Raw genomic sequence first — 144,179 nt, 5'->3', positions numbered from 1 at the left:
TGATTGAAGATGCAAAACTGAGAAATATTTAAGCCCCTCTCAGTGTATTTTTGATGCTTTCTCAATTTATGATACACATGGACCTCACGTAGCCCCCTCCGATTCAGGTATAGCCAAGGCTTGGGCTGACAAAGCCAGTCTAAACGAGTATAATCCCCATCCTCATCATTGAAGACTTGCTGCTTTCAGCAGTGTTAGAATATGTTGGAGATGGCAAAAACATGGAAGAATGAATACAGCCTCCCAACAGGAGATAGAGAGGACAAAGATGGATTATTTCATAAAAACTCTAGTATAGATGTGGTTATAAATACAAAGATGCTACACATTAATTTAGTTAATACATTTTTATATTAGCAAATTACTACTACAAAAAAGTTAAATAGAAATGTCTGAAATACTCACTTGATTTATCTTCTAAAATGACAATGCCTTGCTTATTGACACTGTACACATTTTGAACAATATGCTTAGCATTCACAAGCTTTGTGTCTAGCACTTCCTCCAGAGAATCCAAACCTAAAGTCTTTTGTAAGCTGTAAAAATATATAGACATATAGTTCATACATCATCTAGTCTAAAAGTGACAAACAGGTAATAATCAGTGTAGATACAGCTCTGAAAGAGACCTTATTGTTTTAGCATGTAGATGTGTTGCAGAAATACATATTTATTTTTACAGGAAAAGCTTTTACTGGTCTAGAGTAATGCCTTTAAATTCCTATAGGATATTCCTTCTAGAAATAGTAAACACCGTCTCAGTCTTACAAAGTCTTTTGCATTCATGATCAGCTGATCCATTTCTTGCATTCCCAGGCTAAATATTGCACTAAATAAATCATGTTCTACGACACAATGAACTACAGGAGGCAAGTGGATGAATTAACAAATGTGAGCAGAGAAGTCTGAGAACACAGGCGTACCGTGCAGGATTAGTGCAGCAGTAGGTGACTCAAGCCCACTCACCGTGTCAACGTCATGGATTTCCAGATCTCTTCTATATTTGCCTGTGTCAGCTCTCTGCGATACATAAACTTGCCTGCTGGCACTTCTCCTATAGCTATACTGTGACGTTTATACCACATTTCAGAGTTCTGAAATCAGAAAAAAACATTTTAGATAATATTTTTATAAATATTATATCATATAGTACATCTATTGAATAGTGTGTTTTCTAAGTACTTTATATAATCGAAAGCTCTAGTTCACCATGTTGCAAGTATTTATGTTTTGAAAACACAAAGCATCTTTGCCTCATGAAATTTTGTCCAAAGTCAGAAAAAATGCCTCAGAACAGCGCTTAAAATTCAGGAGTCCTATATTCAGATTCAAATCCAGTCCTACATTCAGATTCGCTGTGTGCTTAAAGTCTGTTCAAGACACTTGTTCTCCACCACCATTTATATGAGAAATTATTGAAGAATTATTAGCCAACGCTGATATTTATTCTTATTCAGCATACACCAATTGTAACTAAATAGTAAATTCTTCAGGAAGATTTTACACAGGAAGAACTTCTAATCCCACCTCCATTACTGAAGACTGTCAGGAACACATCAGTACACGCATTAAATCAGCAGTACATTTTTCCAAGCTCCTGATCACTTCATAAGCACCTTTGGTTCACACCACAGATTAGGCCTCAAAGCATGTTAACAAGATGTCCAAAACTAAACCCAAAAACGCAGTCAAGGAAAGCGCTTGCTTACTCCAACCAATAGTCTCTCAGTCACTCCACAGTACCAGATTAAGGAAGTTTGAAACAGGTAACAACCTCTGAAATGCTTGTGGTGGGAGATAACTAGTTCCCTAAACGTATTTGTATATGAATGTGGAATAACTGGTTCCCTAAACATATTCAGAACATGTGTGTAATTGATACCCTGATATATCATTATGATATATAAAATATTCAGATACCACGGCATTTTAAGACACTGGTACTTTCAGATACTTGTCCACCTTTCTACTGGAAGACAGCTGAAGGCTGTAACATCTTCAAAGAGCAGCAGTGACTAAGAAACTTGTGTTCTTTTAATCTCCATTTGGCATCCTCTTCTCTTCCTTCCCTGCAAATCATCTCAAGTTTGAAGTGCCATGATTATCTCTCCTCTAGAGAGAGAGATTCATCTCCTCCTCATCTCCATTCATTCTTTGTCCTGTGGCTTTACAATAAATTGAGATCCAAAATTGCTGAGTGCTTTTCTCCCCTTTGTCCTGGGCCACATGTTTCCCTGTGTTTCCCTTTCCTCATGTTCTTTCCCTTTCATTAGCTTCAGCCCACACGATTTGCGTCCTGGTTTGACTGAAATCAAATCAGAGAAGAAACAACAACAACTGCCAAAATAAACAAAACCTTTCCAGCTAACTCAGCTCACTGAACCATCTCACCATGTGGCCCACACAGTTAGGAACTGGTACAGGGAAAATGGCAAAAATGCCTAAATGAAGACGGAAATCAAGTCTACAGACTCAGATGAATATATACTTATATGGAATTACAGGCAGGCAGCTCAAATTCCACTTTTCTTCAGAAAAGGACCACGGATTAATGTCATTCAAATGAATAGGTCACATCTTGCAACACAGAAGCACAGGTTTTAAACAGTAACATCCTAGAATTTCCTCTTGTCCTGGGAAATGCTACATGGAGAGACATATGCTGTGAAATAGGCATATTACTTCAAGACAGAAACCTTCTATATATGAAGGGTACAGAATTGCATGTAAAGAATTGAATTCCAAATACTGAGTACCTATTGATTCATGACTTCTAGATGCCCAGCCAAATAGTAGGAGCTACTTTTTCAGACTGACTAATGATAATCAAGAAATCCAGGGCAAATGTGCTGCACTGAAGAGCATTAATAGCAAAAGACAACTACAAGAAGTCCCTCCAGTTTACAAAAAGCCTGAGTACACACACACACACACACACACACACACACACAGAGAGAGAGAGAAAGATAATCCTGAAGAAAGGGTTTAGGACAGGTGTAACTGTCAAGGTCTAGGCTTCTAAGTTGTTAAGGGTGTAAGAGATGCAGCTCTGTTTTGCTAATGAAGGCAACATTTGAACAGCTTTGGAAAGGCTGGATCAATGAAGGTAAGGCCTGAGCAGGACCATTCTCCAAGCTCACAATGCCAAACAAAGAATCCAGCAGCACCTTTCATTAGTCACAAGACAGCTATTGTTATAAAGGGAATAGAAGTCCTAACAACATAATAGCTAGAGAAAGAGTAGCACTGTATAACAGTGCCACAAATGATGAATGTCAAATGCTGAGCTTAGCATGGACATGGCTACGGACACTGCCACCTGCAGCAGAAAAAACACTTAAAATCAACATCTCTGGCAAGTGATTAAGAACTACTTCCCTTAAGTTTAAAATAATAAAAGTACTTCTCATTTAACCTCACTGCCAAATATTTTGTTATCCAACTAAGATATTGTTTGTTCACTTTATTTCTATTATTTGTTTTCCCAATATGCATATGCTTGGGGAAATGAAAACAAAACCTACCATTGTGACCGATTTTACCAGGATGTGTTCTTGGGAAGCACCACTCATAGGTTCATTCCAATCTGGAAATTTAATTACTTCCTTTGTACACGAAGGTTTCTTTGGATATGGTTTCAGTGGTGAAGAAGGAGGAAACCTAAAATTAAAGAACATTTTTTAAAGCCTGTAAGTTCTGAATTACATAATTATCTTAAAGCTGTGTAGTTGGCCTTCACATGCATACATATGACAAATGCCTCAGCTCCCCAGGGTGATGTTGCCTAAGATGGATGTTGAGTGAAAGACCAAATGTCCTAAAAATAGCTTGTCTGGTCTCCAGTTGCTCCTCTAGAATCAGGTAAATCCCTTGTATAACCCATGATGCAACTAGGAACTACATATGAAAGACTAACAACCCCCTGCATCTCAAAAGACACCAGGCTGCCTAAATTCAGGCAACTGACTCGATTCTCATGAGAAGACGCCGGGTCTGTTGAAAAAACTCTAGGTAGATTCTCCCGTACCAGGTTCACATCCATATGCATCTTCCAAAGCAATGCAACACAAAGTCACGTGAGTAACATTTGGATTTAATTTGCAAGCATGCATGTGCAACAGCAAAATGTTACTTTTCTCCATGCTTTCCCTATCAAGAAATTGCTTTCCAGTAAGCCACACCATCAATAAAGCAAGCAGCACAGCTGTTCCCCAGAGGTTTAGCAATCTTGCAGTGCTATCCTCTTTGATTTTAATGCAATTCTTTAGGTTCCAAGACCTGTAAAACCTTTCCAAAACTATAAATCTTATGTACTGTTGTAGACCACATTGAGAGAGTATGCCATGACACAGACACAGTCTTTGCTATTTCTAGAAGTCTCGCTAGTTCTCATTTTCTTATTTAAAGATTGCCTAACAAGCCAAATGATGATTGGGCAATATTCATGAATGCTTCGGATATTCCAATGAGTGAATAAGAACAGATAATCACATTTGCATCCAAAGTTATTGAAAGATTTAACCACATTGTTTCTAATAAAACAGCTGTGCATGTATAGTGGCAATTATGTTAAAAATGGTAATAATTTATAAAAGAGATGAGCTCAGGTCAAGGTTTCCAGAGTAAAAATGGTCAAAGGGATTAAAAGCTGCTTGCATTTGTAACGCACACCAACCTGTATATACGAGAACTGTATTTACAGAGTAAAATTAGGAAGGCCACCAGAGGGAGCTGCCAGGACATTAAATCCCCAAATAAAGGAAGACTGGAAAAAAAAAAAGTTTAGTTGTTGAAACAAGAGAGTGGTGTGTGTTAATAAGTCACACATTAAAAATATGATTAGTCTACTGTTTATTTATATATCCTGCATAAAAAGAACGCAATTTTATTAAAAATATCAAACTTCCATTAGTAACGCAATTACCCTTTGAACTGGAAGCCGAAAAAGGACATTAAGACAACAAAAGGCTTTCCTGAAGAACAGATGAGGATGTGAATATTTGCTCATATCAGACATATTTGACAATATAAACTGATAAAGAATGGATGCATAAAATACATTACATAGGAAAATACATGAAGCAGAAACCTATATTGAGTCAAGATCAAAAGAGCCACCAGCTCTGCCAAGGCTGTTATTTGCATCACCCAAACCACATAGCAGCCCTTCATTTCACGGGAGGGAGCATCTAATCCATTTCTCCCACCTGCCTTTTTTTTTTTTTTTTTTTTGGGGCAAGGTTTTCTTCGGCTTCTCTTGAATTAAGGGTAGTTTCAGTTTGAGTGGTCAGCTCTCACAAGAGAATACTTTGACAAATACTCTACAGTGAAAAAAAATATATCAGAAGGATAAGTGCACCTTAACAAAAGATGCAGAGACTTGGGAGCCAGTATCAGAGATGTCAAGAGAAAGGCACATATGACACGGGTGGGTAATACATGTGAAAGATTTCTTTCACACAAGAAAATCTTGAATTCTGAAGAGAAAAATAACAGCTTTCCCTCAAATTCAACTACCAACTTCAACTATCCATTACTAACACAGAACACAAGAAGATACCAGATATTAGGCAGTCCAGTCCCATCACAATTTCTTTCTGTTCTTATGTATTTTTTCATTAAATAGACACTTGTAGACTAGTTGAGCTACCTAAGTTTTTATATCAAATATCATTTACCTTTAGCTTCACTCTATGTGTTTGCACAACAAGCCACAGCAAACTTGATGCTCTTGCCTATCTTTATTTAGGTCCTTAATTCCCCAAGGCTCCAGACTAAGACTGAAGAGCATTCAAAGTGTGGCTTTCTGCTTGTTTGAAAGAACTAGTTAGCATTTTAGTTTATCCAGTCTCGTAACTTTTAGGCTCTTTGGCCATTAATATCAGGTGGACAAGATAACCACGTTCTCTTTCTCGAAGAGCTGAAGTCGTGACTGCTGCCATGAGGCCCCTGCTGTCTCCTGCTCGGCTCCCACCTGCACATGCCAATATCTCGATCTATCCCATCATCTCCAGCCATGAGCCACCACACACTCACTAAGTTGTCTTAGCCAACCCATTTGCAGGACAGAACTATGCAGGTGAGGAGGGGAGAAGCACAGTGTTCATGTTAGCAACTGATCTGAGCAACTACACAGCCACAGGAACATCGAAGAAACAAGACCAGCCTGCAGGGTTTTAACACACTCTGGTAAAACTGAACAAAATGTTACCCTCAGCCACATGCTTCATTTATCTGTTTCATTTATTAACCAAATACATTGGTTATGGAATATGGACTATGACATTGAGTCTTAAGAGCATTCATTCTCTAATCATTCAAAATGCTTATGCTTATGCTCGTAGAGAGATGTCTTAATTTGAGTCTTTTGATCAACTTATTCAGCAGAAAGGCAGCGTTACTCAGAACGGATTCAGTGCTGCTTCCTTAGGAAGCCTGGATAAAGAACTGCTTTTTTTCTGAACGATGTTATGCAGAATCATGATGAACAACATAGTTAAGCAAGGGCTAGTTTGTTGCTGAACTACGTACAAATCCAAGTAAACTGAACGCCACTGGAATAAGTTTGTCAAAAAACAGAGTTGACTTCTAAACATGATTACTTTGTAGGAAAGTTTCTCAACAAGTGTCTATCGCATGCATCACAGAGTTCCTACTTTAAAGTGCTCCATGTAATAAAGTTCAGAGTAGGGAAGAGCCACGCTTAGCCTTGTTTGTAGGTCTGCCTAAAAAAGGTTAGCCATCCATCCACCCAGACCTAAAAAAGGTTAGCCACCCGCTTCACAAACAGGACAGATAAAATCATAAAGGAAGATGAGAAACTGACCCCATCCACATCAAGGGGGTTTTCAATTTTACAGCCATTTTTCAAAGACCGTATTGAGCAACCATTAAGAAAAGACTATAAAACTTCTTTAAAGAAAAGATTAACAAGCAAAAGGAAGCATTGTTGCTGACTGATTTTCCTTATTGCTCTGTTAGAGAATAGCTCCCTGTTCCTCTAGAAGGGACTCACCCCCATATTACAAAAATACATTCAATTTAAAGCACATTTTAAACTGATTCTTCAGGGAGCAGGAAAATGCAGTGACAAATTCAGAGCCCTCAACACATGGACACCTGGTCATTAACTGGACTCACAAAAAGGTAAGATCTGCTCCACTGAGACGAGGCTTCCATAACAAATAAAATTGTTTTCCCCTGATAACAAGACATCAGTTAAGAGACAAGCAGAGGTAGGTAAACATTCTTGAGGGCAAGTCATAAAACACTCTTTTTTCCCTTAACTTCTTCTTTCATCTCTTATCTAGAGGATCAATCTTTGACCCACAGTGCACAGAAAAAATGATCAATCTTGAAAGACCCTGAAATTCAGAAAAACCTTCTATTTTCTCAAAAAGAATGAAAAAGAAAATCCAAAGTTCCTGGTTAAGAGTGGAAAGAATTAAAAGCAGGCTGTATACTCGGCACTGTTCTCACGCCTACCAATATCTCCTTAGCTTATCTTAAATCAAAATGGACAAATCTAGCCTCTATTAACAACAGAATTCTTACTAGCTGATAAATGCAACAAAAGTTTTTGTTAGCATTCATAAGATGAATTCAAGTCAAGTGTGTCCCAAAACCCAAATATTAAATGACAACACTTGCATACTGCTAAGAAAAAAAAAGGAAGCAACTAGCAGGAAGGCAGAAAAAGAAACAGTGATATCATATCAAATGCATTTTACAGAAATTGCTATAAAACCGATATACAAATGTTACTACTCTGTTTTCAAAAAACAACTTTTGTGAAGTCTTTGTGAAAACATTTACCTATATAAGTGGCCATCATCTTGAAAGTCCTCTTTGCCCCATCTTCCCTTAATGTCTTCAATAACATGATTTTTCAGGAATTTTTTAAGCAGCTTAACCGTTTGACTGCGAGTGACTTCGGGGCCGAAGTTCTGATTACAGCCAAGCAGTTCGTGCAGCCAGTCCACGGCCTCCGAGGCTTTGAAACAACGCTCGTAGCTCTTGAAGCGGCACCGATGCTTCCGCAAGGGCATCCCCGAGCGAAAGAGCTCAATTATCTCGTTCCACTGCAGAAAAGGAGCAAACAAAATTGCTATGGGAGCTCTCCTGCTAGAGACTCTTTAGCCTTGCAGGGCAAAATTAAGACATGCTCAGATCGGAACGTGCAAGCACATGCACTTTCATCACCTTTTTTTCTTTATAGCACTGTTGAAATTTAAAGCTAACATTTAAGCACCTAGAATCTGCACGTAGAGGCCCGGTTTGGCAAGCTGCAGTATCAGGGCCCCCGCAGCTAAGGCTGCAGCCTGCCCCCGGCTTTGCTTGAGCAAAGGCTGCGGCCCACCCAGCGCAAGGGACATCCCCACCGCACGTGCGCTCGCCCCGGGCAGGCCGGGCGCGGCTCCCCGTGGACACGAGTGGGACCGGGACCGGAGCGGGGGGGAGCTCTCACCAGGCGCGTGGCGCGGTAGGGCCCGGGCCCCACGAGCCGCGGCTCCATGGCCAGGCCGCGCCGCCGTCTCCACGGAGACCACGCGCCGCGCCCGCCGACCGTTTGAATCGCGGCCCGCGAGGAGCCGCCTCCCGCCATTGGGCGGCGGCGCCTCACGTGACAAGCGCTCTGCCGCACGTGATTGGCCGAGAGTGCCCTCCGCCCCGCCCGCGGGGGGCTGTAACGGCCGCGCGGGGGAGTCGTTGGGGGCCGGGTAGGAGCAGGTGACGGGTTAGAACCAGAACTAGGGACGTGTAACCGGAGTGCTGCCCTGCACAGGGCTCCGAACGCACTGAGAGGCTCTGCTCTTACATAAAACGCCGTGAAAGGAGAGCTGGGAGCCACACTGGCCTCAGCCCTGCTTCTGGTAACGGCCGGAGGAGAGCATGCCTGGAAACTGTGTTACCTCACTTGTAAACCAACCCTCAGCCCCTTGTGCTTCCTACTGGATAAAAAAAAGGGCTCAGGAATAGGGCCCAGGTTTACATCTGAAAAACATTCAAGGCACCAGTGTACGTTCTCTGTGACCACCTGGATGAAAAGAATGGGTCCTTCTCCTGCTAATCCTCACAGAAAGGAAAAGTTTTCAGAAAGGTCCATTTTCAGGACCATTACAGCAGGCAGCAATCACATTCCATCTTAGCCACATCCATGAAGAGCAGCATTTCAACCCACCTCACATCAATAGATGTCCCCCTTCCTAGCAATACTGCAATTTACAATACATTTAAACATGTAAGATGGACAATTTTTGAGCAGAAAGATATGTGACTGTTGAAGCCAGGGCTATAATTGCCACAGGCTCCAACACGATGTGTACCATGGAGGGCTAGCACCTTTGGTACTGATGGCACTAGAATACTTAGGCTATGTGCAACCTCTCAATATCCACCCATACACTGCTCTGCTATAACACTCCTCTCCAACCGCCTCTAGTCGGTGTGTCAAGCAGCAAAGCAAGCTCTGTTATAGGTTGTTACAGGAGTTAAGCCCAACATTTGGGGAAAATGATTAATAAAAACAGGGTTTCTGTTTTATAGCCAAAAGGACCGTGATAGCACAACAGCTTTTAAATACAAAATGCTTGCTGCATTAACTATTTATCTTGCAGGAAAAACTTGTAAATCTACATTGCCTTTGTATTCCTATTTTTTTGACTAAGTAAAACTACAGAGGACAGAACAGCAAAATGACTGGCAGTTCTCTCCATAACATTCAAATAACTAAACCAGTGTGCAAGTAAGGAACTACGTAATAGGAACACGGAGTGGGCCTTGCTGGCAATATCCTGTACAAGCAGCAGCTTCTCTTTCTAATGCAGTTTATTACTTCTTAATTTCAAGTATCTGGCTCTAGAGGCTTTTGTTGATAGAGAGGGGACATCTCTTACCTTTTAGAAAACGTCCAGCTGGTACTGATACCTGCGTATTTATGCACTTTGAATACAAGACCTGAAGGGAGAGCTTTGTAAAATCAGAAACCAGAGGCAGGACTTCCCCCAGCACCTCGCTGCTTATCCACAGGAGTACCCAGCAATGTCCCCCTGCCCTGCAGGAGAGGCCGAGAAGCAGCCTCCAGCTCACAACTCAAATTAGCAAGATTCAGCTTTTCCCGGGAGGCCTCCCATTCCCATACCTATGTTTGGGCCCTTAGACTCCAGAAGGCCATCAACCAAGTTGTCCCTTTTCTTCACTAGTGAGTGAAGAAAAACTTTCATTTGGGAAAACATATAAAAAAATGGGGAGCACTCAAGCTCTAACAACAAGAGGCAAGTTCTGTGCAGTGGCTTGAATGAACAGCGGTAGGTGCCTACCCTGGAACCCAAGAACACACAACCTTGAGCTGGAGCTCCACACTTATGGCCAGCGATCACAACGGCCACTGGCAGCCAGGGTGGCCCCCAGGCAGCATCCCGGCTATCCCGGCTTCCGCACCCCGCCACGGAGCCTCAACTGGGGGAAGAGGATTCTAGCATCAAGCAGCTAAAAATGAGGGGGTTGCAATAGGCACCTCAAGTGAAGTGTTTCCTGGGATTTAATTTTCAGTCTGCCACAACCTTTGATAGCTGCAGGGATTAAACAGTAGAGAGATAAAATATAAATTACTTTATTTGTTTTATAAAGGAGACTCATAGGTAACTTTGTAAGAAACCATTTGCAACTCATGTCCAAGATAAAGAGTAAATTCTTTCAGCGTTAACAGAACACAATAAATGTCAGTATTGCCATAAAAGTATCCAGGTAGCAAAATTTACTTTCTTGGAATTGTGCAACAGGAAGGCAATTCAAAAATCCCTGAAAGTTTAAGGTATTTGAAAATCCCATACATCCAATCAGGTACAAAGCACCAAGAAACAAAATAAAACAAAAAAAAATGACAAGCTTCTTTTTTGTTAGCACTAAGCATAATAGAAATACCTATCATAATAGTACATTTAAATACAACATTTTCCTTTAAACTTCGTTAACATCTCATTTACAGGCCTGTTGCATACAGTATTTCCTTAATAAACCCGCAGTGTAAGTGCAACTTCCACACATCTAAGTAGGTCCTTGAATTTCTGCACATGTGACACTAGCGACCTGCCTAGCCAAGGAAACCAACATGTTGGTTGATTCTGTATGGGCTGCAGTGCAGCCCCATGAGCACTGCTTGCCCCACTGGCCCTCTCAATAGTCCAGAGAAGGGCATGTGTCTTTTTACCAAGCACCAGAGAGCAGAGGCAGAGTGCTATTAATGAGGAAACATTAACATGGAGTTGCTAGAAAACAAACTTTTTGAGGAATATATTTCAGTACATGAAGGGAATGGGGGAGAACAGCACGGGACAATCATACCAGCTGCCATCTAGGCTTCAATCAAACTCTGTTTCTTTAAAAAAAGTTTCTGGAAGACTAAGATTTTGGCTATTGAATTACAAGATTTTTTCCCCCTAAACATTCTAGCCTACCAAGAGGAAAATATATTTGCAGACATATAAAGTAATAACAATAATATTTCGATAATTTATTGAACAAAGCAGTAGGATTTTTTTGATCATTACACATAACATTCGAATAGCGGTCAGAAAATGTTTAAATTAGTAGGTGTTTCCTGCACTTAGGGTAATCTTGAATGCGTATAAATTTCCTATATGAAATGATTTAATGTATTTTAGTAAAATAGGGTATATCCAAATAAAAATCTATCATCTTAAAAGTAAGACTATATTTGACAAATTAAGATATATCCCATTCTTTAATATAATGTACTTGGTAAACACATACAGCGATGTCTATATGTATTAGCAATATTAATGATAATCTTTAGATTCCATAGACTGTATTTATTGAAGTTTCATTCTTTTAATAAAAAGCAGCTCTCATTCTCAGCAGTTTATAACAAGGTGAAGTATCTTTTTTCCTCAGTGTTCGAAGTACTATGTACTTGTCATACACATTTTAACTATCCCCAATGAGTATCTGCATTTCCATGCATCTCCTAGATAGAGATCATCTATCCAGTCATTTCTAACAGGACAGAGATGAACACGTAGTTGGGGAAAAGAAAAGCACAAGGTGTTTTTAATTTTTTTTTTTTTTAAATCTGAGATCCATGTTGTTTCCCCTTCCCCCGCCCCAAAATCCTGAAACCCAAATAACTTACGGTAAAAATACAAACTCTGTTTTGGAAAAAAAAACATACAAAATATACACAGTGTAGTGTGTGCACCTAAATACCTTGATTGTCAAGTAGTACAAGTTTCCATTTTGAGATATACACATTTTTGTAGACAAGAGTTTGTTTTACTGATCTTTCCTGATCCCATTTTTCGTCATCTTTGGTAGTCTTTGCCCCTTTGTGTACGCATGGTACCAGAAGTGCAGAAACAATACTAAAAACATAGAGCCATACAGCCAAATAATAAACATGAAAATTGGATACTGGTACTGACAATCTTCCATAACGTAGATTTGTCCTATGTGGCCCGTTACCATAATAAACTGGACCTGGAGAAGAAAGATAAGGGAAAATAATATTTTTAAAATAAACTTAGTAAACAAATTACCTTACATACATAAAGCCAACAAGGTTGGGGAGACTTCGTCTGTTATGGAGGTGGACCTATAGAGCCACCTCCTTTAGATCCAAAGATGTTACTGCCCCCCCAAAAAAAAACTTTTAACAGAGAAAAAGAAAGGGAAGCTCTGGGGTAAACTGAAAGGAAGTCTGCACTTTCCAGATCAGAGAAAAGGAAACGAATAAACAAACAAAAAATGCAGACGTGCAGACCTGTGTAACGAGGGATGAGTGGGAAACTCCTTTAGAAAAAATTGCCAGCAAGAGTGGTGAACATGAGTCTCCTCTCAGCCCTACCTTGCACACTGTCACATTATTTTATGAAGTTTTTCAAGAAAAATGTTCCATGTAAAAGGAGAGTTTTTAATCCACAGGTTGTACCACCAGGACAAAAAGATTTTAAATGGGTTATAATTGTTCAGGCTAAATAGTCCTTAGTTACGTGAACTCGTCTATTAACACTAGACCTCAGCAGAAGTTTGGTCTGATCTTATTGATCTTATTGATCAGACCAAACTAGTATTTTGGTCAGAAACAGAGTTTTGAAAATTCAGCTATAAAAAAAGCAAGTATAAAAAGAATCCTGAGCGGTCACCATTTCCAAGTGAGTCTATTTCCAAGCTGCAAATAGAAGAGTTAATGTAATTATTGCAAAAGCTTTCAGGTTCTGAATTAGAGAGGAAATTTCTTAAAAATCAAACAGTTTCTGTGAAAGAATGGACAAGAAATTCTTAATATTCAAGGTGGCTTTTTTATATATATTTCTATTTGCATATGTATTCTGTATACTAATAGATTATATTATTATTGGTAAAAACTTATATTCTAGTCATGTTTACAGGCAGGGAGTTCTGTAAATTTATTCATCAAGTCCTGCCTAACTGAAAACCTCAAGTGTAAATATCAGGGCAAAGGCTGAAATCAGCAGAGCTGAGTGGATTTTGCATAAAACTAAATAAAACAAAGTAAAAATCACTGCATAAAGTCTGCGTTAGTCACAATGAGCTCTCTAAGAGATGTTCAGGTCAAGCAGAAAAATACTCACAAGCTGTATAGTGGTCATGTATTTTTTCCACCACAAATATTTATGATAGGCTGGTCCCAAGGAACAGATGCCGTAGTAAGTGTACATGATGACGTGCACAATACAGTTCAATAAAGCATGAAACGTTCCTAAACCACCTGTAGAAGAACAAAATTTGGCAGCATTATTGCATTACATACTTAAAAAGTCACCTTGAGGGCCTGACAGGTTGTTTTGAAGTTGGACACACACACACAAATACCCCACTGCAGACTTTGATGAGTCCTTAGACCTGTTTGACCTGCACTGTGCTGACAGCAACTCTGGAGAGTCCTGGCAGTTTCCCTTCCCTTCTCAATAAAGGCTTATCCAGTCACTTCCCAAGCAGCATTAAAGTCTATTTCATTATACATATGATATATGGAGGAAGATTTATGCCTTATAAAAAATAAGCACAAAAATCTTGACTTCCAAGGGAAAAAAAAAAGGCGTGAAAGCCAAATACTAAATGAGAAATTTTGTAATCAAAAGCCAATTTTCCAATAAGAATCATGCAAATTAAAAATAAAATTTTATGATTTTTTGTAGCTCATACCAGCCTTCCAGCTCTGAAAATCGTAACCACTTAAGCTGAAATGTAGCTATGTATATTTCTCAAAATAACTTCAAGTGTCCCTACAATCCAAATTACAGACTTCCTGGCCTGTATAGTGGATATTTTTTTAAAAAAAAAAGAAGAGATTTAAAGAGACAGTTAAACGCACGAATCCCACTGGAAATTCCCATTTAATATCAGGTTAGAGAGAATCAGCCTCTCCTTTCACAAACCCATTGTTTTTTTTTTAAGAACAGGTTCCAAAGCTTCATCAATAGAGACTGTAACACTGATGGAAGGAGAAACGGTGATGGAACTGAATACAAGATAAACATGAACAGGACTGAAATTCTTGGAAATAATTTTAAGTTATCAAACAAAACAGTATGCAGGAAGATTAGTGTAAATCTAAAAAAGGTAAAAGTAATCTAAAAGTAATCTAAAATAAAAAAAAGTGATAAGCAATCAAATGTTAGAAAGAAACACAGCTCTTTATGAATATGAGGGAATATCACTATCAGAGGACAAAACAGATCTTGCAGACTTTTCAGAAAGTGTTTGGCAAATTATCACGTGGGAAATTTGAATCTGAAGCTAAATCAGAAGCCTGCAGCTGATGTACTGATCTGAGGCCCAGATAAAAGCCAGAAAGTTCATCGTCTGTAATGGAAACTTTGCAAGGGGGGAGAGGAGGGGCTGTTGGTGGTTGGGAATTCTTAGTAAATCTAAACTACTGAACTCCACACTGAGAGAACTATTTACGATTTCATCATTAAAGTACCAGTCACACAGGAAGATTTGAGAAAGATCTGGTCAAGACAGCAGGCTTTCAGTAACAAACCTGAACAACTACAGCAAAGGTATATCCCGTTGCACACTGCACCCTGACACCTTTTCTTCTTTTCTTTTTTAATTCACAAAAACAAGCACTAGCAGATGAGGTGCAATATGCAACAGTCATTGCTTACTTATCAATTTGTTGCTCTTTTCTTAGGAAAAAGATCATGCCAGAGAACATGATTAAAGAAATATGTACAAAAATACATTCCTTGGTGAAAAATCCTTCTACTGATACTGCATGCTAAAAACAAAATCCAGAGTAAAACCTACAAAACAAACCACCCACGCACTACAAATATACTACTAAATGACTGTGCATTTCTCGACTCTCTTCTCCCCAGGATATTTTTATGGGATGCTATATTTATTAGCGTTCCACACTAATACTGGAACATAGAAAAATGCATTCCAGGCAAATAAAATGCAAGGAGCAGTCCTAATTTTGCTCTTTATAAAGACTGCAGAGTAGAGAGCAGAAAATATCTTAATAGGTTTGTGAGGGACAGAGTATTCTAAATAAGCTTCAATTATGTGAGCCAAGGCCAGTAAAAACAGCTGAAATAAAGCCTGAGTAGCTTCTAAAGCAGGCAAAACAAAGGATGCTAAGCACAATGAGAACAAACTTCTCCCATCCAATTCAATGCTTAAGTTTCAGGGGAAAGATGTCTCTAATGAAGTTTCAGAGTATATTTTTTGACATTTTTATCTTTTTAACTTTTGCTACCAGAAGACATATACAGCTTAACCTGCCATGCCACTACCTGCAGCAAATTTGACTCCAAACCACCAGGTCCATGGCATGATGGAATGATGAAAGACATGCAGGAATGTGACTTGGCTGTTCTTCTTACGCAGAATAAAAAATACCTGAAACATATTTTAGTAAACAATATGTTACAGAAACCACACAAGCCAAACAGAATAAACTGTATGCTCACTACTATGAGTCTGGTATGCCAGGGAAAATGAATAGAAATGGTTGTTGAATACAGCCAAGAAGTTGCCTTAACACTAAAATCAAAACCTGCTGAGAAACAGGCACCTGATTAGGAGGATTCAAAATAACTATTTTGAATAGTTGAATAGGGACTATTTATAAAGGCACACTCTAACCACTGGGTAGCAAAGCTAAACAGAGAGCTAAATTGGTCAGGCTTTTCCAGTTTCAGCATTCCCGATCCTTCCATCGGCATTCCATCAGCCCAGTCAGGATAATGTTCAGGCGCTGAATCATGAGGTTTCCTAGATGAAAGTCAGATGAAAGGCTCTCCCTGCGGAGCGCAGGACACCCCAGCTGCTCATTAGGCAGCTCCTGAGTCACGGCTCTTGTGCCAGACACGGGAAGGCAGCCCGGAACCCTGGGCAGCTCGATGGCATCCCGCAGCCGCTGCGAGAAACGTTAAACCAGCCCTGCTAGGAAGGGCCCACCTCAAAGAGCAGGCGGCAGAGAGCTGGCCAGGGCAAGGGAGGCTGCGCTCCGCTTTAATGTAGGGCTGCGCACACTCTCCTTGAGACAGCCTGGAGCGCAGGACTAGTATCGGCCACATCTGTGATTGTGGCCAGCAAGCAAGGCGTGCGTGTGAATTTGAAGCGAGTAGGTACGGCAGCTTATGCTGTATTCAGAGTTGTTGGTGCAAACATCCAAAAGGTGGAAGATAAAATCTGAAGATGATATGGAGGAGAAAAAAAAAGAAATCCACATAGCCAATGTCAAATTTAATCTGCAGTAGTCAGTGCTGAGACAAGTATCTCACAGTTTAAGCTTAACACAATGGCTTGGTGCATTCAGCTGCTGAACAAACAACTTTCTCTTTTTCTTGATGGGCTTCCTCTTTCATAAAGCTCCCTTTAGCAAATCAACATTTTCCCTGATAATCAAGAATCAACAGGGTAGCTGGACAATAAGATGAAGAGAGTTAACAAGGGTAAACACCTTGTTGGGATTCCAATAACAGAAGGTCTGAAGACTAATAAATAATTCCTTCCCCTCATGCCCCAAACCAGCATTGGTTCTTTGTCAGTGAAGAGGAAACTGCACTACTTACAAGTTTACAAATACTTACAGTGTCTAATAATTCAATGAACTTGGAGAAATAGTAAAGCCAACAAACTCGTAGCATCTGCAAGAATGAACAGAAAGAGAAAAATAAAAATCAAAACACAGAATCGACAAGAAAAATTAAATAACTATATAATGGGAAAGCATACAGACAAGTGGTGTCACCTGTGGTGACACAAAGTTGACAGAACAAGACTTAATCACATAGCTGGCTTTTTTACTTGTTTTAAACAGTAACCCCCCCACTTAATCCTTATGAAATTGTAAAACCCAGGTGAACATGCCAACAAATTCATTGCCTGTTTATTTTTCCTGAGCGACCAAGCCTTTCAGTTAACTCTCATGCCCTATGTTTTGCCAAGGGCATTCCCACTGAGCGCATTCCGCTCCGCGGCGGCGCGCTCGGATAGAGGAGCCCCGCAAGCCAAGTCAGGGCAGCATGACGACTCCTCGGCCTTATGTTTGCCCACTTACTCTGAGAGCTGTAGGTGACCTCGAGTAGTCAACTATATCACACCGGAATGAATACCCCGTGGCCCAGCCTGACATGAGAAACTGTGGCAAAGGAAAAAAAAAAGAATGGGCAAAGGTTTACTTCGGGACTTATATAAGATTCATTCATTTCAGTTGACTTTTGCAATCATTAAGCATGAGAAAAACACAACATTAAAACTTGTTTATTCAGCAACCTTGTCAGTCATCCACCTCTGTGTGTGCTGGGCCCTGTAAAATCCTTTGCTGTTGCAAAGGAACAAATTTAAAATTCAAGGACCACACCTGTGGATGAAACCAGTCTCTACATCTTACTGTGTCACCATTGGTAGTTGACAAACTTAAATAGGATAAACTCTGAATAGATACCAGGTACACATCTTGCAACTAAATCAGGTCAAAAAGCAATAGATGTTTGTTGTTAAACAACCATTTGCTTAAATTGAACAAATTTTGGAACATTATCAAGATGGCACCTTACAAAAGCACCTACAAAATAGCTTGGATCCAGACAAGGGAGAATCGGCTCTTGCTGAGACACAGTTAGTGGCTGAGGTTGGCTCTAGTTTACTATCTCTGCAGTCTTTCATGAGATTGTAAAATAAGAGCCTTGACAGCAGATCATTCAAATACTATATTAGTATTAGATTTATACCTATTATATTTATTAGATTATTATTATTTATTAGATTTATACCATTTAAATCTTGTTTTCATTTACAAGGGTTTAAAACCAAGGGCAAACACAACACCTAACCACAAAGGGAAGTCTGGAGATGTTTCAGCACCAGGAGCCAAGCAACCCACTGCTCTCCTCTTGCCCAACACCGGCGCTGGACACGGCAGCCCTGGCACTAATCAGGGGCTGTTGCATGTGCTGGGGAGCAGGGCGGCCGATCTGCTCTAACGCCGAGTGGCACTTGGGCAAGTTGAGGGGACAGAAAGGGTGCCAGTCTGGCAGGTTCATCTGCCAACGTTTCATGACCAGCTTGCCAAACCTGCAATAGCTGCATCGCGTTTAACCCCAAGAGGGGAGGTACTAGAACAGCGGTGTGTTACCAGGCAAGTGCATAGAGCTATCAAACACACAGAATAAAAGGTAAAAAATAGCTTCTTCCATAAGGAAATGTAGGTACTAGCTGTTTTAAACTTTGGAAGATGCTTCTAAATTACAGCTACTACATAGCGTGCGCTACTCAAGCTTGAAGACGTTTAGGTCATTCACTACAAAACCCTGAGTAACCCATCTCACTTGAAAGTCCAATATTTCCTTGCAATATCAATTGCAGTAAAATCTCAGGACTCCTTTTGAGATGAAGAGTACTTACTATTTCTAACAATCAAGGCTAAAGACTTCTTTTTTAGGCTAAAAATCCCCAAATTAGATATTTTTGACTTTTGCTATTTAGAATCTAGATTTAACTGAAGATTATTCTGCAGTTGAACACAGTCTATACAGTGTTTGAAATATCATTGTTGGCTGTCATGTAGTGGAATAGAAACAATTACAACTGAGACATGTAATCTATTTTGCCTCCTCCAGTCCAGGGAAAGTAAATAAGTTATGAGGAATTTTTAAAATGACTTGTAATGGCATAAAAAATATTTTAGAATCTTCCTTTTAGGTATGAAAAAAGGGGAGTACCAACTCAATTAGTTTAAGTATACTCCTTAGAGGAACGTAAGTAGAAGAAAATAATACTTATTTTGAGAATTGCAGAGAAGGAATTTTATCATTAAATATAACATAGTATACAATATATATATTGTATATATATATATATTTCAAATAAATGCTGTACTTACTTCATAAGTCATATATATTGAGAGGGTTACCACACTAAAGTTGTAGAATGCCATTATCTGCCTGAGTTCAAAAGGTTTTCTATTTTCCATGAGCTTAGGTCCCAGAGAAGTGACAAAATAAATGTAGGCTCCAACAATAATGGTGGTTGGGAAAGGTGAGGACATGAGCGGCCAGCCTTCCACTCTCGGGTCTGGGGAGGGGGAAAGAGAGGAAGAAAAAATAAATAACAAAAACTGCCACCAACAATAGCAAATCTTTCCAGTATTTATCAAGTCCTAAAAACTGTTGATTTTTTATTCAGAAAGTTTCTGAATTCACAGCTCAGGCTGCCAAACGCCTCCAGTGCAAATCCCCATGGATGGGCACACAGGGCTCAGCACCTGCGGATTCCAGCCTCCCGCATCGACCCGTCGCGCCTGCAACCCAGAGGGAAGGCGGCAATCCCGAATCCAGCAGCAGCAGCTCTGGCTTTCGGGCTAATGCTCTGCCTGAAGAAAACTCCACGTTTTCACGTGTTAACACAGCTGGGGAGGCAGCAGAGGAATATGAGAGGCAAGGAGAGCACTGAGGCTGGATCTCCAAGGGAGACTTCACTCTTCTCAGGGGCACAAACCTCATTTACCAAGATCAGGTCACAGAAGAGCAGGCAGCCCCACTCTCCAAAGTCCTTGAGCCTCCTGAGCAGGATGGGGTTAGACAAAGTCATTAGAGGGATTTGAAGTTAGAAGATGTTATGTCCCATCTTTTGGTATTAGTAACTTAGTACTTGAGACCTGTGCCTATTAAATCCAGACATGCCAGCTCCAGACATGCCTGTCCAATTGCACCATAAAATGGCCCGATTCATATTGCAAGCTTCCAAATGACAAAATTGCTGCAAGTTCCTCTCCAGTTATCCCATACAGATGAACTTCCCAACAGTCCTTCTTCTGTGCACGTGCCTCCACAGCTGACTGACCACAACACACGCTCCAGCTTCTATCACTTTCTTTGTGGTCCATCACAGAGGCCTTGCTCACTAAAGGTCTGGCTGTTTCTCCATAACAAGGAGAAAGTTGAATAATTCTTTTTTTTTTTTTTTCTGGTTTAAATAATCAGATTTTTGCAAGTTTCATTTCTGAATGACCCCAAATTCACTATCGTGACAGTAAACTACTGCTTTCCTGCATCATGGCTTTGCCTCACAGGTGGAATTGCACCACTTCACATTTTTGTTAAACATTTTAATTTATGACAGAAATGCCCCAGATTAGTGATCTTCAGCCCATGCCACTCGAGCAGCATATTATCCCTGACATCCTCTCACGTTGTTTCCAGACACTGGAAGCTTAGTAAAGAAAAGGAGGAGAGTAAAATACAAGGCTGCTTACAGCCTGTAAGGTGCACAGTCCTGCTTCCCACAGACCAACAAGGACATTAGATTAAAAAATGACTTTAGATAAAAGTGCCAACAGGCATTACATAAACAAAAATGCAATCTGTGCACGTGGTGCTGCAAGAGAATCACCAGCTCTTCACAAGCCCAAGCTTGAGATCCTGGCTGTTATTTCTTTGATAAACACGAAGAACTACAGAACAGCAATGTTAAACCAAAGCATTTTTAATACCCTCCTACCAGCTGCAACAAGAAAATTATGTTCCCTTTCTAAACCGGAGTATGACACAGCGAATTACTCCTAGGAATCCTTTCAGACAGCATCATAACTCATCAGGTTTTGTACTTCCTTTCACCTGCTATGCAATCATTAACAAAGCAAAATACAGTAACACTGTCCACCTAACTCTATTAATTGATAATTGTTGTTTGCAGCAACAACAATAAAGCTTTATATCCAGTAGCGCTGAAAAACATAAAGTACTATTTTCTGGCAAGCCAGAAAACCCTTATAGAAAAATGACTATCTATACTTCTAGTCTGGAGTTTAAATCCATAAGAATATAGGGTTTGTTTTTTTCCTCTTTTTAATCCCAGAACCTGTTCCATTTTTCGTAGCTAAACAAGTCAATAGGCAGCTTGACAAATCTTAAGAAACGTTTACAGGAAGACAAAGCTACTTAAAGTTGTTGATAAACATTGTATTTAGAACGTACAAAATACCATTCAAAATCATTAATACATGAATACATCAAGTGAATACATTTTAGACTGAAACGACTCACCGGCATCTTTAATCCATTCATCATAAAGTAGTACAGCCTTTGATGTCAGATTGCTTAGGGCCATTTTCACTTGACTTCAGATTTTATGATGCTGCCTGCAGGAAAACAGAAGAGAAATATGGATTTCTGAATTGATGAAAGATAAATTGGGGATGGAGATGTTTGGGGGAAAGGTTTTCAGGAAGCAGGAAAAAACATGGAGAAGTGTCCTGCATGAGAAAGACAGACTGGGGAGTGCTAGCTGACCACTGAGCACTGTGCCTGGTGCTAATTTATAGCCGAGTTACTGGGAGCAACTGTGTGATTTTGTAATCTCTCCATGCCAAGCAACGTCCTTCCATGCCGTAAAGCGTTATCTCAGGAAACCATGCTGTGGTTAACCGTTAAAGTTAAGAGGAAAACATTAATAAAGGGCAGCTGATCACATTCATTTTTATAACCATCTCATTTAAAGTTCAGCGTTGCGGTCTTTACTCTTACTACTGAGAACTCCAATTTTGTAACTAAGAAATGGTTGTAAGGGACAAGGGAGGGAAGAAAGATGTCAGTGTGTCTACCTACTCCCTTTGAATGCAATAATTAGTCATGCTATAATCAGTATGCAAATTACACTCTGATGAATCAACTGTTTCCACACTGGCACCGTGATGTGTCGCACCACCACCGGCAATATCAGTAACTCGCAAAAATTACACAGCACAGCTAGTTTGCAAGCAACGCCACCCGCATATGCAAAGCAGGGCTCTTGTGCACGCTGACTTTTGCTGCGAAACCAAATACTCATTAACCCTCAGAAAATACTTTATTTATATATGCATATATCAAACATCCATATATCCACACATGTACTTTTTCGCCCAAATGGTACCTCTCCTATTCCCATCTCAGCGTCTCACCCGGCCCATGTGATTTCGGTGACTGCACCAGCTGGGTGCAGGACTTGCCCCGGCCACCCCAGCCTCTTCCAGCCTCCTCCAGCCTCCCCATGGCGATGCCGGCTCCTGCTCTCGCCGGCAGCATCTCGTTCACCCTCACGTTATCAATCCTGCACAATAATCTCACTCGAATCTCCCTTCCAAATTTACCTCCTGCTCCCTCCCTTTGCACAAGGGATTTGGGCTCTTCCAAGTACCGCGCCCAGCCCTCCTGACTCAAGGCGCATGCTGGTGAGCCTGCTCTCGTTACAGTCCCTCTCATCTCCCTCTCCCTAGCTCCCATTTGGATACCACTTGTTTTCCTAGTTAGGCTTCCAGGTTATGTGTCTGTACGTCTGAAGCCACCATCCATTTCTCATTCAGAAACTGTTCCCTCTGCAAATCTTTAAGTTCACATCTTCCAGAAATATCACGCCCCAGCATCAGCATTTCCCAAGTCAATGTCTCTGCCCTTGTGCTGACCGTCTTCAGGCACATACTCTGTACCACCTTGCACCACATGAATTTAGAGAGCTGCTCGACATACTTTGAGTACAAAAGGAGGTGATGAGTTCCACATTTCATCATGGTCACTATCTTTAAGATATAGCCTAATTCTTACACTTTACAGTCTGAAAACTATTTTTGTGGATGCCAGAAAATCAGATATTGATGCAACAAGTCTTTCATCCTTCACAAAACAATTGAAAATTAAGATATTTTTCTTCTTTTATGTATTAAGTTCTTTTTCTTATCTTCTTTCTTACAATAAAAATACTTTTTTATTGAAAAGGTAATATATTGAGCTACCAAATATTTTTCATAAATGCAAAGTTACTTTCCACTCCTCAAAGGAAAATAAAAGATACAGCAACTAAAAGACAGAGGACATGTCCCACAGTCTGCTGACTGCAATGCTCCCTTCACAGAAATGATCCTCTGCTAGTACATTGACCTGAACTTCAAAGCCAAGTCAGTGTTTCCACCACATACCCTTGGATATGGGCGACTGCTGAGTCAGCTCTGAACATTCAATGAAGGTCAAAAGCTTCATTGAAAACCATCAAGGTATTTCTGATTTTAATGCCTAAGTGCACAGAAGTCAACTTCTACTTACATAAATTAATATGTTTACTCCAAACTACCAACCATATCATTCTAACACAGTAAGCAGAGCTCAGACATGTGGACTTCGTTGTGTTTCGATTGGATCCAATAAGTGGATCAAAGACTCCTTTTTATTTTTTATTCAAGTACAAGTACACTTTTATTTAAAAAACAAAAGCAAAAAAAGTCCAATCTATGTAACTTATACCAGCACAGCACATCAGGAACTAGGAACTAGACTTCTTCAGAGATTTCAGCTACATCTATTATCACTTTTTTATTCAGTGGTGCCTCATTCACCCCTTTCACATTGAGCAGGTCCAAAGGCACTTGCTGTAATCACTAAACCGTTTTCGGCATATTTCTGAGCTCTAGCTGTGCTCACAAGTCCACAGCAACTGCCTTTATTCCCAGATGTGATGTGCACGCATGCACAATCCACCCCAACCCAAGAGCACACATTTATCTCACTTTTATCACAGCCCCAAATAACTGTTCACTCTGACCAATTCAAACCTGCAACATGGGCTGCAAAGGGCACTAATGCCTTATAAAACTCTACAGCTACAGAAGTGTTGGCAGGGGACATCCTCTTCCTTTCTAAGGGAGATTTCAGTGATGCTCTCCATGAGAAATGTACTCTCCGGCCAGGGTACATTTCAAACACCCCATCATCTGGCTCCATAGGCCAAGCTGGGGAGGATATCATATGTAAAGTCTATGCAGTCAACACCTAGTAACTTCACTCTGATAACTACAGCAACCCAGCTACAAGGGACTGAGGGATGCACAGTAGGGGGAAGGGAAGAAGAATCTATGTTTTATAAATATTTTATTAAAGTAGATGGATGATATTATCCTTATAATCGAATATTCTTCCTATTTCAACCTCATGGTTCTCTGAAGAGACCAGGCATAGCAAACAGAAGACATACACAGTTTAGCAGTATGAAAAACTGCTACAAGGATATTCTACCAAAAGCTGCACACACCTTACGCACAGCATGGCTCAAACGTTACAATAAAATTATATTAACTGAATACAACCATGCCATATTTAATGAGCACTTTAATAAAACTATGGTTTAATGATTTTGCTGCCCACTCGCACTCTCCCTGCTCCCATCCTGACAAAGACTTTACTGCAATTTGTGCTGGCTAGCTCAACTTGCTGACTAAACCCTATGTTAAATTAATAAGTTGCTACTTCAAAATACGCTCTCCGAAATCCAGCAGATTCTGGTGCAGTTGCTGGCTCAAGACGTGGCTTATTGCAGGTCCAGGGGAGGAGCTGATCTGCCTTTCCCTGCTTAGTGGGGCGGCCTTCTCTCCTGTCACCACTGCAAGCTGACAGGTTTGTAATTATTTCCATCCTTCCTCCTACCTTGTCAGGGCGCCTTTAATTTTGTGTGATGAGACACACACGAACGCGTTGTCTCTGTTTAAGCAGCTCCTCTCACCACAGCGACCCAGAGGGAGCTGGGTCCCCGGAACCAGGCTGCTGGCCCCGGCGGGCTGCCGCTCCCAAGGGAAGCGCGGCTGATGGGAACAGCCCTTTGCCCCTTTTCCCTGGGAGAGGCGCATTCCCACCCCTCCCGACCCCGGCGCCCGTCAGGACTTGCAGCTCGCCTCCCTTTCTAGCATTTCACAAGAGGCGAGGGAGCAGGGGCGCGTGGCCGTCCAGGTTTAGATTTGCTCCTAAGCTGGCACGGCAGGCCCAGCTCGGGACGTTGGGAAACTCCTCCTGATGTGTTTGCAGCTTAGGCCTTGAGAGAGGGATGCGCCCGGCAGCACAGCCGCTCAGCTCAGCCCCGCACATGCACCGACAAACTCATCACTTGCAGATGCAAAGTAATTTAAGCAGAATAAACTAAAAATGACTATTTTAATAGCAGGTGTAAGGCTTGCAAGAAAGTGGCTGCCGTTCAAACATTTTTTTACAGTTAAAAGATTTTACACCAACTTTGGAATGCACCACTGCTACTTTACTTTCAGTGTGCTTTACAACTCTACTTGTTAAACTTAATTAGCTGCCTAGTTTTCCTTTGTAAGGGAAGTATTTCACTCCGTGGAGGATTGTTTGCATTATATTAGATTTTTAGGATTTTGTGTTTAGATAGAATAGAATAAATAGAATTACTAGCAACATGGGATCTATTTTGTGTCATCATGTTACACTTTGAGAGACTTAAAATTCTCATAAATATGAGGAAAAAAAATATGATCAAGGTCTCTTATTTTTCATTTAAAAGAATGAAAGAACCCCCCACACCCAAGACAAACCGCCAGCTTACGCTTCTGCAACAGCCAGACCATTTTTGAAAGACTTTTCAAAGGCTTTTTCACCATACAACCATGTTGCTAAGAAGCAAGCTACAGTACTGTGGCATAATACCACCCTCCATAATATCTGACATTTTGATTCTGTACAACTTATCCATATATCACCTCACAAGAATGCACACGAGGTACACAAATCCTGGGGGGAAGAAAAAGAGATGCCCTTTAATGTAAAAATATCAATGGCAGTACTACCGTGCATCTAGGTTCAAGCAAACTGAAGGCATCTTTAGGCAAGTGTGTCTTCACCGTTAGAAAAGCAGCAGGCTAAGTGAGCCACACGATGGGAAAGGCCACGGGGGAAGAGCAGGGCAACCCGCTGGCCTCCACTGGCCCCAGCAGCTGGGCTCGGATGCAGCTTCCCAGGAACAGCCCCGGCTCCCACCAGGACCTCTGCGGAAGGGCCCGGAGTAGCAACGAGATCATCTACCCCAGGAAATAATCTGCATTCTGCACAGCCAACCATGTGGAGAGGCCTCCTCGAGGCACGAAGCAAGGACAAGGCTGTCCCACGAGCCCCGATGGTGCTGTGCACAGGGGCCGCTCGTGGGCCCAGCAAGGGAATTACTGGTATGCCTCACACATTCTTTTGGAGGAGAACAATTAATTTCTCACATTCCTCCGCCTAACCCACATGAAAGATATTTGCCATTCTTTAGGCTACTCTATTCCCCCTACACAGAAAATATGAATATTAAAGTTTTGTTACAGAAGCATTAGCACCCATGGCCCGTAAGCAGAACAAGTGAAGAAATGCAGCCTAACAAAGCGAGCAAAATGCAAGCGCCTCGCCGAGGCTCTAGGGCGAGCTCTGCCATTCCAGAAGCAACCTCCAAAGCTCCATGGTCACTTCTGTTGGGAATCCACACTAGGGAGCAAAGCAAATAGCTAGCAAGATGGATAAACGCTTTATACAGATGTCTTCTGGAAAAGGCAGGAAAATGCTACAGTAAAGCACAACCTTCCACCGGGATAATTTCCACTTGTGGCAGATGCCAAAGGAAAAGGTTCAGGCACATACACAGGTCAAGGGCTTGAACTGGCAGTTCTGTAACAACGGGGGACCCTCCATCCCCCAGAACCCAGAAGCAGAGGGTGAAAACCTGTAGAAAACACCGACCCACTCAGCTCCGACTTCAAAATGGTAGTTTAGGAAACCAGAGTAACACTAACTTGCATATTCCGGCACAATTATGAAACTTTCATATTTCAGAATCACTTCATGTGTTATTGTAACTCTGCTCTCGGAGTTCACCTGACAGCTAAACCAGAATTTCACAGATTTTATCTCTAGCTTTACCTGGGAAATACTAGCTCTGCCCTTTCCTCTTTCCCAAGATTGTGTGGTTATACAATCACGCGTATTTTAACCACATTACTCCTTTAGACCACAAGGTAAACAAATACACACTGGTGATTACATTAGATTTATTACTCACCTATATTCTGCAACAAGGGCTTAAGTTTTGGTTTGGTGTCAACTATTGTTATGGATTTCCCCTACCGAGAGGTGTTTCCACCCACAACCTTCCTGATCCTTTAATATCTTCTCTCAACCACGCAACCCGTTTTCAGGTAGGCTACTTTCTGCTTAGCATTAGGTGGTCTTCTCTTTTTTCCTTAATATGGCTCATAAACACTGATCCTGTTAGATGACAGTTCTGCCTAAGTGGGGTTCAAAAAGCATGCAAGGCAGTTCTGTAATGGAAGTCTTCTAAGAAATTCCTAGGTGTTGAGGGATGTATTTGTTGGCTGGCACTTTGATTAAATGGCAGACTTCACCTTTGAAGGACAATCATTTTTAATAAACAGATCCTAATTCATTATAGCGCATCAACAATTTCTCCACATATATTTTGAATTGGAGAGGGAATAGCAAGTTTAGAATAAGCACAAGTTCTTTTAATTAAAAAGAAAAACAATCTAGAAACTGATTGAGAGCACGTAAGTGTAAAATTCAGCTTTGGCAGTAGGAGACAGACTGCTACCTGATATAATTATCTTTACTGAATTATGTACATAGTACCTCTTTATTTGGTGCTTTGCTTGATAAACTGCATCAAATCCATCTTTTACCCAAATGAATAAAGGACTCCGTAAGCAGAAGCACTAGTGAAAATACATTTCATTTCAATCACACTTCCCATTGGTTTTCTGCCAGCCTAATGGATTTTCCACTCTGATGCCACCGAAAATAAAGACCAATTCATGTTTCTTTCCACAGCTGCCTATAAGTTCAATTGTTAAAAGACCTGATACTGCAGACTTCACAGCAAGGCCGAGCAGGGGTACCGGGCACAGGGAAGCTGCTCGGTTTGGGAACGGGTTCAGGTCCTTGGCGTGCAGCAGAGGCGACGCTGCTGTGCCTGGTTCGTGGGCAGAGCGGCGGGTCCTTCTCCCCGTCTCCTTACACCAACCAGCCCGCTGGGGACGGCTGGAAGGGGAACCCCCCAAGCATGGAGTGCCCCAGCACAATGTGACAAACACGTCCCGTCCTCACGCAGCTGCAGGACGAGCTCATGGACCCAGCTGAAACCTGAATCTTCCAGGGCAAGGTGATGTTTTCCAGTCAGACCAGTAGGCGCAGCGCAAAGAGCTCGTGCCAGGGGACGGGTATGGAGATACCTGGGCTCTGCAGGAAGGAAGAAACAGCTCAGCCACAGACGAGCTCAAGCTGATGGTGAAACTGCATAGGAAGGAGGCTGGGATCAGCAAGTCCAGGCCTGCAGTCACGGACAGTCGTGGCAGAGAGAAGCGTGGGCACTGAGCTCACCAGGTCGTCGCTCTGCGAGGGCACTCACTGCGCGGGAGCCGAGGCCACAGAAACAACACCGTGCTGCAGCAAGGCAGAGAGGCGCTGGCATCACCAGTACGGTAAATTGCCCAACAGCACCGTGATGCAAGCGAATGTCCAACGTTCCCGAGAAAGGCACAGGCAGTGCCTGCGGGCACAGCCTGCATGGAAGCTTCCTTGCAAGACCAAACAGGATTATCAATTTCGCTCAAGTACCAGAGCGATAACATTGGGCAGGCTCCAGAAAAGACTCCTAATTTTACCAAGAAAACAAACCCTCTGGACATGAGCACATCGTCCCCAATGCTCTCTCCTTGCATTTCCACGTTTCAGGGAAAGACAAAAACAGAGGAGCCGGAAGAAATGCTGCTAGAATTTCAATTTGGTATCAGGGTTTCCCCACCTGGGCCAGACTCTTCAGTGCCCTCGCTGTGCGTCGTCCTACACACAGCTGCCGTGCCCGTGTCCCCGTGCCTGTGTCCCTGTGCCTGTGTCCCCGTGTTCCCATGTCCCCGTGCCGAGCGGAGCGCCGCGCAGCACCGGGCGGGCGGCAGCCACCGCAGGTGCCCCAGCTCCCGCCTCCTGCTCCCACTTCATTCCAGTTCTGCAACTCTGACTCCCAAAGGCACCTCCTCCTGCCTGCCCGGTGAGCCCTGTTGCTCCCATTGCACAACCACTTCCACTTAGAAGTCAAAATATATTTGATTTCACCTACAATGTCACTCTTTTTGATACTGCAACTTCCTTTTCATTTGATGATGGCACATCATTTAGCCCTATTAAAATCCTCAGTAAAGCATTCACTTGGTATTTGGGCCATATCTGGCTCCAAATCTCCTCCTCATTCAAAGCATTCAATAACACATCTTTTTTTTCATCATTGGTAATTATACAACCAGAAAACTTTCTGCTGTGTTTTCATAGTGCTGTCAGAGCTGATCAGCTAAGCTTCGGACCACTTAAACTAGGCTTTTGGGAAATGGGAACTAAACACCTGTACTGCAAACTCCTGCTTTCAAATGAACAAAAAGTGGTGCTAACACCCACACTCAGTGTACCCCATTCATTTTCTTTTTAACCCAATATCAATGGAAGAAGCACTTTACTACAATTCATTTTCTAACACCCTGCTTACAATGTGCACTCAACTCAGTTACTGTGGCTGTGGCTCCCACCATACAAAGTCGATGCCCCTTTATGGCACTTCATTGCACAGCCGGGGTCTTGCTGGGTAGCTGGTCATCTCTCTGGACATTAGTGAGTCATAGCTCTGATAACAAAATAATATGCTGTCCTCAGCTCTCCAGTATTTAATGCAGCAGTTACCAAAACCTGCACTGCTCCCACGTCCCTGTCGTGCTACCTGGGGCTGATTTCTCCCACCTACGTTGCTCACATCTCGTTCAGCCAACGCATCCCACAGCGTGGCTGTACCCTCAGCAAGACACCCCGGTCGCTCTGCATTAGGTGGGTTCCTCACAAGTACAGATTTTAGGCTAGGTTGAGACCTGCCGTCGAGCGCTGTCAGCGTGATGAACGGCATCCCGTAGGAGGCCCTTCCTGGAGAGGGCTGGAGGGCCACACATCCGCACGACACCGCGGCGAACGCCAGGAAGGGCGGCAGCGGCTGCCGAGCAGCGCGAGGTGACAGCGGGACACCGGGGTGACCGGGGCCGCCTCAGAGGAAACGGTGATCAGCGCGTCTGCAAGCTGCAGCACCAGAACAGCGCTTCTGCGGGAGAAAATGTGCTCACATGACCTTAAAAAAAAATTAAAAAAAAAACGTCTGTTTACAAGTTCAGCCTTGGCAAATCAGCTACTGTCGTGAACGTGCTTGTTGAAGCACTGCAGGAAGCTGCAACGTCCCAAGCCTTTCCAGTGGAGAGGTGACAAGTTGCAGCAGTGCAGTTAGAGGCCCCAGATCATTCAGCTGTGCACAATGAGATGTAAAGGTACGGGCTTTTCTGTTTAAAAGCAGCAGCCTGAAATATTTCTTCACCATGATGAAAGGTCTAGTTAATCATTGCGAAACATTCACTAGTATTATTGTCAGGCAAACTGTGAAGTTGCACTCTGCTGGTTTGGAGCCTCGAGTCTTGAATAAGCCAGCCTGGCTCTCTGGAGCAGTAGGAACATCAATAGAGACCTAATTTCTCCTAACTCAGCCTGCAAGATGCAGTTTTTCTCCTGCATCCCAAAGAGAATCTCCACTTAGAAAAAGAAAGGGAAATAATTGGTTTACACTTAGCTGGAGTTACTAGAAACTGAAATGGTTTCAGAAATGGAGGTGAAATGGAAATGCCTTACAAAAAAAATAAAGTCAGATGTTTCCCAGCAAGTGCTTGCCATTTTCTGTACTCGGGGAAGGAACCACACAAGGTAGAAAACAGAGGGAGAGAGACGTGTGAATTTTACAGACAGCTGAAGGCAGCAAGTCTGCAGAATAACCTTGTCATCAAAAGAGACACTGTCAAGATTGCACGTGCTTATACTTTAAGCCTAGGGATGAATACAAGCAAATTAGTATCTTATAAACTCCTGTTCGATACGCTTGAAATCTGAAGAAGCTCTTCGGTTCCACCAAAGCTCCCTGTGCACAGCTGGTGGTTTCCACAGCACCCTCCTTCCCTTCCTTTTGGAGGTGTCTGAGCCCCTTACAGGGCAGTCCAGTTTCGCAGAGGTCAGGCACGTGTCAAGAACACAAGGGAAGCAGCACAACTTGGCTCTGACTTAGTATTGACAGCAGTCCCCAAAATGTTCTTCTCCATTTGCTCTCTGCCTTACAAATGCTTGTTTAGAGCCTACTCTTCTGCGTGGGACGAGCAGCTGCCCTGCAAAGGGTTACAGAGGTGCTGGGCTTCCAAAGAAGGAAACACAGGAGTATGGGGCTCATAAGCAGGAGAGAACAGGGCCACTTATAGCGGCCTGCAGACATTAGAGAAAGAAAGGAAAAATCCCACCAAGATGACTCAGAGCAGCAGAACAGGCAACCAGGAGGTCACCCAAGAGCAAAGCAGCGCAGTGAGACCGTCACCAGACGACAACCTAACCGCTAGAAACGACAAAACTTACAGGGGGGAAAAACTCCACATGAGCTAAACAAGTTACCTGACTTCAGTAGCAAAAGTATCATAAAGCTTTTTTGTTGTTTTTTTTAACTGGATCTTGCTATACAGCCTCAACTCCAAACAATTTCTGTTCCTTACTCAAGTTCTCAGCAGCCAACATGCAGTGGTTTGCCTTACACAAACAGAGTTACTATGGGTAAAATATATGTGGCTTGACTCAGCTGGGAAGGTTTACTTCTATTTCAAATCTCGTTACCTTGATCTTGGTTCTTTAGTAATATCAATTAAAAAAAAAAAATCTGTATTTTACCCTTTCAGGAAGCTCAGGAACAGTGTATAAAGCAGCATTTTCCAAGTTGCGAACCTCTAGACTTAGCTTAAGATATTGAATAATAACATAAGAACAAAATGAAATATGCTGCATTAATGCAGAGGCTCATTACAGGCAGGTTGTAAGGCACAATTCCACCTGGGAAAATTACTGAATATTTTCCATCTTCTATCAGCATCTTCCAGAGCCCCAATGGGAATGCAGTTTATATCATCGTTCCAAGCACTCAAAGTCTATCCAGGACCACAAGACACTGCCACAAATGAGAACAGATGGGTTCATCCCAGCTAGACAGCAGGCAGGGATGAACATGGTACATCTGGCTACGTCAGCCGCACTTATTTTTCCCTCTTTCTGATCCTGAAAGATTGCCAGATACAAATAGCTCAGAAAGTTCATCCCATCAACGGAGCACATTAGGCAGTAGATGGACCACATCAGAGTAACGCAGGAGACAACGAGACTTCCAGGGCAGGAGCTTGGCAAGAAGTGAAGTACTCAGCCCAAGACTAATGTTCCTGTAAAGCACCAGCGAACAAGCAGCAGACAAGTGTCTAATAGTCTACTCGATATACAACAGCAGCAAAGGAGGAGAGAGCTGGAACCCCTCCAGCACAGAAAAAGATTAAGCTTATATATAAACTATGCATTTCAATTATAAAAAAAAAAAGTCTGACATTGCATTTTTTAGGTAGAGGATTCAGAAAGAAAGGGCAATTTTCCTACCACTTAGAGGAGCAGAGTAAATCTGCGAGCAAAACCAAAGCCTTGGATGCAAGTGCAGTCCCCCACTCATCACGTGAAACCACCAGCTCACACGCTGGGATCTGAGCCTGCAGCAGCCCCGCAGCCCTCAGCACCCCGGCGGTTTCCATGCACACGTGGGGGTTTCTCTTCCATCGTTTATCCTCAGATTAAGGAATTCTTGTACCCACAGTCTCTTCTTCACACTGCTTGTAAAGCTGCAGGTGCACCTGCTTATTTTGTCCAAGCTGACTGCCTCCAAAAACACTGCTGCTTTTCTGCTGCCTAGGCCGGAGCACTGAGCCTCTTTGCGCTGCTGCTGTCTCAACAGCTGACTCAAAGTCATATAATTTCATATTTTGCCATCTGTAAAAACAGCTGCCTTCCTAGCACTGGGGTCTCTTCAGACTCAGTTAAGCATGTGCACTGCTCTGGCACCTTGGAGGAAGGCAGCTGATGGTGTGTGGAGGGCATTGAAAAGGATTCATGCAGAGCCTCTACAAGGCAAAAGCAAGAGGGTCAAACTGCTTAATTTCTATGGCTGCAGAAGCAGTTCCTTCAATAATTTTTGAGATGGGTCAAAAGGGGCACCCAAGCAGTCAAATTTTAAAGTGTAGTAGCAACCTCATCTCAATGGACTAGGAAGAGCCCCATTAAAAGCCATTGTTTTTAACTCATGTCCAGGAATTTCTTTCCGAAAATTTCTAACTACCTCTACTTGATCAATGGACCATTGCAACTTATAAGAAGCAGTTTGAGGATAATCTGCAGCTAAACTGGGAGGTTTCTCACCTTGTAGCATTTCAAACAGTCATTAAAAGACTTTTAAATGAAGGCAGAGATCTCCCTCACAGCTTATATCTTCTGCTCTCCCTCCTCCCCAGTCTTGTTCATGGTTAGAACATGAAGGGAGTGGATTACCCAAACACCAGACCCAAGCACTAGGTAATCAGCAAACTTCTTTTACCGTTTCATTACTTTTTCAGGTGAAGTGAAACTTGAGCAGACTCCTCTTTTACAACTTATTACAAAATAAAGGGTGATACAGAAGCAACTCTTGTGGGACAATAATACCTATTTGAGTGGTCTAAGGTAATACCTATAAAAACATTCACAGAATGGTTGAGGTTGGAAGGGACCTCTAGAGATCATCTAGTCCAGCCCCACTGCTCCAGCAGGAAAACCCAGAGCACAGGGTGGCATCCAGGTGGGTTTGGAAGATCTCCAGAGAAGGAGAATCCACAACCTCCCTGGGCAGCCTGTTCCAAGACTCTGTCACCCTCACAGGGAAGTTCTTCCCCATATGGAGATGGAACTGCCTGGAACCGTGCTCAAAAGAAGTTTTGTGGCTGGTTCAACTCTCAAGTTGACCATTTCTGCTTAGCTTACTATATAAAAACCTCTTGGCTTTTATACACAGCTCACAGCTCAGGAAAGAGATAAGGGCAGACAAGCCACTTCCAAAATGCATTACAATAATTTCATTAAGCCTGTCAGATCCATTCCGTACATCTATAGGTCTCAAAAGTGAAGCTTATTTTAGTACTGATGAGACATGACACAGAACTGACTGCGATTAGAGAATTTAATTTAATACATACATTTCCATCTAGAAATAAAAAAGGAATTATAATGTATGTCATAAATGTAAATACTGCAGGATATACTAAAGTATTCAGTTGAAATACTCTTAAGTTTAGGCACCTTGTTTTCATCTTTACAGGAGAAGACAACATTATCAGCTACTGAATAAATGATGGGCATTTCCACATTGCCTATCCATATCTAGTCATAAAACCACAGTACACAAGAATCAGGTGTATATATATATATATGAGGTGTATACATGCATATATCAGCTCAGTATCAAGTATCAAGATACTTAACTGAATGAGTCTATAAGTCTGACCTATAACCCTGATGCTCTTAATGCTTCTGCCAATACTTGTGATTAAGAAAATGCATTTTATCAAGTGAAACAAAGGAAAGCCTTAGCTATAAAGATCTTGCACAAAAATCAGATTTAAGAGCACTGTATTTCAAAACTTTATTAAACAGAGAGAGCTTTTCCATCAAAAAAGCAACACGGACTCAGGTTATTGTGGCTTTGCTTTAAGCTGTTTCAGGAAGGATCATACAATGCAAATCACTTCCAAACCAACAAAATCATCTTTGTGTTTCAGACTCCAGCATAAATTGTTCCCTTCTTTTGTTAGAAGACAAAGAATGAAAGAAGCAAAGCTATTTAGTGGGCTGGGTTTTGACTTAGAAAAAAAATCTCAGCCATACCCACAAACACAGCAGTTACAATCCTGGCTTTCTCTTGAATTCCAGTCCAGGAGATGCCTAGGAGAACTTCTAAACTCTTCACACTGTGCATACAATCTGTTTGCATGTGTTTTGCAGTGCATCAGTGGAATTAGGTTCATATTCATTGCCCTTAAAAAAAAACAAAACAAGGCTTTGAAAAGAGGTTTCAAGCCCTGGGCCCAATCTACAAGGCACCATATCAATATAAAAGATAATCCAAATGGCAAAGAGTTCACAACGCTATTAAACACAGAGAAGCAACATATAGGGCTTCATAAAGCTGCTACAAGGGACGACTCTCAAATACTGACTGCTCAAGGAAACCAAGTCTGATGGTTCACAGGCTGTTTATAATTTTAGGAGCACTTTTAATACCACCAATGTCATCTTAATCCACCCCTATACCCATTCCTCACATCTACTCCCACATCACCCTTTGCTTGTGCTGGAACAACTGCTTTAGTGGCTGCAAAATAAAACAGAATGGGAAACAGACCAAGGGAAATGACCCCACACAAAACAGGGTATTTCTAACCCAGGCCAGGTCCTTAAAGCAGCCAAGCTCTGGCCCCCACCAAGGGTTATACCAGCATAACAGAAAGTGGCACAAGGACATAAGCACTTAAGATAAAAGAAATGCTCGAGAAGCTGCAACGTAATTAGTCTAAGTTGCTATCATTAGCTGGGTGGAGATAAGAGCGTTCATTGCTTTTACTTTGATGAGTAATACAGCTGACACACAGTTAAGATTAGGTCAGACAGACAAGTTAAATATTAAAAAAATAATGAAATAAAAAGCTATACACACATCCACGAGCACATGGAAAGTATTTTACTACATCAATTGTGGGTTTAGTATATATATATATGTATTAAAAAAATAAAAGCCTCACATTTCCTGGTCAAAGTTCAACATTAAGCACTGAAACCAAAGACAGGTGATAAGGCAAAGAGATAACTGAGTTGCTGTTGTGTTTCTCATTAGGGTTGAAGCTTTCAGATTTAATATCAGTTTAGGTAATTTCTATTACTTCGCGAATTTCATCTAAATATCAGAAAAATAGAAAAAGTGCTACATGACTATTCAAGTCTTGAAGTCCATCATCAGGTGCTCAGTTTACAAGAAGGAAGAGTGTTTCGCTCTTTGACCTGCTTTGCTTTTATTGTCTTGCCCTATAAGGGAACTGCAGTTAACATGAACAATCAGGCATAACAATTACTGTTGTTAATGGCATGCCTTTTTTTTTTCTCCTAATAATACAGCATTTCCAAGCAATAAAAGGTCTCTCTCCACCACTGACACTGCACTGGCCTTATGTGGATGCGGGGCTGAGCCCAAGGTTCCCCCTTTCCTGAGGGGAGGCCCCAGGTCCTCGGGTTTCACTTGCCTCTTCTGTCCCCAGTCCAAGCAGATCCGCTCTCCAGAGCAATGGAGAGCACTAGACTGCCTAGCTTTTAATGTAATCTCTTTTCTAAATGAGCAGAAAGCTCTTAAAATTAAGTGTAGAACAACTGTGAAGCTTGCATGATATGCTTTAAATCTTTCTTTATGGCAATAATCATTCTTGACCATCCCTGCTCGAGTTTCCCTGGGCTCTGCTTCCGCTATTTCAGTTTCAGGGCAGCTCCCAAGCTCAGAGCAGCCTCCTACCAAACACTCAGGAAGCTGCTGTTGGAAGCATCCGTGAATTGCAATTTAAAAAAAAAAAAAAAAAAAAAAAAAAAAAAAAAAAAAAAAAAAAAGATGCTAATTGAACAGTTTAAGTGCTGGATGTTGTCAGACAACAAGGAATATTTAATAAAATGCCCCTGTACTGTTCTCCTGTGACTCAAGGTGAGAAGAGGAGTGAAAAGCAAATAGGAAGAGGAACAGAGGGACAGTATTTCCACTTTGGCTACACAGGATTAGGGAAGTAACATCAGACACTCACTGTCCTGAAGCCAATACTAAAGCCATAACGTGGTGTTTGCAAACAGCTACAGCACTGAAATCGGGCACCACCCCATGGGCTCATCCTCGTCTCCCTGGCACAGCTCACAGCAATTTGTATTTTACCACCAGGCCCTGCTGTGTGGAGCCAAAGCCAGCGAGGGTAGTTCAGTCCCATCCCGAGCAGCTAAACTACCCCATCTGGCCCCGGCACAGAGCGCTCCCAGCCTGGCGCCGAGAGACCCTGTGCGGCAGGGCCAGGAGGCTGCAAAACGCGCCCGGCTTCCCAAGCAGCCAGCAAGGATCCAGGAAAGGAAGGATCCCAGCTCCCTTTCGCTTCCTGTACCTGAATGCGGCAAAGGAGCCACTTCCCACATTTCCCCTGGCCACACACACGCCTCCCGCGCGGCCGCGGGGTTGTTTGTTCCTCTGCCTCAGTCAGCGTCTGCGACCGGCTCGGGAACCCGCACATCGGGAGCCGGGCACGGCCAGGCCCCTGCAGCGGAGGGGATAAGCTTTAAACCTTAACATAAAATGATACAGGAGTAAAAACAGATCCACGAGAAAGAGAAAAAAGAAAATCCTGCAATAAGCTAAGTTGGAAAGGCTTCTTAATAAAACAAGAGAAAAAAAAGTTATCCTGTTTATTGCAACAGCATGAAACAAAGCCAGGAAGAGAGTAGTGTTAAGAGCAACATGGACAGCAGCCAGCAGGGGCAAGCAGGTTATGTCAGGACACAGAAATACACCTGGTTAGTTCTTTCACTAGTACATAGTTAGCTGACAGACATGCCACAGTACTCAGCTAACTTCATAACTAATCAAGTCCTATTTGGCATGTTTTATTTGACTAATGCCATGGCATTGTTACCAACACATTCCATAAATATTGCTTCCTGTACTACAACCTGCCTCACCATAGTTGCTAATAAGTACTATTTAATAGAAAATTGATTGACACATTATAATGAAATACCATAAGGCTGTGATATTCCCCTGCCCTTGCAAGAGAGGAGCTGCCTCGGAGGACTCAGAGCAAATGTTTGTCTTGGTTTTCTTATCCTATGTTTCTGCACTTGCTTAGAATAAATATAGGTAAATAAAACTTTTCCCAGCCCAAAGAAAAGCGTTCTCAGGGTACATCCACGCTGCCAAATAGAGTGCAAATGAACCACGAGGAGAGCGGCACCCGAGCCAGCCCGCGCCAGCCCGCGCCCCGGAGGCCGCGCAGCCGGGCAGACCAGGCAGCGCCGACTTCCCAAGCCCTCGGCACCGGCTGCTCCTGCCAACCAGAAAAACTCGTTCCAACTACTCCCACACGGCAATCCGGCAATCCGGCGCTCACTCCCGGGAAGGACCAGCAAACAGCACAGTGAGGAAAGAGGGTACCACGCAGGGCTGTAAGGTGCTCCTGTGTTCCAACAGCTCTAGGCAGCTTGACTTCCTCTACGTGCCAGCAAAGAAGTCCCTAAGAGTGGGCTGGCACTTTGTCATACGTGTTTAAGAGGAACCCAGTGCTATTTTGGGGTCAGTAAGGCCTAGAATCCACCTGGAACATCCCAGCTCAGACACGGTGCTTGCAGAGGACGAGCCCATGAGCCCGGGTGCAGCCCGGCCAGCCGCGCGACCAGCACCCACTCTCGTCCCCTCGTCCCGCTGCCTCCACAACGTGCCCACTGCCACCGGGCGCCCCAGCGGTGACCGACCCGTCCCGTCCCATCCCACCGAGGAGAAGGGCAGAGCTGCCCCATGTGTGACACGCCAGGCAGCTCCAGAGCAGACATCGCCCCTCCAGCCTCACATTTTAATGCCACCGTAACCACAGGGCCACACCTCTCCCCGGCTGGCTCCAGTCGCAGCCCCTGCAGAGAGAGGCCTCCATTTCCCGGCAACTTTTCCATCTCCCGTGGGGAGGCACAGATGGGGCAGAGGAATCGCGTCCTGGAGCGGCCCCTCCGCGCCCCGCGGAGACCTCGGGCACCGCTCGCTCGGGCGCTGCCGGCTGCGGGACGGGCTCCGCGCCCTGCGCTCGGGGGCGCAGCGCGGCCGGGCGGCGCCCGGGGCCTCGCGCCCCCGCCGCGGAGCCGGAGCCCGAACCCGAACGGGAGCCGAACGCGCGCGCCCGCCCCATCCCGCCCCGCTCCCGGCGCCAGGACTAGCGCGTCCCGGCCGGGACCCCGCGGCCACCCCCCGCGGAAGGAAGAAAGGAAGGAAGGAGAGAAGGAAGGAGGAGAAGGAGGCAGCAGGTAGCGGGGATCCCGGAGCACTCACGCGGCGGCGTCGCGGCCCCACCTGTCCCCGCAGCCGCCAGACAGCGAGTGCGCGGCGCCCTGGCCCGGCCCGGCCCGGCCCCGCCGCGCTCACCCAGCGCCCGGCCCCCGGCCCCGAGAAGGGCCCGTCTCGCAGGAGCGGCTGAGGCGGCTTTTCCTCTGCTGCACATGGACTGCCGGGAGCTGCAGGATCCCAGCGTGAGCCCTGCGTGCTCAGGAGTCCGAGAGCAGTGAGGTCCACTGGAGGCAAAGCTGTGAGGCTGAACAATTTGTTGTACTGAGCTACGAGAGTCAAGCTTCAGGTCCCAATCTCACCCCAGAGAGACGACAACGTCTGCGCGTGTGAGTGCAGAAGGGCTCCCGAAGTTGGAGAGCGATGAGGAGTTTGAAACCACAAGAAGCCTGAGAGCACAGGAGGCAGAACCAGCATAGAAAGCTGGTTATGAGAGAGAAAACACTGCGAGGGACTGAGAAACAGGCAGTGGGACAGGGATGGAGAAACACAGAGATCCTATGGAAAGTCCCATTACTGAGCAATGGGTTAGGCTGGTGATAAGGAGGAGGGCTCAAGGTTCCAGGTTTGCTTTATGCTCCTTCTGGAGAATTATGCTGAGCTTTTAAGAAGACATCTCAAAAACTTGGGTTTGGCTAAAAGAGAAATATAGAAATACAGCAATGCACTGAGTAATACCATATGTCTCAGTTGTAAGGAGAGAAAAAAAAAAGCCACCCCCACTACTTAATTCTCAAAAGTTGGAAACTTCCCTGATTTTTAGTTCAAATTAGTTTTTAAGATATCAGCCAAAGATGCCAGACCTTAAAAGTCAGCACATCCCTTCTTAGGCAGAGCCTTTGGAAACCTCAGACTAATAAGTTTTGACTTGTCTTGAGGGCTGCGGCTGCACAGCTCAAGCAACTAAGGCTCATCCTATGTGGTAATATCTGTTTTCCCATGCTTGATAGGGCTCCCTTGGCTGACACAGAGCGGGATACTGTGCTGCATAACAACAAAACTTAAGTAGGTCACCTGCAGACTTCAAAATGTCAGGCTGCTGTCATTGGTGCAAAAAAAAAAAAAAAAATAACAGCAATTAGCAGATACAAGGTAACAGCCCTAACGTATCCGATGCCAACAGCGTTAGATACAGCTACTACCTGTCTCTTCAAACTAGATACTCAGAGAGTAATGGCCTCACCTGGGCTGTACTTCAGGAGCAAAGGTTGTCCTAATCATTGTACAAGTCTGAGAGTGCTGTGAGAAGAAAGAAATAATGGCTGAGTTGCTCACGGCAGGTAAATGATTAACACAGTTATACGCAGCACAGGAAGGGCAGCATGGAGGCGGCAACTGTGCCCCGCACACACACAGAAAAAGCAGAGCAACGCAAGCAACAGGAGGTCAGAGGTATTTAAATTTGGAAGTCAGAGGCAGTAGCAGGTAGGTGTTCTCGGAGATCAGCACATGGGAGCTGTGCAGGAGAAAAACCTTTAAGTGAAGCAGGCTTTTGAGTCCCATCATTCATGACCCAAGTGCGGCAGGAGGAACATGAACATAGGCACTGGAAACAGCTCTGTGCGTTTTATGAGACTCCGAAGATCCGGCTCCATGGCTATGCAGAGTTAAGACCCATGCTTGCTGGCAATACTGCCAACCAAAGCTCTTCTTTATTTTGAAGACAGTGAATTTGATGAAATCTTGTGTGAACATGGATAATTATTTGAAGAATTACCTAAAAGTACCAAGACCCTCTAGCAAAATTCCCTAACAGCATCAAAATCATTGCCTCCTTGCCATTAAAAATCATTTTACTATTACACAGCTGAGGCTGGTGCTAAGCAAGAATGAAGGATTCTCTAATCTTTCTCATGGAAGGATGCTCTAAATGTCACAGCCCTATCCACGAGTTGGGGGCATAAACAGGTCTGAAAAGAACCTTCTTTTAGAGACCATGCTCCAAGAGTGCTAACCCCTTCTAAGACATATAACAACAAAATAATCCCTCAACCAAGTGAATTTTAACTCTGCAGAATACTTGCACAATGCTCAGTGCAATGAGGCTTTAGCTCACCTGATGGGCTTTAGCTCACACTGGTGGGTTCATGAACATCACAGAAGAACATGGTAAGGAGCACTAAGATTAGTAACAACACCTATTAGTACAAACTTTACCGCTTTCAATTAGGGTTATCAGTGTGGTTTTATATGTGGTGTCAGAAGTTTGATTTGTGCTGTTAGAAGCAAGGGAGTTCTTTGGGATGTGCTGAAGATAAGGAGATATAACCTACAGAGGCTGTTGGCTCTAGCGAGGACAGCCTTACGTGTAGCTGGGGCATCGGGGCTTGCACAGCCCCTGGCAAAGAGCAAGATCTTTGCCCGGAATGGGCTTGAGCAACCACTGATTTACATTTTATCTTTCATTACACAAAAGAGACAACTTCTTAACCCACATCCAGGCAGCATATAATGTGTGGATGTGCTAACAGCTGTAGCTCTCTGGCCATTTTCCATTCCTCCACTAGCTCCAGGGGGCTGAGGGATGCTTTGTTCACCAAATGGCATTGAGGCAGGTACCTACAGGAGGAAAGAACATTTTTATCCACCAAGAAAAGATCCTTTTGCTGTGGTCAGTGTCTATGCAGAAGCTACAACTAGCTTTGCTAAACATCTTGTTACGGCAAGAGTTGCACATCATTACAAAAACATACACGTGGGTTCTGGAGCCAGAAGGGAACTTCTCATCAGAGCCCTCTGGTAGTTTCACATAAAGATAGCTGAGACACAAGATAATCTCTTATCTGATAACTAACCAAGATGGTAGGAAGTGGAAGTGTATAAAAGTTTTGAGGAAGCAATGAAAGTTCAGAGATTTTTAAGTTATTACAAAACTGAAGTTACACAAAGAGCAAGGCATGGAAGAAAGGCCTTCTGGAAAACTTACTTCTGAAAATTCTAGAAAGAATCAGATATATTTGAAATTGGTTGAACAACACATTTTCTAATAACCACGGCCATGAATTTAGAAGAAAGAAGCTGATTAAATGCAATAACTTGTTAATTTAGATAAGACACTAAGAAAAATATCCTTGGAATTACAATATCTAATCTTGCTGCATGGTGTAAAAGTCTTCAGTTCACATTATGTCATCATATCTGGGTTACACAAACAAACAGTTCATTTTTTCTGTTTTGGAAAGTCAGCCTCTCAGTTGTCAATATAAGAGTTGTAAATCAAAGATTCCTTGAAAAGTAATTCCATAACCTAATTACCAGCCAGTATTATTCTTTTTGTAATAGCTTGATCTGAAGCCATTAGGTCATAAGCGCTACACAACGTGGGTTTCTCTTTGACCAGACTCCATGACTGGAGTGAAGAAGGCTCTATGTTTCATTCCATAACTAATGACATTTCTTCTGAGGTGTATCATACCCGCAGTAATACCACAGCTGTGAGATTTTAAGTTAGGCTTTGGAAATCAGAACAACAACAACAACAAAATCGCTATATATTTGATTTTCTAAAACATTTTCAAAAGACTAAATGAATATCTTCCACTATCAAGCCTCTACATGCAGAAACGTGGACACGTTCCATTATGAAAGAATGCACTGTGTTGATCAATCATCCATTTCACATAGAAATTATTAGAGTCACAAGAGTTCTTCTCACTCACAGAACATGTAAAGATAAAATGCTACAAAAGTATGTTGGAAGGTATCGGTAGCAGCCATCAGAAAATCTTTAGAGAGTTTAGAGAGAAACACAGCACATTCCATCACACCGTGCAGAAAGAATACTGATTCTCTACGGAGTTAGGTAGACAGCTATAAAAGCAGTTAAAACAATGAGCCGCACAGTAAAATGCTGCAGCATCTTAAAGATATTTTTCCTAGGACTGCTTACAGTCTTCCAGTCCCTGGGAACAATCGGTAGTAGCCATGTAGGAGAAAGAGCAAGTAAGGGAAACGTGTACAAATAAAAAATCTGCAATAAGCCAAGGAACAGTTTCTCATGGGGACACTATCCATATGGAAACCAGACTCGGGTTTTGAGCAAGAAGGCTGCTGGCTTGAGTTTCCCCCACTGTTACTTTGGGAAACTACTGCTTGCAGGAAAACAGACTTCCACTAGAAAACATACCCAGTTGTCTCAAGATTTTCTTTCTAAGGAGAACTCAAATCATTAAGACCCTAAATGCTGGCTATACGCTGCACTCCAAAGCAGAAGAATGCCCAGGGAATGAAGCAGCTGAACAAGCCTTAGTTTTTGCTTATTAACAGCATTCTCTGCTTGGGTGATGCTTCTCTTGGTTACTTCAGTGAAAACTGGGAGCAAGTTCATTGGTTCATCTGACTTTCATAAACACTGTAATAATTAAAAGCAGAAATATACAAGAGTTAGAGTGATTGTATGTTGATCCAGAAGGATGCCTGAAAATCATATGAAGCTAACAGGCCTTCATATTGCATGAGCAGAAGAAAGAATGGTAGGAGGAGCTGAAAAGTGCTATTTTTAGACCTTGATCACCTAATCCTGAAATGGCAACAAATTACATTCTTTTCCGATAAGAAGTGCAACAGTCAGTGCACTGAGCCTCTCTGCACCGGTCTCCATCTGCCCATTGCAAAAGTCAGGGCTCTTAACAGCTCTGTCGCACCAGGCTGTTCTTCTAGGCACTCTGCTGAGAGGGCAACGTGATACAGCTCCCCCATTACAGTTTTGTCACTCCAACTACCCTGCAACCCTTTTCCACTCAGCCAACAAGTTCATTCCAGAGGAACAGGCAGAAAGAAGTGCACACACCTACCCTACTATCCCAATAGCTACTGCAAACATACTGGAGCTCTTGCTCTTACTAACACAAACGTCTCTAATAGCATAACCAAAACAACGCCAAACTCAGAACAAGGAACAAGAACTTGAGAGCTAAATAAATGCTCCTTAAACTGGGAAGCCTAACAAAGCTGGCCTATACTTACTTACCACCATGACAGGAGTGATCCCAGGAGGTAACTATCAGCTGCTTGGGCTGTTACTGACTTCAGTAGCACCTCCTTTGGGGATTCCATGAGCTTGGCTTTATTAGTTCCTCAGGCGAAAACAAAAAACTGTGCAGCCCGTAAAGGACAAAGGAATGATTTAGAACAAGCAGGCCAACACAGACACATTTTATCCCTACAATGTCATTGACCTTCAAGGCAGCTTATTTTCCCTGAGCCTGGTTTGTTCAGCAGATGAAACTCCTAACAGATACTGCTAGGGATACAAGTGTGAGCTACTTACAGAGATGAGCAAATTAGCCTGGTTTGTTCTGAAATGCTCAGACTTCCTCATGTTACTACACAGCAGCTTATCACTGGCAGCAATTTTTGTCAATAATATTTCCTCTGCTTTAGCTGTTCAAAGGCACAAATCATCACACAGTGAAGCTCAAGACAAGGCTCAAAGTCACATGAATGGTGACATAACTTGAAGATCACATTCTGTCTTGGAGAGTCTGTCGTGAAACCTAGAATTTTGTAAAGGAGTTAGAGACCAGAACAGAAGGCAGGTAGAGATAACAACATCACTGTGAAACTTTTAGTCTGACCTCATTGAATCAAAAGGTTTCCTCCAAAAAAAGATCACTGACTTCCCATTTAAGCTGAGCAATTAGACTTATTAATGCAAGACTTTAGACGCTCTAGAATATATCACAGACCTGGATGCTTCTGGACCTATTCTCAAACTCTCTCCGGTAGATTTCTGCTGTCTTCAATAGCTATATAAGGGGGAAATGTCAGACACTTGGCTTGCAACAGCTTTACTTCTCAAGTATAAAGCTTAAGTGTAAAGCTTAAGAGTAAAGTATAACCTTTAAGTCACAAGTGTACTTCATGGTAGGTGCTGTCACTATTCCTGTCCTGCAATTCCTTTACGGTTGGGGCTGGGAATTTAAATAGGCTAAGATTAACAGGTGGAAGTGGGAATGTGGCTTCATATCAGATGGCAGAGCATTATCTGGCTTTTGTGTGTAGGTGGGAACTGAAAAAAAAAAAAAAAAAAACCCTTTTAAGTAGACTTGTTTTTACATCTCCACCCATTTTGACATGCCTTAACACTCACTCTAGAGCAGCCATAGGCAAAATTATGTGTTATAAAAACAGCTTGAAGAGAGATTAGCTGAGATTAATGCAACTCTTTACAGTATATTCAATCTTATTAAAGATGCCAGCATTTCAAAAAGCAGCTTATGTTTTTTTTCGGGTTGTTATTGTCCAAAGAATTGTTATTTCTGTATTAGTCTACAGTGTGTTGTTATGGAAAAATATATAACTTGATATTCTTCAGCTGGAGAAACTCAGGAGCTTTAAATTTTCAGTGGCATTGGTAAGACCTACATTCTTAAACCACTTTTGCAACTGAGGCATTATTTTCTCTGTGCACGTGACAAACACCCACAAAAAGGAGATGGATTTTTTAGAAGGAGCTAGGAGAGAACTCTGCAATCTTAAAAGCCAGTAGTTGCCCTTCAATTTATTTTAACCCTGACTGGTTCTATTAAATAATGCCTTTCTCTGTCTTGATAACATGGCTTTCTAATACGGCCTATTAAGTATTTCTGAATGTCTGAAGCTTGCTCCTCACCATCCTTCTTTGCTGACAACCATTGTCTTATCTGGAGGTTTACTGTGGTCAAGGGAAAGTATTGTTAGATGGGGCTCACCTTCATCTACCCAGAGATGTAATTAGAGGACAGAATGGAAATTTTGCACTTACATCAAGGTTTTCAGAAACATTTCTGGCTCATGTCCTACAGGCTGCTCTCAGCTCGAGCTTGGTCATTACTGTTTATAATGAGTTATACATGCATAAAAACTCTTGAAGGCTACACAAGCTCATGCATATGAATGCAATGGAAATCTGTTCCTGCAGTGATAGTGTCATTGTGACACGGGGAAATAGCTAAATTACTGTGCTTACTGCTCTCTCCTACCATTTTTAAGGTAGTTTGTCTCTGTCACATAATGAACACTAACAAAAAGAAGCATATTTTCCACATAGGACCTCAGCTTGTCTTCCTATTAGCCTGTTAGGTGTGAACAAGCTCTTAAAATATTACTAGTAGCAACTGAGTCGCAGAATGTAGTTGGCTAGAGTCAAGCATCATGAAACACTGTTCTTTTCCATAGATGCTTCAGTGGTTAATCTTTAATAGTTAAAAGGCTTTTAGAGTTCACAAGAATACACCTTATTTTTCCAAACAGTCTATAAGGAAAGGTGGTTAGCAGATGGACTTCATAGGAAAAAAAAAGAAAAAAAGGGAGAGAAAAATAACCTGAGCAGACAAAGCAGACAAATTTCCACACAAATTTCTTCAACCTTCCCAGAATTGTTTTGAAGACTCTGCCAAGCCATGGAAGCATTTCTGTGCACGGAAACTAAGGAAGCATTCCACTCCTGCACCAGAGCTTTCCTTCTTGTCACCTGAGGAGAGGTGAAGTAAGGTTCATTTTAGCTACTTTGAACTCTCACAACTGCCAGGACTTCCCTGTGCCTGTTTGGTCTATCTTTATTTTAACAGCCTGGAGGGGCTTTAAACTACAAGTTCTGGAGGCTGCTGTGGGGCAGTGGGCAAGTAGAAATGACAAGAATACGAGTAGCTGGCACTACCACCAGTAACGATTTTGTCATTTATAACAGGGGACGACTTCGGGTGAGATGACATTGGATAAATTTAGAATAATGTAGCGTATCCACTCACGGATTTATGTAAAGTCCAGTCAGGGAACTCAATGATTTGTGCAGCATGAGCTCGTATTTCTATATGGGAGAACTGCCATTTCTCAGAGCAGTATTTATAATGTTCATTTTAAGAAGCTGAGCATCTCTGTTAAAGCACTCTAGGCAGTTTTCCACAGAGATATTCTGTATTTCTTGGTTAATTATCCTGTAATAATTCAAGATACATCTGTGCATGTTAGTAAATACTACTTTATTTTGCTGATGGTATTAGACGAAGGCTTACCAAAATCAACCATATCTCTACTCTGTGCTAGACTTTTGCATATTTACTCATTAGGATTATTAGCACAGTCCCAGGTGCCTAAAAGTTGTGTCAATTGAGTTATAGTATCAAGAAGATGTGAGCCCTCATACAATGAAAAGTTAAAAGCTTAGGACAACAAAAGGGAAAAGAAGTGATTCCAAAAAGTTAGATAATTGCAATCATCCAAAAGCAGCAATGTATAATCACAGAATGGCAGAGGTTCGAATGGACCTCCAAAGATCACCTAGTCCAACAACTCTGATCAAGCAGGGTCACTAGGAGCATGTTGCATAGAACTGTGTCTAGGCAGGTTTTGATTACCTCCAGGGAAGATCTCCACAATCTCTCTGGGCAATCTGTTCCAGTGCTCTGACCCTCACAGCAAAGATCTTCCTCACATTCAGATAGAACTTCCTGTGTTTTACTTTGTGCCTGTTATCTCTCATGCTATAGCTCGACTCCACAGAGAATAGTCTGGCCCCATCCTCTCTACACTTCAACTTCAGATACTTACACACACTGAGGAGATCCTCCCTCAGTCTTCTCTTCTTTAGCCTAAACAGGCTCAGCTCTCAGCCTTTCCTCGTAGGAGAGATGCTCCAGTCCCCTAATCATCTTTGCAGTCTACTGGAGAGCCTACCCTCAAGCAGTTTCATGTCTCTCGTACTGAAGAGTCCAGGACCCAACACAATACTCCCCATGACATGAGGGCTAAGCAGAGAGGGCGGGGAGGATCATCTCTCTCAATCTGCTGGCAACACTTTTCGCTGCCAAGTGAACAACCCACAGTCAAGACTGTGTCCAACCTTCACATCTCCAACCAGTCCTTGTGGGTTCACATATATAGTCCAGCAGCACACTGCTCTTCATTGGTTCCTCCAGTACCTGTGTCAAAAAATTACCATCAATGCTCTGCAGGAACCTCCTGGACTCTTTGTGCCAAGTTGCGTTGTCTTTCCAGCAGATAACGAGGGTGGCTGAAAACCAGGCTGTGACTGTGGACAGACAGCTATTTCCAGCTGTCTGTAGAAGGTGCTCATCTACTTTCTCATCATGATCATGGGGCCTGTAGCAAAAACCCACAACAGTTTCACCCATTTCAGTCTGCCCTTTAATCCTTACTCGTACGCTCTTTATGCGCTCTTCATCCACCCCTAGGCAGACCTTAATACATTCCTGTTGCTCTTACATAAAGAAGAACTCCACCACCTTGGCTTCCTGACCCATCTTTCCCAGAAAGAATGCAGCCATCAAATACAGCATCCCAGTCACATGAGCTATCACACCATGCCTCTCTAATAACGAATTTCATTTTCTCCAATGAAATCATGGTCCTGCAACCCCACACATCTCAAATTATTTGTTGTTCCCTATGTCATGTGCACTGGTGTACATGCATTTCAGAGAGGTGATTGAGCACACATGTTTCCCAGGAGTTCAAGAGGATCTTTCGCAGTCATGTCTCCTATGCACATCACAAGCCATATGTACCTGCTGAAGGCCTCCCAAGTTGAGCCACATTTTGCTGACTAGCCTGTTTCTATAACTCTTCCCTTCCTCCATCTTTCCTATTAAATTCCTCCTTGCCAGACTGGTCAACCTTTTGGTAGACACAAATGGCTGCTTAGTGAGGTGTATCCCCTCCTTCTCCCCAGCTGTCCATCTCCAAACAGAGTTCCATGGTCACAGAAACCAAAAGCGTGGCCAGTACCAGCAGCACAGTCTGTTGTTAACTTGGAAAATTTGTTGGCTCCCCCTCCTATTCTTCTGCCTCGGTAGCAGATTGATCACCAACCTCATATCTCTGAAATCCTGCTTGGTGGTTTCCAGTTTGCACTTGATATCACTAGTGTCATATGGAAGACCAGCAGAAGATAACGGTCAAACACATGGACAAGCCTTGTCAGTCTTTCCATAATGTCTCGTGTTCAAACTTCTGGTAAGCAACAAACCTCTCTAGACGAGAGCTGCTTCTGAGTGTTCCTGCATGGCAGAGGCCTGTTGGCCCAGTTGCTTCCGTTAAAGCCATGCCTAGCTCCTCCTCAGCCTGGAGGGCCCTAAACCTGTTTCTCAATTGCAAGTGTTCAGGACTTCCTGCAAGAAATGACCAGTTTCCAGCCTTCTTCTACAGTGCTGTGATGTACCATTTCACAGGGCACAGAAGCCTCCAGAACTTCTGGGGCTATATGGTCTCCAATAACATCCTGCGTATCACTTGCTTATCTTCTCAATAATGTTGGTCAACTATGGTCAGTGGTCCATTTTCCAGGTTATTGAAAATACAGAAAAAGCAATACAGAAATTCCTTCTCATGCATATTTAGGAAGTAACCATAAGTTTTTGTTCTTTTTTTTTTTTCTAAAGGTGTAATAACAAAAGTGGATCTTAAAATCTGATATGATTGAAAGTAGACCAGCCTGGAATAGAGTAGTATAAAAGGTTGAGATATTTGCTGAAAGAGTAAATGAACGAAGATTACTTAAATAGGCTAGGCTAGGTCAGAACTAGGAAAGGTACTCAAGGTGAAGAAAAGGGTCTTAAAGAAGTAGTAATGTAGTGAGGGAATAAGAGCAAAAGTTGTTAAAGACAGCAAGATCTTAACATGAGACATGTTTTAAATCTGTGGCACTTTTCACCAAACAGGTGGTAGAATACACAGGTGAGAGTAAGCAAAAAAGAATTAAGATGGGAGATGAGAGAAAGTTAGTGAACTCTGGGGACAGAAAATTTTAGATCAGATTTTATATGGAAGAAATAGTAGAACTTCATCACTGGGTATTTTTGGTGGAGAAAACCTTAGAGCTTTGAGTCAGGGAGGCTGGTGGCATTAGACATAGCGTCTTAAGATGAAGCAGGAGCGAACACTTTAAAGGAGAAATAACTAATTCAGATTGCGCTAAGCCAAAATTTAAGAAGTAACAGCATTGAGAAAAGGATGGGGAGAAAGGCAGCAGTATGAATTTGGGTAGAAATAGAATCTACAAATTGGGACAAAGAACAAAGCTGGTAGCTGCTTTACATGGCATAAAGTTTTAAACATGAATTGTAATTTTTCGATTGAAAGTCTTCAATATGGCAGTTCTGCTATTTTTCAGAGATTTCTATGATATTTTAGCTATACTTTTATTTAACTAAATATCTTTATCGATAAACTAGACATTGAAATTTATTTGGTAACCTGTTAAAGTTAGCAATGTTTTAAGAAAATGTAGGTGAATGTGGAGAATATTAATGAAAATAGGTCATTTATAAAATGAGTTAAATATTTTTTCAGGACAACTGTTTTATAGTGACTATAATAAATACTGGAAAGGTTAGAACTAATGCACTTTTTCATAGGAAAATATTGCACTGAATCCAAAGGAGGTTAAACACCAGCTAGTATCATTCCAGAAACTGCTTGTATATGTTAATAAAGGATTACAAAATGCTTATGAATACTCCCTCTTACAGGCCTTGTTCTGAGGGTAGGATTCTGCTCTAACATACCCAAATTGCTTTCAGATCAAATCTATCTCATCCTCTGCTCAAAACACCATTTGAGCAGAAAACCAGTCTTCACGCAAACACACAACCAAGCCTCCCTAATGGAAATGGAGGAGAATGGGGAGGACAGGCCAAGGAACTGTCCAGTGAAGTTAGGTGATTATTTTGAAAACAGAGAGAATTGCAAATTCTAAGTAGAAAAGCTTAATCAATAACACTCATTAAGTAAAATGTTGAGAGCTTTAGTGTAGAGAAAGGCTAGGACCGAGTCCAGGCTTGGAGGCCTGTCTGTGGGAATGGCTACATACAGCAGAGAACAGAGATGAAAATTAACAGCAATAGTTATAAATATCCTGATGTTGAGAGGGAGACATGTAAGAGGACCAGTTTTGCCAAGGAGCAACATAATTCTTACATCAGAGCTCTGTGTGTCTCGCACATATCTACATTTAATACAGTATCCCATCACTGAATATTATTTAAATTATTCTGATACACTCCATTAGCCAAACCAAATCTTATTATATAACCATAGTGGAAGAACAGGATTAAGAAAGTGCATCAAATATCCACTTAGACCCTTGTGTACGTTTTTGTCTACAAAACAATCACATGCTCTTGAAATTTTCTTTATAAACACTGATGAATATTCAGGTGGCACAGTGAACCTGAAACAACCTTGTGAGACACACAATATTTTTTCCTTGGGAGGTAAATTGGACGCTGCTCTGGGAATATGCCATACACTCAGAATGTATCAAAAGTGCCCATTTCCCATAGGAATCACACAGATATCCTGTTCAGGGTATGGCTCTGGTTTCACTTGTAGCAGCACCAAGTCACAGAACATCATCAGATCCTGCAGAAATAAGCCTGCTCTAGGTGCAAAGACATATTCTTTGGGCCATGTAATGAGAGAGGGAGAGAGGGAGAGAGGGCGAGAGGGATGCAAAAGATAAGAGCTTCACATAAAACTACTATTTTATAAAGTCACATTTTTGTTTTTAATGTTTGCTAGCATGAGAATTATAATCAGCTGATTTTCTTAGGTGTTACCAAGTAGTGTAGGAGGTGATAGCAACAGTAATTAACCATTGAGCAACATGAGACACTCCCTACCCGCTGCCACAAAACATGTAAATTCCCCACTGTTCTTACCACACGCCTGCAGTTTGGTGGAACTTTTACTGTGAGAAAACTGGGCTCTCCAGAATGACGAATTCATTGCACTTTACTGATATAACACATCTGCAGAAAATAGGAGAGTGTATTATCACAGTAACAAGCAAAATATCCAAGTCTTGTGAGGATATAGTGTATATATAGACAAAGTTAGAGCTTGTAGTCTAGCCTGGCTTGCTTTAGCTAGGTTGTTCAATCAAACTAGAGTTAACTTTTCGGTGTTATGCTGCTGCCAGCAAAATACACGTACCCTGAGTTACAGGAAAAGGATCTCTTTTTTAGCGCACTCATCCTTGTGAAAAAGGCACCCTCCCCAGCTTTGATTTAAAAAAAAGTAACATGGACATATGGGCATTAAAAGCTACAGTCCCTTCAGAGGCCGTCCTGAACTACTTTAAGAGTCAATTTCAAATTTTAAATACAAATGCAACTGGCTGGCTACCAAATCTAAGTCTGTTCTTGCCAAAGATCTCCAGCAGGAAGATAATATATTTCTCCATTTATTATGTGTACATTTTTGATCTAACTTCTCTAAAATTATGATTCTAAATTAGATGAATCTGAGAAAGATTCTGTTGGAGGTTAAGACCTGTAACTAATATAAAGCAAACATGTTAAACAAATCCTTTCCAGTCCATAAAAAAGGAACATGCTTAATATCTTTCAAATGTGACAACAGCAAAATATTTTACTAAACTCTTCCTCCTTCCTCCCTCATTCATCTAGCTTGTATTAAACAAAAGTATATCATTTTTGTTGAAGAATAAATTACCCTGTACTTGCTTAAACATGCTACTCTAGATTACAAACATATGGCTGTAAAAATGACTGGGTGGATTGACATGAACTTCTAATTTGAATCTGCTGTGTGGCACGAGGACATTCATTGCATTTTGTTTACTATAAAACCTGCGTAGGATCACAGATGCCTCTTTTGCACAACTGCAGAAAAGGGCAGATATGTAATCTTCCAATAGATAGACCTCAGTGATTGACTGAAAGTCTCCTTCCTCACACATCTTGACTCACTAAAATGCATAATTATAAATGATGCTTTGTGTTAATTTGAAAGCAAATAATACATAAGTTTTACAAAATACTCATACATAAGTTTAAAAATTCTCTTTTTTCTTCTTCTTTTGTAAATACAAAGCTCTTCCTCGACAGTCTCAAGTATTTTTTTCTCATCTCTTGGCTTTCGTGAAATTTGGTAGGATTAAGAGTGGTTAAAGGTGACAGCTTGGTGGATAACACTGGTTAGCAGTTATCCAGGAGGAATGTGTGGGTTGATAGGTACAGCTGACCACAAAGCACACATATCATCCAAAGGAATGAAGCTGTGGGGAATAGTTTATGCACCTGCTGGAATTCCTGGACACACAGTCATCCCTTCTTACCATCCATTCCCATTGTTTTTCATAAAATAGACTAAAACACACACAAGCAGGGAAGGAGAAAAGAAGGCATGTCTGTTTCATGACTGATCTTTAATCTCAAGAGAGGACTTTATTGACATGCTTTGCCTACTTTTTTTTTAGTTAAACATTATAAATATTAACTGCTATTCACTGTAACCAATATACTGCCTCCAAGAAAGTTTCTTAGACATCTTAGAATCTCAGTACAGATCTAAGTGACTAAGCAGTGGCAAATACTCAGCTCCTTTCATTGTGGGCTTAGCCATCTTGGCTCGTATGTGGTGCACTCCAAATATACATAGCTGAACAATTCCTATGGCTTAACTAATATGCCATAATTTGACCACAAAGCTTAAACTTTATTTGTATTCAACTAATACTAGGCTTATATGTTCACTGTGACAGATGCTAGTCCAATGTGCACAGAAGAGCTTAACTGCATGTCCTAAACCTTTACCTGCAATGAACATTGAGAATCTTTCTCAACTGGAGCCCCAAATTACTGGTTTTCTAATTTATATGGGCATACATACACACATATATTTATATGCAGTGCAAGACGGCATAAAGACTATAAGACAAGGTTAAGTATAAAAGTAAGAGTTGATTTTGTTTCTGAATCCGAGATTTTTTTTTTAAGCCTTAGCGACAGAGGTTTTAAAATCGCAAGCACCACGCTAGGCAAATAGATTAGAAATTCCTTGATAAAAAATAATAAAAAGCCTTAATACATAGTCAAATATTGTGAAAAAAGTGTCAACTACAGTTTTAGTCTTGTTAGTATATGTGTAACAAGGAAAAATACTGGTGATGGAGAAAATGGCAAAAGGAGATAAAAATCCAGCACCATGTGATGAACTTTTCTTCCTCTCAGCTGGGAAATTCATAGTTTGCTCATTTGGGAACTAACCTGCTAATGTCTTTTTCCAGGTCTTTGTATAAAACAAATCAGCTTTTTACTTCTATATCTCATTATCCATTTTTTTTTCCAAGTATCATAATCTAGATTTAATTCATCTGGAGGAGTGGGGGGAGTCTGAGTTGAGTCTCTAGAGAATTCAACTTTCTCTAAAGCCAAAGGAGAATTTTCTTTGCCTCTCCTGACTTTTTTCAGTGGAGCTGGGTCAGACTGGCTCCCATCTCCATTCTTTCCTTAGGTTAGAAGGAAATTTCTTTGATCTCTTGTAAGAAGCACTAAATACTTTGGTTATTGGTACCTTCTGCATCAAGATGAAAAAAATCTTCTCAACTTCCCTGGCAGGCAAAGCAAGTCTTCTGATTCTTCTAATTGCTGGAATGGCCTGAAAGGATGAAAGACTTTCCTACATATTCTAACCTGGAGTACAAATACCAAATCCCAGTACCTGCTATCAAAATAGACTGCTGTCATGTTCAGTTTAAATAAACCCTTTAAACCCTTTCCTACTATTTTAATGGAATTTAGCATCCAGCTATCTGTTAGCTGCCTCCCAAATGAATGACTTTTTTCCCCAACATGAACACAATACTCCATCTGACACTTTACTGGATTTTCAAATCTTTTTTTTGTTTCAGACACACAAGAAGAGCAAACGCCCTTAACTCAGTAATTACTCCATTTGCTGCACTTCTAGCTATGCAACTATCCTACACATGTGCTATAAGAATAAAAGAGAAAAGTTGTAGAAGGTGAAGACTCAAAAGTAATTATCATTTTTGACTTACATATAAGCAAGACAAGCATATGCAGCCACCAATCTTTCCTTAGTTTGGTTCTTCTCTGTCAAAATTAACATGTATCTTCATGCTCCTTTTCATTCAGAAAATACACATGCTTCACCTTTTGAATACAGTCACCACAAGAATACAATAGATTTTTTTTTTAAACTTTCCTTTATCCAGAGAACTTAAATAACAAATTTACTATTCTACAGAAAACATTTAATACTGAAAGAAAATATAGTATATACACAATTATACTAAGCAGAATTTTCACATAAACTGAATGTGGGCTAGTACCAAGAATTTCAACATCCTGGAAACTAAACATCATGTATCAGTTACTGCCACTGCATGGAAGGTTTTCAGATGCTGGATTGTAAAATGGGCTTGTATTCCTCTTTCCCCTGCCTCCCCCCAAAAAAACAAGAAAAACCCACTCATCTCCTTCCATGCAGCAAAGGACAACTGACAATAGGAATAATGACACCATCATCGGTTGATACCAGGATGGAGTTGGGAAAGATTCGGATTTAGAAGATATTAACTGTTACCATGAACAATAAAGCCTCAAGGCTATTACTATTTGTAACTGTTTGAGACAGATTTAGAAACTAAATTGGCAGGTGCATGAGTAGGTAACTATTTGGGCAAATAATACCCCCATTCTCCTCTTTGTCAGTTACAGCCTATACTGCATTTATGGGCTATTTACATAAAACTGATATGGTGCAAAAAATTACACAACAACAGTATAAAAATCATCCTCATAAAAGTACAGAGGAAAATTTCCACGTTTTTAAATAGATTCCTGTCCCTAGATGTGCTTGTTAGAACTCCATGTGAGATGGTCCATGGGATCTAGGAGAGCTGGTCCACCCCCTACGCAGGCAGCCAAGTGTACGTGACAGGAAGCCAGCATGGATGAGCAAGGAGCTCCTGACACAAGTCAGAGGCGGAAAGGAACATACAGAAAGTGGAAGCAGGGACAAGCAACCCAGGAAGTATATAGAAAAACAGTGTGCAGAGATGGAGTTAGGAAAGCCAAAGCCCATCTCCCGCTGAATCCGCAAAGGGATGCAAATGGTAACAGGGTACATTAGCAGGAAAAGAATAGGGAAAGTGTGAGCCTCCTGCTGAATGGAGCAGAGGAACTGGTGAAAAAGGGACATGGAAAGAGTCAAGGTTCTCAGTGATTCTTTGCCTTGGTCTTGTAGGACTTTCCCTCAGCAAGCCCGACTCCCTGTGTGATGATGAGAGGGAAGTCTGGGGGAAAGAAGATTTGCTCTTGATTCAGGAAGATCAGTTTAGGGAACACTTAAACAAACTGGCTATATACACAGCTCCACGGGATGTGACACACCCATAAGTGCTGAAGGAACTTGCTGATGTCTTTGTGGGGCCACTCTCGATCACTTTTGAAAGGCCATAGCAGCTGGGGAGATTCCTGAGGACTGGAAGGAGGCATCACTCCTGCCTTCAAGAATAACAAGAAAGAGGACCTGGGCAACAACAGGCTAGTTAGCCTCAAATGATCCTGGAAATAATTTCCAAACATATTATGGATAAGGTGGCGATTGGGAGTAGTCAGCATAGATTTAAAAATGGAAAATTATGACTGACCAACCTGACAACTTTCCATGATGAAATGACTGGCTTGGTAGATAAAAGGAGGGCAGTGGATGTTGCTTATCTCTACTTTAGTGAGGCTTTCAACACTGTCTCCCATAATATCTTCCCTGACCAACTGACAAGCAGAGATTAAGGAAGTAGATGGACAGATCAAGCAGGCTGAACTCAAAATTGGCTGGACTCAAATGCTTGTGATGAGCAGCAAGCAGCCCAGCTGGGGCCAGTCATTAGTGGAGTACCCCGGGGATCAGTACTGCGGCCAGTGCTGTTTGACATCTTCATTAAGGGCCTGGATCATGGAACAGAGTGCACTCTCTGCAAGTTTGCAGATGATAAAAAAGTGCTTGACACACCAGCTGACAATCAGACACCTGCTATGCAGAGAGGCCTCAACAGGTAGGCAGTTCATCATCCTAGGAAGTTCAGCAAAGGAAAATGTAAAGTCCTGTGCAAGCAGGAGATCAACCCCACATACCAGTAGAAGTTGGGGGTCCACCAGCTGCAAAGCAGCTTTGCAGAGAAGGGCCTGGGGACCCTGATGGACACCAAGGTGACCAGGAACCAGCAACAAACCCTTGCAGCAAAGGCCAGGAATCTAGATTGCATGAAGTGCTACCAGCATGTCATGGCAGGCAATCCTTCCCCCTTGTTCAGCCCATGTGTGACCTCTGTGGGGTTGTGGCAAGCTCTGGGCTCCCTAGCACAAGAGGGACAAGGAGATATTAGAGTGGGTTCAGTGAAGAGTCACCAAGATGCTTAAGGACTGGGAGGATCTGACGTACAAGAAGAGGCTGAGTGAGCTGAGCTTGTTGAGCCTGCAGAAAAGCAACCTGGAGGGGAGGTGTCTTATTGTGGGATGGATGGATGGATGGGGTGATGGGGTGGAGTAAAGACAACAGACTCTTCCCATTGGTAACCAGTGGAAAAACATGAGGTACTGAGCACAAATTGCAACACAGGCAATTCCATTTAAGCCTAACAAGCCTTTTTTCCCCCTCTAAGGGCCATACTCTAAAGTACCATAAACCTCTTGCCTGTAGCAAGACCATTTACAATCATACTACAGATGGGAAACTGATCCTTGAAAACTATTTGGAAAATAATGCATTCATTCTTTGATAATTTGCTCACAGGATTTACAGAGCAATATTTTAGAAATTCAAATACCTAATACATGCAAGGTTGTTAAGCATGTTCAAAATATAGACTGTAATATGCAAACAAGTCATCCCTCAGAACAGATGTCTTTTGAAAGACAAAATCAAAACCTACTTCCTTCCTTCAAGTTTTTCCCCATTTTTCCTGTTTTAGATAAAAAAAAAAAAAAAGCCAACCAAATAACCATTGCAACAAATATTATCACTTAAAAGGTAGAAAGGTGGGTTTTTTTCAGTTTGTTTGTTCCCCCTTCCCCCCCCTCCATTACCATAAGGTCAGAGTCAGGCTGTTCCTTAAACTATCTTCAGCTGAAACTTCTGCAAGTCTTTTACCCTGCAACAATCCATTTAATAGCACATGTAAAATTTTTGGTCTCTCCTTGGACATACAAGCTATATATGAAACTTGCCTAACAAAAATGTTACCTTGATATACCCTCCTGTCCATGTCTGATTCCTGTGGACACCACTAGGATCTAAACTGATACAGAAAGTGACAGTCTATATTTTGTATAGATACTAAATACAAAAGCACAGAGAATTAATTCAGAAACGCACACTCAGCATATCTATACATAATATAAATATTAAATTACTATCTTTCATTTATTTATAGTTTTACCTCACTTCCAGGAACTGTGTATTACTGTTTGAAGTGCTCCCTTTCCCTTCTCCCATTTTCCCCCCGCTGCTTAAGTTGTGCATCTCAGTTCAACATGAACTGATTTAGCTCTCAGCACATGGCTGCTGAGGCACAAACACTGACTGAGATTAGGCAATGAACCCCCAGAACTCCTCCTGACCAAAACACCGTGGACATTCAGATCACTAATTCAGATGAAAGCAGAGTTTTCAAGGACTACAGTCTATAAAACTTGATTCACTCATTGTCTTGCATTGTACCTCAAGCACATTTCTGTCTATGAACTCTCCATCCTGGCTAGAGAAGCACATATGAGATTCATACATACAGGATTAACCTTAAAGTCACTTTAACAAGAGTTAACAAAAACCTAATCAAGCTAGCTCCTATTTTTAACTTTCTGGGACAGATTCAGATACAAGTTGATGAGGGATTCCATATAAATACTTGGATAGTTAATCTGTCCCTTCCTGAACTGAATATCTCATCCATGGAGAAACTCAGGCTAGACTAATAAAACACAAAACAACAAGCACATAAACCCATTTAGGTTCCCACAGCACACTGACACTCATACAAGGTCTCAGTCCGCTACATCTAGACATTGCAGAAAATAAACTGGAAGTATCCCTGAGCAAGCCCTCCTTAAGGCAAAATCCTCTGTATCAGGTGTCTCAGAAATGAAGGGATTATCTCCCTATGTATTAGTGATGCCAGAAACAATGTACTATTAACTAGTCACAAGGGCCTTTAGTTTTCTTTCATCTGCTGTTCAACACTGAATAAAGCACACCAATGTGTAAGGGTTAAGTATAAAAGTCAGTAGATATGAAAAAGTAATCCCTTATATAAAGCAATAAATGTGAGGATGATGCCAGGGAAAAAAGGTGGAAGGTTATTTTGAAAGACCTGGCTTTAATACAACTGTACAAGGAATCCAGTCACAATAAGCCTGACAATATCCGATTCTGTAGATAAAGTCCTTGAACGTAGCTGCCTGAATGTCAATTTTATATCAGTACACCAGGGAAATTCAGCCTTCATCCTCACTGCTGCTCCATGCATCCTCATATGCTGGATTTAACTGCTGTTGAGAAAGAGACTGGAAAAAAAAACAAAATAAAGTCACTCTGAGGTTTGCTTTAATAGTACTCTAAGTAATTAAAAGCATGAAAAGTAAATAAATGCAATACTTAAGGTATTTCTTAAACTACTCTCTGCAAACAAACTGGTTTGCATCTGAAAGATACAAGCTTTTTATAACCTATTCTTTGACATTTTTTCCATTAGAAAAGAAAAAAGGGCAAACTGTGAAAAGACACAGTATTTCATTTAAATCCAATTTTGACTAAGACACCTGGAACATAACTGGAAGCTCTAATAAATGTCTGAATGTAAAATACGACAACATTTGTCATCAGCAGCAGGAGGGTAACAGTTGGCAAAGCAGCGGCATATACGGCTCAGGCACCACAAGGGCAAACCTAGAGGGGCAACCATCATCAGAGCAGGCAGCTTCCCTCCCTCCAGCCCCAGACTAAAACCATAATTTAAAAAAAAAAAATCTGCTTAAACTGAAAAAAAGAGAAAGCTCAAAAATCGTAGCTTAACAGAACAAAAACACTCATTTCAGGTCACTGGAACACACTTCGACTTCATTTCATATTACGTAAACTTTGAAACTGCTTTTTTCTTTAAGTGTAGTTTTTTGTAAACAATGTTTCAAAATAGAGCAACAAGTGTTTTCATACCATCTTTTTAAAACAGAACACTGCTGAAATGTTAGAAAATGCATTTTTTGTATGATATGATTCAAAATATTAGTATCTCCTGTTGTAAAAACCAGTTGTAAAAACTGCTGTACTCTATTTTGAGAAGGGCTTCAGTCCCTTTAAAACTTTATTTTCCCCCTTTCCTAATGTTTTTTAAATTTATATTGACCAGTTCTAATAGTGAGAAGAAAAACATGTTCTCCTATGAAAAACAGTGCTACTATGATCTGTTCTGGGAACAGTCTGCATGTTTTCTCTCAAAGTCTATGATCTTTATTATATTTCTGTTTCAAAAGTATTTGGATATGAATTGGATTGGATATGAATTGCAGCATGCTTAATTTTATGGTTTAGTATACAATTATATTCCTAAACAAATTTAAAATGCAGTTTTTCTTAAACATTTTTCACTTCCAAATGAGTATAAACTACAGAAAGCAGAATTTAAGGAAGCTAAACTGGAAGTTGAAAGACTGGCAGTCAAACAACAAACACTACTTCAACCGGAAGAGAAACTGCAAGTGTACAAGAGATTTTTCCAGTGAATCAGCATTGTTACCAATTTTGAAGATGAAAATCCACTTCATATATAATGCTTTTATTGCATACATAGCACCCACAAAGAGTGCATTTCAACCGGATAAACTATTAGTTACCTTCTCAGAAGTGTCATCAGGAATTGGCTCTCGAAGGGCAGGTATCCAAGCAAGGATATTGCAGTCTTTGCTACCACTATAAAGCTCCTTTAAAAAAAGCAAACAAAAAAAAGGTCAGCTTTACAAACTTAATGAATATTGAAATAGAAGTAATGCTGGCAAATAAATTGTATGAAATTTTTTTTTTTTTTGGTAAATAAGGACACATACGTAACTTCTAATTTGTAATATATTCAAAAAAACATAATTTTTTTCTATTAAAATTAAAAATATGAATCTACACAAAATATGCAATATGACACAGGTTAGAAGAATGCATAAATATGAGGCAAAGGAGTAAACGTTGTGTAAGTAGGCACAGGCAAGGAAAAGAACAAACAAGGAACAATTTGAAGTCATCATCTGTCAGGAAGGCAGAGATCAGAAAGACTGATTTATTATTTAATAACCTTATTTATTATGCTAATGACTAAGAGTGGAATCCCAATGTGCTGGGTACCCTCCAAACACGTGCAAGTAAATGGTGTCTGCACCAAACAGCCATCCATCAATCATGGCTTAAATTTCTTTGCTTTTTCTTAGAGGAAATACAGGTTTCTCTGCCTCTCAACTGAACAAATTCTGCTGTTCAGAAATACTGCACCACCTTTGCAGTAAATTTTGCACTAATAATGCTCCTGTTTCCCAAACCGTTACTCACTTTCATGTGTATCGAGGTATTTTCACATGTCTTCAATCTTTAATTAGACTCCTTCTTATTATATAAAATGTCTGACAGCAATTAAGATGAGAACAACCATAAGGACAAATCACTTGAGTGGAGCATGCATGGTATTCTCTTCTGTATCCAAGCTGACAGTGGAAAAAAGTCATCTAGAAGCTTGTTGGCTCCTACACTTAACCTAACACCTCGGTGCATGTCTCCAAAAGGATTTTAATAAGTTGATTCAATATAGATCAATAAATTACAGTTCTGTCTTTGCAGAAAGTTCCATTTTGTGTTAGGTGCATTTAACTCTACAAAAAGCATGAATTACTCTGACAGGTGGCACAGGAACTTAATAATTAACTATGAAGTTAACCAGTTCCTATAAATATCCACTTATATGGGTAACTTAGTCAAGTGAGCTGCTATAATGACTTCCGTGTAACCACTCCTGGGAATGAAGTTATTTGTGCACAAAGCAGGACTGAACATCCTACTTATCTCCCTTAAAAGAATAGGACAGGTCGAATTCATGCCAAGGTACAAATCAGCCATCACTTCTGCTCCAGCATCCTGTCTTTTGCAACACACACAAATCACTGGAACTTTGAGAACCAGCAGTATGTCCCACCCTGGTGAACAATGTCATTGGGAAATCACCATATTTCAATTAGTCTTTATTACTACTTGTCTCTCTTCTGATCCTGGGATTGCAATATCTTCAATTCATCTAGACCATGTTGACTAATATTTATAATTATTTCAATTTGAAACAGTGACTCAGACCCTAAGTCAGTCAAAAGAAGAGCCAATGCATAAAGCTGCAGGCATATTTATGGGATAGTATAGCATAATAATTCAGTGCTACATTTTAAATTTCTGAGGAAAGGTTTCAAGAAAGGCTGAACTTATGTTTTAGTTTTTGTCATTTTTTTAACCTATCACCTGATTGTTACAGATGGGTACTATTATTTGGGTAATAATTATTTGCCAAATAACTTTGTAGTTGTCATTGGCATTCACAGAATATAAAAGGACATAAAAAAATGTTCCTCATGTACTGCTAATAATTTTCCTTCATTACTAATTAACTACAAGTTATGTACTTTATTCTGTGTCTGAAAGGGAAACACAGGTCTTGTTTACTTATTTTACACAGTTAACACAGCACATTGGTATTTAGTTGTGTTGGATTCAACATTATTGAATATTGGATTCAACAATACTGAATGAGTATTGGATTCAACAGTAAAATTCTCTCGGAAGATTTGACTTCTCCTCTTTTGCACCACCCCTGAAATTCTCTACCTCTTATTAAATTAACTTCCCTTCTTAATGGGCAATATTCTGCAGCTCTTATTACTCAAGCAGCTTAACATCTCATTAGCTTCATGGAGAGAGTTACATAAGAAAAATTTAGGCCAGCAATAATAGTGGATTTTATGGCTTTATTCCCAGAATCTCAAAAGGATGTATACATGCACATATAACTCACACTACCCTGTAGTGACACAGGGCAACTCCAAAGATAAGTCACTTAAGAATGGTAACTAATTTGAACCTATTAACAAGAGAGAGACGACGAAAATCACTCGCTTGCAAACAGGTAGTTGGCTGGGTGCCAGGGATTGTAGCTACAATAAAACTTCTGAGGGAAGAGATAACACTTCCCACCTCAAATACAAAATTGGTACACAAGGTTTCAGAATCTGTTTCAATCATGAGATGAAACAAAAACAGTGAATAAAGTATGGGTAATAGAAGGAAAACAATAACTGGGAGGAATAAATTTAAACTCAGATTTTGAACTGAAAAATAAATAATAAAGGCCAGATTTGGGAGTGCAGTAGGAAAATCACTCAGCAGCTTTAGAGGAAGCAAAATAGCCTAGAAGAGTATTAATATGGAGAAAAAATAAAAATGATAGAGACTACAACTAGATGGAAATGTTAAAAACTATGTAGAGCAGTCAGATGTAGATCTTGTTTCGTGTGAAGGCAATGTGCTAAGTGGGAAAGGTGCTAAAAAGGCTGCATCTCTGCAGCTATTGATTTCCCCAGCAGAGAAATAACTTGCATCAGCATCTTAGAAGAGATGACTGAGGAAACTTGTGACCTGCTCAAGTTAAATATATACAAAACATACTGGAATAAATAGAACCGAAAGTGAGCTAATGTACCATTCAGGAGAACAAGAAAAAAAAAGGTGGGATGATACAGATACTACTGGGCTGCCTGGCATTTCTTTAATCCTAGGCAGAAAAATAGAAAGAAGGGACTAAAGAAAGGCGATAGATAGAAAAGGTGATTAAAAAGATTCTGAAGATTTTGAATGGAGTTCTTCAATTAATATTTTAGGAAAATATCCAACATAATTTACAGTAAAGCAGGCTCTGTCAAAAAGAGATCGTATTTAAAACAAGTTTATCTTAAAATATAATTGCATAGCTATAAATATATACCAAATTTTAATACTGCTTGCAAACGTAAAAAGAGAGAAATTTTACAGACATCTACATTCTCAAAAAAATATATCTTTTAACTGAGTATCAGTGTTTTTTGTATGAAGACTGATCAAATTGTTTAATCATCTCAAGACAGAACCACCTGTTTGGAAATCCACGTGTGAACGTAAACCAATAAGGTTAATACTAGCAATATGTTTGCTGTTGACATACTTGCAATACAGTAGCCTAAAGCCCAAAGAAGAAAATTTTATACTAACAAATGCAAGGTTGTTTAAAGAAAAAGGGAAGTGAGCCTAGGGAGAGTGCAAAATCCAACAGGAGTAAGGGTGGCTCTGAAAGAAGCTCAGGAATCACAGTGGATAACAAACGAAGTGAAGGTGCCCGCAAGCCTTTGACTATTCTGAAGGAGTCCTTGTGAACACGCTCAAGTCATGTGCACACACGAGTGATAACAACAGGGAGATATTTCTGGCAGATGGTATAACGCTGATGCTGACACTGCAGGACTGCTCCCTTTCCCAAGCATTTCAAAAGACAAAGCAGAGATGAGACACACACATTTCTAGGAATTCCCAATTATTTCACTCACCTGAAAATGAGGTTGAAACACACAGCAGTCAACAGTACTATAGTGCCCTCTAAGCCTAGTTATGAGTTCTCCTGAGAAAATTGTGTAAACAGCAATGGTGCTCTTATAGGGTACAAAAGCAAACTCTGGGTTGCAGCCCCAGGAGATGGTGAATTTGAGTCCTTTTCTACTTTCATTACAGACTTTCCCATAGTTCACCTGTAAATTGAAAGATTAAGCGGTTAGTTATTAACTAAAATTATACATAGTAACTTTACTTAAAAAGGACATTTACATTTTTACATTAATATCCAATAAGATTCATGTTAGGCTTCACCTTTTAACATAACTCTTGGGATTGCCAAGTAGAGATGTTCATTGAGACAATGATTTTTTCTGTTTATTAACACTCATTATCTTTATTATAAACTCTGAGAAACAGGGGAGGGGAAGAGGGAAGACATGCCTCTATCTGCAGCAGCTCCACACTTAAAGATGGAATCTGCATTGACCTTTCATGCCAGATCTACTTTGATGAACCACAGCTACTACTGAAATTAGTTCAGGAACTCCCGCTTAAATATTTTCCTAGATGGTCCCACATAGCCATTTTCTCCCAAATACTGAAAATATTAGAAGAACCAGATATGCACAATAGTATACATACAGTTTTTAGTAAGACAAAGCTTACGTTTTCTGAAAGCTCCAGCAACTGAAAATATTAAACCTAAATCTCTAAAGAGCCCCCTTTATTTTAAGGTACAGCGTTTACTTTTTCCCAGTTTCTCCTTTAAAATATTTTACACACACAAGCATACACACACAAGCTAGTTTATACATAATTTGCAAATACCAGTATTCAGATAGCAGTAGATAAAAAGTTATTTCCCATTAGGCTAAACTATGAAAAGCAACGAGGGAACAGTGTTTCTTGGAGGTGGCAATGGGTGCAGGCCTAATCACACTGTCTTATTAACCACTTCAGTGGTAAGCAAAAAGTGAGATCGTTGTCTCAGCCCAGTTTTATTATGTGCATTCATCTCAAAAATAAAGTACCAACAACTCAACCACTTCACTCTAAGACTTGCTAACTCCATGGACTGGAGAGAACTTGCTTCTTACTCTTTAAAGTGCCCTTTATGCGAGCTGATCAGTATTGCAGAAGGTTGTATTTCTGAAGAATATACACTATTTAGATGGCAAAGAGCAGCACCAGTTCAGCCAGCACCAGAAAAGGCCCTCAGGGGCTTCTCAGCATCTCATGCCTTGCTCTTAGAAGCAGGAAGAGCACCAGCAATGCAGACAACAATTCTGTGCCTCTCCCTCCTGAGTTTGCAAGGAGCGGCAGAAGAACAACAGATGAAAAAGACTGAAGGGTAAGCGGAATTATGGTGGGAACAACAAAGGGATTTAAAAGAAAATAGAGCATTGCTATAGCTTCCTAAGTTATTTCTTATGCACCGGTCAGGAGTGACACGTTAAATACATTGAAATGTCTGTCTTCCGCTAAATCTTGGAGTTCATTGCTGCTGAGAAATTCAATATTGTTTCCTGCAAGTAGAACTGTGAGATAAGAGGCTACACAGCTAAGCAGGACCTTGGCTTGTGAGTTGCGTGGGAAGCCTTGCAAATAAAAAGTACAGCTTATCACTGTTGCTGATATATTTCAAGGTCTTGACAAGTCCTACCTAGACGGAAAGCTCACGGAAGTTGAAAATTGGAAAAACTCCCAACACGCTAGGGAATGCTTCCAGTGAATATATCAGTCTAGTCAGGTCCTCCATAAGAAGTCAGAAGTGTATTCACGTGAACAGTGTATCTTATCACTATACAAACCAAGTATTACAATTCCAACATACAAAACACGTTCACAACAAGGGAGCACATCTCCAGTTGTCTCCTACAGGAGAGCTGCGAGTTGTCTGCTGTATATTCTCCACCCCATAAAAGAACAAGCCAAACATCACACATGTATCACACACTCAAAGATACTTCACAGAAAAGTACTCAGATGCCTGTTGTTTTACAGTTCTCTTTCTGCTGAGAAAAGCTAGACAGACATTACAACTTCTAGTTCTTTGAAATGACTCCCACTCTAAACAGGAATAAAAAAAAAGAAAGAAAGAAAAGGTAAAGATAGTGTATTATTTGGGTAGGGAAAGTAGTTGTAGGAAGTTGGATGGTGACTGGGAATTCAGGGTAGCCAAAGTGAGGCAGGAAAGCAGATAAAGCTCTTTTTGTGAACTATGTATTTCTCTCCCTCAAAGTGGAGGATTTAACACAATCCCGTTGTTTGTGCAGGTTCCTTTCTGTGTTTGTGGGGTCAGCGAGAGAAAAGGGGAAAGCGCTACAAGTGCAGAGGAGGAGATTTTCTATGAAGATGATAAGAAGGACTGACTATGGGAGTGGACCTCTATTACCTGCACATGCATATATTTGACTGTCAAAAACTTAAAATTGTTTTAAGCAATGTATCTGTGTGGTGGATGAAAATACAGTACTCTGGACTGTACAATTCAGGACCTAAACTAGCAAGACGGGATCAAGCTATTCAATTCCAACTAAGATAATGGTGCAAGAGCCTGTGAGACAAGTCAGGGAACTAACAGGCACAGCAAAACAAAAGACATTGATCCAGCTGGTAGTAGGAGTGTGAACAAACTCTATTATCTACTTTGGTGATAGGGATTCGAAGACACAAAGATGTCTGTTTATGAAGTGCTGAGAAGGAGCTAGCGAATATAAATAGTAAGAGGATAGAAAAGACCTTTCATTTAAAGGTCTATAGGGGAAACTTTTTGATATGTTCTGAAACTGATCAGCAGGAAGTAAAAGGGCACTAAATAAGAGATCTCATCCCATGTTCTATTTTTAGAATATTTCATGATGGGTTTTCTTTTTGAACAAGCAAAAATAAGGAAAAAATCCTGAACAAAAAAGGCCTGAAAAATCCTTAACCAAGTGAGATAAAGCAGCAATATCCTTAAAGAAAATAAATGAATATCCAGGGATGCACAAACTAGTGGCAATAGTTGAAAACTAAGTGCAAATAAAAACATAACCAAGGATTCCTGAAAACTTACTAGTGTGTTCTCTCCGGTGGAGCTGTTCCAGAGTCTCATCCGATCATCTGTACCAACGGTCAACAGATGAAGTCCATCGTGTGTGTAGCATAAACCATTCACTCGCCCATTGTGGGTAGTGTTTACTGCCAGAAAATAATAATTAAAAAAAAAAAAAGAAGAATTAAAAAAAGAAAAAGATGGTGTTTCAGATATCTAGGTAACTACTATTCTGTATATACATTTATATAGTGTATAAATAACTTAACTTTTGGATTCAAAAAACATGACTACCTCCATGGATTACTTTATTTAAAAATATACAGCCATAAATAGCTTGCATATACAGTTGACTTGGCCAATATTGCTCGTTACATACTATAAAGGGATTCAGTTGGGTTCACCCTGCAATCATGCATTTTCTTAATTAGAATAAGGTAGCCAAAAGAGAACTTAGTGCTACCATGCCTAAACTGATTATGGTGCCCACAATTAATTGAGATGATGAGATATCTCCATATTGTACTGCAGTACATAATACGTAGCTTTCAAGTAAAGAAGCTTTAGCTATTTTGCAACATTTGATAAACAAATTAGCTACACTTCCTTTAGGTCAGATCTATTTCTATATACAGAATCCTATATCTTTTGACTGGCACTAAATTATCATAAATTTGATCCTAGAGATAGAAAAATAAGAACATGAAAAGAAAGTATTTGTGTTTGAACAAGATAATGCATCATTCAAATAAGCAGATATCATTATATTATATAATACAACTACACTAATTATTCCAGGAGTTGCATATAAGCTCACTGTTTACCTTTTACGAACAAAATGAGATTAAAAAAAAATTTTACAACAGTCTTAGCTTTCGTGGCAGCCATTTCTTGAATTTCAATATTTTTATATCTCTCTGAAAGCCATTTTACAGATGCATCATCAAGGCAGAATTTTCTATTTTAAGCTTTCCAGTTAAAGAGAAAAGAACAAAAAAAGAAGAAACAGACAACCTGTATAGTTAAGGGATGGAGAATGTGTGCTAAAGCTGTATTAATTTCAGCAAATTCAGGAGTACATGTATGCAATTTATTTCTAAATAGTGTGCATTTCTATCTCAAAGCAACTACCCTGCAAGAGCTTTTTTGGCCTGCCCAAGTTATAGACCTTTGTTCCAGATTTTGTTGTTGTTTTATCTTTGTTTTAGAAGAATGCAATAACTATTATGACAGCTAACACGTAATATAGTGATTTTTCATTATGAGAAACAGGAAAGAATTCTTCCCCATAAAAACTGGATGGTACAATTCCAAATTCTAGAGGAAACTAACATTTAAAGCAGACACAGTACATGGTTATCAGGGAGATTTTTCTAAACAAGACACCTAATCACAATCACTGGGTCTATAACAGAGGGAACTAAATAAAATTCAGTGGTTTATGTTATGCAGGACATGGTCACTTGTATTATCACTACTGTCTTTGCCTCTCCCACTTCACAATTCATTTACAAAATTAAAGAATGAATCTATTCACATTTAGCTTATCACCATTATATTCCATATTACCTCCTTCAGAAGATGTTTTGCACTTCTCTCCATTGTGCTGATCAAGTGTAGTAAGACATCCAGATGCTCTCCTCACATCCCATAATTTTGCTCTACCATCAGCACTGAGAAAGACAAATTTGTTTTTGTTTGTAAAGGTTTCCATTATCCAGCACTTATCCTGGTCCAACAACTATTCTGAACTATTCTTTGTGCAGTCACATTCAAACCAATAAACCTGCACAAAAAGATTTTAAGACAGACTTCAGACTTTACATGCATTAACAAATAAAGCTGCTACACTATGAGTATGCAATTTAGGTGCATATCTCTGTCTAAAACACAATACACTGGCCTCTGTTTACAACATGTCACCATTGCATGCAATTACTGACTAGAACAAACTTATTCTCCTATTGATACAAATGTAGCTACAGAATTGAGCATGGCATGCAACTGCTGTTCAGGAACTCAGCAGAACTCTCACGCTACCACAGCTCTATGGTATAAAGCTTGGTAACCTGAGTAGGCTGGGTATGTCTATATGATCTGCTATACAGTGCTATAGCACAGAAACACTACAACAGCTTGCCTTCATCTGACTCACCAGGATGTCTGCATTAACAGACCAGCAAAGGAGGGAATGATCAAGACTCAGTCTGCTGTGATTCAGTCCAGCTCCAAGCCTGCAAGGCCACACGGTCTCTCTACGAGCAATATAAGCCATGCTAGCTGTTGGGGCTAGGAACATCCACCTACTGCTGCCTGCTGACCCACAGAACAGAGCAACGTGCTGTGCAGGGCGCTCTGCTGCTACCACAAGCCAAGGACAGACAAAAAGTCAATTCACACTGAAAAGACCACTGCCTGCACACTAAATTGCCAATGCTTGCTTGCTTCCTTTGATCTACAGCTGGAACATACACCCTATCAAATTGCTTCTTAGATAAGCGGTCTTCTAGCTATACATTTTTTTTCCTGTGTATTCTTAAGTTACATTACTGCAATAATAGCTGGAAGATGTCTTTCAGCTGCACTAGTCAATTTTTCCTCACTACCTTAGTGCTGTCGATTCTATTCCAAACCCGTATCATTAAAAATATTTAAAATTTCCCCCATAGACATTATTGCTTATAATAGTACAGAAACATATTTACCTTGCTGTTGCCAAAATATATTCATGACGTGGGGACCAAGACACTGCCAGCACTTCTTGCCTGTGACCTACAAATGGTATGAAAAAGCTTATATGATTTTTGATGAAAGTACTTATACGCATTTCTTTATGCAAATAAATTCAATATAAAAATCCATAGGATCCACCAATTCAAAACAATAATCTGAACTGCCTACATTGTAATATAAATTTATTTTGGACTAGAGACTGTTTTCCTTCCTTCTTATTGCTTGAATGGGATTGCAGAGAGCTGGACATGATACCATTACTATCACACATATTTAACTTCTACTAGTTTTAGTTGTCTTTTCTACAGATTGAGCTCTTGTCTGATTATTTGAAATATTATTTCAAAGCAGACTTATCTGGTCACTTTTTCTTTCACTTCATCATACATCTATCATTCACCTCTACTCTAAGACCTTTATTAAACATTAGCAAAATGTCATTAACGGCAAATTCTCACTAATTGCAAGAAGTGATGGACTTGGTTATGAGAGTGTCAAAGGTATTGTCTGTTCCCACAGACAAACTGCTCAAGTCCAGGCTAGGTGAGTGGACAGTGAGGAGGGCTGAAAACTCTCAACTTGAAGGTTCGGAGAGTTGTGATCAGTGGTACAAAGTAGAGAACCCTCAGGGCAAAGAGGGCCAACAGTACTGCGGGCTGCATTATGCAGAGCTGCCAGTAGATCAAGGCAGGTGATCCTCTTGCTCTACTCTGCCCTGGTGAGACCACATCTTCAGTAAGAGCATCTATTATCTGAAAGGAGGCTGAAACTGTTGTTTTCAGTCTGCAGAACTTTAGGAGGAAAATCTTTCCTGTGTTTATAAATATCCATAAATATAAATTATCATGGGAGGATATGAAGAAGATGAATCCATAAACTGAGTGGTGCCCAGTGACAGGACAAGAGGCAACAGGCACCAACTGAAACATGGGAAACTTCATCTGGACATATGAAAAGGTTCATTTACTGCAAGAATGGTCAAGCACAGGAGAAGTTTGCCTGGAGAAATTGAGGCATCCATCCTTGGGGATTTTCCAAACCTGACTGGACATGATCCTGGGCAACCAGTTATAGCTAGCCCTGCTTGGAGTGGAAGAAGGGAATTTAATAGGATGGGAATGGGACCAAATGGTCACCATGGGTCCCTGCCAACACTAAGGATTCTGTGATTGCAATTCAATAAAAACTTGCAGCTTCCCAAATTTGATAAAAGCAAAGCACGAGATATCACCTTTCCATGATGCATAGTAGCTTACTCTTTATGCAGAAACCTTTTAAAATTATTCAAACTTGAATATTTTGTTAAAATTTGATTTTTAACATGTACACAATCACAAAAACATTGCCAATACTTAATAAGCATTAACTACCATCAATTCGATTGGAATTTATGATGAAAACACGCAAACTTCTCAAAAAATTGTTTTTGAATTCTCTAGTCCATTACCACTATAACCATATCCAGAAGAAGCTTTTTTCACCATGTAACTTTCACAACTGGTACAAAATGTTACTTACAAAGTCACATTGCTTACAAAGAACACATTGTATACAATGTTTCTCTATAGGGTCTGATTTACTCAAAGTAGTTATTGTTTAACATTTGTTTCAGACTAAAATGTACCCTGCAGAATGTGAGAACAGGATCCAGACTTCAAGTCACAGAGCTGTACTTTGGGGCTTTTGGTACCAACTGCAACGAGAAAAACAGACACAGATGAAGACAAAACAAAACAAAAAACCACAGTAGTTGAAGGAACAACAAAAAGATTATGGCAATGACAAAGAAATAGAAGAAAAAAATGTTAGCCAATACCAGTTCATTTCATCTGAGTACTACATAGCTGGTTGCTGCGATACGCTTTATCAACAGGTTTACATTTTAAGTGAAGGTAAATCTAAGATATTACAAACAAATATTAAATTGAGGGCAAACAAAACGTACCTATGCCACAAGAATTAAAAATATTCTCTCTTGCATAGTTAAATAACATGCACCTAAGTAATACATAAAACACCCCACAAATATATATATATACACACACACACACACACACAATTAGATTCAAATCTAACAACATGGAAATGCTAACTTGTATAACTGACAGTAAACTGGTTATATGTAGGAACTTTAACCCAGAGGCTGAATTGAACGACACATTACTCCAGAAGAGCAAATGTAAGCTTCTCATTATAAACATCATGAGTCCATTGAAAATATTTAATTTTAATAATGAGCTAATTCTTATATAATTTCACTCTCTGTAAGGCAAAAGACAATAGAGGGAAGAACCTCTGAATATTACATGCTTTTTATGATAACCCCAAAATAGGCAGGAAAGTCCTTACAAACACATACATACCTGCTATTAAACAATGTTTGGTAGCAACTGGAGACATATGATGGCTATAGACAGTTCCATCAAAATGAAACACATCTGCAGGCTGATAACAAAAAGATTTGTTTGATCAGAGTACACATATGCTATAAAAAAGTATACACTTTTTATTAAGCATTTTCCAAGTTACAACTGCAAATAAAACACAAGTATTACTGTTGACATACTACTAATAAGGTGCCTCCTTAGTAAACCAATCATGCAAACATTCCAAAGTAAGTGTGGCTGCAACATTAGACAAGTACGTCAAACCTGGAGGGTGACCCAGAAGAAAGTTCAAGAAAGCTGGCTGATCAAAAGCATAAATGGAAGACATCTACAGTTTATTACAAGTTAAAAAATGGAAGCAAGAGGGGAGGGGGGGTGGGGGAAGGCAGGAAGGTTCCAAACAATATGGAGAAAAAAGGTCCAGGAAAAAAATAAGAAAGAATAACACAGACTAAACTTAAAAGTTCCTTGTCAGTTCACAAACATCATAAACTACCCTTCATTCCTCCAAGGAGTATTAAAAAGCATAAAAACACATACAATGATTAATTCCCTTGACAATGTTAAAAATTAAAAACAACCAAGAAGCCAGTATTGCCTTTGACAGCTAATACAATGCCTTGCATGTACACTTCTTTTTGTTGTCTCCTTCTAAACTACTGAATAGAAATATAACTTAAACCTAAGCTGTTTATATCTTCAAATACACTGGTGGCTGAGTACAGGTCAGTTAACAGCCTTCATGCAAACACTGTGTTCCGTACGCCATGTAGAGCCACCTGTAAACAGAGCTGTGCACTTAAGAAAATGTTTAGTGACAGTAAATACAGCTTCACATCTCCTAAGTGACCCAGGAGGTCTTTTCCAAACACACATGACCACTGTTTTAAAATACGTGATACTCCATTTCTCTACATCCTTTCTATTTCTAAATGCCAAGGCCAACCTTTCAAAGGCAGTATCTATGCCTTGTTTACTAAAACTAAACAGCCCTGCTGTACCCTTTTCTTGTTGCATACTCCTATTACTATACAAATAAACTAAATAGTAAATATTTTTGTAAAGCACTGAACAACTCTGGAAAAAAAAAAAAAAAAAAAGAACTACAGCTTCAGATTAGTCCTAGATAGGAAAACTGAGGTAGCACAGAATGAGCTGCATGTATGCTGCATGTAAGCTGCATGCTTGTGACTGAAGCAGGAGGGAGCAGCCCCGAGGGCTCCAAGGTCTCCCACCATTAGGTGCTCAGCTTGACAGAACCAGACAAAGACGTGTTTAGGTGAAAATGCTGCATCCACAGCACCTTGCTGCTCTACCTGCCATTCTAACAACTAGTTATTTCTCAGCCATCCATGTGTTTGCTCCTATTGAGCTCTAAGTGAACTGCAGATGCAGACAGAATGATACAGAGATATCCAGAATCATAAAAATTTCTATTTACTTACCTGTAAAGTATTTGTATCCCATATTTTCAATGTTTTATCAAAGGAGCTGGATGTAAACATGCCAGTGTCATGAGGATACCACTGCACTGTCTCTACGCTGTATTTATGTACATTAGGATGGCTCCTATAAATGAGTAAAAGATTCCAGTTGATTCAAGTCAACTGCCATTAATTGTCAGGAAACTGAGTGATCCAAGTGGAAAATGTAGTTTGAGCATTTTCAAAGATTGCACTAAAGCTTTCAAGAGGAATAACTGATTTTAGTGCCTTAACAAGTCAAATTAAAGAACCCCTATTTAAAATAGGCACAGATCATTGACCTTTACCAAGTATGGTATCTTTAGCATATCTAAAGCTAAGAGAATGTGAGGCACAAAAGATACTGATCTCTTGAAAAACTTGAATTTTCATATTTAAAATCAAGTTATGGCCTAACACTCAAGAGCCACTGGTGAGATCCACTGTAAAATATGATCATGTGCATAATTTGAAGAATCTTGGTCATTATGATTCAGCATTAGCTAATAACTACAGCTATAGTGGTTATTTGATTGATTCAGTTACATGAAAGTCACCAGACAGTTACTATGAGTGGAATATTTTCAAATTCACAAGTGAAATAAGAAAAATATCATCTTGATACAGTAACTTTCAATTCCACTGTATACAGGAATAAGATCTAATTAATAATATATCAACTGTGCTGGGAAGTAGGCACACCAGTGCCAAATCCGCCCGCTTAAGAAGGGTAAGATTCCCTCAGGCAGGCCCAGAACAGCAGAGCCAGTCTCACATCCCTGTTAAGCCCCTCATGTCTGAGAGGGTAGTGTCTTGATATCCAGTTCCCAGATGGAAAAGCAGCAGGAAAAAATAGTTGAATTGGCTCTGCTTGGACCTCGTGAAGAGTCCACAGGATTTCCTCACTTCAGTTTTTATCTTTGCAGTGGTCTCAAGTAAGTGTGCTGGACACCAAAGTTATCATGGTTGCAAACATCATTGCGAGAGAGACTCTGTATATAGAAGAGGGTGGTGTGCATGTAGTCTGTATATGTGATATACAAATATACAAAAATATACATGGCACATGGTATATAAAAATTCATATACACACACCTAGCACCAGAACACAGTTAAACTTTCCTGTTTGCCTGGGTTGCTGGAAGAACAGAAGATACCTGAATCTTTTCAAATAGAGTCAGCCTGAAGCCAGAACTGGCCGTACTAAGCAAGAACTATTGTGCAACTACTGAGCTTATAACTCCTGTACTGGTTATTTCTAGGCCATGCCCTGCAAAAACCTGTTACCTTGTCACAGTGCTAGAAATCACCTGATTTTGCTTGGCTCACTGCTGCTCAAAAAAAAAAAAAAAAAAAAAAAACACCCACTTCAGTACCTGGAAGTCAAGCCTGACTTGATCAAAACTGATTCCCGCAGAAACATTTGTACACCAACTATAAAGATCTAAATCCTTCTAATTAATTATCCTGGTGCGATATGGTCATACAGGACCATGTTCAGCACTGCATCAAAACTATTAAGCTGTCCCATAACCAGATGGTTGAGCGATGAATTCAAAAACTTCTCCAGCTTTGATAAAGTCAGGTTTTGTCATGGCCATGTGCCATTCAGCTTGTCTCACAACCCTGTGCTACTCCTAATTTCCTCTGTATACAATATTCTATCCCACTGCTCAGGATATTCCAGCCTTTTCTACTAAAGATAATAAAGAATTTATTCTATAAAATAAGGTTGCTGCCATTCACCTTAACAGGCTTGAAATAGGCACATTGGCCAAGTTTCACACAAGCATCAGCTACATTTTATCTAAAAGCTGGACCTGCTCTGTTGTTCTCAAACGTCAGGTTTCCTGTGTGACAGTTGAATGTTAGTGTGGAAGGTCCTAACAGCCCATGGAAAATTTTAAGGATGTCCTTATTTTCACAATACCCGTCTTAACTACCATTAAGGACTACTTTAAAACGGAGTCACAGCCACAATAACTGAGTGGGTTTTTTGTGTGTACGTGTGTGTGTGTGTGTTTTGCTAGCTAACGATGACTAATCTAGCTTTTGGAGACTTGATTTAGTTGTTCACAAGTAGGTGCCTCGTACCTCCTATTGGCCTCCTGAAGCTGTCAGTCTTGCAAGATATGAGTGTCCCATAGGGAATACATCACACGTCCTAAGCCCACTAAAAGTTCTAGCTATTCTAGGAAATCTCAAATGACACCTGATATCTATAAGAAAATATATCAAGCCATTTAACTCCCCTAGTGTCTGAACACTAAACCTCTCTGCAAGATGGAGGTAGTGGCATCCTTGGTGATATCCACATGGAAGCAATTGCTGGACAAGCCATTAAGGTGGCACTGGTGAAAAGACCAAGGTTGCATTTGCTGTGGGTTGCAGCACAAGCTTTCCATGAGGAAAAGAAAACAAAACATTCTCCAATGGGTAGCTGTATTTCTGAAGGTATTAATTAATTCTAGATAACAAACACTGGGCATATTACAATGTACCATCAATAACTAGCTCCCTAACATTCTGAACTACTAAAACCTCAGCAAGTTCAGTATAAATCTAACCAGAAATTGCCTCAAAAGGCCTCTGAAAAGGCAACTTCCCTTCTCACTTGTAGATGAGATTTGCCTCCTATCCTACAAACCTGGGGCACAGAGAAGCTTGTGTGAATACCATTATCACATACTTCACAGATAGCAATCTGGTTGTCACATGGGAGTCCTTCTACCTCACAATTAAGCATTGATTTATGATGTCATGAATTCTACATAATATCCCAATATCTAAAGGTGAATTAACTAGAGTAAAAATATAAAAAATACTAAGAATGGATATTCGGAAAAATAATTTGAGGCAAAAACCCACTAACCTCCTGGCTTAGTAACCATCCATTCGAAGCAACAAGAAGTGGGTTTTAATCATATGACACATTGTGCCACACAGATTCGATGACCACAATTTAAGCCCGTATTCAAATATTGGAAGTAAAATATGTATCTAATTGAATTAACACCTACTTAAGAAACTGTCAATTATCTATCAACACAATACTGAGGGGCTCTTAGGCAGAATTTTCAAGTATGAAGTATTTCCCCTATCATAACAGAGAACTAACTGAAGACATCATTTTAGTAGAGATTGGCTTTTTTTTTTTTTTTTTTTAAATGCTGTGTGTCAGCATGTATTTCATCAGTTTGTAGGGTATGTTTCAGAAATTTAGATCTGGATTCAGCAACATACAGTTATTATTCTTAATTACATTTTTTTTTTGTTGGACCAGTTCTAGCACTCACTTACCAAATGGATCTTACTTGCAGTAGATTCTGTTCTTACCCATTTGTAGAGTAGGAACATTGATGCATGCTCTATTATCCTTTTTCTTTCTTAAGGTGAGGACAATTTAAGCCTTTTACTGTTACACAAATCTTTTCTGCTCTGGTCAATCTTAGCCATGAAGCTCTTAGACCTCAAGTACTTTCAAGACTAGGAAAAAATAAGGGGAAAACATGGCTACTAACCTTTTAAAATGCAGGATGTATCTTATTACAAGCCTCAGATAAAATCCTAACCTGCTAGATAACCGTGCTATCTAAAACACAACAATAAACAAGTCTTGCTAGAAGACTGAGAGCCTATAATGGGCCAATTTTTACTGCTTGCAAGACAGCCTGATAGATCTATAAAGGCTTTGAGTCTCACACAGATTATACAAACTGTGTGGTAGCACCTGATCATCATCAAAAAAAAAAAAATCCGTTTTTATCTGTGACACATCTGTCTTCACTCAAACACGTTCTTAAGCTCTACTTCAATTACTTATGCATCGATAACATCTAGTGTCATTAAAATAGCTACTTGCGAAGGTGAAGGGAGGGAGAAGGAGCAAAATCAGCAACTGAATCTATGTTAGGTTTTTTCCAATCAGACGAACAGTTATACCCATTTCGTTTCCCTTACCTAGGCATACAATTATTCCAAAACACACATAATTATGTTTATTTGAAATGTAACCAGGAATATGTATATAATAGTGACAGAATTATTTTCTAATCTTTACTGGCATAAAATCAGAAAATTTCAACACAAAATAATGGCTTTTTGTTTGGGTCTACACCAACAAAGCAAAAGCTGTAAAGATCTACAAAGCAAAGGGTGTAAAGAGGACGAGACTGGCTTCTCTGAGCAGTGTCCAGTGACAGGAGATGAGGTATGGGCCACCATGTGAAACACAGGAAGTTTCATCTGAAAATGAGAAAATGTTTTACTGTGAAGAAGGCTGAGCACTGGGACACGAGAGAGGCTGTGGAGTGTCCTTCCTTAGAGATATCCAAAACCTGCCTGGGCATGCTTTTCAGCAACCACTTCTAGCTGACCCTGCTTGTGCAGGCAGTCTGGACCAGATGATCTCCAGAGCCTACTTCCAAACTTAACTCCTCTATGATGCAGTAACACGAACTTCTCTGCTTTACTTTCCTAATGAGCACAACTAATATCTATCATTTTAACTTTTTGAACTAAAAGAAAAAGAGCTGTTTAAACAACAGCAGCAAATTATCACAGTATCATAAAGTATAACTGTTAGATGAGACAATAATAAAAGAAAGAAAGAAAGCACTTTGCTCCTATGATTTAATAAACCAAATGAGCCCTCAACAAAGTTTCTTGTTTTGCTCTATGTACCAAAATACATAATGCCAGCCTTCTTCAAAGATTTCTGGTACTATGTATAGGATTTTGTTTTTTCTTATAACAAAGAAAAACATGCATTTAGCTACTAATTTCATGCAAGTCATTCAACAAATACCACTGCAAACATCTGACAGAATGTTGTTGTTTCAAGTACTTACCTTCCTACAGAGCAAACTGCTTTACATGTGTAGCAAGGCTTTCTGCTGAAGTTTGCAAGGTCATAAAGTACAATAACACCATCCGATCCTCCTGACAACATACTGAAAGTGTAAACCAAGTACACAAGTTACAACACTTCCAATCTCGATCTGCTCAAAATAATTAAAGGTCATATACTTAACAGGAAAATAACTCTGTAATACCAAAACACAGTGAAGTATCCATAAAATGTGCTTACCAAAGTAAGGCTTATACTTACTATCTTCCTTCAACAGGTTCAATATCAAGGGAGTTGATACCACACCCATGTATTCTTTCCACATCCCTGTCTTTATTTAAATCCAGACTCAGAACCCTTAAAAAAATACAAACAAGCATAACTATGCTGTAAAATGTTACCTGTGCAGCTGAGAACAGGACAAACTATAATTTAACCTTTCCTCAGTCTATTTATCCATTGCATTTTTTTTTTTGTAAATGCTAGAGTTGCAGACATGACACAAAACTGAAAATAAAAACCGGGAAACTTATAGAAAAAATACATTTGTTGCCTAAGGAAAAAACAAGAAACTAAAAAAAAGTAAAATGGACTGAAAGGAATATCAAAACTGTACTTGAGGTCAATGTGTGAAAACCAAAGACAAGAATACAATAAAAAAAAAAGTATTCATGATAGTCATTAACATTGAAGTTATCACTCCTGCTTGAGACTATGGACACCTAGTGGACAAACTGGTCTAGTTTTATAATCTTCCCTTTTAAGAACCAAATGTGGTTTTTTTGCTTAATAGTACAGAAAATATATTTTTAAAAGAGTACTTTTAAAAATATTTAAAAAATAATTTTTTTTAATTTAAATTTAAAAATTTTGGCCCCGCCAAAATTTAAAATTTTAAAAAAATACTTCACATGCTGAAGTATTTCTGATAAACAGTCATCTTCATTTAATGCTTTGTTACCTGTGTATAAAGTTTTACAAGCAAAGTTTATTATTCCCAACTTGTAAAATCTTTTTTTTTTTTTTTTTTTGCAAAAATTTTACTGCCTAGCAAGAAAATCATTACTGTTTCAACTAAAATGAAAATGTTATCTCTTCTTTGCGGGGGGGGGGAGCGGGGTGGCGTGGAATAGATACTAAGCACTTAAACCGGCGCCCGGGCCTCCCCGCTGCCCCGCCGGCGCGCGGCCCCTGCTCCCTCCAGCCAGGCCCTCCCAGCGGCCCAAACGCCCCGAGGACAAGCCCCACGCGAAGGGCTATTGGAAAAACTTCTGAGGCGAACGTGGGGTTTTCTGTTCGTCTGTGAGGGCGAAATCACCCTCCGGGCGTGACAAGCGACCGGCGGCGCCCGAGACGGCGCCCGCCGGTGCCGCCAGGCCGGGGCCGCCAGGCCGGGGCCGCCCGCGCCGCGGCCGCTACCTGCGCGTGGCCTCCGCCCGGCGCAGCCGCGCGGGCTCCTCCAGGCCGGCCTGCCGCGCCGCGAGGAACCCCAGCATGGCCGCCGCCACCCCGCCTCCGCCATCTTGGGAGCGGCGGCGCACCTAGCGACCGGAGCAAGGCGCCCATTGGCAGCAGGAGCGCCACTCCCCGCCAACCACGAGCAGTGTTATTAGCGCGGCAGGAAGTGACCGTGCCGGAAGCCAAACTTCCGGGGGCGGGGCGCGCGGTGTCACGTGACGTGCCAGGGGCGGGGCGCGGCGGCGCGTGGGGCCTTTAACCGTTAACCGCCAGCCGCTAACCGTTAACAGCTGTGCGTGTCCGCCCGCGGCGGTGTTGCGGCTTCTGCGCGCCCCGCCATGAGCCGGGCCTGGCAGGTGCTGCGCGCCCTGCGCCTGCGGCTCCTGGGGCCCACCAAGGAGTTCGTGGGTACCGACCAGTTCGGCAACAAGTACTACCGGGTGCCCAAGCACGAGAGCCGCGCAGGTAGGGGCGGCGGGGGAGCCCGGGTGGGCCGCGGCGCGGGCCTGGCTGCCTCCGCCTCCGTTCTCCCTGCGCGGCTGCGCTCGCGGAGCCGCCCGAGCGCCCGCTGCCTCCCCGTGGGATTGTCCGCCGGGCTCGGAGGCCGCCAGAGCGCGCCTTGCCCAGCCTCGCTGCTGTCGGCAGGGGTGGGGAGCCTGTCGCCTGGCTTAGGCAGGAGAAAGGCTGCCACGTGCAAGGAAAAGAGCAGCTGCTGATGGTGCCAAGGAAGGGCTGGTTAGGTGCAACACTCAGATTCTGCCTGGACTGTTGCTTTAATGTAATGAAATACTAATTTCTGCCACTGAGGAAGTACAGGGCTTGCTGTCAGTTTGTAGTCGGTAGGCAGCAGATGGGCACCATATTGACTCTCCTTAAATTCAGAACGCTTCTGGCTGTACTACTAGGAAGATGCATCTGGGTATGTTCATTGAATTTCCAAGGAGAGGTCGTTTCTAGGTTTTCTTGGTGCAGGTCTTATGATGCATAGCTGCAGATAATGTATGAAGTGGCAGCTTCTCTTCATTCTTGGAGGTTTTCTAGTGCACATGTTAAAATACAGTGAACAATAGCATGTTCTTCCCTGCACAGGGCAGTTTACTTGCTTGCTGTGCTGTATGTTTATGACCAACTAGAGCATCTTCAGGCTGTGAATACATTCTGAGAATGATGTTCTTAAAGGCTAAAGAAGTAGAAGGTCTGAGGCTATTGGTCTTAAGTTAGTGCCCTTCCTAAAAGGAATTTCTTGTGGGTTGAGTTTCTCTTCAGAGCAGTTCTCAGGTCTGTCTTGCTGTGCAGCTTCATGAAACATGGACATTTAATTAAAAGTGGGTCTGTTCAGACAAGTGTCTGGTTGGAGGACTTTCAGCAGCTGTGTGGATTTCCTGTGGGTTAAAATGACACTAACAATTCCAGGTTTTCTGTTTCTTGTTTTCAGCTTGTGGGTTTCATCTTTTGACTTTTGGGTGCACTTTTCCCAAAGGTGCACAAAAGACTTCTAAGGAAGGCAAGCTGTGTTCTGTGCAGCTTTGTGTAGAAGTTGCAAGGGATTGTACGTCCATGGAGTAGCTCTGCAAGCTAAACGTTGTTTTATTACTCAGGAAGTCATTGCCTGATATGCTAGATGGAAAGGAAGATTATTTTAAGAGAAAACAAACAAGCAAACCAAAGGCAGCTACAAAGATCAGAGTGGGGTGGAAATGATGAGTAGATGGTCTGGTTTTGCTTGCTTGTAACTTGCAGCATAGGTAGAGTAAAATATAGCAGTAAACATAAGCTAACAAAATTTGAAATCCAACCAAGAGAGGGGAAGGCAACATTCTGATTGTGAGGAAGTCCCAAGCAATGAAATAATATCCCAAAGAAGATAGACTGCAGAAATGCTACTGTGTAACTTCTATTTCAGGTTCCAGCAGTTCTTTTAGCTTGTGTTTCAAGAAGTGATAAAACCTGTGGTCCCTTATTTATGATTAGGAAATCATGATGAGTTCAGTTCGTATGAACCAGTAATAGTGACTTGTTTTATCAGAAATTTTGGGAGTGTTTTTCTAGGTGTTTGGGCCAGTATGCGTTTCACAGAGAAAAGATGCCTCTCCACTGAAACTTTGAACAAGCTCTTTAGAACTTGATTGTATTGATTGTACAGAGGTTGTAGTAAGGCCAGTAAGACAATACGGGTAAAAAGACATGAGTATTGAACTTCAAAAGTCTCCTATTCTATGCATCTGTAAAGTTACCAGCAATCTGAGATAGTTAGATCTAAGAACATGTCATGGTACCTTTTAAATCCTTCCCTTTCCTTTTTTTTTTTTTTCATTTTTTTAAGTGAATTTGAGAAACATTGAGTATAATACTTCAGAGGTAACCCTGTACTGATTTTGCTTTGAACAAGGAGAGATGGCTCTTCATTGGGACTTCTGCCATTACAATTCTCACTGAAATCTATGAGATCAGCCCTTCTGTAAATCTTCTTCAGAGTCTTGCATTTGAAATGTGTTTTACTGATATAGATGACAGAATGGAGTGTGAGATGGAGGTGGATTCTGTTGTTCTACTCTGAATTTTCACCTCTATTCCTTCTCATTTTTCTTACTCCTTTGTCCTGACCTGTTAAAAGTTCTGTACCACCACCTTGCACTAGTACAATGTTTTATTACTATCAAATGCAAGGTGTGTTCCATTCCGTATTTTCTTTCCCATTGCTGCTAACTCTTTGTTATTTGTTGGACCTTTCTGCAGAAAACATCATGGTGGAAAAAAAGAATTAAAATCATTTGGTGAAGAATAAATTGCAAGCTAGAACTGACAGAGAAGAGGGAATGAAGAAGGGAAAGGGAGACCACCATGGCGAGCTGTTAGATAGGGTAAGGTTATATGTGAGCCCTTGAAAGAAAGTCAAGAGGTGTCATTGTTTTTATGGAGTCCCTTATTTAATATGAGTTTGTTTTCTTTTAATATGCTGTTCAAGCTCCTTTCTGCTGTCTCCTGTCTCATGCAGCCTAATATTTATTTCCTGTGATGCGCACACACACACATGAAAAATGTGCAGCAAAGGGTTAAAATTTTCTTAATTTCATGTTTTTTTTTTTCTGTCTTGGGATTGAAAGTAAGGTAAGGGAAGTTTGCTTTGTAAACTGAAACTTGAGATACTTCAAAGTAATGCTGCATTTTCCATAAGTGTGTTTATTCATTTATAGTTAATTTCAACTCTTCTGCCCAGTCCCTAACACCCTTGAAAAAATACAACTACTAAAATTTTATATTAAAATGCCGCTTCTGAAAAGTCTGCAATTCAGTGTCATCTATGTCACCTAGTGTCACTGGGTACTACCTGTGACAATAGTGAAATATGTAGGACAACTGGTGCTTTGCCCTACCACCCCCAAGTATTAAAGGCATAAATACAAATTACCATATTTTGAAGGAAAGTTAGGAAATTCAGGACTAAATTAACCTGGTTAAGTCACAAACTCAGACCCCTCCATGGATCAGGTTAACTACACTGGGGGCTTGAAAAATGAAGGAACATATAAGCAACCTGTTAGTTTATAGAAAATAGTAAGATAATGAATAAATACCAATATGGAATTGCTGGTTTGACCAAACCTGTTTCCAATCAAAATTGTTTATTGTATGAGCATTGCTTTCTTGATAAGAAAGGGGCTGTGTTTGAACTGAGACAAAAGGGAGGAAATAAACTTTAAAAGAATTTAGAAGTTGTAAAATTGACAAGTGAATAATAAGGGAAGTAATTATTGCAAATAGAAAAGGAACTAAGAAAAATCTGTTACAAATGTCAAGACAGAGGGCAAAGACCCTGAAAAAAAGAATCATTTTGCCAGCAGAAATACAAAAGAGTTTGTGAGAATCAGAATACTTAATTTATTTCCAAATGTCACAGTTCAGATGCAGTGGGCTTGAAGATGTGTGGTACTATGTTTTTCAGAGAATTTTCACTTGAAGTAGCAGGAGAAAAAATGTTGAAATCGGGTCAAGCCTTCCTCACTATGGTGCAGTAGACTCATTTGCAAGAAAACATGGAAGTATTTGAGGATGTCCTGCAAGTGAAGCTTCTTACAAGACTATCTCAAAGTGGTGACAGTGATTAAGTAGTGCAAATGTGTTATGCTTGTCCTGAGAGGAGCATGCAGTGTAATTCATCAACACTGAGATGACTCTTCAGGTGCCAGGCCTGAGTGTCCCAGTCACCGGATGAGATTTATAAAATGGGAGCAGACAGTTTGATAAAACTGATTGATGGCTCACTTCAGTATTTTGGACAAGTCGTTCACTAAACAGACTAGATTTTTCTCTGTAATGCATTTATTTTTCTCGTTGTGTGACATACTGTCAGGGTATCACCATAGCTTTGCTGTATGAGATCATGGTATTTTTTCTTCTGTGCAACATATAGTAATTCTTAAGCTGATTTTAATTTTTAATTAAAAAAAAGTCATACAACATTTGCAATTTATTACAACAAATATATCATAGGAAACAATTGTTTACTTTTTTTGAAAAGGTTCATAAAGACTTTTAAGAGCTAAAATGATTATTCTGTGAAATCTATGAATAGATAAACTTTTATAAGAAGAGGAGATCAATAACAGGAAGGCAGTTTTCTTTGAATAATTATTTATCTGTGCTAAAAGTACTAAAACAAAGGCCTCCCACAAGTCAATGAGGAATGACCAGTCACTCAAATAGTCAGCTCCTGTTGAGGGTAACAGTCATGCCCCAAAAGGCTTAAGCTTTATGATTCCCTTAGGAACAGAAGCGGAGATGGTAAACGGATGTAAGGCTTGATTTGGAGCTGCAGCTAACTGGGAGCATCTGGAAAAAGCCTGGAGCATTCTGAATCCATTTTTTTTTTTGTTTGTTTGTTTATTGTTGCATAAATCCTGTCTTAGGGACCCCATGCTGCCTGATCCTGTGAAGATATGAGTTTTAATTTGAAAGCTGTCAAGCAAAGCATATGTTTCAGTTTGCTAGATTTGAGAGAAAAAAAAAAAAAAAGTGAAGTTAAAGTAGGCAAACCTGGCTTTAATTCTTCTTCAGAGTTTTAGTCTTTAAGTTTTATTTGAAGCCTGGTAGCGGCTTAGTTGCTGTGTTTTTTTTTTTTTTTTTTYTTTTGTGGTATTGAATTGTCAAGAAAACTGCCTTCAAAATTGGTGATCATTTATTATTATTTCTATTGTAAGTGCTATCTGGAAAGTTACATAACTGAGTTTCAGTCGTAAGGTTTGTTCCTCTAAGAACTGAATGTAAGCATGGACTTGTATGGAAACCTTTCTTTATTTGTAATGCCCAGTTATGACTGCATTTAGATCCTGTATCTTGTCAATTGCTCTCTCTACAAACCAAAAATAGGTAACTATGCAAGTATCTATATAATTGACTGATTGTGTAAAACGTGGGATATCTTAAATCTTATAGAATCCACTCTTTTAAAGAAGTTAGAAAAGCTCACTTTTCTTGGGATTAGAATATTCCCTTGTTTTGGATGGCTTTTTTTCCCCCAAGTTTTATGTTGAAGGCCAAGTTATAAATGACTTCCAAAATGTTTTATAGATGATGTGCTCGGATGGAAGACAGAACACCTAATCTCCAAAGCATGTATTATGAGGTTCGAGCTACAGCTTGTTTTTGATTCTGAATGTTAGATTTTTCATCGTATGAATGGAATCTGAGGAGGAGGCAGAGGCACATTCTCATGGTATGAGCGTTTAGAAAATATTTCTCATATGAAGTATCTGTTGGACCTGAGTGTGTATGTGTGTATATGTGTAGAAATGGATAATAGTTGACAATTACAGATTTGTCCAGATGGTGGCACTATTGCTACAGAAATGGTATATAGCTATTACTCACGGAATATTCCTGTCAATCAAGACTTCATAACAAAGAAACAGAACTCTCTTTTTTTTTTTTTTTGAGGGGAAAAAGTGTGTATATCTATTATACAGCAATAAAACTTGCATTGCAGCCTGCCAGCTTCTAGAATGGTAATTCTGGAATGACAAAACAGCTTCTCAGTCTGGGTGACTGCAGCAAAGCAATTACAGAAAAGCAATTACACTGTGAAGAGTGCAGATTAGTAAAGCATTAATATTTGAAAAACATTGTTTGGGTGCAGTGAAATGTTGTTTCCTTCAACTGACAGAAAATGAATTGACAACATGCATGATGTGTTAATCTCACCGATTTGAAAACCATAAATAGCAGTAAGTAGTCATGTGGGCAAGCAATTACTTGCATGTTATGTTGTACGGCTGGGTTTGATCCTCAGTGTGTACTGCACATTGATACTAAGCTGAGTTGCTGACCTTGTTGAGTTTCGCTTGCCACTGTTAAACTTCATGTGCTGTGCATTTGTACTTCTAATTAGTCTGTCTTTGATAGCCTGTTCTGTGTGTGGGGCGGGGAAGGTTCATCGTCATCATTGTGACATTGTACCTGCTTTATAGTTATGTTTTATTGCTTTTAGCTTTTGTTATCCTGAAATAGAAGGGAAATTTATCTAATTTTTGTAGAAAATAACATATCATCTGCTTGATACAAAGCCTGAGTATTTGAAATTGTTTTACCAAGCTAAAGAACAAAGTTGCAACTTGAAATGTGTCTATAGTGGTACAGAAACAGTTTAAGATGTATGTACAATTAATTTCTATCCTAAATACTGTCCAAATGCTGTCCGAAGTATACATCTTCAATACCTACTTTTGGCAGCTTATTAGGCAAAATCTTTTTTAGAAAAAAAAAATCTTCTTATGAGTTAAGAATAGGAGAAAATAAGAGAATAGGAGGAAAAATTAAAGCATAAATAATACTGTAGCCCCTCCATTATTTTTAACAAAGGGCATAGGTAGAATAAGAAGAGGGAAGAGATAAGAGATTGCAGTTGGGAAATCTTAGTAAAAGAGAAAAAAAGATGAAATAAAAGGAACTGAGGAAGGTTGGCATGCTACCCTTTGGGCCACTTCAACCTTTTCAGTTTTTCCTGAAGAACAGAGGAGGTGGTAAGGGATTTTGACTTCTGCTTTGTCCAGTAAGTTTTTGTGTGTGTCTTTATATAGCGTGTATAGATAGAAATATCTTTAAAATTCCAAGTGTACATAGATATCTTTAAAATATCAAATAAAGTTTCTGTCATAAGAGACTTGATAGTTTTAAGGTAAAATTTGGTGAGTACTGCTCTGCTTTGAGGAAGGAGAAGAATGAGGGCACGCCCTGTGTCTTGGTACAGGAGTTTTATAGCAAGGAGTATGAATTGAGGATGAAATAGAGAAGTTCAATATTAGTTTCCAGGTGTTCCTTACTTCTGGCCATGTGCATATGAAGGGCAAGGTAACTAACTTCTTAAATTTAGAAGATCTGGAAGCTCCGTCAAGAGGAATTGCAGTCAGAATGAGATTTGCTTCCAGGCAGAAAGGTCAAAGAGGATCAATTTGCCAGATCTCTGGAAGTGGTGATCAAAGCTGCAAGAAATTAGTGTGTCACAAGCTTTGGTATTCATGAAGAACATAGACACAAACTGTCACCTGGTTCGAGAGGAATATTGAATTTGGGGTGGGGAATGGTGGGAGTTGCTGGACTGAACCACCTTCCAGAAAGGTAGAATGCAGAGCTGAATAGCAGCAGCAGGATGACCATGGCCACAGGAGGGCCTCGGGAGAGCCTTGAGATCTTCAAAAGAGTTTGTAACCGCTCAGTGGTGTCTGGAGAAATGGTCAAAATAGGTGCCAGTGAAAATAACACTGATACACTCTGGCAGAGATGATGTTGTGGATGAAGGTTGTGGAATTGATAATGAAATTTACTACTGCTCAGTTACAAGAGCTAAGCTGTTAATATTGTTTCTGAAGGTTTTGATCATAAGAGGAGAACATAAAACCATTTTAATTCAGCACCTTCCCTACAATAAATTGGCATTCAAAGCCAACTTCCCTTTCTGGCACGCCAGCTGCCTCTGCTAGTGTGAGGCAAATGAGGCAATTAGGAATTGGACAGAGAAGAAAGAAGATTCCCAGTCATGTGTAAAGGGGCAGGATCTGTGGCTTCTTATAGGATTGCAGGCACTTAAGCAAAGGCATCAAGCAGTGAAGTACTTACAGGTATATTTGTTTGTCTTATATATATTTTTAAAGAAATATCATGCTAAATTGGAAGGCAAAACTTGCAGTAGCAGAGCGTGTGTGGAGGAAAATTGTGAGCATGAGACCTATGCCATAAATATATTCTCACTAGAAATATTTCAGGGTCCAAAGGATTACGAGAATGATTTGAAAGCATTTGTAATGCAGTTACTTTCATCTTTGCTGAAGGTGACTTAAGATAGCGTAAAGGATAGTTGTTGTATTGAGGATATGGCATGGTTTCTTGCAAGTGTCCTGTTGTAACTTGATTTTCTTAATCCTTGCAAATTAATTACCAGGATTGAAAATCATTGCTTTCAGAATTCTTTGCTAATGTGTGATACGTCCTCCTGCATGAGGAGCCTACACCTGTGGTAGTCCTGTGCCCTTGATAAGGTGCACATTGCTGCTGTTTTCTCAGACAAGAATGGGACCACAGCATTGTGAGTTCTGGCTCTCTAATTGTGGGAATCAGAATGTTGTAGTGATGGGATTTTTGCAAGCAACTATTTTACTCAATCAAGAGATATAATAAATGATGACTTGTTTTGGTCATCATCTATGACGCCTACTCTTTCTCTTTAATTGCATCACTACATCATAAAAAAAAAAAACAACCTTTTTTATTCTAGTAAATCATGAGAAGAAACTGATTCTGTTGAAGCTGATGAAAGAACTACCATTGTCTTCCAGAATGTCACTCTTCTTTTTGCTATTCTTGTGAAATAATTTCAGAGAGAATAATTCCTTATGGAGAGATCTGAAGTCAGTTCAATGTAGGTGGTATTTATTCTGGTTTAAACTATTTTAAAAACAAATATTTGATCTAAGTAATATGCTGGAGACATTGGACTCGAAAATTATCAGAAAATAGACACTTAATGGTATAAGTTGGTGAGACACCATTTGTCCATACTAACATCAATATCCACATTTATTTCCATGACACAGTAAATCTGTAACAGAACTAGCGGAACCTAGCGTTTCTGTGTCCCGTCCCCCTCCCCGCCCTGAAAAAAAGAGGAGGGGATAGGGCAGTCCTTTCTGTTTGAGGCTGCTTCTGTATCTTGTTTAATTTTGACCTCTCTCTTGGTTGTTACAAGGGTTTGTGCAACCTCATTCAGGATGTCAACTGTGTGGAAAACTAACCTAGTACAACTTGTTGGTTTTCTTAGTTGTCTGCTTTGCTGCTTTACACAACTGTATCTTGTAGTAGTATACTTTCATTGCAGATTATTAAAGTGTATAGGAAATCATCACTGTTTATGTATTGCTGTCTGAAGAACCCCAAAAGACTGCACAGAGTTTTACCCCATAGTTGCAGTGAATATAGATATTACTAGTTCACTTTTGTATTTTTTGCAAAAGCTTATGTTGCAGTACCCAAAGGAAGATGGAGATATCTAGGGTAGTCAGTTCCTGATGTCCACATGTAAAGAATGATCTTATTTTTCAGCCTGGAGGTATGCTGCTATGAAAATCTCATTGTAATGGATCATGGACTTTACAGTGAAGAACAGTAGGAAGATACAGCTGCATTCATCTGAATTTACTTCCCTCAAGCCCCTGGCCCTTCTTGCAGATAAGGAAGTAAATGAATCAGATGGATGAATGAAGACAGAAACTGATTGTCAAGGATTTGTGTTAGTTGCTGCTTGGTGGAATTTATCAGTCTGTTCTGCTGGGAAAACTTATTTTGCATTCTCCCTCCCTCTCCCTTTAAAAAATGTTAAAATCATCTGCAGCTTCAAAAAGTTCTTTTGAATTGTCTTGACTTGAAAGTTTGGGGTATTGAGAAGCTTGTGTTTATTAGCTGTTTTGTATACTCTTTACCAGTATCTCTTTCCTTATGAAGCAAACAAATATTGGTAAACTCTGGCTTGCAGCAGGCTTTTTACAAATGAGTCTTGAGATTCTGTACAAGAGGATGCAGCAGAAACACAGAGACTCTTACATTAGCTCTGATAATCAAGACAGCGCAGCTGATGATTAAAATATACCTACTTGCAAACTCTGACCTCTGCTGAGCTCAAGGGACTGTGTTCCCTTGCTCAAGTGCCCTTGAATCCTTGCAGATGTATTACCCTGGGTTCAAAAGCTGCATAAAGGGAAACTCTCCTGCAGGAGAAAGGAGGAGTAGTCATAATGAAGAGTGTGACTCAGAAAATGTAAATGGAGAATTAAGTGGAAATAAATTGTGTGAGACAGAAGTAAAGAAATTGTTAATTACAGTGCTATGCACAGTAAAAGCCAAAGGCAAATTTCATGTGATACTTCATTCTGCTCAGATGAGTAGAATGTAAAGGTAGGTCCTCTTCAGGGATTGGTGAAGAGAGGGAATACATCTTGCCTTGACTTTTAACTTCTTTGCTAAGTTGGCAGGCATGGCCTGAAAACCTGTGTGGCTTTGTGAGCTGCTGACCTGACTGGCCAGACAGGCACAGTGGGCACACTAAGTAGTCCAGACAAAATACTGTCAGGCAGCAGTCGGTGAGCTGCCTAGTCACTATATTCTGCATACTGATCCGGTGTAGCTTTATGTGCTAAGGTAATTATAGGCATCCTTACAGTGATGTTACTCTGTATAATCCAATGGAAATGATGTCTCCTGGTCAGTGTTTCTGCCAGCTGTCTCTTTATCTCTTTGTGTATCTCTAGCTTTAAAAAAGGTGAGGCATTCTTGCATATTTCATTGCTTTTGTTCTACAAATTCATTATCAGTAGAAGAGTATTTTGTGTCTTCTATAGACAAAAACCCTACAAAGAGGATTATTAAGTCTGAAACCGAGAGGCAGAAAAGATCTTAAGAACAAAATGAAGTTCAGTTACTTCATGGAGAAACATATCTGCTTACATACAATTATTTCAAGTTATTTGTCTATGGAATACTCCTCCATAAAGAACTTCATAATTCCCTATAGTCATGGGTGAAGAACAACAGATATCACGGTAACTTTCTAATACTTTTCCTGTTACTTCAACGCCGTTTCTCCCATCCGTGCAGTTTAAATTCTATTACAAGTTTTCCTCTTTTGATTGGTAAGCATTTAACTCTCTTGATTAGCAAGCTATGGTCTTGTGCTGTTGAGTGCATGATGGGTAGTTAATGGGTTTTATGGTTTAAAATTTATACATAAGAGAAGATCTGTAGATAAATCTGGACAGTAAAGGTCAGTCTAATTAGTAAAGACTTAATTCATCTGCAACCTAACTGAAATTTTTAGTTTTGTTTCATTTTATGTTTCATAGCAAAGGAGAAGGAAAAATGAAAACTTCTAAATTTTTTTTGTAGATATTTGTGGAGGTTGTTTGTCTATCCAGAGAATAAGAAAATGAATGTGTGTTGGCTGAAACAGGCCAGTTGTGATGGGCATCTGTCTAGCTCAGGCTATTGAAAGACAGTCAAGAAGGGGGGATTTGCAAAAAACTTTGATAACAGCACAGCTTGTAGCTGAAGTGAAATATAGAGATCCTGTGAAGGACTGAAAACAGACTTGACATGCTCACAGTTTGATTAGAAAAGCAATCTTTGCAGCGGTGTTAGGAATTCAGCAGTAGAGTAGGGTGCATATGCCCAGGCAAGAGAAAATAATGTTGGAGTAGTTGAGCCTGGATGACAGTTTTAGTATTGTGGAAAATGAGGAAAGTTACTGAAAAAAAAATGCAGAAATAACCTCTAAGTTTGAGATATATCCTGAATGCAGAGTCAAGAGAGCTCCAATTCTAAAATAAGACCAGTAAAAAAAAGTAGAGGGATGACATTCCCTAGTGATTAGGAGGGAAGGAAAGAGAATAACAATGTTTTGGATATGTTGATTTTAACATAAAGATCAGTCTTTTTGGAAGTGACAGATCTTGAGGCAGAAGGAAACCTATGTCTCAGAGTTCTAAAAAGCCTTTGGTTTTGTGCTTAGATGAGCAAACATGACAGTAAACCTGAAGCAATTTCCCAAGAATGCTTGGCAGTAATTTGTATGAGAAACAAGTAGTGAAAGAGGTTGTTAATAGGCTGTGGTACTCGGTCTTGCTGTGAGAGGGGCATTTGTGTAGCTCTGATTGCAGTGTGTCCAGAGACAAAGCGCAGGAGGAGAAAGGGGGACCAAGGAGAGAGGCAGTGCCTGGGGACAGCAGCCTGGGGAGACACTGCGGGATGGGAACCCAGGCTCATTTGAGAGCAGCTGCTGCAACAATTGCCACAAGATCTGCAGTAGGGCTGGAACTCTTGAGCTCATTTTGCTGGTCAAAATGCTGATATGACAGAAAAAGCTGGAAGTGAGTGAAGTAGCAGAGGAGGGTAATGGAAGTACAGCAAGAAAGAGTGATCTTTTTTCCTTCCCTTTTTTTTATTTCCCCAATGTGTTATTGCTTACAGATCATAGAGGGATTATCATTAAAGAGCAAACAAGAATACATTAGAAATAAAAAGGAAAACAGCAATGATTTGAATCACACTAGAGATTTTACTTAGTTAATGAGTTTAGTGAAAAAGAAGTCAACTTAGAAAGATGAGCAAAAAGCGCTTTTTAAGAAAACCTTAGATGCTGTATAGCAGTACATGTCTAGAACTCAATCCATTATCCATTTGTAACTTTTTTTGGTAAAACAACATTTTGGAGGAGGGAAAGAGTACAAAAATGTGTGTGCAGTAAAGACTTTGCCTTATCTTGCAGCCCCTTTTTTTCTCTCTCTCCACCAAATAAGGAATATGTATTTCTCACATGCTGGTACACTGTACCTTAAAGTCTATTGTCTCTTCAACACTTAATTTGAAATACTACATAACTGTATAATGTGATATAATGTCAGTGTAATCTCTGCCCATTGTGTTGATTGTTTTGGGGGCACTGCATGTGCTGCTGACAAGGGAGTAGCTTTCAGCTTCATCGCAGTTATTTTAAATACTGGACCAGTTAAAAAATGAAAAAATCCATCTGTTCAGTTGTCACACAGAAGAATATTTTATCTCTGAAGCACATTATTGCATCTAAAATTGACAGCACAGTCTGTGGGTTTTTGTTTGCTTTTATTTGTCCCACTTTCCTAGGCTAGTGGTACAGTTCTGATTAAAAAGAAAGAATTCTCTAAAAAATGAATCATCTCAAATAATGATTTTTTTTCCCTATCACTTCTGTGGTGTTGCAATGGCGAGTAAAGTTGTAAGTATTCTGTATTCCGTAGGTTTGCACTTATTTACTCCTCACATTTCCAAACTGTGAAGAGTATTGCAATTGCTGTGTTTAATTTTAGTAACTATTCACAAGTAGCACTAACACTTTAGCCTGCGTGGAATCTCTGCTCATCTGTGGCAGGCATGCCCCTCGATAGCTGTATGTGCTCCTTCTGTCAGGGCAGCATCCTGAGGCACGTTGAACGGCTTGCTCTGTGCTGTGCTGAAGGAGCTCACAGGTGAATTAGAGAAATGGAATTTGAATTAAAGAGATTTTGAATGATCACAACAAAGTTTGATTTAGTGAACACCGCTTTACTCTGGGCCTTTTCAAAAAGAATCCACATTTATTTCTGTAGAGCAAGTGGCAAGCTGAAATGTTTATCTTTTTATTAGTCTACTTAAAGTTGACTCATATTAAATTGTATCACTAGTTAATATTTTGAAGTCCTCAGACTTCAAGCACTTAGCATTTCTTCATAGTATTATGTAATAGAAGATCTCCATATGAAGATAGAAATTGCTAATAAAGGGTGTTTCCTGGTCAAGTACTGACAGTCTGCATGGATAAGGCAGAAACAGTTGGAGTAAAGCTGCAGCTGGCATTACGAAGTTGTATTTCAGTTTGAAATTCAAGTAGTGACAGTATGGAGATATTACATGCCTTTCTGTAAGGAATTGGGCAACTTCAGATGTGGGTTTTTTTCCCCTCTCTAGGATTCATGGGATTAGGCTCAAGAAAGCCTCGAATATATTTGAGTGCATTAAGTAAATTGAATCCAACTATAGGTGAGTTGAGAGGTGGGAGAAAACATTGATACCCAGATTAAGAAAGCCAGGTATAAAAGATGGCAGTGCCAATTAGCAAAGAGTGAGAAGGAGGGCTAAAATGTAAAGGGAATATAGAGTTGTCTCTAAAGAAAAGTTGTTATTGGATGCATCTGAAGATTGGTGTAAGTGGAGATGAAAAATAAATTGCTGAAGATGAATGAGACCTAGAACAGTATTTAAAGATCTGAAAAGTGAAAATTTGCTGGCAACTTGCAAATACATCTTGAGTTTCATCTAAGGTAGTGACTTCTGTCACTACTTGAGTCTTTTTGTGCATTGTATTGCAGCTGAATTAATTCACTTGTCCAGCCTAACCCTGCAATATAGCTTTTTACATTATATAAAATCCTGTAAAATTAACACCCCCCCCCCACCACCCGGGGACTAGGAGGTTTTGAGTATACTAGTTTGGTATTCCTGTTAAACATTGATTCATCTGCTAACTATTTTTAGGATCATATGGGAAGGAAAATAAGTTAGTAACTGTAACTACGGTGCCAGAAGGTGGCACTCGAAAATATTTAACACATGAGACTTCATAGGATCAAATTTGTTCCTTTTGTCCTGTGGAGAGTTATGTTCTGTGCATTTCTTATGTGTTGCCTGTTAATACTCTTTTCACATTTTGTGTCTAAATTTTCATGTACTTGGATGTTTTCAGTTTTGGTAGGAAACCTAAAAGTTGAGTTGTCGGAATCTGCACAGAAACTGCAAAACTCTTCATCCCAGTGGGCAGCATGCTGAATCAGCACCATTTGAAGAGCTTCATGTATTGATCTAAATAAACCATGATGGCCTCCAATTTGAAGGACATGGGTAATTTGGAAATAAGAACAATTAGAACTTCTAAGAATAATAGTGATAGAATGAGTTCTTCATGCAACCTTAGTCACGTAGGGCACTGTCAATAGTATTGTGGGTATTTTCAAGAAATAGAACCAGATTTTCTTGTTATGCACCAAAGACAAATACAACAAAATATTCAAGAAGCTGTTAGAATGCAGGCTGTTATGACACAGTCAGTAGCTGCCTTTCTTACTTTCTTAGTGTCTGCCCTAGCAGAATCTGTAGGTATACTCAGGTGAGAACTTGTAACTGCGTGCAGACTTGCTGGTGTCTACAAAATACTGCTGTTAGGAAAGAGCTTGGTGTGAGCTTTTGTTCTTCTGTTAAAGCTAATAAATATATGACCATGTCAAACTGACAGAAAGCCCTTCAGCGCTGTTTGATCTGGAAGGTTGTGACTCAGTAAAGCAAAACCAGAGATTTGTTGAAACAATATTTTGAGCAGGGAAAAAAATGGTATGTGAGAGAGGGAGAAAATATGTATGCCTGAGTAGGGAACTTGTGTTTGAGGAATAGCAAGTATATAGTGATGAGCCTTGTGAGTGTGTTTTGAAAGGGAGCCCAGTACTTCTCCCTGAGGAAGTTGCCCCCGTACTCTACTTCTTGCCAAATCACAGCATTTTGCATGGATGCGGTATGTTCTGTTAGCTGCTTTCTGGTATCCTTCCTTGGACCTTTCCACAAGGCAAATGTGACTTCAGTGTAGAGTAATTCTCTCACATTTTATACATCTGTCTATTCATCCATACGCTGTGCTTGAGTATGGAAATACAATCAGTTTTCAGGTCATTCCAGTTTGGGTAGATCTATAGAAATATAGAATATAGTGCAGGTAATTGGGGTAATGCTGGGAGGCTTGGGCAAAACAAATGCTCAAGTGACTTTTAGACCAATAAAACCTCAGGGTTTTTTGTCTGGGAATTACTCTATAGATAGCCATTTTCAGGTTATTCCCATTCTGAGAATTACAGGTGTTTTGAGGTGCCACATTGAATTCTGACATAAAGTGAATAGTGCCCCACTATTTTAGAAGATATTTTATTGATGTATCCAAAAGGACATGATATTGTGATGAGCTAATAGTAAGGTCCACCCTGCACCTCCTGAACATACACGTTCTTGTCTGGAGAGAAGAAAATAAGCACTGGCTGTCTTGGCGTTTCGTTATAATATTTGTCTTTATCAAACCATAATTTTTTTTCATTGTGAGTTTCTTTTATGTAGAAAGGAGGTGAGAAGGAAATGCAATGAAGAGACTCTCATTTGGTTGACTCCTGGAAATGTAATGTTTTTACATATTTCATGTTAATGTTTACAGAAGAGAGGAATACATTTTCTTCTAAAGCAAAATACTTAAATTGCTATAATATACCTACTGTATTGTATGTTCTCTTTAAACTGCTCTGAGAAATAGCAGTTGAATGAGAAACTGTATTTTGCTGTACTGTATTCAGAGAGGTGAACTATTCAAAACTGTATAAACTGTTCAATTTCAGTCATTTAACTGTATATATCTCCACCAATAATTAATGTAACTGGAGATATAGAAAAAAGAAACCTTCTCTGAACTTTTTCTCCTTGCGTATTTGATGATTTTGACACTACAGGCAATACTTTAAATTTTATTGCAGCTCCATTTCTATTTTTATCATAGAAAAATACGTTTACTGCTGAAAATATTGTGAAATGAATAGTGAGTTCAAATAAGCAGCTGATTTGAAAAGCTTTTCAAATATATTGAAGGCTTTTGTATTTTACTGCTAAAAGGAATATAAAAGATTATTTTTAATGTAAAAATATTTTTTGTGGATTATTTAACCTTTTCTTTAGTAGGGAGAACTAATGAGGGGAAAAATGACTTGTCTCAAGCTGGTAGACGCTATATCTGGGCTAGCTCTGTTTTAGTGAAGCTCAAATTCTAACATGAGAAAATTGCAGAAATTTACAATTCAAAGTGTGTTTCATCAGGGAGAAATCCGCAGATTGTTTTGACACTCAGTTAGAAATTCAGCATGAAGATGGACGTCTCATGAAATTTGCAGCTGCTGATTGAATTTATATTTCCATAAAGGCCATCAACAGTAGCAGCCTGCAGGGGAAGTGGGGGGGAAATGACAAAAACTGTGAGGCTGGCATTTTTCCTCAGCCTTAAAGTAGCAAATTACTTGTAATAAGGTCTTACGCTGACCAAGATTAAAGAGAAATATAGGCAACCAGTAGGGAACGATTTCTCAGTTTAATTGATTTGAACTAAAAATATCCAAATCTGATATTTAAATATATGATTAGTCATCTGTACAGTATGTAAAATGCAGCTACAAGCCAAAAAATGTCCTTAAACTGAAAAATAAGGCTCTGAGTGGTAATTACAGAAGGTTTATCATACAGGTAATTTGATTGTATGTTAACTTCTCAGGATAGAAAATGAATGTTATAGAAATGTGGGAAAATAAGTTGCTTTTATTAAGGGCTGAAACTCCTCTCATTATCTTCCCTATATGTGCTTCCTCTCTGTCTTTCATATATATGCACGCACACATATGAATATGTCCAAGTCTTGAATTTATTTTTGAGTATCAACTTTCATTAAGTTTGCTATTTAACAAGTAAACGTCACGAAAACATGTTAATGTTGTTGAAGCAATTGGCAGGAAATGCCATTGGGACCAGGTACAACAGGTTCAATTACATTAGAATGCTCTGTGCATTTGCATTAGTTTTCCATAAAAGAAACCCAGGAGTAGGGTTATGTTAGATATTTTTGAAATTTAGTTTTGATAGAAAGTGTCACTTTTTAATCATCCTTGGAAGAATGCATCTTCCTGATGAGCCATGTTTCAAAACACCTGTATATCTTAAGGTTACTGGAAAAAGAAACATTGAGGCTTTTCTTTCATCTCTGTGCAGAATTCCATTTGCAAGGCAGCAACATCCATGAAGTTGTACTCGGATGCAAAAGATATCAAAAGAAATAAGGAATTATCAAACACTATTTATTAATGGTCTGCATTTGTGCCATCCAGTGTTACAGTTTTGTCATGTCTTGCAATTTAGGCACAGCCAAAAAAAATATGTTGGAGGTCAAAAGTCACCTAAATGTTCCAGAAATTAAAGGTGCTTCTCTGTAGCTAACCTAATTTCTTTGCTACCTTTTATTGCACTAGCTCTTTTAACCTATCTCCAAACTGTATTTCATCTTCGTATCTTGTATGCCAACTCTCGCTCAAACCTCAGCCCAAAGGTGGTACTTCTTACTTGCTGCCCTAAATGGTTGTGTGATTTCCCTTGTTTCTTTGCAAAGTTGCGCTCCAGTGTAACAAGACACAAATGCTGTGTGTCTTGATATCAATTCAAGTTTTAAAACAAATTCTTGCAGAATTAGCATTGTTGGAAGCAGTTTGAAACTACATAAACAAAAAAAAAAACTTTTCAGGAAGAAATTTGAAAGTAACCTAACTGTAAAATTTTCTGTCCCTTTTATTAAGTTTCTCCATAAAAAACACATGTTGCTATTGTAGTGAGCCCAGCCAGGGGGTACTAAGATGATTAAGAGACTGGAGCATCTTCACAGTGAGAAAAGGCTGAGAGCGCTGGGGCCCTTCTGTGGGGAGAAGGGAAGGCCAAGACGGGTGTTATGAGCGTGTCCAAGGGTCTGCCCTTAGGTAGGGTGTGCAGAAGGTGGGGACAGACTGGGCAGTGCCCAGCAATAAGGTAAGAGGCAGCAGGCACAAGAGTATCCTCAACCATTCTGTGACTCCATAGCTCTGGCTTTTTCGTTTTTAACATTTTTTGTATGTGATTTGAGTAAAATATTTGGATGCAAAATTCAGCAGGAATGTTGCAAGACCCAATTGACAGTTGAGTGGTTGCACTGTCAGGCTGCAAACCCCTCGTGCGCGTACTTGGCTTCTATAGAATAGCATCATATGTTGTGTCAGTGTCTGTGCATTTGCAACCCTTCAGGTTCTTTTATCTGAGAGTTCAAAGGGGTTCAATAGGAGTCACTATTGCTGTTCTGCCTGTTTGCCTTGATCCTGATAGATTGTCTCATCCAAACCCCCCATACAGCTTATAACAGTATTTTTGAAAATTTGTGCTAGACAGGGTAAAACTGAATGTTTGAAAGTTTTCTGTCTGGTCAACCTCACCAGACTCTACTATTTTTATACTTTTATTCAGTCTTTGTTAGGTATTTTATTCCTTTTAATTTGGACTTAGATTGTCCAATGTTTCTCCCAGCAACAGTCGAGCATGTTCAGTGACTATCTCTACAAACAGTTTGTGTATTCCAGGGTCGTGCTGTGCTCGCTTTAAAACTACTATTAAAATTACTTGCACATCTCCCAAGGAAGAGCTCTTACTCCTCCCTATGCCTATTAACTGGCTTTGACTGTCTAGGAGACTGCCAAAGATCTCACAGACGGTGAAGGTATGGAGCTGTGTCCTTTATAATCCTCCTTTGAAGGTGGTGGTTTGCTGGCTGCCACCCCAGCAAAGGCAGTCAGCAAAATGCAAGGAAAAGTGTCAGGGTCTCCCAGGTAGGGTTCTGTAAAGACCACATTGTGTTACTTTAAGTTAGCTCCTCATCTTCCTTTACTTCAGCAGTTGTGCTTCTGGAGTGACTGTGGCTGAAATACGTTAACATTTTCCACCTATGCACTGCAATGAAAAACCAATTCAATAAAATAACAATATTTATATTTTTTAATGCATCAAATACTATGCACAATATTAGCTCTAATTGTGTTCAAGCCTTGTATATGACTGAATTTTCTTTGTAAATCTCAAAGCCATAATCCTTTTTTAACATTTATTAAAAATTCCAAAAAAATCCAGCTCCCAAAAAGAAAATGTTAGCTCCTTCAGATTGTTTGTGTGCAGCAAGCTCTAATAATTGACTTTGTTCTGAAAATGGAAATACTAAATGAGAGTTTGTAAATGACTTATAATTGAAATATAATTAATCATCCAAACCAGACTGTAATGCTGCTGTGTTAGGTCATATTGCTTAATTGATGTTCTCCACAGCTGTAACTTTCTTTTCATTTCATTTACAATTCATACCCTTGCTGTCATTTGCCCATTCCTCTTCCCTGCATGACTGCCTTTTTGTTTATCTTCTTGCATTATGTTTTTATTTATAGACTACAAGTTATTGTACACTTCATATCTGCTTGCTAAATTCCCTTTATACATGCTAAATCCCCATTTTTAAGCTGTTTTTCATACATTTTCATACATACACAAAATATTCAGTACTTTAGTCCCAGATTTATTCGCATTTTGACAGTAATTGGTAGAAAACTGTTTCTGGAATCCGATAGACCAAAACAAAACTGAGAAAAATAAACCACAGTTGGGAGAAAGCTTCCAAGCTTCCACATGCCAGAGCACTGAGGATCCGTCGGCTATTCAAGGAAGTAGCGTTTGTGCTAGTATTATTTACACACTTTGGTTCCCAGAGAATGTAGTGTTGTGTGTTGCTAGTAAGCTGCTTATCAGTTTGTTTACCAAGCCGTGGTTTCTGTGTAAAGGTGCGGTGGTTGCTGGGCTTTGTGCTGTTTGGATGGGGTAGAGTGCACAGGGGTTTTCAAGGAGCGAGAAAGGGAGGGTAGGTTGCAGGAAATCTTGTTGCATTCCTTGAAGTTGATGACTGACTAGAATAAGAAGCAGGAATTTAGCAGGTAGTTTGGAGATCTCATTGTTCACTGAAGGAACTTGCTTCTTAACAAACTGCAGTTGAAATATTTTTGCTTCAGCTAAGCACTTCCATCTGAGGTACAGCAGCTTTCAAATAAACTAAAATTTGTGTGAATGTGTATAAAAACGATGGGTGCTGCTCTTTAGTTCATTTGTTAAGATCATTAAATTTCTTTCCTAAAAAGTAAAATATAAAAAAAGAATGGCGTTATCCGTGCACTTGTGATGTAGAAGTAGATAAATACAAGGTGACCACTAACCAGATCATAACTGCTTATAAGCCATGTAAAAACACAATTCTGATCTCTGAGAAATCAACCTGACTTCTGAAATGAGAATGGGCATGTTTTAAATTGATTTGGGCTTTACATGTAGAAAGCATGAATCTGTGCAGCTCAAGCAGAGGACAGCTTTCAAGTGCTTATCTAATGGGTAAGATCTGAAAAGAGCTTCAAAGGAGATTTATTCCCTGGGAAGCATTTGGGTTGAAATACCAAGCGTTTTTTCAGCATGTTAGATATTACCTCACATTGTTTTTGCTGTAAATAATGCTGCTAAAAAGGTGTATGTGGGGGTAACTATAAGTGGAGTGTATGGAATAAAAACATTATGAACTGTTGGGTTTCATTAAAACTACCAAAACTAAGAATTTGCTCTTGAGACCATTGCAGGCACTTGCTCAGCTTGCACGCTGGCTTATCAGGTAGGGAGTTTTGCAGCAATCCTTTGCAACACACCTGAGCCGTGTTCAGAGCTTGGCCAGGCCTACAGTTACCAGAACAGACTATCTAGGTTCAATATTCTCTAGTCTCAATATGCTCTATTCAGCATACTCAGTATTTTTATTATTATTATTTTGGAGAAATGCCTAATACATTATATTCTACAATAACCAGAAATGAGCAAATTATGTGTTTTTTATACTTCTTAAAAGGTTAAATGAACTACTTTATTTTTAAGTCCCTTCTCCCTCACTCCCCAAACTTTTCGGACTTACTATCACTGACCTATATCACTAATTTTGTCTATAGACCAAAATTAAAACCATGCTTTCAGTTAATCATTTGGTAGAATAGATTATGCTGTAGACTTTTGATGTTTTAAAAACAGAAGTGTATCATTTCAATAAAATATTTATTGCTAAGTCTTTTAAACACCATAAACTTTCTATAGCAAATTTTGTTTTATTTTACGTAAAATACTTGTGTGCTTTTACATGAACAGTTAGGAGACATTTAAACACAGTTGCCATAATCCAGATGGAAACTGTTAAACTTCTGGCAATTTTACTTAGAACATTAGTCAGTCACAACTATGATTGTAAATTTAAAGGGACCAGCTTGAGAAGGAAAGGACACATGTATTTTAGCATTTTGGAAGTCTTCATTACTGCATTCATGAATTCAAAATTACTTCTGGGAAATTATTTCTATCAACTTTTGCCTAATGTCTGAATTAAGAAACACTAGGAAGATTGCCTTAAAGCTTTCAGATCGAAGAAGTGGGAAGCCTTTTTCTGTGATGGACCAACCTTACTAGTGGTGATCCGGTGCTATATCTTACTCAGTATCTTACTAAGCAAACTGAATAGAGGGAGCAGTGTTTTGAGAACTTTTCCTTTTGGATTTTGATGAGATGTCCAGTTGTAGCTAACCTTGGGGAAACCTGGTAAAGAGATAATTAATGCTTCCCATTCGAGACCTAGGCTACCATTCCTTTTGCTTTCTTCAGTGATTGGTCACATCATTAGTATTTGCTCCATCTACAGCTTGATGGCATATCCGTAGGTCTTCTGCATTGGATATATGAGGGTGGTTTTTTTCTGTTTGGTAAGATTGGTTTCAATTTCAATTATTTGTTTGTCACCTTAGTTTTCTGGGTACTTTATAGATGTATGCCAGAGAGTTCTGGGAGTTAATAGCCTTAATTTAAAAATAGGAGAGAGGAGACATGTCAGGCAGGTATGAAAAAACCTTATGATAACAAAGCCTTTGTTAGGTACTGTTTGTTTTCTAACTCCTTGTTTATATTTTCACTGCAGTAAATACTTATTTGAACCCCTTATTTTGGTTTCTTCCCTCCCATCCTACTCCAGTCCTTCCTAGCTCATTGAGCAGTTTTGTTTGTTTGTTTTCCAAAGTTTCATTGAATCTGTCCTATGTCTTCTATTATCAGCATTTTGCTTGAGTAATTTTCATCTGAAAATTGCTGTTATCTGTACTATGTATTTCATGTTACTGTAACAATGTGTTCTGGAAGCTTAATTAGACAGTGGGACACAACATACGTGTGTGTGTGTGTATACGTACATGCATGCCTGCTATATATAGTCAGTCCCTCACTGTCTGTATGCATACAGTGAAGCAGTTAATTAAGTCCATACAAATGATTTTTGCTTATCTACACGGGCATATTGATTTGAGACAAAAAAATGTAGTTTGTGACAAAGTGCAAAATATCCCTCTAAGTAACTGTTTTTTAGCTAGGAACTAGAATCAATTTCAGGCTTGTACACTACTGCTGCCTGTGGTATCAGTAGGCACATTTGTTCAAGATAGTCTTAAAAGTAAAGTCTCTGAGAAAGGCCAGGTTTATTGGTTTTATTTTTCAAAGGCAGATGTATATCGGGGCACTGTTACTCAAGTAGCTTATCTTCTGAGGAAACTGAGAAATAAATTTGTTCTTTAAGTAAAATGCAAAATATAGTCATGCAAAGCAACAGAGGCCCACAATGTCAAAATCGTTCTGGTTAGCAGATGAAAGATAGAAATTGGTGCATGGAATTGGATTTGAGTCATTGGAATTCTGGTTCTGAATAAGGCCTGGTTATTTGTCAATATTTACCTTATGTTGGATTAAGTAGGACAGAAATGAGTCTTCTTGCATTTTGGTAAGACAGTGCTCTAGGTCATTCTTACGCTAGGAAATGGGCAACATTTTTTGGTCAAAGAGGGGGTATCAGGCATTTAATTTCTGTGTAGTCATATGGTACCGTTGCAAGAGTAATACTGAGCAATTTTTGCTCTTCTGTGTGCTTGTAGATGATTTGCCTGGAAAGGGAAAAGGACAATATTGTCCATGTTTCAAAGAACAACTTTTGATCTTCTGAAAGTAGTTTTTTACCTTGTTTCTTCAAGTATTCATTCTTGACAGTTGCTGAGTAACTGAATACTAAACCTGGTTTGCAAAAACTCGTTCTTAGACATACACTTATAAGAAGGGCAGGATGTAGATGGCATAGAAAAAAAAAAATGGATGAAATTATATTTGTTAAGCTGAAATTCTGGGTTAAAATTTAGGACCAAATCAGAGTAACCAATCATAACAATTTGGAAATATTGTCACTGTTGGTCCCCCTCTCTAGGATGAGAACCTCTCTGGAGGATCCATCTGAGGCTTTTGAAGACTCCTTAAACATCCGTCTCTTTTGCACTGAGAAGTAGGCTGTGGGTACTGTCAAGGCATGAAAAGTCCTCGTAAGTGGAAGTCTATAGAGGACAAGCCAAGTCCTCTGGGCTATCATCAGATGTGCTGCTGTGATGCTAATATCCCTTTCTGACCAAAGATAAATGTTCTTGGGGTATGTCTGTGGGAAAGTTGGCACCCTCTGCTCATGCCAATTCCACATTAAAAAAGGATTTATTCTATGGTGACTGTACAATAAAGGTTACTGTCTTCTGTGGGCTTCCCAGGCCCGTGAGGTGTCTTACCTCTGTTAGACTATTTAGACTATATGTTTTAAGGTATGTTGACAGAAGCTGGAGTGTAATGGAATTATCTGTGCTAGTTTTCACTGCCTGATAAGTCTGATGACAATCTCCTGAGCTGGAGAAACTAGCTGCTGTGATTAGACTGCTCAGTAGGTAGATGAACTTGCTTGGCTATCTGTAGCTTATCCTGCAGCATGAACCATGTTTATACAATGCAAAATGCATTGTTACCAATATATAAATAATATAATGAAGTATATTGGAGAAGAAAATGTTGTTCAAGTGAATTAATATGCAAATTGTTTCTATTTAATTGGACATTAGTTGTAAATGTTATAGAGACCCATAGCTAGTAAAAGCAGTGAGTGTTTTGTTACAGAAACTATGGCATGGTTGGATCTATAGAAAGATAAAGGCATTCATGTCAAGTAGGCACTGAGATGGCACAGCTATGTCCACAGCACTCTCAGATGTGGATTGTGTTTTGGTTTTTGAGAGTGAGAAGAGTTTTATACTGTGTGCCAGTGGATTTTTTTGTGTGTTTTTCCCCTTGGAACATTTGGGAACATGTTCCCAAATACAGAAGCATTCATCCATAGGCATAGGACCATCACGTTCACTTGCCTGGGCCTTTCAACAGGGAAGGGAAAAGGCACATCTTTCTTTGGAGAAAGGGTAATTAGTACCTGCAGACAACTTTGGAAAGCCAAATGTGCTGTTGATAAGGTGTAAACATAAAGAGCAAAATCAAAGCACGTGGTTTGCCTGTGGGTATCAGATATTTCCATCTTCTTTTGACTTGCTCTTTCAGCACTTGACCAAGTTTAATATTGCTTGATCCTGCACCGGTGTAAAACTACAAATCATTGATCGTGCTTCTCTTGAGGTTAATGGAAATCAGAACCATAGAAAGAAGCAACCTGTGGCCTTACTTGCTGCTCTTAAAAGCTGAAATTACTTTCTAATATGATTTTATAAAGCATAAAAGACTTTATCTGACTTCAAATCTATGAATTATTAGACAAAATATAAGTAAAAGTGTAAGTGATAGATGTCAGGTGCAAATGTTAAACTACTCTATTTTATGTGAAACTAATATTGATTTTTTTCTAATTTATTTCTATTTTTACTGTCCTGAACTATTGAAAGTACTGAATTTGTCACTCATCACAAAAATTAAGAGCTTTAAAAAAAAAAAAAATTTGAATTTTTCATGAGATCTGGGAATCAACCTTTTACAATCAATAGAAGATTATGATTGTAGTAATATTGGAAATACGCTGAAGTCTGATTCCATTATGATATATGCTATGTTGGCATAAACTGAGTTTGGTACTTGATTCTTAGATTGATATTTCTTTTGGTTTTATTTATGAGGAGGAATTGTTAATTTTTGCAGTTCTGCAAAATTAATGCGTAGGTATGCATAGTCCACCAGTAAAAAGTTTGAAGAACAATTTCAGACCCAACTCAGTGGGAATCTAGAAAATAATCTCTTCCTCGTTTGCTACCCCCTCACATTCTGTTTAGGGGTTCCCTTGTTGGCCTCAGCTGCCTCTTTTCTTCTTCTGACAGACTCCCTGATTATTATTAAACACTTGTTTTCAGGTCTCACTTGAGTCGTCACGTTGACTTGCAGGCAGCCAGGGACAGAAAGGCTTAGGGAAAATATGTGCAGTAGGAGAGTATGTAACAGTGAATATATGCAAATACAGTATTGCTTTCCAAAACATCTGCAAAGTACTTAAATTTCTTGGCCAGTTTTCAGAGCTGGAACTCCTGCAAAGTTGCAAATCTTGGCTACCTTAGTGTTTTGTGTAAGTTGTGTTGGATGTGAGCGTTCTATACATCTGCTAAATCCCTTCTGAAATAGTCTGTGTTTTGGTTTGTGGGGTTTTGACTGTTATTCTGTGGATAGGCTGTGTCTCAACCCTCTTATGCTTCTAAGATCTGGTCAATCTGGTGAATGAAAATGAGGTTAACTTTAAAGTTAAAACTATAAGTTGTGGTTCTTCAATTGCCATCTGTAATTGCTTTGTATGTGTGCATTTGTAAGTGAGGCTTCTTAAGCTGCAATAGCAACTGTTCTGGTTGATTTGAAAATATGGGAATAAATTAACCAATATAAAGAAAAACTATCTCTAGCATGAAAAAACTTATATGGACTGTAAATGGTTTAACTGAATCTAAACAGAGCTCTGTGTGATCTTGAATAAAAAAACTATGTCAATTATTTGTTAGCAAGTGTGTTCTAGAAGAAACCTAGGGGACAAGGCAAACTAGGCAGCTGAAGTTAATTAGTGTCACATCCAGATCCCAAATGCAGAGGGACTTAAAAGCCCCAGCACTACTCTGTGATGATTCTTTTCTTTGGGAAATACTCTGAATTTGGCTCTCATTTGAATGTGGAATATGGGGATAATCTTTTTGTATGTGTTTTCTGTGAAAGCTTTCAGCAGAACACACGGCAGGTTTTAGCTGAAAGTGTATTTGTTACAGATATTTTATCTGGAAATTCATAAAAATATAGTATCAATTACATCAAGTGGGAACAAGTAAAAAAAATATATTCCCCGTTTGGCCTACATCAGTTTACTCTGGTTTTTCTACCTGCTCAGGACAGGTAGAATTATGGAAATGTGCTGAGCGTAGTGGTAACGTGCAGTCACTTCCCAAGGATGAAGTTACTTCTCAGAGTTATATAGGCTCAGGCCTAATTAGATTTTCAACTTTTCTGGAAATCTTGTATATGCAAAGGAAGTAATTCTGATTTTTGTTTTTGTGTTTATTTTTCCCTGGAGGGAAAAAAAAGAAAATTATTTAAAGCAAGTATATTAAACATAATATATTCAGTATATTGGAAGTATATGCTTATATGTCTATAAAAATATAAATAATAGATTTTTCAATGGTGACAATACTTCTAAACTTACAGACAGAATGATGCTACACTGTAAAGTATTTTCTATACCTAGTGATTTCTCTCTGAAACATATGGTAGCAATTTTAGATTTAGAAGCATGAGCAAAAAAAATGGCCAAACTGATCCTTTGCTTAAATAATATTACACACATAAAGCTCCTTTCTAAAGAAAGTACTTAAAAATGAATAGCAAGTTCATTATTAAATACTTAACAAAGCAAAATAATAGCCCTATTCATCTGTTAACCAGAGAAATTTCTGACTGCTCTCTGTTTTGAAAGTAAATTTTGTAAGTGAAGGCTTTAGTAGTATATATTTAATTTTTAAAAGTCTGAAAAGTAAGCCATTTTGTCACTCAATAGCACAATATCTCGCAGCACATCTGCTCTGCTTGGTGTTGCTTTGCATGGGGTCTAGATGTCTAAATGTCTAATTCAGCATTGGCTTTGCTTTTCGTATATTGCATGTTCTCTGCCAGACCTCTGATCGGTTTCATGCGGCTTGAAACACAGCAAATAGTTAACGGGCACGACGAGGTTCGTGGAGCTGCTAGAGAGGGTTGAGCACAGAGCAACAAAGGTGATTAAGGGACTGGAGCACCTATCACATGAGGAAAGATCAAGCTGGACCTGTTTAGCCTGGAAAAGAGAAGATTGAGAGCAGATCTGTTTAATATGTATTTATCTCATATACCTGAGGGGAGAATGTAAAGGGGATGGGACCAAAGTCTTCTCAGTGGTGGCCAGTGATGGAGCATATGGTAATGGGTATAAGTTGAAAAACAAGAAGTTCCATCTGCATGTGAGGAAGAGCTTCTTCACTGTAAGGGTGAGAGAGCCCTGGCACAGGCTGCCCAGGGAGGTTGGGGAGACTCCTTCTCTGGAGATCTGCAGCACCTGCCTGGATGCTGCCCTGTGCTGTGTGCTCTGGATGTCCCTGCTCGAGCAGGGGGTTGGCGTAGATGTTCTCTAGAGGTCCCAACGGTTGGGGTTCCAACCTCAACCATTCTGTGATTCTGTGTAATGTGAGAAAAGACAAATGCACAGAGTAGTTGTCATTGATTTGAGGTGATATGGTCTAACTCCTGGGCAAAGTGACTAGTAAAATTTTAATGACAGATTTTTGATTAAAATGTTTTCAAGTTTCTGTCCAACAAGTACGTGGAGGATATCTGAGGGAAGGAAATAAACAACTAATGGAAAACCGATTGACATCTCTTCAGAGAAACATTCTCAGAGGGAGGAATAAGTTGGATTGGAATATAATTGTTCTTAGTAATTGAAATCAGCATGCAAACTTTAACAGAAGCTCCTAAAACAAGTAGCATTTCAAATGATATCTGAGTCATAAGCATTTTCTTGGTATTTTACTCCTTCTTTTATCCTGTAGATATTTACACTTTTGTCACACAGTTCTTTCAAAACGGTAGCATAGTCAGCAAATATATATACATATATATATATATATAAAAACATGCATAAATGTTTATACTTACCTGCTGGTTTTGTTTTCTTTTGTTATAGGGCAGATGATTCCTGAGAGAAGATTCGTAGAAGCAGTAAATCGGCAGCCATATCTGTATGAGATGGGTGACTTTCCAATAGAATGGGAAGGTAAATCTGGAAGCCTTTTTTATTTCAAGATAATGTTGCTGTTAGAAATATTGAATCTGAATCCAGTGCAATTCCTGACTATATGAAAAGATAATAGAGCCTTTAACAGCCTAGTTATTATGGATTCCTAAACTAATCTCTTACAAACAGGATAAGTTTAGTAAATCAGTAGTTAATAAAAATGTAAACAAAGCCAGCATCACCATGGCTATCTCCTGTTAAATTTCATAATATTTGTGCCTGAGGGTTATTTGATAGAATAGCTCAGCTTAAATGGGTTAAACTTCGTAATTATGCCTTTGCTGTGGTGTTAACTTGTTGGCCAGTTGAATTGTTCATGGCACAGTCAGTGGTGGCTGTGGCCATATGCACTGGGATTTTTGGGGTTGTTTTTGTTTTTCTTGGTCTTTAGAGGTGGTGGCTGGTTTCCTGTGCTCTTCCCTACACCCTGCTGTAGGGACAGCTTACTACAGCCTATTAAAAATTCCTTTTTTTTTTTTTCCTGCTACTATTGATGAAAACTTTGCCCCCAAAAAATGGGACATGGCGAGAAATTCGTGGGAGCTAGTAAAATTCCTGAAGAGGTTTAAGTGCGCTGAGCTGTCCAGAAAAGCATCTTCTCTGAGAAAACAGAAAGCACAGAGGGGGAAGCGTATGGAGTTCCTGAGACTGTGGGAGCTTGAGTCAGTGTGGGCTGAGGTGTGGTTTAAAATCCAGTGCTCTGTAGGATAAAGCAAGGAAACCCTGGAATAATAGGTACAGTTACCTCAGCATTCACTGCGTGCTTTGTGGAAAATAATATCCAAACATCTTTGGGAAAGTGTTAGGCTTAAAACAAGCAAAAGGAGATCTTTTTTAAACAGTGTGTAGTTAAATTCAACTTACTGAATTCCTTATCAGTTCAGTTCCTTAGTGGTGACTGCTCTGCATTCTAAAAATTTTCATGAGTTGAAAAGATGCTTAAAGAAATCCATGGAAGAAAAATCCATCTCACATACAGACATCTCTTGGTTTAATTTACCTGTGTAACCCAAATTGGTGGAGACTACTGTGCGCTTTGAGAAAATATCACAATATTCTTTGGGCCCAGTATGCCCCTCTCTGTAGCCTGGAGCGAAATGTCAGATGTTCCCACCTTGTCTTTTGTTGATGTACTGTCCACTCATTTCTTCAAATTTTTGTGTGACCAACTAATGCTGGAACTAAAAGCTTCTCAAAGCTGTTTCAGCCCAACCAGCAGCCTTTGCCATCAATGGGGAAAACAGAGTATCAACAGCTTCAGTCCTTCCCTATCACAGCACCCACCGCTGTGTGTGTAGGAGCTGTGTAGTCTCAGTGTAGTAGCTCTTTGCTCTGTATCAGTCTGCAGTTCCCCAGTGCCGGGCGAGGGCCCGGCCCTGCAGGGTTGTGCTGCATCTCTGCTTTCTCCTGGAGACTTACAGCTTCATGCACCATTGGATTAAATCCCCTAGGTAATCAGATCTGCAGGTTTTTATAACAGTTCTGAATGTCAATCAAGGCTTCTGTAAAACTGAAATGTGCTCCATATTATGAAAATAGATTCATAATCCCTTGTGTTCTTGGTCCAACATTTGTTACTTGTACATAAAATCAATTTTCTTTTCAAAACAATAAAAAGTTTCCTTTAATACTAGAGTATTAAATTCAAAGTCCTGTAATCCGTGCTCACAATACAAGTGTTAGATAGTCTTCTTTAGATAAAGCCTCAGATATTCTACGTGCTGGGATGCCTTCGAGCAATACGGATGCAGATAAGAGCAAACCTTCCTATAAAGGTAGTTCCAAGTTCACTTCCTGCATTACCCTGTAGAAAGGGCACGTTAGCTCCTCAGCACGTGGCAGCAGTGATCCTGAAAGCAGATCGGGAATTTTGCATACGTGGAGGGCTTCATGAGACTGCCTGCTTCAAGCCACTTCTTATTGCCCATCTACTCCTAGTCCTTTTTTCTTCCTCCTCCGGTAGCATTTAGTGATTAATGGGAGCCTTAATTTGCATGCTCACTTTTACGCTTATTACAGCATGTTATGTGCCAGTAGGAGCCTTAAAGTTCAGTGTAAATCTCATGCATACTAATGAGCATGCAAATGAGCAGCAGGCTCTCAAGGTATGAAACGTCTAGCTAGAGAGCCAAATCCTCCCCACAAAAGCAGCACTGCAAGGAGCACGGAATGCAGGAAGTACTGTCCTGATAAATTAGAAGCAGCAGCATAATTAGCTTGACATGGAGGCCATCTCTTTATTTCTCTGAGCATTTTTTGGGAGAGCCCAGGAAGCCTGGTTGGGCTGCACTTGGTCTGTTCCTGTTGCTTCCTCTACCTGGACCGGGTCTGAAGTGCCTTGCCCAGCAGTGCACGAGTGTGGTGTGCACTGACAGTGTAGTGTTCATGTGCAAGTCTTCTCTAGCTCTGTCACTAGGCGCTATTTAATTGAGTGTATTTGTGTGTCTTTAGCGTTCAAATAATATGTAACGCAGCACCTGCTTATCTTGTTTCCATCAGTAAATGTTTAATTGTAATATAAATCTTTTTAGTAATTTAAAACTGTGCTGCTTAAAGGAGTAAAGGAGGTTGCAAAGAAAGGAGAGGGATAAGGCTCTTCCAGAATGAAATTGTATGTGTTACTTTGTTTTAAAAGTAAACATAAGGTAAGTCTTAAAAATTCAAGTGAAAAAATGCTAGGTCCGATTTGGTTTGTTGGATTTTGTTAAAACCAGTGCTAAATCGATGAGAAATCACCAACGTAAGCAACAGACATGAAATCATACATTTAAATGTTTGTTATTGTAGCTGAAAAAAATAGCCTGAGGATTTACTATGGATGTATTTAAATAGGTTCAGTGTAGTTATGCAATGTTTGATATGAGAAATCTTCCTAAATTGAGGATTGTGTTGCGGCTTGTGAGTGTTAGTATTAACTGAGCTCTGTTAATGAATGAAAATGTTGGATAATACTCCTCACTTGACACATTCTGTTCTCCAAACTTGGTTCACTGTAACACTCTTCACTGTTTTACTTGTGGCTTGTTGAACTGAGGCAGATAATTAAATGATAAAATCTTTGATTAGAGGAAATCTGAAAGTCATTAATCACATAACTGACTGGAAGCCCTATCTGCCAGTGGAGAAGAGTATGCTGTAAAGTTTATATTTTCACAGTAGTTTCTAGCTGAAATTTAATTTTGTAGGATTTCAATTTTTAATTTAAGAATGATTAATTGTGTAATTAAAACGTAACTGTGAAGAAACTGTCATTTTAGGAAAATGTTGGAAGTCCTTAGGTGCTTAGAGCTGTGGAGTTGAAACACTAGTGTTGTAATAAACATCCTCATGTGATACAGAAATGAGGTGTGGAAAGGAGAAAGAAAATTCTCTGAAAAGAATTCTCCAGATTTTGAGGATTTAAAACTTTTTTTCTTCTCTATGGTAGAGTGTAAACTTGTGTATGATAGAAGTGTAAACCTGTGCCTAATATTTGTTTAGACTCAAAAGATCTGGGAAAAAGTGGTAGGGAGTGATGTTTAAGTATGCAGATGCCATGTAAGCACACAATTTGAAGAAAAAGGGTATTTTAGATGTCTGATTTACTTCTTGGAAGACGTTTTCCATTAATATCATCTGCTGGATAAGAAACAAAGCCAAGACCTTGATTCATATTGTTGTAGACCATTAACCTAGAGTTATTTAACCTTGTGGTCCTGGCTAAACTCTAAGCTATATAACACTGTTTAGCCTACCTTGATCCCTTTCTTATGCTAATTAGAAGTTATCTCTCCTAAAAGCACTTTCATAATGTTGCTGAAGCAGAATGATGCTTGTTTCATCCTATGTATAATCACATTTTCATTAGTGAGGTGAAATTATGACTCTGTGCAACTCTGTATGTTAGACTGTGTCTCTCTCCTCCTCCAATTTTCCTCAAAATGTAGCATAAATGGTACTAGACAATTAAAATCTGGAAAAGTTCCTCCGTAAAGCAGTTCTGAAACTTTACAGACATCTACCAAACAGAGCAGAAATTTGACTGGGTGATAATGAAAATGTCATTTTTGCTCTAATCTCCTTGCTCAGTAACAAATGTCTTAATTATCCAAACACACAAAAGAACATTTTGCCATCTATCTGTGCTTGGATCTGGCTTTCCTTATGTTTGTCCTTCTGTTGATTACTGGCCACTTGCATCCTGCTACTCGTGCATTTGAAAAATATGAGCAGAAGAGACAAATGTCTACAAAATATGCAAACGTGCACCTACCCATCCTGGGCATGGAGAAGCCACGAGGAAGTGTTAGTCGTTCTTCTAAAGAATGATGAGTCTTGCCCTGTATGAGTGTTCCCTGACAATCAGGGAATGTATTTATCTGATAACAGCTGCAGTGGAGTTGGAGCTGTCTGTAATAATTCATTGACTGAATGAGCCAAGATTTGGCAGTGACACTTGGTCTGTGCTGGGATCTCTTTGGGTTGCTGCAACCAATGATTTCTGAAATAACAGGCTGCGTTTGAGGTTGAAGTAGGTGTAGATCTATTGTTTTGGGGTTCATGATTGAAATCCTGAGTTGCAGGAAATCAGACTTGCTACTGCTTTAGGCAAAAATCACCTTTCAGTTGTTGTGTCCAGCATGAATTGGCTGGCGATGGAGCAGCCTTCCCTTCTTCCCTCAGCTAGGGCACTTCCCTACTGACACAGTGGGACTATTCCTTAGAAGTTTTGGGCTGCTTCTTGCAACCCTGACGAGAAGATCTATCCAGAGCTAACATAAGACTTCAATGGCCAAAAGGCAGAGGCAGGAGCCCTTTCTCTCTAGAGCAGTTTCACCCTTTTCCTGTCTTTCACTCTTTGTCCTGACATTTCTTACGAGGTTAAACTCAGCCTTGCACAGCAAGCTCAGCAAGAGGCCTTGCCACCACTGGAGCCCTGCTTCAGCCTTACGTTGAGCCTGGGTGCTCCACAGGCGGGTGCAAGCTCTCCTAACAGAGGTCAGTTCTTCCTCTGTGAAGACTGAGTGCACGGACAAAAGAAATAATTCCTGGCTTTATGTTTGGGGAGTTAATATTACAGCTTGACAGGCTGCTGCAAATTTTATAGAAATACTTGCTTTCCATTACAAATTTATTACAATTTTTGAATTATAACACCGTTTGTCATCTTTGAAATAATCCATCTGATTTTTTTTTTCTTTTGCAGCTTGGATAAGGAAAAAAAGAAATGATCCACCCACCATTGAGGTGAGAGATGCAATGCCTTTAAAATTTCAATTCTTGTAGACAAACTACAGTAATTAATTTATAATGGAGTTATTTGTCCGATAATTTTCCACTTGCATGAGAAAAATGGAGTATGTTGCCTGCCAAATTTGTGAAATCATATACAAAAAGCTAAAAGGTGAAAATCTAAACTCCGGTGTTGTTTAATTGTTTCTTTTATGGAAATCTATATGAAGTTCGGTTCTGGAAGATGACCACGGTCATCCAAGAGTTTAATTAAATCAATTCTGAAATTACTGCTGTGAATTTTTAAAGCGTGTCCTCTCTGCATTGATCCTTTCTGCTCTTGGTGGTTGACATTAAAATGCAGTTTTTCAAATCCAGCTGCCAGCATATTCATCAGCACAGCAAAACAAATTGCATTAACATTTTACAAAGCTAATGGGATGGGGGAGTCGGTGCCTTGACTTTTCCTGTAAGTGTTTTTTAATGGAATAAAGTGGAAGTCTTTCATGCTGAAGACTTGGTGAAGCAGGGAGTGCCTGTGACCGTTGGTCTGTGCGTGTGTGTGTCTGTGCACACAGGTGTGTACCCCCCACTCGCCTCCCTTGCCCTGCGTTTGTGTCATCGAGTGCAGTGACGGAGTAGATGAAGGCAAGAAGATCCAAGCTGGCACCCACAAGGGCAGATACTTGGCTCGCAGCAGCAGGAGGGGCTGCATCAAATTGAAGGGGCTGTGCTGGCCAGCTCTAGCCCCGGGCTCGGGCACTGAGCTCCTGAAATCTGCCTGGGACAAGTTGTCCAGCCGGCCTGCGTGGTCAGGTGCCCCATGCAGGAATTCTGTCCGTTTGTGTTCACAAGCCATAGCTTGCAGGAATGAGCTCACGTGGGGCATGCAGCTTTTCATCTGCTTCTGTCTGCCTCTGTTTCCCACTTTCCACTGAGGTCAGAGAGGTTATAGTATACTTTAGAATGCAAGAAAACTGTGCTAAATTTATTCTCTAAGCTTTTCAATACTGAAAAATCGACATTTTTTTCTTTATTTTAATCTTTAAAGATATGGGCTGAGTTGATTTTTCAACTATATCTTCTTGGATAGATCTTATTTTAAGTATCTCTAGCCCATCCTTACTGTATACATATTTTATACATTTTTTTTATTGTTGTACTCTTATGACACATGGAGGCAAGAGATGTTTCCTACCTTTACCGTATTATTTCCATGAACCAGGTGGCCATGGTAATTTTGTGCTAAGTAGAGTGTGCCCCAGAGAGCCTGGGCAGTCAGGTTTTTGGAGGTGATGCAATAAAACTTCTTACAGCACTGGAGGTGTCAGATCCCTTTTCAAAAAGGGAGTAAAGTGTATCTATAGTGAGAGAAGTCTGGATCAATAGTGTTTTAAATATTTAAACTTTCAGAAAAAGCGATTTATGGAGAATAAAAAAAATTGAAGTAATGGTGCATTCAGAGTTATAGGACTGCTTATACCTTCAGCTTCCTGAGGTAATGGATCCAGAAAATTATTTAGCAGCTAGATACTCTGTCTGCAGGCTGTGCACTGACCTTATCAGAGCAGAAATGATATACTAGGAATCTGAGAAGTAGTTACCTTTTCTTTCAAGTAATAACTAAAGTTGATCTTTTTTCCTTATAAAAAAGCAATTTAAAGTCTGTGTATGTTTAAAAAAAAAAGCTAATATTTTAACAATAAGACAACAAACGTCTTGAGTATTTAATAGTGTATTTACAATTATCTTATTCTGTGTTAATATGAGGATAGGAATGATCTACCATTTGTTCCAGTTTAAAATCCTTGTGCCACAACAGACAGTTCTTACAGATATAATTATAGTAGTGAAGTACAGATTGAATAGTGTTTGGTCCCTTTATATTGTACAGATTGTGTTTTAGCTACATACACTTTACTGGCTGATTCCCTGTATTATATTCTGTTTTTGACAGTAATGCTGATATGGTAAACTGCTGTTTGACAGCTATGGAACCAGGCAGTGTTTATGACCATATTTCATGTTGAAATCCTCTAAAGCAAATCTCCTTGTCCTCTTGCATATTTCTTATCAGGCTAAAGCAATTTCTGAAGGAAGGATGTAAACCCCACACGTTCTGCATTTTGTGCCTTAATGATATTTTACTGCTAGCATCGCATTGTAATGCCACACAAGAACACTACAGTTCCTAGAGCATAAATTCCTGGAGCTCTGCCTGTATTCCTCTCCCTGTGGTCTGCGGTATCACTTTTTTCTTAACTGTTTCTTCCCCCCCCCCCCCGCCCTTGTGTCCCTTGCCTATCATTTTTTTTCCTTTTTATTATCATATCTGGCATATGTAGAACTTTGTTAAATTTTCTGTTTCCCCATTCTGTTTCATTTGTTTGCATTTTATATTTGTCAAGCTTTCTGTTGAGCTCCAGTTACTGGATAATAGCGGTAGCCAAACTGCTTGGAGTGTCTGCTAAATGAACTCTGTGGTCAAATTTTGAATTGAAAATCTTGCTAGACACATCTTACCGGGAGGAGAAATGGCTGCGTTGTGGGAACCACTGACTTGGTGCGCAGTGTGGGCCAACAAAGCAGCATGTCGGAGTCACCATGACACATCAGTCACTTCAGTCTTTTGACAGTGACCTGTAGACTTGAGAATATTTTGTACTCGGGCTTTTTTCTTTTTCTCTCTAGAAATAGCTACTGATCTCTTGACTCTTCAAGTCTTATTTTTAGATAAAATAAAGTTTTATTTTTATGTAGAAGACATTGGTTGACATCTGTATTACCTTCAGACTTCTTAAGGTGGAAATGCAGGGCTGACTTCACCAGGTCACTTGTTCAGCTTGAGGTGTTTCATGTGCTTACAGTTTCTCTCCTTTTCTGCTCTCTCTTTCTGCACTTTAGGAGGGCAGGCGCCTAGAACAGTATTTTTGTGTGCTGGGCCAGTCACAAACCAAAAATACTGTTCATCACATGGGTTATTTCTAATGTGACCGTAATGTGAGGCATGTTAGTGGTTGGAAGTCTTAGGTTTTAAAAAGCAGCCTTTGGGATGCCGAAACAGTTGGTTGCTTTTTGATTTTATTACAACTTGAAATACCCCAAGTCTTGTCCTCGGCTCGGTCATGACGGTGCTGATGACTCTGCAAACGAGCACAGATCAAGCAGTTTGAACATAGCACCTCCTATGGTAATAAGAGAGCCCATTTTGATAGAGTTTTGGCTCACATCCCCACCTGCTGTAAGAATGCATGTGTGTATGTGTTTATATAGATATATTATACATATATGTGTATATATACATATATATACAAATACTGGTTATAGTAAGTAAGAATCTGTGTTTATATGTGCATCTTCGCATTGCTATATTTTCTATTTTTTGTCCCTTTACACATACTGTGTCATTTGGCATTATGTTTGTAGCTGTAAACTAATTTGAATCAGTTTAACAATAATAATTAAATAGAAAAGAATATTACCTTTTTATTTAATATATAGAAAAATAGATATGTGTAGTATTTGAGGCCAAATAGGAAATAGATTCTTGTCCTGAGACCTTATTGTTTTAAAGTAAAGAAAATATTTTAGAGATTACAGGTATTAAAACAATTTTAAATCAAAGGCTATGTTGTGGGACTAGATTTGTTAACATAGTACATCACGTGCAAATTAGTTTACCTGCTAAGCAGTCAGGTTGTCAGAAATTTTTAACATAAGTTGTATTGGGATATAGCAGTTGTTCTATACAAATATTTTATTCAAATGGGTGCAAAATATATTTTATAGTATTTTTAAATAAATATTTTAGAATATTTTTAATACACTTTTCTGTGTATCAAGCTGTGGCCGAATTTGACTGAGCATGGTCTGCAAGCCAGCAGACTGTCTCACATGCACTTCTATCTTGCTATTTTTCCTTCTGACAGTAATTTTAAAAATGCCACATTCAGTTTATCATTGTAGAAGTTGACTGTTGCATTTTGCATATTTCAATTGCAAAAGAATTTAAAAATATTTGGGGATGGGGGAAGTCCATGTCTTGAGGTTCCCCCTTGGGGATCATGCTGCCCTTCCATAGCTCAACAGAAACCTCCCAAATGTGAGAGATGTCAAACACCATTCTGCCCGGCCATGCATTGCACTCTGTTTTTGGTCCTGCTTTCAGTAAAACAGCTCCATGAATCCCAAACTCAGTGCTGTTGATAAGAACTTCCCAAGATTCCTAAGAACTTTGGTGACCACTCATCTTTATGTGGTATCCACATGCCCTCATTGCTTATCCACATTGCTGTGCTGTGTGTCTTCTATATTGTCTCTGAGTTATATTCCTTTGCTTAAAAAAAAAGAAAAAAGTTTGAGATAACATTATGCAAGTATATATTAAAAATTAAGGAAATGCTTATTTTCTGCTGTTGCAGCTGCTGTCTGGGATAGTGGCTGAATGCATGAAACACTTGCAAGATCTCTCATCTTTATAGGATCAGCATGCAACATGTAGCCAGTTTTTCTCCCTTCTAGATGGAAGGAGTTTAAAATCAAAAATGGCTTAGATAACTTACATATAAGAAGTACTGAGTTCTTAGTTGATAAACCTTAAGAATTTAAGAATTATGGTGGCCTGTTTCTAAGGCTATAGCAAACTTGAAAAATTATTGGGCACCTAGTGAGACTTTAAGAAAATCTCCATACGAAAGCTCCATTTGATTTCTCTGATATTGCTAATTTCAGTGGGCCTCACATTTGTAGGAGCCTTTAGAGATTTCTCCTTTCTGTAAAATGAGGAACCTGACTAGATTGTGGTAGGTGTTTGGTGTTTGCTTTGAGGCTTCTTTTTCTGGAGCAGACCTTGTAGCTTCATGCTACTTCTGACCATGTCCTTCAGTTTGAAGAATATTTGGATGACTTGGCGCTGTATGTGTCCTTGTCTGTAAAATGGGCAGAATGGACTGTGGAAACTTGTGGGGAGAGGAACATGATTCATTTCTGAACTTGTCCCTGCGATATCCTGCAATTTCCAGACTATGTGAATCTATGGGCAGACTCATGAATACAGATTTTTAGACTAGAAGCAGCCTTGCTCTAAGCTGCAGGCTACTTCTTCCATTATCCATATGGGACTGGTTAGCTGGAAATATTCTCATTTGTAGTTGAAACCTCACTGTTGCTTTGTTATTCATGTGTATGTATGTTAATATTTTATGGGAGCTAAAGTAGAATTGTGTGTTCCTTTCACTAATGTCAAGAGTCTGGAAATAGTTTTGAGTAGTAAATATCACAGAAAATGATTATTTTTCTCATGCATTATGTACTTGATACACAGTCATAAAGCTAAATGGCTCCGGGATTGCACAGTTGGATACAAGGTGAAATGTTAAAAGAAGAAACTTTTTGTGACAGCTCCTGTCTTCTTTCAAACTATTTCTAGCATTTCCATAATTATCTGTTTTGACAACCTCCTTGTCAAGGGAGGAAAAAGATGTACTTAGTGAGTCGTAATAAGCATAAAGTTTCAATAATTGTTTTTTCCCCACCTTCCCAAAAGAGAATAATTATATTGCAATGACATTCTGTTTAGTTGCCTAATGCATACCTACTTTTTCCATTTGTTTCATTATAAACATTATTTATTTGAAAGATGATCTGATCAACTATCTTCAGTCCATGGAGATTGGTTTATACAAAATTCACATTCTTTAAACCAAAATGGGATGCAATCTAGAAAAATGATTTGTTTGACACTGCTTTTGAAATGGGCAGAGTGCCTTTTCCCCCAGAATAACACTGAAGGCACACGACACAGACTGTATCTTAATGCCATAAGTGGTTGGAGACACCTCCTCCAGAATAAAATCTGAATAAAGCAAATTGTACACTGGCTGAAATTATTTAGCCAGACTGAAAATATTTAGTCAGAATTATTAGGAGGCAGCAACATGATAAAAATGAAAGAACTGCAGGCTACAGGCTGCTAAGCAGGAGTTCCCTGCAGTCCTGTAGGCCCTGAGTCCTTGTATTTGAGACAGAGTTCTTGATTTTCTTCTGTAGAGTAGAACGTGCCTATGGTTCCTTTCCAAAGAGGAGGGAATGGCGTGATACTTGCTGCCAGAGGGAAGCCAGAGCAAAATAGGGAGTTTGGAAGAAAGGTGGAAATTACAGAAGGTCCCTCAGATGTCGCAGATGGGCACGGAGGGTTCAAATTCTGGGGCAAGGGAAAGCAGGGTCTGTTCTGCAGCGCTGCCCTGGGGAGGCAGCAGCTCTGGCTCTTCTGCTCTGTGGCCGCTGCCAACAGGCTGCGTTTCCTTCTTTGTTCGTGGAGCTGCTGCCATTGCCAGGATATTGGGGTATGTGCAGCTTTAAACTCCACATAGCTGTGCTGGCGTTTCCTTAGAAATAATGGCAGGTTCTTTGAGACAGTATTAGAGATTGTTTCCTTAAACACTGCCTTCCTAAGAAGGGAAGGTATTTCAATTAAACCCCACAAGCAGCTGCCAGCACTGAGCATAAGTTTTTCTTTTACATCCTACTTTAATGGCAGAAGTCACTGCTGGACCTAGACCTGGGCTCACTGCGTCTGCCTTGTCCCAAATGTTGGGAGTTAAGGTGATCATCTAAAAGTTGGGGTTTCAATGGGTCTAAGAGGTGGCTGGTTGTCTTCTGACATGCTTTGTTTTTTATTTTTGCAGAATAATCCTAATCCTTAAGTTTCTGTTTTAATTCAAATGAGAAAGCATTTCTGATATTCTTTGGCTGTTATGTGGCCTCCTGAATTTGTAAGGTCAAGGAACTAATATCATTTATTTGTAAAGAGAGCACTGTAGGTGTTGGAAGGCTAAAGCAAACGCTGTGACTGCTAGTTATCTGGTAGATGTAATACATGTGGTTAGTAGATGTATTTCCCCTAAAGGTCAGAGCCCGTTACACACTCATGTTCACATATTTCCTTGTAAAGCCTCATGGTGTTTCCTTGGGCAGCTGCAAATTAAGGTAGCCCTTTTATAAAACACGCCAGCTCATGGAGGAGGAGGAGGGAAGGAAGCAGTGGCGAAGGGGGCAGTGTTGGCCGCAGTGCAGCACGGGCTGGCGCGGCACCGAGGCGGCCCTCACAGCGCAGGGCCTGCAGGGAGAGAGGGGCTCTAGAGGTCCTGTAGGCTTGCAGCCCCTTTTAAAGATCATTTATCCTGTAATATGCATGCAATAGTGTGATGATATTTTGCATTGTGTTTAATTATGCTATGGAAATTTAGAATTGCATTCACTTTTCCTCTACCGGTGGGAAACTCGCAGTCTGGTAACCACTAAAACTGCGGTGGTCATGGTAATTGAAGCAGTAGTATTTAGAAATGCAATCAGTGATGGAAGAAATACTTTTCATAGGGAGATTCTAGAATTAAGTAAACTATTTGCTGGTGACTTCAAAACAAAAAAAAAGAACTCAGTGTCCTATGATATGCTTGCACAGTACAAACTCATCATCAAAGGACAAAATGTTTAGAAAACTTTTATATATTTAACCCAGTTTTTGTACTGTGTCAAGTACACGATTCCTGTTTCCTATTTGTCTTAAAGTACAAACACAAACCCTTATTTCAGTGTACATGTTAATGATGTGAATTTCATGCCTGAATTGGATGCGTAGAGTCTCCTTCACTTGCACTTTTTGCCTTGATGTGATTGTATAGATTCTGAACGAGTCACCTCTGTATTCTTTGCAGACTGATGATAATCTCTTCTTACATTTTTTCCAAGATCAAAATGTTTATTTTACTAGATCAGAACTCTTCTTTGGCCAGTGAAAGCTCATTAAATAGTCTTAGCTGATTCTGAAAACCAGATGACAATTACTCATCCGAATATAATATGGACTTTTAAAGCATTTGGAATTTAGTTGCAGCTGTTATCTGACTGTATAAGGTAAGGCAGGTAGTAGTGCTAATACAGTCCCTGCAAAAGCTTTGAAATTAGTAAGTAACTGTTCACAGGAAATGAATTACATGTGTTTAATAAATCATTTGATGCTTCAGACTCTTCAGATATCACAAGGGTATATGTCCTTGTTCCTTGAGAGTGGGCTATTACAAGCACTGTCAAAATAATTACCTTGAAATCAGTAAGTTTATAATAGTTTTATACAGGCACCTGGTAAATGAGGACAAAATTGAAAGCAGTAATAATGAATTTACATTATTCTGACTGCTTAAAATTAGACCCTGGGACATGTCACAACATCTTAATGTGCATAGGAGGCAATCCCTCCCCCTGTCACCTTTTCATTGAAAATGTGCTTATCTGCTACTTGTGTTTTTATTAGTATAAAATTGTCTGTGAATTTAGATATAGAGACAATTATAAACAAAGAAAAAGATGTTAATTTTCATAATAGCTCTATGATGAACTTCTCTTGAAATATTTTTCTACGCTCTTAAATGTTGTGTGTGCTTGTAACTTCAACTCCTATTATGTTTATTTTAATACCATTCCTAAAATAATTCCATGGTTTCCTGCTCAGAGAGGAGTACTGGCCTGGTTTTTCCCTGTCTCTAGCATATACTTGTAACTGGAAAAAGATGTTCAGCCTTTTTGTCTTGCGTATCACGACTCTAAATGTGGCCGTCAGCAGTTCCTTCACACCATGGGGCCATTTGCAGCTACATTGTATTTGGGTTCACAGTATGATAGAAATTCATTCCAGCTTTCTTTTCCTTCTAATAATCTTCCCCATCTGCCCTACCAAAAGCGTAGAGATATCTTGTGAGCTGTGTCTGCAGATCATGCTTCCTCTAGGAACATGATCACAGATGAAGGACAAACCGCAGTATTTTTTGTTGTTTTTCCCTTTTCCTTTTGTTTGCATTTACTTCAGGAATTCTGTACTCCAGCAGCGTTTGCTAGTTGCTGTCTTTCTGCAGTTCTAGTGTTCAAGTCTTGGTCACGCTTGCCTCAGCTCATAGCCTTGGTATTTCACTGTGGAAGCAGCCCCCTCGCAGTTCACTGGTGCTCACCTATCTAGGTGAATGGCCAGCTTCAGCCTGCACCCAACCACATTCCGAAGCAGCACATCACTAAAACCTGTCGGCAGTTTGTAGAAGCCACTGTGAGTAGAGAGCAGAGGCTGCAGGGCAGGTGGCCGCCGGGCGAGGATGCGCTGGCTGTGCTCGCTCCTCGGAGCACCCCGGCCCTCGCCTCCCACCTTCTCCTCTGCAACCCTGTTGTTCTGCTCTTTGGATTCCTTCCCCTTGGAGAGTTTTATACCCCTTTTGCTGGCTGTTTTTTTATTATTTTATTTTCTCTCCAACTATTAGTACCATCAGAGAGTCAGGGTTGCGCACCAATAGTGCCCAAAACTGGGCTCTGGTCACAGATACCTAACTCAGAGGGTGGAGTTAGTGAGAGGGATAAATAGCAGGAAATTCTACACAGAAAACAATGTGAAACGTAACCTATATTTTAATGCGTTTTTGCACTGACATTCAACAATGTATTTAATCATTTTTCCCTTTAGATGCAACAGAACAGTGAAACTGGGGCACCACAGTGCGGTTTTGTTCTGACAGTCTGAGCAGGACACTGAGACCATTTTAAACAGGGGCTGAAACTGAAGTTGTACAAAAACAGTTAATTTTGCAGTTTAATAGTTAATCATTTTATTTTACACTCCATGATTTAGGGTAAGGAGGTAAAACAAGAGAAACAAGGACTGCTCATGTGTTTTATTCCAATATCGTGTACTATATTTATCTAATTATTTTTTTCTACTGTGTTTCTTTTATTAGGAGATTCTTAGGAATGAAAGTGTTAGAGAAGAAATGAAAGAGAAAATCAAAGACGTAGCTGAAAAGGACAAGCTCCTTCAGGCCACGGAGTACAAGGAGGGAGCAGTAGCAGAACCGGCTCGTACCCACGTGAAGGGCCACGCGTCAGCCCCCTACTATGGAAAGCAGGAGCCTTCCCAGGATCCTACGAGCACCGCAAATACTTTTCAGCCGGGTTCCTGGATGCCACCAGGCAGCAGGAGCAGTCCAAAGAAATAAAGAATTTATTCAAGTAATGTACAGGTATTGCTAGTGGCTAAATACTTTAATAGAGAATGCAATAACTGTAAGTACATCCTCTGTGTGCAATAAAGTAATGTTAAAGCTATGTTTATTTTTGGAGAATTGTTAAGATAGGCTTAATTATGACAAACCACTTTTTAAAGTATGTTGGGATTTAGTGAAAGAGAGGATATACTAGGGATGAGTTTGTTTATAAATAGTTGCTGTTCTTTGGTTGTTTGTTATATCGCTTTAGCTAAGAGGCTTTCCAGTTAAATGAATGAATAGCTTTTGTAAAATAATTTATTTTTTACTTTTGTGAGACAATTTAGATATAATCAACTTTAGTATGCCTAAAAATGATCTTAGTTCTCAAACCTAGGCTTTTGGTCAATATAGTTCCTTAGAAATCCTATTAATTCCATCCACGGCACCAGTATGTCTAGTTGATCTCCCTAACAGAAAGTAACACTACAGTGACTATCCTTATCAGTAATTTTAGGCATATAGTTATTAACTTACATTAATGAATGAGTCAACAAGAGTAAGCAGAAAATGCAACCAGTTAAGTACTATAATAAGGTTTAGAAGCACTTACTACAGCTAAGGGAAAGAGCAAGTGTGTTCTTCTGGCTGAAGAGCCTGTCAATTGTAGCCAGAAGGAGCAGTGGTAGCTTGTTCTTTTCCTTTCTCTGCCACCTACCAAAGCAGCTGAAATCTCACTCTTGGCCTAAGGGCTGTTTTTTATTTTTTTCAATAATTATTATTTCGGAGTGTATGCTGGGACTTCACTGAATTTTGTTATATATATACATATGTATACATAATATATATGGCTGTAGCTTACATATACAGAGATTATTTTCGAAGCAACTATGCTTGAGATTTTAAAATCAAAATAAAGCACACATTTCTGAAAAAGTACCAAATTTATTTATGCAGTGTAATCTGTTCCCTTCTGTATTCTAATCCATGTAGATATCAAAGGCAGCAACATCCAAAGAAAAACACCGGAGAAGAGTATTAATTTTGGAAACCATAAAATTTGTAAACATTATATTCTAACAGTACTTGCTTTGATCAACAAAATAGAAAGAGGGTCAAAAGTTAATGTCTGCATATGAATATTCCACATTTATTTTTTATTTCTGTGAAGCTCCTTTTAATCCTGCTATTATCAATCACCTCTCCAGATCCACTTGAACAATATCTCTGACTTATCTAAAAAGCAAACACAGAAAAAACCCAGACAATGACTGAAGGAAGAGATGCCAGGAATCATAACTGTGCTGCTGTTTAGACACATATTGAGTCTAATAACATAATGACTGTCTCTTTAGTCTAAAAATTAAGCTTTGAGAAGCTAATCATTTCTGTTTAAATGAATTTAAATTAAGGTTAAATTCAGTTAAGGTTAAAAGGTGTATTTATAACCCAACCAAATTTGGATTTTTTCAGAATACCAGCTCTTTGCAACCTTGAAAGCAGCAGAGTTCCAGAGGCTGTGGAACTCTGGGGAACCCCTCCCCACCACAAACCCTGAACTGAGAAGGTCCTACCTCACAAGTAGCTGGAAGGTTGGAAAGGAGGAAGAATTATCACAGATGCATATCCTGCATCCATGTGCTACAGGCCACTGAAACAAGGATACTAAGTGAGGTGGGGCCTTGTGTCTGGCCCCATTTATGGCTGTGCTTTTAGACACAAGAAGTTTCTGAAGGCAGAAACCGGTTATAGCTACAGTGCTCAGGTGATAATCAGGCAAAGCTCGAAACAAACAAACGCAAGTTATTTTGTAGAACTGGGGCAGTCTGAGACCTTTTAAGCAGTCAGAAATAACAACCATCCAACCACCCTCCACCCACCAGCTTCCTGGAGTTGGGCCTGAAACTGAAAAAATTCTGGCGATGGTGAGTAGCTCAGGAACCAAGGAGAAAGAAGTTTCTTGGTGCAGGCAAGCCTCACTATGAAATAAGCTACACCAGCCTCTGTGCAACTCAGCATTACCAAACCTGTGTGAATAGCTCTTCATCTGGGACCATCCTTAAAGGAAATCAGTAAAAACTATAAAGCTCTAAACCTGTTTTCTCTGTACAGCTCTGCCACAGGTAGGCCAAAACATGCCTTTCTGAAATCCAGTTTATCATGAGCTACAACCATCTTTAAGCACCACATAGGCTAAGTGCTGTGGAAAGTTGGTGCAGCAGTGGAAACAGAGTGGCTTGCTTTGCTAGGGACCAGAGATCACAGCATGAAGGAGTCAGTTCACATCTTCCCCATAATTTAATTGACAGATTTAGGATAATTATTAAATCATAGCTCAGTTAATGAAAAATATCTACCTCTAAATCCTACCCCCACCAGCAGTTAAAGTTTTGTATTTAACATGCAAATCTAGAAAAACCAAGCTGCATTAGAGCAGTAGTAGAAAGGGTTGTATCAAGTGTCATTTCAACACAAATCATTTCAGCAGAAATAATAGCTGGAGTTAAAATTTCATACTTCAAGAAATCACAGGATCAAGTATCAAAGGAAGGTTATAGCAGAAAAAGTATTGTACAGCAGTGCTTCATTGGAAAAAAAAGTTGGTTCTTCGCACAAGGAAGGCATTTTTGCCCTTTTAATCCTTCTTTGTTCGTTTGGCTTTTGCAATATTTTCCTGGCGCTTCTGTTTCTTCTTCTGCTCTCGCTCCTTGGCCTCAATCATCTTTGCGAGCTTCCAGGACAGGGCGGCGCTGATGACGAACAGCGGCGTGAGGGCCAAGATCACCGTGGTGAGGAAGCCGTAGGGGTCCTTTGCCGCCCACTCCACCACGTACTGAGCCCACGCCTTGATATCAAACATCTTGGCTCTTTACTGGGGAAACCCTGCAAGGCTTCCTGTAAGGAAAATAATTCGGAGGGGTCAGAAAAGTCAGAGCATGTGCACACAGCAGATACCATTTTAATGTAAATCATCACTGCTCGTTCTGAAAGAGAAGCTGTTTTGGACCAGAAGGCAGCGTAACGCGGGCGCCCCCTCCCCTCCCCTCCCCTCACCCCGCCGCGCTCCGCGGCGACCGTTAACGGCCGCCCCGCCCGCGCCAACGGCCGCGCGGCCCCCACCTGCGGCGGCAGCGCGCGCCGCCTCGGGCATCCTCCGCGCGGGCCCAGCACAGGTACCGAGCGCGGGGCGCAGCCGGGCCGCCCTCTCTGCCCTCCTCTTCCTCTCGGCCTCCCCGGGACCGCCCCGCCGCCTCCAGGGCGCCGCCGGAAACAGGAAGGCGGCGGCCGCTCCGCCCAGGCGCGTCGTCCTCCGCGGCAGCAGCCGGATAGAGCGGTCCCGGAGCGCTCCTTCCCTCCCTTTCCTCCCATCCTTCCCTCCCTCCCCGTTTTCCTTCCGCCGCGTCACGGTGCGCGCGGCTCGGGAATCCCGCTCCTCGCGGCGGGGCCGCGCGGCTCCGGGAGCCTGCCGTGCGACTCGGGAATGTTGACGTTATTCCAGGGACAGCGGGAAGGCGCTTGGGAAGCGGAAGGAGAGGGTCAGCGGCGGGGGATGTGGCTCCCCGGAGGTGCCCTCGCCTGCCCCTGTGCTCGGTGCCGCGCGCGGGTTGTGCTGCAGGCAGCGCCTTTCTACCTAGACGCTTAAATCAAAACCTGTGCTTAGCGTGCAGGCTGTGAAACGTASTCTCCTTATGTGTGTTTTGTGGCATTTATACAAATGTTGAAATCCCAGGGCTACAGGTCCCTGCCGCATTTGTGGCTTGCAGATGTTGGCAGAAGAGCAGATCTAGATCTATCCGAGCAGTTTACTCTGATACTTCAGCGATGCTGTTTTAATAGCATTACAGGATATTTTGCGTCAGGTGTTGCGAGGCTAAAAGTAGCCAAGCAGCGACTCAGGGAATCACCCTCTGGAACTGCCTGTTGCCTTTCACAGACCATAGAGGGCTCTGAGGATCACGGATAATGCTCCAGATTTAAACGCCTCCCTTAAATGCCAAAGTGAAGTGCAGGGGAGCCAGACCCAACAACAGCTGCTTAGGACTTCTCCTTAGGTCGATCAGCTCTGTGACCTCATGCACATATAGGCGATGGTATCTGCTTTCCTTCTGAAGTATTTTGAAGTTGTTGAATAAAAGGAACTGTGTCGTTGTGACTGCTTAATTTTTAGGTTTGGGTCTGTCAGAATTAACTGGTTAATAACATCTATAAAATGTTTAGGAAGAACTGTGTTTAAGAAAGACTCAATCACTTTAACAGAACTGGGCTACATGCTGCATACACATATGCAGTGTATGCACTGACAGATCTTCAGGGGAAGCAGCCTCTTAATCCCCATCAACTATGGCCAGGTGAGGCTGCCTAAAATACATTCTTACCACTTGATAGTCTGAAGTCCCCAGTTTTAGAAATTAAGCCTGGAAAGTCTCTTCTGAGGGAGCTAGGCTGGTTGTCAGCTATTGGAGGTAACTCTGTCTTCTGAGCTCTTTCACAAACTATCGAATCTCTGCTTTTGATCTCCTACTTTCCATTAAAATTCTTAGCAGCTAAATTGAAAAGAAAAAAAAAGGAAAAGTGTGAATGACTGTCTGAAACTTTCGAAGAACGTTCTGCCACAACATTTTGCTAGATGCGCCAGAAGCCAAAAATTTGAGAAATGAAAAAGCAGGTGACACAATCTAAAAAAAAAAAAAAAATTCTATTTCAGAAATATCACATGTAAAGAAAAAAAAGAAGAAACAAAATTTGTGTTATATTGTAGGAATTGCGGGAAAGTGGCAAAAGAAACACAAGAGGAAGAGGTTAAGGCCAGCAGAGTTAAAAGAGTTAAAGATAACGATGGTTTTTGATTATGTTCTATTCTAATAAAAGAATTGGTCCAGGAAATGTTGAAGTATTTAGTAAATATTTACAATATGCAGCTGGAGAAGAGTCTTATTCATGGCCTAATACGTGCATGCACCCCCTTATGGAAGGGTCGGGCAGGCTTGGGTACCTCAGAAGGCCTCTTCTCTGGGGAAGGAGCGATTCCAGAAATCCATGTTCCAAGAAATCCTGTGGCCAGGATTAAACAGGAGCCAGAGTAGGTGGTCACAGCGCGTAGTTGGTATTCAGCGCCTTTGCTGTGAAATCAAATCCAGTGATTTCAGCAGCAGAGAGGTGAATTCATGGTGGCAGGAGAGCCTTTTTTTTCCTCAAATAGATTTATTTCAGATTCGAAGATGAAATTTTATCACTATTGTTTTTGAAGCAGTCTGTGAATTTTATGTTTGTTTGTTTGTTTCCTCAACTGTACTGTTGAAAAGGGAAACCTTTTCCTTCCTCTTCCATCAGGCATCTTCCCCCTTAGAGGAGAAATCCCAGCACTGTCCTTTCTGCAGGGAAAGCTTTCCGTTCCTCAGAAGCACCAGGGCAGCAGGGAGGGCAGCCTTTTGCCTGCTCTCATTCAAAACCATTTTTCCCATTAGTCACAGTCCTTTCCGAGGCAGGGAGAGGCAGGGGTGGGGGCCCCCTTTTTCATCCTTAAAACATCTTGAGCCAAACAAGTATGTTTATGCTCAGCCCCAAAGTTTAAATCCTCTGCGCTTGTGTTTATTTAAATGGTCAATCATTTCCACTGGCAATTCTGCCCTCTCCGTGTCAGAGCAGTGGGCAGAGAGATGGGAATTGCTGTGTTCCTGGTAAGCTGCCAGGACCGCACTGTCCTGCCCGCTGTGCCAATGGGAAGAGCCAGCGCGCGGCCTCCCTTGCTGCATGCGAGATGCTCGTGAGCCCCGGCCCAGCTCTGCCCCTGTGCTGCTGACACTGAATTTCCCTGCGGTTTTGCTGCGAGGATAATCACACTCACAGAAACAGCAGCGGGAAGCACGATACAAGTTTTATATCCTGAAAATCATTGCTTAGATCCATGAGAGCAAGACACAGAGTGGTTTGGCCTTTTAGCCATGACTGCTTCTTGATTTTACCCCACTGGAGAATCGGGAGGGGAAAGGGTTTTTCAGTGCTTGAGAGATGATTGTGCTGAATCTGCTCGTTGGAAGCACTTTAGGATATTCCCCTTCCTCAGAGAGTTAAGAAATTAAAACATAGATGTACATTCCAAAGACGGGTAAAGCAAGGAAGAGAAGTGCTTGCCTCCGAAGGCGCCGGGTGGCTGCATCCAGATCCCTGTATCGAGGATTGGATTCCCTTAGGGCTGGCTCTGAGTGACTGGGAGCAGATACTTGCAGATGCTCTTTGCCCTCGTTAACCTCCCTGTCAGTGCCAGAGCAGTGTAAAATACCCTTAGTGTAACTGAAGATTGGGCTGCCAACTGAAGATTGAAGTAGGTTTGTGGCTTCTTTCATAGAAAATGCTTATATTAATTTACAAACACTGTCGTAAATCTCAGCTGGAAAAAAACTACATATGCTGAATACCTTCACCTTGCTGCCATGTGCAGAAGTTGGGGCCTTACTGGCTACTTGCCCTTTGGAGAGAGGTCAGTAATGGGATGTCTGGACAGTTTGCAAATGTATCTTCTGTATTTGCATCGTGTCCATCCTCTGTGAGAGGTGCTGAGAAACTGCCCAGGCAGGTCAGTTTTCCAGAGAGCTTCAGCCCTCGTTCCAGTCTTTTCTCAGCAAACACCCTTTATCAAGGCTGTAACTTCTGTCAATTCTAGGCTGTATGAAAGTTCCCCTCAAAGGGTCTCCATTATAAATAAAGCGGAGCCATCAAAATAAAGTGACCCATTGTGCCACATTCTTGTCACTTACGTTGCCATTTAGCATCTTTCATCCACAATTGAGAATGCATTTAAAATATATTCAACACAGTGTCATGAGATTTCAGGAAACAGCATCAGGTTGCTGCTCAGTTAAAATAATTTGGGATTGTCTTTCTTTCAGATCCTTCAAACATTGTCCATTTCCCTAATGCAGTCAGTAAATGTGGGAAAGAACAAGAGATTTTGCCTGTGATCTGCTGCATCAGATTGCAGCCAAATTTTCACTGCCTGTGAACTGTTTTCCTGTGGGTAGGTTGTGCTTTCATCTTGGTTGTGGTTTGTTCCTATATTCGGTTTTAAATGCAGGAACTTCCCTGGCTTTCAGTTAGTGAGGAGATTTTCTGCCTCTCAGCCCGCTGGGCAGCGCTGTGGTGAGAGCTCTGGATGGTAACGGTGCTTGTGTAGTGCAAAGGGTCACATCTTAATAATGCGTGAGGGAACAAATTTCACATTTATTGATTTTCAGAGACTTTTGTGTGTGAATCATCTTTCACTTTTATTCTCTGCAAGTTCATGGTATAATAATAATCCTGAAGCACTAGATGCCAAAATATAACGTGATGCATTCAAAAGTGGACTGTACCGTTGTCTGTAATAAGCCATGCAGATAAATATATGTATAAGTATAGATACATACACACATACACACATATATATATAAACACATATAGTAGTGTTCTGTCTTACTGTATTTGAACATACATATCATCTGATCATGCGATACAAAGAAGCAGTAACAGTAATGTCTATCATTGGTGTTCTAAAGTCTGTTAGAATTATGTTATGTGAACTATAAGGGGCTTAGATTTAACATCTGTGCAGAACATGGCAAAATAAGAGAGAACTTAATTCTATAAATGCAGTTCTTAGTTAGACTGGTGCTTCTTTAAAATAGGCCTAATTGTATCTATATTTATTCCTCCTTTAAGGTCCTCCTATTCTGCCTGAGTGACGTAAAGGAGCCATAACATTGATCTGCCTTTCTTTGTAGTTATTATTACCACCCTAATGTTAAAGGCTGTTCTTGTTCTGTTCTGGGTTGGAGGGAGATTTGTATATAATTATTTATTTCTTGTTGGGGTAACAATTAGAGCAGAAATACAATGCATTAAATAACTTCATAGGCTCCTGAAAGTAGAAAGAGCTCAGATCTCTTCCATTTTCAGACCAATTCTGTATTCTTTCAGGTTTATTTATATGAATCTTCTTCAGTCATGCTTTGTGATGTTTTAGAATGTTATTGAACAAAATTTCTCCAACCATTGTGTTTTACTTTTCCTCATAAAAAGTAAAGGGCAGTACAGCACATGGCTTTCTTTTTACAGTCTACATTTCCATTTATTTATTGATTTGATTTCTGCAGCACCAATTTGATTTTGCAGTGTGTCAGGAGAGGTTGGTGTCCTTTTAGGCCACTTGCGAACGTCCTGGCAGCTGCCGCGGTGTTCCTGGAAGCTGCCAGGACACAGCGGCGCAGCTCTGCACCCCGAGCTGCGTCCTGCAGGTGTGAGTATTGGCCCGTGCAGCTCTTCGGGACTGGCCTTTGCCACGTGGCTCCTGGAGGGGCTTTGCGGTGCAAGGCGCAGAGCCGCACAGCAGCTGCAGCTCCGTGCACCCCACAGCACTGGCTGCCAGAGCCCGCGGGGCTCCGCGCGCCGCTCCGGGCTGCCCCACTTGCTGCTCTGAGCAGCGCATGTTCTCCCACAGGCCGGGAGCCGCGAACCCTGCACGGGAGCTGTGCGGGTTGCTAGCCCCTCACCCCTGAATGCCTGCAAGGTAAGAGGGATGCAGCAGCATGCCTGGCATGCTTCTAAATCCAGGTCTCATGGACCACAGGAGGAATCACCTTCCAGAGCCTAGTGCCTCTCGTAAGCAGTAAATACTTTGTTGTCTCTGAACTCCTGATTTGTTTGGAAAGAGTCAGATTTGGGGTTCTGCTTTTGACCCACCGCAAATGGAAAGAAGACAGTAAGGAAGATGGAGTTCATTTGTACCCTGAACCCTCTGCACACAGGCATGAAGGGCATCAGGGTGCCGGGTGCCTGCGGCGCTGCCGCTGGCTGGGCTGCTGCCGCGGTGGCGGCTCCAGCTCCACGCAGGGCTGTGGGCACACAGGCCTGGTGCACGTGCAGGGCCCTGCCGAGGTGCACGCACCAATGTGGGCAAGGGCTGCTGCGGGTGCTCGAGTCCTCGCCGCAGAATACCCTGCAAGGAGCCCCGGGGGATGGTTCTATAAGTGTCTCCTGTTGCTGGTGGCTATGTTCCTTATATAACAAACCCACACACCTCCCTCGGACTTGGGAAGTAATTCGGCTCGGTTTTGCTGCATTTGGCGCCTGCGTGGGTGAGTGGCTGGGCCATCCCGCAGAGAGAGGGACATGCGGAGTAGCTGGGCCTTGGCAGGGACCCCCATCGCCTCGGCCCTATTTGAACCCCCACGTTGCCCACGTGGGCCAGATGCTGAGGCTGTGGACAAGGAAAAAGAGAAACCTGCTTTTCTCCCTGTTGTCCTGTCCTGGACTAAAACTAGCTCATCACTGTGTCTGTTGAACGTGATTGCAGTCCTCTTACCTAACGTGGAAGCAAGAAGAGGCAGGCGTAGAGAAGCTGACAGGTCTTTTGTCTTTCTTTACCTGTGCAAAACCTTTTTGATTTTAGCTATTTTTGAGCATGGGAAATGATTGCTTAAAAAAAAAAAAAACTTACTGAGTGCTATTTTCAGCTGAGCAGAAATAAAGATGTATAAAGATAACTTGTCCTCAGTGATTAGCATATGGGCACATGTTTTTTATAAGAAGAAACGAACCATCTACATGTAGCTTTAAAATTACGCCGTGATGACTAACCACGTGAGTCAGCGCCCCTGGAAGTCACTGCAGGGACTTCATTTCAGTAGGTCCTGGGCAAGATAAATGGGCATAGTGCACCTCAGGTTGGAACCCAACCTGATTTGAGTGTAGTAATGGATATATTTGGTATTAATGGACATATTTCGGTGCACTGATGGATACTGATGTCTTCCTGTGGGCACAAATGTAATACTTCAGCATTTTAAAGAAAATAAAACAGTGCAAACAGACGTTCTCTCCTTCATCAAATGAAGCCTTGTTAGTAATGACTCTGACCAGAGCTCAGGCAGAGCTTAGCCGCGTTGCCCAGGGATGGCGTCGCCCAGTGTTAGGTGGGTGGCTCGGGAGTTCCAAGAGCAGGTGGCCCAAAGGCAGCCGCGGGAGTGTGGGAGCACGTGGCCTCGCGTCGTGCCCCTGCGCCAGGCACCCAGCACGTTCCCTGTGCAGCTCCTGCTGCTGCTGTGAACAATCCAGTTGCTAACATAAGAGTTGCAAGATTTTGTTCCTATCTATTTTAAGAGAAGTTTAGCATTTTTCCTTTGATATATATATATCTATTTAAGTCATATTTAGCATGAAGCACTCCCTGACATTGTCTATCTGTTTATACAGTAATTTCTATGCACAAAAATATAATTGTGAATCCAGCAGAGAGCACACAAAGAAACCCACCTACTTTTTTTTTGCCTTTTTTCCCCATGTTTATTTTATAACATGCTGCACTGCTATTTATAGGCTAATGTTTCACAGCACTCTCATGCCCTGCTTCCAAGCACCTTCCTTGCCTACAGAAGCTGGTTCTTCCATGCTAGCAATTCTCCCTCTGGATTCATTTAATTTCTCCACTTTATTTTGGATGAGGAATTGTTTCAGAGCTGGTCACCTTGTTGCAGGTCACCTTCAGGTGAGGAAGGTTATTCTTACAGGATGCATGATGCATCCTGTAAGGTTATTCTTATTCTTACAGGATGCATCATGTTTCGTATGGAGACAACTGACATAATTCCTTCGAGACGGCCCGAGTGATGCTCTGCATCACATTTCCAATCTTCAGAAAAAATATCTAGGAATCTAACTTTAGTAATAGCCAGGTATCATAAGTTATATATAAAACATGAATTAGTACCTTCTAAGAGTGAGGAATATATCCATATTACCAGGCTATGGAAAGTTAGGGGAATATAATCACATAGCAGTTGCTTTATTGATTGTCGTAGTTGGTGTTTCAATTAATAAATCTGATTATAAAATAGGGAATGTATTAAGAAGCAAAATTAACATAACCACCTTGCTGTTGTGTAATTAGGGACTATCTGCTCACGGAGAATAAGCTCAAAGCTAATTTCATGTTGCATTCTCACCGTTAGCTGCTGATAAATGTCTCTTGATCGATGCTTCCCGTGCCGCTGTCCGGGTGGATTCTGGTCTGCGCGGTAGGGCAGGAAGAACCCGCCGGCACCGCTCAGCACAGGCTCACTCTAAGCACGGTGTCGGGTTTGGCCCCCACCTCCTTTCCCGTGCTGCGCCGAGGGCAGTCGAGGCCCCGCGGCCCCGGCGCAGTGAGAGCGGCTGCTCGGTGGGAGCTGCAGCCAGCGCAGTGGTGACACGGCCTATCATAAATCTCCAGGCCTTTATCCTTCATGTGTTCCCAAGCACCTGTATTCTTCCTTGCCATTTGCCCTGGACTCTGTTTAGGCACAGATGGGCAGACACGGGGAGGATGCAGCCGCCACCTCCCAGACTCCTGCTCTCCTCAGAATGCCCCATGTGCTCTTCCTCGTCACCATTAAATACACCTTTAAAATTCACTTCTTCTGGGAGCCTCTCGCACCCCTCAGCAGACACATTGCTGAGCTCTTCACTTCTGCGCTGTGCTGTGCTGCGGAGCCACAGTGTCGCGTTGTCCTTGGAGCAAAACGTGGCTTTGCTGGGATACTGAGGGTACCTCGAGGCTCATGGATACGACATCTGCCTCTGCAATTCCTAAGCCCTTGCTCTCATTTACAGTGTGATCGGTTCCCTGCGCATGGCCTTGGTGTATCCTCTGATTCCAGTGGAGCAGGGCTGCTGGGTTTGTGGATGTGACATATCCACCCCCAGACGCTGCAAGAGGGAGATGAGCTGGCAAAGCAGGAGGGAGGCCGCCTGAGCAGGGCGAGCACCCAAGCCTGAGGAGAGCCCCCGCGCTGCGCTGCCCGCTCCAGCCATGGGTGCGAGGGACTCAGGCAGGCTGAGATCTGGCTCTGCCTGCTTAGATCCTCTGCTAGGGCTGCCTAGGACCGCAGGCAAGAGTAGAGCCCAGGGTATTTTCTAGACCAAACTGTTCTACCCCAAATCTCTTTAGCAACATTTATGTATGTAGGTCTTGGTGTACAAGGCCTCTCATTGACTTTTATAGCCTGCCTGGCTTATATAACCCCTTACTGCACTGCGTTAGAATCTTGCTTCAAAGACATTCACCATTTCTGATTTGCTTTCCCAAGGGAAAAAAAAATAAAGAAAAACAGGCAGTCCACTGAGCTGATGCAGTGAGGAGTAAACCTGGACACCACTCACACAGGACATGATTTGCTGTCTGCATTTCTACCCGCAGTGCTTCAAAGAGAAGAATGGGAAGAAATATCTAAAAGGAAATGTTTGCCTTTCCTGCCAATTCCTAGGTATGATGTGTGACATTATAGGGTTCTGTTAAAAATAACTGATTCATTATCAGCTGGAGTGCACAATAACCAGCCTCGGGTGGCAAGTTTTTGGAATGACATTTCACGTATTGCGGTGCCACTTCTACTAATATGCTGATAGGCCCTTGTTAGGTGATCCAAAAAGAGCTTTGGAAGGTCTGGGGGATGGGGGCTTGAGTTCAAAATGAGGTGCGAGGGACAAACTGTGTGTATGTGTGGTGGAATTACAGAATAACATCACACACTTCCAGATTCTGTTTTTAACTGAAAGCATGTGTGGTGCTCGCGGGTCCGATGTAGCTGACACCTGCCGCCTCAGATCCTCCCCGGTGCTGCTCAGTGACGGGGGGTTCGCTCCTACTTGTGAACCTGTGGGCCAGAACCAGCCCCTCATCCCTCGCTCTGGGGGCTCCCACCGCCAGGCAGCAGCCTCTGTCTCTGACACAGTCCGGGCTGGCTCTCATGCAGATCAGCTGCGATGGAGAGGAAATCAGTTTCTCTGATGAGAGCTGAGCTGGCAGCCCATCTAATTCTCCCGAGAGTTGTAGTTCCTCACAGGTTTAACTCTACGTGTTTTTGTTTTGTGGGAAATACATGATAAACTGCAATGCAGAGCAACAAATGTGTTAGTGACTTGCTGGGCAGTCACAGCAGTGCTTGTGGCCATGACCGTCCCAGGGACGCCTGCCAGGAGCGCCGACCCGGGGAGCCGTCACCCTTCCTTCCTCTGCATTTCTCGTGTTACCGGTTCCGTGTCCACCTGAGGAAAGGCATCCTGCATTTTACTGGCTTAAAATATGTTATCAGGCTACTATTAAGATACGTATCCAGGCTCCTATTGCCACGAAAAAGCCCAAATCGAAATCACCAGTCTGATCCTTCAGGAAATGACTGCCCTGATAAATGCCCTGCGATGTTTACAACAACAGGCTTTATTTCTCTCTCATGAACTTTTAATCTATGTATCAGATTGCAACGGTGTGAAGCCCAATCAGACTGTAGTGGGGACACCATGGAGCAAGCCTCCTTTGGCATGTATTGCTGATGCAGATCATCTAAATTTGCAAAACCTTCCCAGTCCCTGCGAGCTGGGTGTTTTGCCCATACAATTAATTGATATTTTGTTTTCTCTCCTCCTTTGCCCTTCTGCGCTGTTCTCTTGGAGGTAGGCGGCTTCCCAGAGAAGCAATTGCATGATTTCCCCAGAGAGTCCCCACGATTGCACTGAAGATCAGCTTTAATGACACTTAAAATGTTGTCGGAGGTCCAATTTTCATGTTGACACGCCATCGAAGGACGCCTGTCAGCACTAGGAACGGGCTCCCTCTTCCCCATGGTCATTACACACCTCTGGTGCCTATAGCGTACACTTATCAAGACACAATGAAGTAGACAACGCAGCCCTCGTGTCTGGCCCCTTTTGTATTAAGGAGAGTCTGGAAGCAGTTTAGGAAACGCTTCTGAAACCGTCCTGTTGCGTGAGATGACCCCTTATTTCTTGTTTTCTTTTTAACCCCCCACTGGGTTGTGTAGAAGCTGCTCAGTGTTAATGTGGATCTCTCTGGGCTAATTAATAGTTATTAATCCCCAAATTATGTAGGAATCATATATGTTTAAAATAGCAAAACAAGTAAAGCAAGAGCTCCTTACATAATTCTTCTTAAAAAGAGTTGTTGCAGGATTTGCCAAGTGAATTAAGCAAAACTGGCAAGTAAATCCAGGCTAATTTCAAATTTTCTGGTATTAGAGTCAATAGAGAACTAAAAATACTCTTCAAAATCAGATTCATGTCGTAATAATAACGAAAGGAAGACAGGACCTTCAGTTACCAAGAGCTAACTGCAAAGCCCTAACTGCACGTTAAAGAAGATCCCCTTGACATGTTGGACTTTAAACCCAGACTTGGGTGCTCTGTGGGCACTGCCAGGCCCACATTTTGGCTCCTGGCAGCCTTGTGCTCTCCTGGGCAGGAGCAGGAGCAGGAGCAGGAGCAGGAGCGGGCGGCAGTGCAGGGCCAGGCTGAGCCGCACGGGCCCCGCTGCCCGGCAGCACCCAAGTTCCCGGCGCCCTTGTGCAGAGCACCCAGTGCCCGGTGCCCTCGTACCGCCTGTGCCCAGCAGCCGTCCCCCTCGACAGGCCGCCCTGCACATGGGTGTCTCACTCTGTGACGCAGAGCTTTGTCTTGCAGCTGTTACGAGTCCAGCTGCGCGCCTCCTTGTGCTGGGCGAGCGCAAGGAACCCTGAAGCGCTGGGCGCAGGGCAGCCCGCGCCCAGAGCGCCCTGCTGTAACACACAGAAACCTTTAACGGCTCCGACTCTGATGCAGAGCTTTTCCCGTGTCAGCTCTGCATTTTTCCCTTCGCTTTGTTTTGCTTTATAAACTTATAAACATTAGGCCAAACCACTCTGCTTACGTCTCCTGGGAGTTTACTCATGTGCATATTCTATGTGTGTGCTTCCACACGTGCCACCAATTTCAATAGCATTGTATTCTCATAAATGTGTAAAGGGAAATCCTAGAATAACTGGAGTAGCTTGCTGTTGAAATCTGTAGCAGCCAGGTGTGTCCAGGGCAGAGCAGCAAAAGGGCCTAGGGTAGTCGCAATGGTTTTTGTAAAATAAGCACAAGACCTCATGCCCTTGCACTGCACTACCGGCTGTGGCTAATGTGAGTAGCAGCAAGTGCAGGTGGGAAGGGTGCTTGTGCCCCAGCTTTCAGCAAGAAAAATCCCCCTTTGGAAACATTTTCCTTCCGCCATAGCTGTGACTCGCAGGCCAAGGGTTTAGAAAAACTGTGAGCAGTGGAGAGGCTGGGCAGGAAACGGCTCCAGGCCAGAGGCTCCCTTGGGAGGAGGGACTCAGAGGTGGTTCCATCCCTCTGTGTCCTCCTTGCCCAGGCTGACAAAGGTGGAGGGGGATTGGGGCAGGGCTGAGCACTGTGGCAAAGTTCTGCTGCCCTCTCCTTTTCCAAGGAAGCTGAACGTTTTATCAGGATTGCAATTTACTGCTAGGGAGGCATAAACCAGGCGAGGCTGTGATGGGCAGGCGGCACGGGAGGCCCCACGAGCAGCAGCGGATCTACCGCCCTTGGCTTGTCCTAGAGAGCGGAGCAGGCGCTGCCTGCGCTCTGCAGCTCCACCGCAGACTGCTCTGGGGACGGTTCCTCCGTGTGCCCCTTGGGCAAACATATAAATACATACATGTACACACACGCGCGGTTAAAACGGGCTTCCAAGCACATCACCTTTTTAGAAATGAGCTTGTCTTAAAATGGCACGGATAGGGAGGAATTCTATTGGAGCATTATACAAGGAAATCTAATTTTTCAGCTTGGGAGAAATGGCTGCTAATTCCAAACTACCATTTTCGTTTTTTCCACAGCAGAAATGCACATTTTCCCCAACCATAAAATTTTCTCATAATAGAAATGAGCCAGTCCCCAAGGGTGTGGTTATCAAAAGATAATCTCACCTCAATCTGATTAGAGGCACGAGGCTCATGCCTCAAAATGCTCCAGGGTGTGATTATCCTACGATAACCATACCCTGTATCATGTCTTATTGATTAACTAATAAAGCTCCAGCGTTATTATTCAGAGGAGGCACTGAGATATCGGCAAGAGATCTGGTTCTGGAATGGCAAGGATTCTTTGTACCTCTCCAAGCAGCCTCTCTTGTTCCGACTGACCTCTCGGAAGGTTGGGGTCACCAGAGGCTGGGGTTTGTTTCCCACAAGCCTCATTTGCTTATGTGCTTATGTGTTCACTCCTCTGGCCCCGCTGCATTTATACAGAAGATTTGGGTTGCGGGCAGAGTGGCATTCAGTTCCTTCAGAGGAATTTGCAGGGTGGGTGCCCAAGGCTGCGGTGCGGAGGGAGCTCCGCGCGGCTCCGCCAGGTGCGCAGGAGCCGTACGGGAAAGGTGCGGGAAAGCGCAGGAAAGCCGTGGGCAAGGCCAGCCGGGCCGCACGCTAGCAGGGCCGCGCAGCCCTGCGTGCCGCGCGGCGCCAGCGCGGAGGCCTCGCGCCGCAGCCACGGCCACCTCTCGCAGCCTCCTGGCGGCTGGGAAGCAGCCGCGGCTGCGGCGGGGCCGGCCTCACCGGGCAGCGCGAGGGCTGGGGCCGCAGGCGGCAGCTTCTCCTCTCCTCTGCATCAGCAAAAACCTGCAACTGTTTCACTGCCCTCAGTGGAGCAAAACCGGGTTAACAGACACAGCCAAGAAGAAATTCCAGCTGGGATGTGCAAGAAGAGCCACACCGGGAGCCTGCTTGCAGGGTAGCTCTGCACATGCAGGGAAGGGAGGCTAAAGGCCCCCTCTCTCAGAGCTGCATATGATTTTTGATACGGAGTGCCCCATTTATGTAGGTGTTGTGATTCTTTCTATAAAAAAGTGAAGTGAAAAATCTCAGGTGGTGAAATGTGTGATCACTCTTCTCTTGCACCTAACCTGGGGTCACTGCGCAGCAAAGCCATCCGTGCTGCATCCCCCGCTGTAAGGAATCTCTTGGCAAAGTCCCTGTGTCTATAGCGTTGCCCTACACTCCACTAGTGGCGAACGCTGATTTCTCTGGCTCACTGCAGAGCTGTCGACCTGCTCTCCCCTGCTGCGTGGCAAAACCAGCTCGCTGCTCCAAGCACTAGCAGCGCTCCGTTTGGGAGAGACGAGGGGGAGCGTGGGCGCCCAGCAGGCTACGGAGAACACAGGCGTTTCCAGCATCGCGTTACCTGCAGCTTCCCAGAGCCAAGGGCCAAAGAGGCGCCTTTCCTTCAGCTTTCTCACCAGTACTGCCACCCCTGTGGCTCTGCTGCCAGCTTTCATTAGAGGTGAAGGGGAACAGCAGAAGCCCTGGAACAGACAAGGTGTTAAGGCTGTAACCAGTCTGTAGTCCAAATTTCTTTTGTGGGATTCGTTCCACTTGAGCTGTCTAAAGATTAGGCATAAATCAGACTCTGGCATTTTGTCACCTGGGTTCATTATGCAGTTGAGGGAAGGAGACGAGGATGTTCAGAGGGAAAGTGATGCTTTCTGAGGATGGCAAGGAGCTGGAGAAATCACCCTGTGCAGCACCCGTCCCTCACCACTGAGGAGAGAGGCAGCCGAGGGGACCGACTCACATAAGGCACCAAACTTTTAGTGCAGCCGCGTGGGGACGTGTGAAAGCTGCTGCAGAAGCACGTGGAGCCCCCGGCCTCTAAGATGAGTCAGTCTGGAGCTTGGGTTCTCAGCGCTCACGTTTGCTCCGGCCGAGACCTCCCCCTTCCCGCCCCACCTGAGGCTGGAATTCTTCCTGGAGCTGAGCACATGCCCTCACATTCCCAGCGCAGGTGACAGCACAGGGCAGGTTTAGAAGATTGGAAAGTAAAGTCCACCCCAAAGTGATCTTACCTTGAATGCAAAACATTTTACTGCTTTCACTGGCCTTTCTTTAATATCTTTCTTCTCCCTTGCTGTCTGTTAAATATTTTTCTGCTTTTGTTTCTGCTTTTGCCCATATGTTTCTTGTGGAAAATGTTATGTTCCGTGTTCTAAGAACTACTGCCTTAAACAAATGGCCTTCTAGGCTGTAGGAAGCAAAGTTGGTGTCCTTCCGTTTGCTCAAACAGGGCAGAACGAAAGGCCACCGTCAGCACGGGCAAGCGGGTGGCAGCAGCGTGGCGAACACAGCAGCTTCCTTCAACGCGGGGCTGCTGCTGTCTGTGCGTGCAGAAAACAGTCCTCCTTCCTCCCCGCAGCGACATGGACGGGGGCCTCATGCACCTTTGAACAGAGGGCTGCAATGCTTGTGTGCTCCAAAAGCCTTTGGAAACTTAAGCACCCATCATCTGTTTCCAATGCAATTATTTAACACATACGAAATGTGTAAAAAAGTCCTTAGATGTATGAAATCCTTAGAAATGTGAGGCACAGGCTTAGGAATAACGAAGCATCCTGGGCCGTGCCCTGCTGCATTCAGGCTCAGCTTTGCTTTTCTTGCCCGGGCTTGCCCGCTCTCCCTGCAGGCGGATGAGGCTGGTGCCTTCCCTTCTCCGCGCTTCCCTCCTTGGCTTCCCTCCTTGCCCCTGTCAGAGCTGCTGGCGGGGGCGCGGGGGGTGGCAGGAGCTGCTGGTGGGGGGCGCAGGGGGTGGCAGGAGCTGCTGGCGAGGGGTGCAGGGGGCGGCAGCCGCGCTCACTGCGGCGCCCGTCCCGACGCGCTGCCCAGGCCCCCGGGCAGGCGGCACTGCACGCGGCACCGCTTCTTGAGCCAGGGCTCGCAGACTGGCCGGACCTCGGTCCAAACTGCCCTCTGCCCTCACTACTTGACCCGTTTTCTTAACAATGTTTTGAGCTCCTTGGGATAGTAGAACACTTGAACAGACGGCAGTTTGGAGCGCAGTATTTTGAAGAGCAATAAGTTCATCATTAAGCTTCTGTATGACTAAAATAACAAAATAAAACACCTTTTATCTGGACTGTATTAATTCACAAATTCATATCTAGTTGTTGCTCTTTTAAAAATAAGGGCAAGCAGTTATCACAATGCAGGATTTCCAGTTTATTTGTTTCCTAATTTGTTTGAGATTTTGTTGGCGTTATCCTAGACTGTGCCTTGGTTTTGCTACCTGTCTGTAATTATGGAGGCACCGCTGGCACACAAAGCAGTAATGCAGGAGAAGCGTTACTTTCTGCACTGAACAGAGCTTTTTTTAACCAGGACTTTTTGGCAGATTTTATTTTTTGCAGAGACCACAAAGTGTTGTTATTGTTGGATAAAAATAACAGCTGCAAGGGAGGCTAAAATTCTTTCTGAGATAACAAAGAACAAAGGAAAGACTCGGGATTTGTGTGAGCTTTAACAGCTAGACCACACTGCCCGTTCCATGGCAGAATTACCACTGGAGCTCCTTGCTCCAAAGTGTCCCCATTTGGCCGTGCCTAGGGCAGGATCTGGCCCAAACCAATGACCAAGGCAGGGCCGAGGGCCAAGCTGGTGAGTGGAATGTCCTTCTGCTGCCGCCCT

General features: G+C 41.0%; 5 protein-coding genes across 9 annotated transcripts in view; 1 reads left to right on the top strand and 4 right to left on the bottom strand.

The window, feature by feature from the left end:
• Window positions 1-8,565, bottom strand: part of DEPDC1B (DEP domain containing 1B) — a 14,428-nt gene extending 5,863 nt beyond the window's left edge. The window contains exons 1-5 of the mRNA XM_026035753.1: window positions 8,468-8,565; window positions 7,816-8,081; window positions 3,525-3,660; window positions 967-1,094; window positions 406-536 (exon numbers count right to left, since the gene is read on the bottom strand). Coding sequence (XP_025891538.1) covers window positions 406-536; window positions 967-1,094; window positions 3,525-3,660; window positions 7,816-8,081; window positions 8,468-8,515 — 709 coding nt within the window. The 5' untranslated portion in view covers window positions 8,516-8,565. The remainder of the gene's footprint in view (window positions 1-405; window positions 537-966; window positions 1,095-3,524; window positions 3,661-7,815; window positions 8,082-8,467) is intronic.
• Window positions 8,566-11,769: 3,204 nt separating this feature from the next.
• Window positions 11,770-39,401, bottom strand: ELOVL7 (ELOVL fatty acid elongase 7). 2 transcript variants are annotated; one of them, XM_026037771.1, is made up of 8 exons: window positions 39,352-39,401; window positions 21,543-21,637; window positions 19,382-19,572; window positions 17,558-17,638; window positions 17,088-17,144; window positions 15,786-15,891; window positions 13,611-13,747; window positions 11,770-12,495 (listed from the first exon to the last, which is right to left on the bottom strand). In XM_026037771.1, exons 2-8 carry the CDS (start codon window positions 21,604-21,606, stop codon window positions 12,292-12,294), a joined length of 840 nt encoding a protein of 279 aa, XP_025893556.1. In that variant the 5' UTR covers window positions 21,607-21,637; window positions 39,352-39,401; the 3' UTR covers window positions 11,770-12,291. The 2 variants fall into 2 exon arrangements, with proteins under 2 accessions (XP_025893556.1, XP_025893565.1); XM_026037780.1 differs by having other exon boundaries at window positions 39,373-39,390.
• A 19,293-nt stretch (window positions 39,402-58,694) lies between these two features.
• Window positions 58,695-80,815, bottom strand: ERCC8 (ERCC excision repair 8, CSA ubiquitin ligase complex subunit). Of its 4 annotated transcripts, none has more exons than XM_026037162.1 (12): window positions 80,799-80,815; window positions 79,519-79,614; window positions 79,259-79,360; window positions 74,391-74,514; window positions 72,922-73,003; window positions 72,183-72,251; window positions 70,531-70,597; window positions 69,395-69,498; window positions 67,847-67,971; window positions 64,785-64,982; window positions 61,023-61,109; window positions 58,695-59,696 (listed from the first exon to the last, which is right to left on the bottom strand). In XM_026037162.1, exons 3-12 carry the CDS (start codon window positions 79,357-79,359, stop codon window positions 59,628-59,630), a joined length of 1,026 nt encoding a protein of 341 aa, XP_025892947.1. In that variant the 5' UTR covers window position 79,360; window positions 79,519-79,614; window positions 80,799-80,815; the 3' UTR covers window positions 58,695-59,627. The 4 variants fall into 4 exon arrangements, with proteins under 4 accessions (XP_025892947.1, XP_025892920.1, XP_025892929.1 ...); XM_026037135.1 differs by lacking the exon at window positions 80,799-80,815 and adding an exon at window positions 80,677-80,753; XM_026037144.1 differs by lacking the exon at window positions 80,799-80,815 and adding an exon at window positions 80,169-80,251.
• A 182-nt stretch (window positions 80,816-80,997) lies between these two features.
• Window positions 80,998-125,497, top strand: NDUFAF2 (NADH:ubiquinone oxidoreductase complex assembly factor 2). Its single transcript, XM_026037114.1, has 4 exons — window positions 80,998-81,180; window positions 109,547-109,636; window positions 114,843-114,883; window positions 124,642-125,497. Exons 1-4 carry the CDS (start codon window positions 81,054-81,056, stop codon window positions 124,897-124,899), a joined length of 516 nt encoding a protein of 171 aa, XP_025892899.1. The 5' UTR covers window positions 80,998-81,053; the 3' UTR covers window positions 124,900-125,497.
• Window positions 125,498-126,013: 516 nt separating this feature from the next.
• On the bottom strand, window positions 126,014-128,070 carry SMIM15 (small integral membrane protein 15). Its single transcript, XM_026037128.1, has 2 exons — window positions 128,008-128,070; window positions 126,014-127,782 (listed from the first exon to the last, which is right to left on the bottom strand). The coding sequence occupies exon 2, from the start codon at window positions 127,745-127,747 to the stop codon at window positions 127,523-127,525; it is 225 nt and encodes a 74-aa protein (XP_025892913.1). The 5' UTR covers window positions 127,748-127,782; window positions 128,008-128,070; the 3' UTR covers window positions 126,014-127,522.
• Window positions 128,071-144,179: the final 16,109 nt, after the last annotated feature.

The sequence above is a fragment of the Nothoprocta perdicaria genome, unplaced genomic scaffold, assembly GCF_003342845.1.
Source record: "Nothoprocta perdicaria isolate Ctin4 unplaced genomic scaffold, notPer1 scaffold_1, whole genome shotgun sequence".
In the NCBI taxonomy this organism is placed as follows: domain Eukaryota; kingdom Metazoa; phylum Chordata; class Aves; order Tinamiformes; family Tinamidae; genus Nothoprocta; species Nothoprocta perdicaria.
This window is presented reverse-complemented; position numbering and strand designations above follow the sequence as displayed.

Bases quoted from the DNA above. Each gene is read 5' to 3' on its own strand.
- ELOVL7 (XM_026037771.1), bottom strand. From the start codon at position 21,606: ATGGCCCTAAGCAATCTGACATCAAAGGCTGTACTACTTTATGATGAA. The intron at 17,639-19,381 runs GTAAGTACAGCA...CCTTTGCCACAG, and splicing joins CAATATATATGACTTATGAA to TTTCTCATGTCAGGCTGGGC. The intron at 15,892-17,087 runs GTAAGTATTTGT...AATATGTTTCAG, and splicing joins TCATTGAATTATTAGACACT to GTATTTTTTATTCTGCGTAA.
- ERCC8 (XM_026037135.1), bottom strand. From the start codon at position 80,753: ATGCTGGGGTTCCTCGCGGCGCGGCAGGCCGGCCTGGAGGAGCCCGCG. The intron at 79,615-80,676 runs GTAGCGGCCGCG...TATTTTTTTAAG, and splicing joins CGGGCGGAGGCCACGCGCAG to GGTTCTGAGTCTGGATTTAA. The intron at 70,598-72,182 runs GTACATTTTAGT...TACCATTTGTAG, and splicing joins CTGTTCTCACATTCTGCAGG to GTCACAGGCAAGAAGTGCTG.
- NDUFAF2 (XM_026037114.1), top strand. From the start codon at position 81,054: ATGAGCCGGGCCTGGCAGGTGCTGCGCGCCCTGCGCCTGCGGCTCCTG. The intron at 81,181-109,546 runs GTAGGGGCGGCG...CTTTTGTTATAG, and splicing joins CAAGCACGAGAGCCGCGCAG to GGCAGATGATTCCTGAGAGA. The intron at 114,884-124,641 runs GTGAGAGATGCA...TTCTTTTATTAG, and splicing joins ATGATCCACCCACCATTGAG to GAGATTCTTAGGAATGAAAG.
- SMIM15 (XM_026037128.1), bottom strand. From the start codon at position 127,747: ATGTTTGATATCAAGGCGTGGGCTCAGTACGTGGTGGAGTGGGCGGCA.